This window comes from Calidris pugnax, unplaced genomic scaffold, assembly GCF_001431845.1.
Source record: "Calidris pugnax isolate Ruff unplaced genomic scaffold, ASM143184v1 scaffold156, whole genome shotgun sequence".
In the NCBI taxonomy this organism is placed as follows: Eukaryota; Metazoa; Chordata; class Aves; order Charadriiformes; family Scolopacidae; genus Calidris; species Calidris pugnax.
In genome coordinates this window covers 1-102,640 of record NW_015090889.1, presented here as the reverse complement: position 1 = coordinate 102,640, position 102,640 = coordinate 1, and the positions used below count along the sequence as shown (strand labels likewise).

The 102,640-nt window shown below is 40.4% G+C and overlaps 3 protein-coding genes across 5 annotated transcripts; 1 reads left to right on the top strand and 2 right to left on the bottom strand.

The window, feature by feature from the left end:
• The first annotated feature begins 113 nt into the window (after window positions 1-113).
• On the top strand, window positions 114-10,715 carry PTGER4 (prostaglandin E receptor 4). The gene is made up of 2 exons (XM_014947565.1): window positions 114-1,105; window positions 8,547-10,715. The coding sequence occupies exons 1-2, from the start codon at window positions 275-277 to the stop codon at window positions 9,141-9,143; spliced, it is 1,428 nt and encodes a 475-aa protein (XP_014803051.1). The 5' UTR covers window positions 114-274; the 3' UTR covers window positions 9,144-10,715.
• Window positions 10,716-27,280: 16,565 nt separating this feature from the next.
• TTC33 (tetratricopeptide repeat domain 33) lies at window positions 27,281-72,560 on the bottom strand. 3 transcript variants are annotated; one of them, XM_014947651.1, is made up of 5 exons: window positions 72,504-72,560; window positions 71,908-72,136; window positions 45,989-46,070; window positions 35,805-35,936; window positions 27,281-27,648 (listed from the first exon to the last, which is right to left on the bottom strand). In XM_014947651.1, the coding sequence occupies exons 2-5, from the start codon at window positions 72,126-72,128 to the stop codon at window positions 27,298-27,300; spliced, it is 786 nt and encodes a 261-aa protein (XP_014803137.1). In that variant the 5' UTR covers window positions 72,129-72,136; window positions 72,504-72,560; the 3' UTR covers window positions 27,281-27,297. The 3 variants fall into 3 exon arrangements, with proteins under 3 accessions (XP_014803137.1, XP_014803138.1, XP_014803140.1); XM_014947652.1 differs by having other exon boundaries at window positions 72,469-72,533; XM_014947654.1 differs by lacking the exon at window positions 72,504-72,560 and adding an exon at window positions 72,210-72,450.
• A 1,319-nt stretch (window positions 72,561-73,879) lies between these two features.
• PRKAA1 (protein kinase, AMP-activated, alpha 1 catalytic subunit) lies at window positions 73,880-99,162 on the bottom strand. Its single transcript, XM_014947636.1, has 9 exons — window positions 98,995-99,162; window positions 91,655-91,796; window positions 88,528-88,621; window positions 86,679-86,823; window positions 84,737-84,824; window positions 83,617-83,841; window positions 79,974-80,460; window positions 79,420-79,546; window positions 73,880-77,109 (listed from the first exon to the last, which is right to left on the bottom strand). Exons 1-9 carry the CDS (start codon window positions 99,122-99,124, stop codon window positions 76,865-76,867), a joined length of 1,683 nt encoding a protein of 560 aa, XP_014803122.1. The 5' UTR covers window positions 99,125-99,162; the 3' UTR covers window positions 73,880-76,864.
• Window positions 99,163-102,640: the final 3,478 nt, after the last annotated feature.

Genomic DNA, 102,640 nt, shown 5'->3' with positions numbered 1-102,640 from the left:
CCCCCCCGGGGCTGGGGGGCGGAGCCCCGCCGTCTGCGCGGGGAGAGGCGGGCTCGGCGCTGCCGCTGCCGGACGGCTCCCTTCCACGACCCCTTTTTTTTCCCCCCTTTTATTTTTTTTTTTAAACTAAAACACCACTTTTTCTTTTCTTTTTTTACTTTTTTTTTTTTAATTTCCCCTCATTTTGATTTTTATTTTTGTGCCTCTCCCCTCCCTGGCTCTGCCTTTTCTGTTTCGGACGCGCTCCCGGCTCCCCAGCGGCAGTGCGGGCATCATGTCCTTCGACCCCACCATCATGCCACCTGCGAACGGCTCCGCCAACGGGACGGCCAGTGGGGCCGAGGGCGGGAAGCCCCCCACCATCCCCACTGTCATGTTCATCTTTGGCGTGGTGGGCAACCTCATAGCCATCGTGGTGCTCTGCAAGTCCCGGAAGGAGCAGAAGGAGACCACCTTCTACACGCTGGTCTGCGGGCTGGCAGTCACCGATCTCTTGGGGACCTGCCTGGTGAGTCCGGTCACTATTGCCACTTACCTGCAGAACCGCTGGCCGGGAGGAGAGGCGCTGTGTGAGTACAGCTCCTTCATCCTCCTCTTCTTTGGACTGTCTGGCCTCAGCATTATCTGTGCCATGTCTATAGAAAGGTACCTGGCCATCAACCATGCCTATTTCTACAACCATTACGTAGACAAGAAGCTGGCAGGGCTCACGCTCTTTGCCATCTACGCTTCCAACGTGCTGTTCTGCGCCCTCCCCAGCATGGGGCTGGGCAAATCCACCTTGCAGTACCCCCGCACTTGGTGTTTCATAGACTGGCGAACGAAGGAGGCCACCCATGCGGCGTATTCCTACATGTACGCTGGCTTCAGCTCCTTCCTGATCATGGTCACCGTGATCTGCAACATCCTGGTGTGCGTGGCCCTCATCCGCATGCACCGCCAGTTCATGCGGCGCACGTCCTTGGGGACAGACACCACCTCCAGCCGTTTATCTGACTTTCGCAGACGCCGGAGCTTCCGTCGGATGGCCGGAGCAGAGATCCAGATGGTTATTCTGCTCATTGCCACTTCCCTGGTGGTGGTCATCTGCTCCATTCCTCTGGTGGTGAGTAATGTTGTGCAACCCTTCTTTTCCATCACTCGCACTGCTGAGTCTGTCCGCCTCCTAGTCTCTGCTTGTAGGACGGACTCCTATTTAGCCGGTGCTACAAACTGTTAGAATAACTTGAAGGCTGTTAGCATACATGCATGATGAGAGAAAGCTGTGTTGATTTATGTTTACGAGAGAAGAAATACACTTATCCCAAGTCCAAGGGCTCCTTGGATTGGTTAAAATACAGCACCAAAAATTCTTAATAATTTTTCCGCTGTTCAGCTGGAATCCACACAGCAAAAATCTTACTGAGAGCTAAAGGCACTTTAAAGTTCACTTCCAAAATTAATTTGTGATGAGTGAGGTTTGGGTCTGGCCTGCATTTCTGGGTGTTTATTGTGTTTTAAGAATGTGCACGCTGTTGCTGAAGGGCACAGCCGTCCTTGATGTGCGGAAGGAGGAGAGGGCTCTGTTCACTTGGCACCAGCAACACGCAGAGTGCTTCACACCCAAAACCTGAGCCGAGCTTCCCCTCCTGAGGGATTCCCCCACCATCCCCGGGGTAGATCCCACACAGGCATCCCTCCAGCAGCTCCCTGCTGTGGGAGGAGTGAACTCGGTGGAACCACCCGTCGGTGTAATGCTCAGTTAAATGACAGTTGGAGGAATCTGGCCCACATAAACCTAGAGATCATACCAAAATGTCAGACAACATTACCACTAACCATTTGCTAATTTTCTGAAACAGCTGATCCAATTATTGTAATTGAATTGAACGTGCAGGATCCACTTATTTCTATTCGTCCCTCTTATCTGCAAGGAAGACCCAAAAAAACCCCCAAGAAACACCAGCTGGAGGCTCAGTTCTTGTTTGCCACCCACCATAATAAAACTTGGCTAACTTCCCTCTTCTGGCTCAGAGACATTAAACAAATAGCTGGCTTGCCTTATTCGCCACCTTCCAAAACACGGCGTAGGGAGCCAAGCAGTGGTTGTCAGACAGAAAGTGCCTTTAGAAGGATTGTTTAAAGGGGTTTTTATTGTCAGTAGGGTCATCCCTCTGTCGTGACGGGGCTACGGTGTGTGCGACATACAGCTGGCCAGCTGGGGATGCGAAACAGATAGTGTGTACCACAGTAAGGAAGTTCAGAGGAGTACGTGTGAATAGGACTTGGAGAGGTCAGTGAGTCTGTCCCCCTGCTTCAGAGGAGCTGCGGTCGCAAGGGTCGGGCCAGTTTTGCCACATTACTGACATAAACAGGAGCCAGTGAAGTGTGGCTGTGCTGCAGCACCGGCTGTCCCCGAAGGACACCTCCTGCTCTCCCGTGCTGTCATGTTGCGTTGTGCTGGGTCGCTGCCGAGCAGGGTGCCGTGTGTTCATGGCTGCACGTCTGAAGGATGTCGAGAGGTGCTGCTGAGCTGCACGCAGGGTGTCTCTGGGAGCTGCTCCTACCTCAGGTGGAGGAACCCCGCACCGCCTGCCGTGCAGTCCAGCTGCAGAATCCGCAGGGGTAAGCTGACTTGCTGCACTGGTAGGCATCAGGTCATGGGGTGGCCAAAACCCTGACAGTACTTAATTTGATTAATTTAGTGTTATAACAGATACTTCACAACGGAACAGTATCACGTTTTCAAAAGAGAGGCTGGTGAATGCGGAGAATGTGTTCTGGGAATTAAATACAGTGTCGTAACAAGATACAGGGTGTGAGCTGATGGGTTTCAGCAGTTTCAGAAAAAAGCCAAACCTTGTCCCACGGAGGAGCAGCTAGAGGAAGGCTGAGAGAAGTCTGAATGTAAAGTGAAGTTGTTCATATCCTTTTGAAGCTACGCAGTCTTTTACAGAATATTAGGAGAAGAAAAAAAAAAAAAAAAGAGGAAAAATCAAGAGGGAGGGGTTACCAGCAAGGGAACCTGATTCTTGACAGTTGAAATTAATGAACCTGGGTGGGGCAAAGGGTTTATTATTTAAACAGTAACTAGTGAAAAAATTATATATATCAGAAGGTATGTGAAGGTGCAGGTAATGAAGTTGTGTAGCTCTCTCAGACCTTGATTTCACTACTTAAAAAGGCACAGTGTTACCTTGGGAGTGTTCACGTAAGTTAGCTTTTCCCTGCTAAAGCAGTACATATTTTCTATACCTAACATGAGGTAAGACACTGTCATTTCACTTAGATGGATGACTAATAAAAAAAGGAAGCTTTCTTTCGAAAACAAAACACAACCACATATATACACATCATCACAGTGTCCAGTGTGGTTAAGTTTCTTCATTGTTAAGTAGCTTTTATAAGTTATTAGCCTTCTCCCTGCAGGAATATGCTATAGCCACATAATGCTTCGTGGTGCCACGATGCGCTGCTGTGTTTGCCACTGCACTAAGCCCTCTGGTTGCGTATGGACTGAGGCTGGGAAGCAAGATACAAACTCGAAGAAACACCACCTTTATGCTATCAATCCCTAGAAATAGTCCCTAGCAGAGACAGGTAAATAACTAATTTAGATGTACATTTTCATTACTCAGAGGAGTTTTAGGGGGCTCTCACCGAGCGAGAAGCTTATCTGTAAGCAGGACAGCCTGGCAGTCACCCAGAGCAGGCAAGTGCTAAGGTGGTGGTGACGATACGATCCACATGCACAAAGCAGGCTCAGAGGGTGCTTTGTGACTGAAGTTTTCTGATGAGCTGACTTCTTACTGAAGTTTTCAGGGAAAAGCGTCTTTTGAAAGAAGGACATAAACCTCTAACTTTTTAGAACGAATACTTTCACAGCATAATAAAGTAACAGACAGAGGCAACCCAGCAGGCTGCATTTATTTGGGTTTAGCAAAAAAAATTTCAAGTCTTAAAATACTAAATAGCCCTGAAATAATAGGAAAAGGCTTGCCTTGGTTTAAGAAGTGGTTAAAGAACAGTAAGCTCTAACAGAGAACAGCAGTTTTTAATAATGAGATGCTCCGGCATTCAGTTTACAAGTAGGATTGTTAAGTGTCGTAATGATTTATTCATAAAATCAGCAAATTTTTACAGTGACAACAAAATTATGGGGGATTGTGCAAAACACTGAATGAACTTGACAGAACTGAAGGCTGATCAAATTTATGAAGGAAAGAAAAGTTGAATTAAAAACATTAGTGAAAGGAAACTTTTTATATAACCTGATGTCTCAATGCACGGAAAGTGATGTGAAAGGCATGAAGAATCTTCTGACAATAGTGCAAAAATGAAATAAGGAAAATAACTAAATTTTGTGCTGAGTCTTGTCTGTGCTCCACGCTGGTTATCTCATTTTTTAAAATATTGTGAGTTTTTAGAAAGCAGAATTGGATAGAGTTAAAAGTAGGGAGTGAGTTATATGATGTCAAGAATAGAGTAGAAATTATTATCTGGCCCTTAAAAAAACCCCTAAACTCTTTCAAGAATAAGTAGGCGCACGCTGCTCAAAGTCTGTAATTCACTGCAACAGCCTATCAGAAACTCTTACAATTTTTAAGTGCGTGATCTTTTCCTGGTCCTGACCACTGAACATTGTTGTTAAATTATGGTGAAGTGGAAAATAAAATACAATGTTTCAGGGTGTACATGTGGTTGATTGCACGAAATAATCAGGAGTTTCTAACGTAATGTTTAATTGCTCTAAAAGTTTGGATTTGCCCTTGGCTTGGTTGGGTTTGACTTTAAATATCAGGACTGTCTGCAGCCAACAGCAAGGTCACAGACACGATTTTTGAGCAATGGAGTAGACACCAAGCAGACACCAAGCCCTTGAAGGGCAAAGGTTATTGGCTTGTAGAGCTGAAAAACTTGTTCCTGCTTGCTGCTGTTCGGTTTTTAAATTTATCCTATCAGTATGTGGGGAGATTTTGAGGGCAGGTAGAAGCTATGAAGACAATTACCAGGGTGACTGTAACTATACAAATCACTTTATAGTACTTCATAGGATTAGAAATCATGATTTGCATCTGTATTTAGTAAAAAGGAAGAGCAGTAAACAGCACACAGGACTCTGATCCTGCAAGTGCCTATCACTTGAGCATGAGCTCAGCGTACCTTGGAGCTACGGGCTTCTTAATGCAATTGCAAACAAACTGCTAGTGCTTTTAAGATAGGTAGCCTGAACTCCACGGCTACAAAGCTAGCATGCAAAACTCATTCTTCTTAGATTTTAATTATTCCAGTTTGGTGCTTTCTTTAATTAAGAAGACCTGTAGCCGAAACAGATACATCTCTTGCTTGTTGTTCTTGTAATTGATACATTAGTAAATGCTTTTCATAATTATGTAAAGAAATGATAAAACTGACATTCCAACACAGGTTTGTTTTTACCTTATTGTGATTAAGATGTAATCCCAGCAACAGGTCTGAATTGATAAATGCATTTGATATTCTTTGAGGGGCTTCTAATAAAAGACATGGCACCTTTCTGGGAAGTGGAAACAGCTTTGTAAAGTCCAAAGTTTTCACTTAATACATTTAGTTAACCTATACAGGCCATATGTCTTTCAAAAGGAAATAAAGCATAGAGAGATTACATAAAGCAAGCTGCACTGTGCAATTAGTGCTTGTCGTTTTCAGCCACAGAGTCAGCACTTAAAGACATTTTTGTCTTTCCTTAAAGTCTGCCGGGTAGACAGAGAAGGGTGAAATAGGTACCTCAATTTCATATGCTGCTTATCAAAAGAACAATCCCACAATTAAATCACTGATGTATAACTATATCTACAAGTTTGAAAAAAAAAAAAAACAACAAACCAAAACAAAAAACAACTCGGGTCTCCAAAGTCGGACTGAGTACTTGTTCAGCTGTCTTCAAAGTGTGCCTTCTGGTTCTGTGATCAGGATGATTTATCAGGAAATACCCCTCCCTGTCACACCTCTAATATTCCTGGCAATAAGGGCGTTTAGTTGCAGGAGCTGCTAGAAGGCCTCCGCTCCCACAGCACTTTGGACTCCTGGCTCTCAGGGCACCTGCCTGTCCGACAGTCAGATACATAGGTGGGCAGTTACACACTTTCAGGGTGTATTCCCCTGCATCAGGAAATCTCAGTACCGAAAAACGAAAGGAGCACGTGGAAAGAAACGTCATTATGGCAGGGGTTAAATCCCCCTGTGGAAATTTGACCTTTGTCTGTTTATAAATTTGACCTCTTATCATTCTGGAGCTATGGGGGGGGGGGGGGGGGGGGGGAAAAAAAAAACACACAAAAAAGCTCTTCCAGAAAATTTAAATCCCAGCAACGCGGAGTGGCTGGGGGCGGGGCTAGAGCCCCCCTCCCCCGCAGCCCGTTAGGGGGAAACCCCCCGGGGGGCGGGCACTCCGCCGTGACCACGCCCTCCAAGCCACGCCCCCGCGGCTGCTGAGGGGAGGCGGGGGCGGGGCCGGGGTGAGGGGGTCTTGGGGGGGGGGGGGGGGGGGGGGGGGGGCGTGGCGGGAAATAAAAATCACACATAAATGGGTATTTCAAGAACAGATTTTTAGAACGATGACAAAAAAACGGTTGTGTCAACGTATTTGTCAGTGTCCCAGGTTGAGGAATCCCGACTGCTGCCTTTCGGCTTCCACGGTGGCAGGAGCCCATCAACGGGGCCACAAAACACGTCTCCCCAGCTGGTGGGGTAGCCCGTGGTTGCCCGTTTCCAGGCTGGCTGGCCTCCCGTGGGGCGCAGAGCTGCTGGTGGGACTGTCTGTGGGGCAGGAGCGTGGTGGGACACCCGTGGGTGGGACAGGCGTCCGTGGGGCTCTCTCGGTGGGACACCCGTGCCACCTAGTGGAGCTCTCGGGGGAAGAGTCCCCGAGCCCAATGAGGCTGGCGGCGTGGCCCCAAGCAACAGGCAAGAAAGAGATTTTAATTGAGGACACCTTTAAGGGATCATCAATGAATTCCAGCCAAGCTGTAGGTATTTAAAAATTTGTGGCCTCCGGAGGGGCTGGTCTTCTCGCAGCCAGGGATGCGTGGAATCACCCTAGTGATTGGATGTTGGATAGGGGGTTAATATAAAATAAATAATGAAAAAAAAATCAAAGGAACCGAAGCTTAAAAAGAAGAAAAGCCCATAAAAAATAAGTTCAATATGCATGGGAATACTCTCTGAAGTACTTGAATTGCATGTGTGGCTTAACAGAAAAATAAAGTCAATAAATTAGTTGTCAAAAAGACATCTGCAGTACTAGAAATCATTTGGAGAGTAAAAGGATAAAATTCAGTTCATTATACTGCTGTATAAATTAAACATTTTCCCATATTTTGAATTTTGTGGGCAGGTTTTGTTACCAATAAACCTAGAGAAAAGTACTGAGAAAGAAGATACAGGCTGTCATTGATTTAGCAGTCAGTTTGAGAGGGACTATGTGCATAGTACTTGCAAAGAGGGGCTCTCCATTATTTTAAACACACTTAATTGACAGCTTTGGAGCACACTCGGTCTCTGAATTCTGACAAACTGAATGCCACCACATTGCCCGGCTGCAGGAAAATTTCTCCAAACAAAATCATCAAGTTTTTCACCACACATCCGCTTCATATGCAGAATAAAAATGACTTAAGAGAGCTGTTCTAGTTTGGCTCATTTATTTAAATGCTTGTCTGATTCCTTGTCTGTAACCTCCTCGCTAGGCAGGACCTGATTCATTTCAGGAGTCATTAAAAACTTCCTAATTTTGCTGCTTTGTTTTTATTGTATCAGATAAGGTAATAAAGGGATTTCTTTTGACCTGCCTTAGGGATCTGAAGAAAACAGCGTTTTCCATGATCAGTTCTTTTCAGTGGCTTTCCTAGGCTTTCCTATAACTGAACCTAATCCATAGGGCTTGCTAAAATGAAGAGCTATTTGAGACTGCTCAATGTACTGTGGCAAGCAAACAGTGGAGGGCGTACAAACAATTCCAGTAAGGGCAGGTGCCAGCAAAATGTATTGCTAAACTTGGGAATCGACAGCTCTGGACTTGTTTCCGGAGTCTAGTGTATTAAATTATAATCTGTGTTTCAGTTTGTTTCTAAATAAACGTTTACTAGACCTTTGCTAGAGGAGCTGATGAGCTAGCTCTCTGCAGTGGAGTCTGATTATCTCTTTGCAGTTAGTGTAAGATTTGAGGTAGACCAAGGAAGCAGGATACAGGTCTACATCTTTGTTCCTGAGTTCTATCAAGAAAAAGGAACTTTTTAAAAATATCAGCGAGAAGTTGGAGGCTCAAGGATTAATTATGAGCAGAAGGAGAGAGAAAGAGCCATTCCTTTCCTACCTGTAGCAAAGGCAGTTTACAGCAGACTCTGATTTTTTTGCTGTTTGCAAAAATAAACTCACAGGTGCCAGTCTGAGACGCCTGGCTTTGCTAGCCTCTTCTCTTGCCATAGCTTGCAGTAGCAAATCTAGATCGCTGTAAGCGAAATGTAAGCTTTGATTTCCTGACAAAATTGTATAACTGTGTCGTTCTCCTCCCCCATCTCCTCGGGCAGGTCCGTGTCTTTGTGAACCAGCTGTACCAGCCGGAACCGGTGAAGGACGTGAGGCAGAACCCTGACCTGCAAGCCATCCGCATTGCCTCCGTAAACCCCATTTTGGACCCGTGGGTCTACATCCTCCTCCGCAAGACTGTCCTCAGCAAAGCCATCGAGAAGATCAAGTGCCTCTTCTGCCGCATCGGAGGGGCTCGGAGGCAGCACTCGGGGGGCAATTTCAACTGCGTGGACGGCCGCAGGACCTCCTCCGCCATGTCCAGCCAGTCGCCCTCCTTCATCTCCCGCGAGCTGAGGGAGATCAGCAGCACCTCCCAGACGCTGCTGTACCCGCCGGAGCTGAGCGAGAGCAGCGTGGGGGGCCGTGTGCTGCTGCCAGGCCCCGGTGCCGGCCTGGCCCAGTCCGACACCACCTCCGTAAGGACGCTGCGCAGCTCCGAGACCTCCGACTCCTCGCAGGGGCAGGACTCTGAGAGCGTCTTCCTGGTGAATGAGATCGGGTCTGGCGGCGGGGCGGCCAGCTCTACGTCCAAGGGCAGCCCCCTCCAGGTCACCTTTCCCACAGAGACATTGAATTTGTCAGAAAAGTGTATATAGATAGCCGTGAAAGGCGTCAACCCTGGGGATACTTCCTGCTATATTGGAAAAACTGGTGCAATAGATAGGTGTTTGGCCTATTTGAGGGGAGAGGGGTTCAGCTGTGCTCCAAAGGGCTATTTTTCTCTTGCCACGTGATGGGTACGTTTCTTTTAGACTACTGAGGACTGTGTGGAACAGACGCTGCGCTCGGGCCCTGCCATCAGGAGTGGTACAAGGCAGGTCCAATGGGCCTGGAGACGTGAACTGCCTTGTCGTGTTTGGGACGCAGGAGAGCTACTGCGCCTCTCAAAATAGAAAGACCCATCACTTTTCTATTTTCTTTTTCTTTCTTTCTTTCCCTTTCCAAATCTGGTAGAACTGTGTTTTCCCTCCCCATGGCTGCTCAGCTATCAAGAGTACTAGCTTCTGGTACTAGAGCTGACCATGAGGCAGCTGCTAGCAACTGGATGCAGCTACTCTGAGAGCAGCCTGGGGCAGGATTTTAAAGTGTCTCACTAAAGCATGAAAATGTGAATTTTTACCATTGTATATATATCAGGACTGAAAATATTTAAAAGTCTATTCTTCTCTATGAGAAGGTTTTTTATTAATACAAGGTATATAGAAACGATTGCCAGCCTTCTCTTCCCCCAGTATTTCCTGCTGATAAGACATTCTTGATCTAGACTTGTTGTCCATACTAGATTCACAGCTGATGAGGTAATTCTCTAGCTGAGAATACATAAGCACTTTCTGAGTGAAATGGGAATATCTGCGCTATTTAGATAGAATAAGAAAACACATCCTTTCAGTTAAGAATATTCCTTTTCAGTATATGTACATACTAAAGAGCCAGGTTTTATTTATGTGCTGAGAATGTTTCTCTGTGTAACACAGCCGCGCCTCTCCGAGTACTTTGGCCCACATTCTGCACACACTTAGGCACACACTTACCATCGCCCATCAGAGTAGTCCCTCTGCTGCCGGGGAGACTCCTTACATATAGAGTTAAGGACATATAGAAGTGCTTTCAATATCAGGGCCTAAAACTTTCATCCCCTGGTTAATAGTCTTAATATTCACTTTAGTTAAAGCATCACTGATGTAATAAAGGTATTTTTTTCATAACATTTATCATTTTACTTTAAATAGTAAATAGAATTTTATGACTGTGTAATCTGATACTCCATCAAATAAATGTACAAAACCATGGAAGCAGAATCTTCATTTAAAAGTATAGGTTATATAGAAACATATCCTGGTCTTGCAGCCCTTGATAATCATTTTTTCCTAGAGTTTTAGTGGCAAACACATCACCAAAGCCAGCTGTTAAGCACTGACAAAAAGGAGTTCTGTGTTTTATGTTGTAAGGGTTAGATCTTGTTCCAGAAACACTGTTTATCGAAGTAATTCTGTACAGATATTTGGAGGATGTTTTGTCAAATACTAAGCATGTTATGCTGCTTAAAGTGTTTTCATGTGAAATGCTTTATTGTAATCTTGAGCCTTATGTTGGTATGTTTCAGCAGTTGTACTGACCAAAGTAATTTTGGAGATCATGATTAAATGGAAATGTTCTGCTTGATCTTAGAAGTTTATTCGAGTCTGCCATTCACTGCCAACTCCTTACCTTAACAAGCCTCCCATCTTGGAACGCTTTGTGCTCAGCTGCTGTCAAAACATACTTTGTTCTCTAAGTTTCCAAAATACCACAGAATGAGCACCATCAGCAAAAGACAGCCATCTTCAAAAATGTCCCCAAAAGCACCAACATGCAACCACGACAATTTTTCATGCAAACAAACAAACAAACAAACAAAATTAAAAACTACACTTGATTAAACCTCAGGCCTGCTCCATTATTTTCCTTTAACAGGGGAGCAGCTGAGCATGTAGAAAGTGAAGTCCCTACACAAAATACTCACAGCAGTAGCTGCTTTTCCACCAGTCAAGCTGGAGAACAGTATTACTCAAGTTCCTGCTGCAGCTGCAGATAAAGATCTGCCTGAATTCTTTGTGATTAAACCACTTAATTGTGGTCTGTTGCTTACTAGCAATCAACAAATAGAAGACACTCATTGTAGCTCCCGAGACAGGAAATCGTATGTGGTGGGGTGGCAAAGTGGGACTGCCACCTGCAGATACAGCCAGTGCTGGACCACACCTTCCCAGCTGGCCCCAAGCAGCACACAAGTGCAATGACACAACGATCTACGGTGTATAATAAGCACTGAAATAAGCAGGGGGTTATTATTACTATTTTAAACTGTTTTTATTTTATTTATTCTTTTATAATTATTCCTTTTTATTATTTCTCATCTTTACTGATGAGAAGTGGTCTGGAAGAGCTTTAAGGAAGAATAGTAGCTGACCTTCTAGCTTCCCTTAGCGAACATGTACTGTGAGCCCGGGGTGTTCCTCTGCCCGCAGCATCGCTGGTGTGTCTGGACCAGTGGGGTGTTCCTCTGCCCGCAGCATCGCTGGTGTGGTGTGTCTGGACCAGTGGTCTGGACTCACACCACTGGACATCACCACCACTCGCTGCCCCAGCGACGAGCCCCGGGGTTCCCACCCAGCCCACGGATTCGGGGGTCTCCCGAGCCACGCTGGCATTGCCTGACACAACCCGAGGGCAGCCCACAGAGGCGGAACGGGAGCAGCCCTGCTGCCTACACAAGCACAGCGGGGCGTTCAGGGGCAGCAGGGCTAAAAGGACTGGGCAAGTGGTCCCCTCTTAGGGTGACAGGCTATGATTCGCCCTCCCTCACTTGCCCGACAGTCCTGCTCAGCTTCAGCACCCTCCTCCACGCTGACCACAAACACATTACCGAATTGTCTTCCTTGGCCTCCCTAAGCATAACCAGTCTCGTAAAATAAAGCTACAAGCTTTTGGAGTTTAGTTTGCCACAGGGAAGTTAAAAGGTTATTTTCCTGCTGGGTATCATGAGTAGTTCCCGTATGTTCTCACATCTAATAGCCCCCTTCCGCTCCCGGCACCCAGAGATCCTGTCTCTCCCACCTGTATCCACCTTCCCCAGTGCTCTGTGCTCACAGAAAATGCACTAATTGGCCATTCAAAAATTTCTCATACCAAAATTGCAGCTCCCTGTGCATCCTGCTAGTCCTAGGACTGGCAGTCCCACTCCCTCACTTCCAGCAATCTGTCCTGCTTACCCGTCCCAGACCACCAGGAATTGCCTGGAGAGTTGCAGTCAATGGCTCAATGTCCACGTGAAGACCAGTGACGAGTGGCATCCCTCAGGGGTCAGTACTGGGACCAGTGCTGTTTAACGTCTTTGTCAGTGGCACAGTCAGTGGGACTGACTGCACCCTCAGCAAGTTTGCCAATGACACCAAGTGTGTGGCACGGTCAACACACTGCAGGGAAGGGATGCCATCCAGAGGGACCTGGACAGGCTGGAGAGGTGGGCCTGTGCAAACCTCATGAAGCTCAAGCAGGCCAAATGCAGTGTCCTCCACCTGGGTCACAGCAATCCCAAGCACAGATACAGGCTGGGAGGAGAATGAATTGAGAACAAACCTGAGGAGAAGGACTTGGGGGTGTTGGTAGATGAGAAGCTCAACATGAGCCGGCAGTGCGCGCTGGCAGGCCAGAAGGCCAACCGCATCCTGGGCTGCATCAGAAGAAGGGTGGCCAGCAGGTCGAAGGAGGTGATTCTGCCCCTCTACTCTGCTCTGGTGAGACCCCACCTGGAGTACTGTGTCCATCTGTGGAGTCCCCAACATAAGAAGGACATGGACCTGTTGAAGAGAGTCCAGCAGAGGGCCATGAAGATGATCAGAAGGCTGGAGCACCTCTCCTATGAGGACAGGCTGAGAGAGCTGGGGTTGTTCAGCCTTAAGAAGAGAGGCTGCAGGAAGACCTTATAGTAGTCTTCCAGTACCTGCCTTTCAGGGGCCTACAAGAAAGCTGGAGAGGAACTTTTTACAAGGTGATGTTGTGATAGGACAAGGAGTAACAGTTTTAAACTGGAAGAGGACAGATTTAGATTAGATACTAGGAAGAAATTATTTACTGTGAGGGAGATGAGGCATTGGAAGAGGTTGCCCATGGAAGCTGTGGATGCCTCATTCCTGGATGTGTTCAAAACCAGGCTTGATGGGCCTTTGAGCAACCTGATCTAATAGAACTGTTAGTGCTCATGGCAGGAGGGTCGGAACTTGGTTGTCCTTAAGTGTCCCAACACAAACCATTCTATGATATGATTATACTTCAGGCAAATTTACTGTTAGAGCTACTAAATACCAGATCTTTCCACTCCTTGGCCTTGTTCTAGACCCACCACCTTTACTGGTTCTGGAAACCAACTGAAGTCTAAATCACCTGGTTCGTGAACCCAAATAGTCAACTCACTGCCCACCTCTAGTCTTTCCCTTTGATCATTTACCCTCTACAACCCTTGGAGCTCCTGGTGTTGAAACTTTTAGAAAATCAGGCCTCAAAACCAGGCCAGCACACTTGGCAGGATCCAGCAATCAACTATGCTCATGAAGTCCTCCCATTTCTAGAGTAGCCCTCCCTGGAGATACCACAGGCCAAGGACCCCAGTCCATTTGGGAACATGATGTTAACGTGATACTGACCTCCGATAAACACAGGCTGTCTGCAACCTGCCAATAAACCAAGCCCACATGCTTCTGCTTTCCTGTGCCCCAGTCCTAGCTACCCTAATTATAGTTTTATAGCTATTATATGACCTCAAAATAAACTAAGAGAGCACCTGCCCTCAACTTCAGTTTTTACCTCCTTCCCCTTGGTTTGAGGATCTGAGGAGTGCTTACCTTGTATGGCCAGTAAGTTTCCAATGCTACCTCTCTCATCTTGATCCCCAACACCACCAGATACTCAAAGACAACTTTCAGGAACTAGAATAGTAGAATAGATTGTAACATTTGCTTTTTTCCCCCTCCATAACTACTTTTAAAATCCAATCCAATTATTAAATTAGAGTTACTGTTGTGTTGTCTAATCCATACTTTTTTTACCCTCTAGTGTTGTCAGAAAGGACTTACTCTCTCTCAGTATAATCTATGTTTAGTTTTTTTAAGATGCTTATCTCCATCTATAAGCATGGCGTTCATCAGCCCTGGTTCAGCATTTGAAGTAAACTGCCAGTCAGTCACCTTCAGCTTCCTTTGTAGTCAATGGAAATAATTAGGCACCTTGGGAGGCTGATTCAACTCCCTCTAAGATACTTATCTAACACAAGGCATATGAATGGCTCTCTGAGGCTGTGTATTTCTTTCCATTGCATATAAAGGGATTCAAAGGGAAAAATTATATTTAAAAGTACAATTGTAGATTTTAAATTAAGCAAAATTAATCCAACTAACCTACTGTTGTTGTTGAGATTTCCTCATTAATAACATTGCAACTCTTCAACATTTTAATATATAATTCATATGGAAGGAAAACACATGGAAGCTACTACACTAGTGATGATGAAGAACAATAAAAATAAATTCCTGCTGGCTAAGTGGGAGTGTGCTTCACAGATATCCTATTTTTGATAACAAAGGTTTTCTTCTTCAGGTCTCTCATTTGGATACCTCTGAGCGGTTTCAAAGCACTGAGCACCTTCTATTAAACATTGTTCCTGAGATATCTTTTTTTTTTTTAACTATCGCACATTACCATGTTCAGCAGAGACAGAAGAAGCCAACTGGTTAAATGAATAACATTCTAAAATGGTCAATGGTAACTCTTATTCTTGTTATAACCAGAAGAACGAACACACATCACTAAGCAGCACAGAAGTCAGTATTTTATTCAGAGATCCAAAAAAAAACTCCATACATGCAAAACATGGCATGCTGCACAAAACCCAACGTTGAAATCATCACTATTTGAACTTCTTCCCAGTTTGAGAATAACAGTGTCACGAAAACTTACCTCCTCCTCTACAGTGCTCTACAAGACCACTACAGCCCCTACACCACCTAGAATTCATAACCCGAATTAACCAGAAGAGCACATGTTGTAGCTGGGATGGAAACAGCCACCCCTCAAACCTGGCACGGCTGTTCTGCCTGACGGTGTAGCTGCACACCCCTCCGCTCGCTGGGCCCAGCAGTCAACAGGAATTCTGTGAATCATTTCAGTGGAAACAGATTCCGTGATAACAGGGCTCCCCGGCAGGAGGGAGGCAGCCCTTCCTGTATGAGTAAATGCGTTACGCTGGCACGGAGAAAGAAAAGGTGTGTTGGATTGTAGCTGAGCTCCTTCAAAACGAGAACATAACCCACAGCTTCTCACACATCCCCCCTCTTCCAGCCAGAGAACCTTGCTTCTTTGAAGAAATCTGTTTAAATCCTTCTCATATTAAGTCTTCCTATGGCTGAATAGATTGTATTGGTTGTTAGGAAAAACAAGATTAAGATACTCCTCAGCTGAGACAATTTAAACAGCCATGCCTTAACCAAATGCCTATTCTGTAAGCATTTAAGATCTATTTCTGAATTCAATGAAAATGTACATAAAAATGTAGCAGGGGAATGTTTTATATTTCTTAATATATTTTAGTTGCTGTAATTATAGTCATTTTGAATACTCAGGACATGTTGAAAAATGTAAATTTTTTGTGTGTGCACGTGCAAGCACAGACCTAAAAATTCACATACATATAAAAATACATTTCGGGAATCTTAAAAAAAACTAATGACAACTTAGTAAGTACAACAACACTGCACTTAAGTTTTTGGAAGGGATAATTAATTTCTACAAAGACTATAAGTGTCGTCTTAAATAAAGACATTCAACTGAAAGTATGATCTGGGATAAATAATTTTTCTACAATACTGTTTATATTGCAAAAATCACTATGCTTCTCAAGCATTATTATTTTCTTTTCAAATTGTTATTTTGAAAATAGGTAAGAAAAATGAAGATGACTGATTTCAAAAGGTTTCACTTGTTTACAAAACTATTATTCAAATGTTTTGATAATTCTAAATACTATCAAAATCAAGTAGACATGATGTGTTCCAAATCCCGAATCAGCTGGCCATTTCTTCCAGTCCAGTTAGGAGGTGACCATCTCTACCGTGTCTCCAAGAGAGTGAAAAGAGTACAGAGTGCTCAGTACAGAGCACACCAAAAAAACAGCCTGACTTCATTTCACTGAACTGCCCATGTCAGGACCTACAGCCACCTTCCCCTAAGGAAAGATGAACCTTCAACAAATCTACTCCCAAGTTAACACAACGTGAACACCCACCACAGCATCCAAAATCCAAAAAGGATAAAAAGGGAGAATCGGGCAATGCTGCCCTGAAAAACCGGTCCACTAAAAGCACATTTTAAATGGCAGGTCATAAGAATTAGGAAAAACAGATTGACTTTATCAGATTAACCACACTAGAAGAGAAAAAGTTAAACGTAATACACTGAGATACACCTAACTCCAACTCCCATGATTTGACTTCTGGTGATGACTGTAGCACAACACTCAAGATAAGTTTCAGTCTCAGCTGAATGTTCTTTCTTCTGGTAAAGCATTTAGTAATAACTAAGCATTCAGTGGTGTTTGGTTTAGCATTTCCTTTCATGTAATCAGAAAGTGTTTAACCCCTTCACCCATGAAAACAACATACAGCTTTCTACTGATTTCATTTGACTCAAATCAGATACCAGATCTAGCACACACACAAGCAAAATAAAAATCCGTCTCTGCTTTACAGGAAACTTCCTCATAAAAAAAGCAATCTTGATGAAAACAAAGACTTCTGATAACAGACAACAGTTCACACTTTAACTGGAAGATAAACAATGCTATTGAATAAGGATTGAAATAGATTTAAAAAAACCCCAAACTTTATCTTTTACAGTGTGAACAAAAGCTTATTAATTACTGGGAAAATGTAGACATTAACTTGTAAAATTATGAAATACATAAAGATGACAGCAGTTGTAAGAATGTAGTTATGCATTTTAACATTACATTTGTACATAAGATTTTTAGAATCAACTCTTGGCATTCTTCTCCAAAAATATGGATGGAACTTCCAATTCTTCAGATTTTGTTGGCCCTCCCACTGCTTATAAAACAAAACCAAAGCAAGCCAAATACAATAAATAACACCAGTTCTTAAAACCGTGGCAACCCCTACGGCCGCCCTACCGGGCTCTGATGAAAAGGGTTTCATCAGGAGTTGTAGGACAATTCTCCTTCTCAGTAACAGTCTCCACCGTGCCTGAGGCAGACACAATCACTACTGTTTTAGCTGCTGGAAGAGCCTTCTCCTTCTCTGCAATGGCAGCACAGACTGCCACAATTTCATCACTTTCAAAGTCATAGTCTGGGATCAATTCTTGTGCGAGCTCTTTTTCATTTACCAGGGCTTGCACTGCCTCAGTCTTTGTTGCCTTCTGCTGTTCATGCAGTTTTCTTGCCCAGGAAAGGTCCTCTTTCCATACTTCAGGGTTCATTGGAAAGATGTGTAAGGACACCTGGAAACTTCGGATTGCCTATAAACAGGAAAGAAACAAGGATTAGAAACTTTAAAGCCTCCATATTTCATCTTAGAAATTAACAACAACAAAAAATAATGACATACATCATTCAAGCAAAGACAAAAGTGACCTCACTCCAGTCTGGTTTTAGTAGAACAATCCTCCCTCAGATGTAAGTTCAACAGCAGCATCAACCCCTAATTACCGTGCACAAACATACCTAAATATATATATATATATAAAGGTAAAAGCAAAAATAATTTTTGTTTTGATGGTTTTCTATCCCACTTTTCTCCTATCATCAGATGTATGGGAAGGCAAAAGCAGACAAGTATGGTTTAAAGATCTACAGAAAAGGGATGACTGGGATTTGAAGTATCACTAATATTACTGCTTTTAAACTAGCATAAAGTCATTTCACAACCAGACCTAATACTACAGCAATCGTAGCCCCATGATAAGCAATTTCTGTAACATGTTTGTGGTTGCAAATGCACTTACCTAAACAGGTAAAAGTAGACAAACTCCCAAATTGGAGTTGCTCTAACTAAGAACTCCAATAATCTTATAAATTATGTAATATTAATACAAGTAAGCATAATTGATATTGTTTCTCCTGTCTTTCATCTCAATTGGGAAAAGTCCCACAAATACGAATACTCAACACAGAAGCTGTTAAATATAAAAAAAGGCGACCATCTAATCCAGCAGATATAATAATTGGCAGTAAGAAGAGATCGCAAAAATACTGGAAAAATGCTAGACCAAGAATTACAACTGTATGGTATTACATCAACTCTGAAAAGGTCAAGACTGACCTTACCTACTCAGACTTATGTGTACATACAGAGAGGCACGTATGTATTTCACTTTTATGACTGTATGGTCAGTTATGGAAGTGGCCACCTGAATGACCAAACTCTTGTGTGACGACATACAGAAGCCTTCCTGTAGGGTGGGAAAACAGCGATGATATGGATTTGGGTTATATTTGGGAAGAGGTCTAGCAACGTGCATATATACCATCAAATTCCATATTCTATTGTAATTTATAAATACTTACACTGTACAAATTCATTTGAAAAATCACAACATTTCATCTGCATTGGCAGAAACTGCCAATTCATTCTCCTACTGGCACAGATTAATATATGGACTCTGACGTGAACGCAGCAGACAGGAGATACAAATCAGATTTAGGAAATGCTGATTATGCTATCAGTATTACTGCTGTTGTAATAGGCAGCCTTTCAGTTCCAGGAAAAAAAATCACAATACTTTATTATTGGTCCACAGCCAGCTCTGAAGTGTAGGAGCATGCCGAACTTTAAACAGGAGTGCAGTTTAATTCTTGCAAAACAGCATTGTTCTAAGCAACTTTGCTAGCTTTTCACTTCCAGGGCTAGATTAGATATAAATAAGCACTAAATGCTCTTGGGTTTTTTTGTATTTCTGTTGAAAACGAAAATATAAACAAACACTATCTGCTTTAAAGCTTTCCATGAAAGAGGCACCCTAACTAAACCTGTCTATATAGCCATGGTCATGCACAATAAACAACATTAAATACAATAATCAAATACAAGGTCAAATTTAATAAGCTTAGAAGCTGCCCAGATGATTCATACAATACAGCATAAAACGATCATCTTTGTAAATCTATTAAAAAAAAAGATTCTGTATGTGACAGTTTTATAAATAAATCATAAAATAATAATAATACAATAATAAAGTCAATTTTAAGTGCTGTAAAATATCAGAGGGATTCATTTTAAAGCAGCAATGTAATACTGAAAAATACAGAATTGTCATCCACATAAAATTTCATATTGCCACTGTAACTGCTTCCACAGCCATTAATATTAGACAGAAGAAAATAACAGTGCTACTTTTAATTCTCCCACTGATGGATATACAAGTCTTCTTTTCCAACTGCCTGTCTGGCATTACAGGAAAATGTGGTGGCACTAGATAAACTTGTATTTCTAGCATCATTTTAATGGGCAGTTGTGGTTTTAGAGACCCTGAACGTAAGGACTACGGGATTTTTACTGGTAACAACAGACAAGGTTGTGACCAGTTGCTGAGGTTCTCAACAACTTTTTTGTCTGTCTTCGCTGTCAGCCCTTCTCCTCACACCTCCCAAGTTGAAGGACCAGGCAAAAACAGGGTCTATGAGAATGAAGAACCACCCACTACAGAAGAAGAGCACGTTCAAAACCTTCTAAGGAACCTGAAGGTGCATAAGTCCATGGGACCTGATGAAATCCATCCACAGGTCCTGAGGGAGCTGGCAGATGAAGTTGCTAAGCTGCTTTCCACAATATTTGAAAAGTTGTAGCAGTCTGGTGAAGTTCCCACTGACTGGAAAAGCGGAAACATAACCCCCATTTTCAAAAAAGGAAAAAAGGAAGAGCCGGGGAACTACAGGCTGGTCAGTCTCACCTCTGTGCCCAGCAGGATCATGAAGCAGATCCTCCTGGAATCTCTGCTAAGGCATGTGAAAAATAAGGACATGATTTGTGACAGCCAAAAAGGCTTCACAAAGGGCAAGTCATGCCTGAAGAAATCTGGTGGCCTTCTATGATGTTGCCACAGCATTGGTAGGTAAGGGGAGAGCAACAAGTGTCATCTACCTGGACTTATGCAAAGCGTTTGACATGGTCCCACGTGACATCCTGGTCCCTAAATTGGAAAGTCATGGATTTGATGGATGGACCACTTGGTGAACCAGGAACTGGCTGGATGGCCACACTCTAAGGGTTGCGGTCAACAGCTCAATGTCCAGGTGGAAGCCAGTGACGAGTGGCGTTCCTCAGGGATCAGTACTGGAACCGGTGCTGTTTAACATCTTTGTTGGAGACATCGACAGCGGGATTGAGTGCACACTCAGGCAAGTTTGCCAATGACACCAAGCTGTGTGGCACGGTCAACACACTGCAGGGAAGGGATGCCATTCAGAGGAATCTGGACAGACTGGAGAGGTGGGCCTGTGCAAACCTTATGAAGTTCAAGCAGGCCAAGTGCAAGGTCCTGCACGTGGGTCATGGCAATCCCTGGCACAAATACAGGGTGGGAAGAGAATGGATTAAGAGCAGCACAGAGAAGAAGAACTGGGGGCCCTTGGTGGATGAGAAGCTCAACCTGAGCTATTAATGTGTGCTGGCAGCCCAGAAAGCCAACTGCATCTTGAGCTGCATCAAAACAAGTGTGGCCAGCAGGTTAAGGAAGGCGATTCTACCTCTCTACTCCACTCTGGTCGCACCCCACCTTGAGTACTGCATCCAGCTCTGGAGTCTTCAGCACAGGAGGGACATGGACCTGTTGGAATAGGACCAGAGGAGGGCCACGAAGAGGATCAGAGGACTGGAGCACCTCTCCTATGAGAACAGGCTGAGAAAGCCTGGAAAAGGGAAGGCTCCAGAGAGATCTTAAGATCTTTCAGTACTTAAAGGGAACTTATAAGAAGGATGAGGACAGACTTTTTAGCAGAGGCTGTTGCAATAGGAAAAGGGTAATGGTTTTAGACTAAAAGAGGGCAGATTTAGACTAGACATAAGGAAGAATTTTTTTATGATGAGGGTAGTGAGACACTGGAACAGGTTGCCCAGAGAGGTTGTAGATGCCCCATTCCTGGAAACATTCATGATCCAATTAGACGGCTTTCAGCAACCTGATCTAGAGGAATGCAAACCTGCTTATTGCAGGGGGGTTGGAACTAGATGATTCTTAAAGTCCCTTCCTACCTAAACTATTCCATGATGCTATAATATTTTATTGGAATTTAAGTCTTCTTTCTTGCACTACTCACATGACAATAAATAAATAATTTTTACAGAAACCTTTAGCACTGAAACACTCATGAAATTTTAGTATATTTAAAGACATCTCATTACAGTTGTCTGCTTTAAACAAAATATTAAAACCAATTATTTCAGATATGTTCACTCTAATAATTATATATGATATAATCTGAATGGTAAATGTCTATTTTAACTACAAACTGTTAGGCTGAACTTTTCTATACAACCTTTCAGATTATTTCTTTTTTTCAATAAAAATTTTCTCTCTGGAAATTTCAGCAAAAGTAATTCTTCCATCTTCAAGAATGGGCGGAACAATTAATATTTTGCAGTTCTTACATTTATAAAACCATTTTAGTCAAAGGTTCTGGTGCTCTCACGTTTTATAGAAAAGACTTGAAATAGAGGAGGCAAATTTCCCCTGTGTGAAAGACATCACCTCTGCCTTGTGATTTGCCTTACAACTATTGGAATTTGGTCAAGTTATAAACCCTAAAAAGTCTTTGTTTCTATTTGGTATGTGTCTGTGACATGATGCTAGCTTAATTCTCCTGTGCTGGAGATTTATGCAGTGTGGATGAAGATGCATCATCCTCAGGGGTGACTCACAGCACAGGTCTTCCGTGGACCGCAGTGCCTGATGGGTAGCACAAGAGGCCAGAGGACACGTGCCTAAGCTCAGAGGTATAAGAAGAGAACAGGAATTTAATGGCCTGTGGCAACTGATAGAAAAAGATCTCCTCAGTTTCTTTGGGCCCAGACACACATTCCTGTACAGACTCAAGTTTCAGAAAACTTCCCATCAGCCACTGTGCCGATTTCAAGTTTCTCTTCAAGGAGCCTCTTCCTCACTTCCCAGTGAGGTACTTCCTTCTTCCCCTTCCTTTTGGTGAGTTACTCCCATTTCCTAGATTTCATTTTGCACAAACTCGCTCCTTCCCAGCCCTCTTTCCTCCCAGTGCTTCCTGCCTGTCTGACTTTACACCTCAGTGAGCATCCCTGCAAGGCACTGCACCGTGCTCTGCAGAAGTCACTGCTTCATGATGCCTCCACCATAAAGATCTCTATGCGCAGTGGGACTGACTGCACCCTCAGCAAGTTTGCCAATGACACCAAGTGTGTGGCACGGTCAACACACTGCAGGGAAGGGATGCCATCCAGAGGGACCTGGACAGGCTGGAGAGGTGGGCCTGTGCAAACCTCATGAAGCTCAAGCAGGCCAAATGCAGTGTCCTCCACCTGGGTCACAGCAATCCCAAGCACAGATACAGGCTGGGAGGAGAATGAATTGAGAACAAACCTGAGGAGAAGGACTTGGGGGTGTTGGTAGATGAGAAGCTCAACATGAGCCGGCAGTGCGCGCTGGCAGGCCAGAAGGCCAACCGCATCCTGGGCTGCATCAGAAGAAGGGTGGCCAGCAGGTCGAAGGAGGTGATTCTGCCCCTCTACTCTGCTCTGGTGAGACCCCACCTGGAGTACTGTGTCCATCTGTGGAGTCCCCAACATAAGAAGGACATGGACCTGTTGAAGAGAGTCCAGCAGAGGGCCATGAAGATGATCAGAAGGCTGGAGCACCTCTCCTATGAGGACAGGCTGAGAGAGCTGGGGTTGTTCAGCCTTAAGAAGAGAGGCTGCAGGAAGACCTTATAGTAGTCTTCCAGTACCTGCCTTTCAGGGGCCTACAAGAAAGCTGGAGAGGAACTTTTTACAAGGTGATGTTGTGATAGGACAAGGAGTAACAGTTTTAAACTGGAAGAGGACAGATTTAGATTAGATACTAGGAAGAAATTATTTACTGTGAGGGAGATGAGGCATTGGAAGAGGTTGCCCATGGAAGCTGTGGATGCCTCATTCCTGGATGTGTTCAAAACCAGGCTTGATGGGCCTTTGAGCAACCTGATCTAATAGAACTGTTAGTGCTCATGGCAGGAGGGTCGGAACTTGGTTGTCCTTAAGTGTCCCAACACAAACCATTCTATGATATGATTATACTTCAGGCAAATTTACTGTTAGAGCTACTAAATACCAGATCTTTCCACTCCTTGGCCTTGTTCTAGACCCACCACCTTTACTGGTTCTGGAAACCAACTGAAGTCTAAATCACCTGGTTCGTGAACCCAAATAGTCAACTCACTGCCCACCTCTAGTCTTTCCCTTTGATCATTTACCCTCTACAACCCTTGGAGCTCCTGGTGTTGAAACTTTTAGAAAATCAGGCCTCAAAACCAGGCCAGCACACTTGGCAGGATCCAGCAATCAACTATGCTCATGAAGTCCTCCCATTTCTAGAGTAGCCCTCCCTGGAGATACCACAGGCCAAGGACCCCAGTCCATTTGGGAACATGATGTTAACGTGATACTGACCTCCGATAAACACAGGCTGTCTGCAACCTGCCAATAAACCAAGCCCACATGCTTCTGCTTTCCTGTGCCCCAGTCCTAGCTACCCTAATTATAGTTTTATAGCTATTATATGACCTCAAAATAAACTAAGAGAGCACCTGCCCTCAACTTCAGTTTTTACCTCCTTCCCCTTGGTTTGAGGATCTGAGGAGTGCTTACCTTGTATGGCCAGTAAGTTTCCAATGCTACCTCTCTCATCTTGATCCCCAACACCACCAGATACTCAAAGACAACTTTCAGGAACTAGAATAGTAGAATAGATTGTAACATTTGCTTTTTTCCCCCTCCATAACTACTTTTAAAATCCAATCCAATTATTAAATTAGAGTTACTGTTGTGTTGTCTAATCCATACTTTTTTTACCCTCTAGTGTTGTCAGAAAGGACTTACTCTCTCTCAGTATAATCTATGTTTAGTTTTTTTAAGATGCTTATCTCCATCTATAAGCATGGCGTTCATCAGCCCTGGTTCAGCATTTGAAGTAAACTGCCAGTCAGTCACCTTCAGCTTCCTTTGTAGTCAATGGAAATAATTAGGCACCTTGGGAGGCTGATTCAACTCCCTCTAAGATACTTATCTAACACAAGGCATATGAATGGCTCTCTGAGGCTGTGTATTTCTTTCCATTGCATATAAAGGGATTCAAAGGGAAAAATTATATTTAAAAGTACAATTGTAGATTTTAAATTAAGCAAAATTAATCCAACTAACCTACTGTTGTTGTTGAGATTTCCTCATTAATAACATTGCAACTCTTCAACATTTTAATATATAATTCATATGGAAGGAAAACACATGGAAGCTACTACACTAGTGATGATGAAGAACAATAAAAATAAATTCCTGCTGGCTAAGTGGGAGTGTGCTTCACAGATATCCTATTTTTGATAACAAAGGTTTTCTTCTTCAGGTCTCTCATTTGGATACCTCTGAGCGGTTTCAAAGCACTGAGCACCTTCTATTAAACATTGTTCCTGAGATATCTTTTTTTTTTTTAACTATCGCACATTACCATGTTCAGCAGAGACAGAAGAAGCCAACTGGTTAAATGAATAACATTCTAAAATGGTCAATGGTAACTCTTATTCTTGTTATAACCAGAAGAACGAACACACATCACTAAGCAGCACAGAAGTCAGTATTTTATTCAGAGATCCAAAAAAAAACTCCATACATGCAAAACATGGCATGCTGCACAAAACCCAACGTTGAAATCATCACTATTTGAACTTCTTCCCAGTTTGAGAATAACAGTGTCACGAAAACTTACCTCCTCCTCTACAGTGCTCTACAAGACCACTACAGCCCCTACACCACCTAGAATTCATAACCCGAATTAACCAGAAGAGCACATGTTGTAGCTGGGATGGAAACAGCCACCCCTCAAACCTGGCACGGCTGTTCTGCCTGACGGTGTAGCTGCACACCCCTCCGCTCGCTGGGCCCAGCAGTCAACAGGAATTCTGTGAATCATTTCAGTGGAAACAGATTCCGTGATAACAGGGCTCCCCGGCAGGAGGGAGGCAGCCCTTCCTGTATGAGTAAATGCGTTACGCTGGCACGGAGAAAGAAAAGGTGTGTTGGATTGTAGCTGAGCTCCTTCAAAACGAGAACATAACCCACAGCTTCTCACACATCCCCCCTCTTCCAGCCAGAGAACCTTGCTTCTTTGAAGAAATCTGTTTAAATCCTTCTCATATTAAGTCTTCCTATGGCTGAATAGATTGTATTGGTTGTTAGGAAAAACAAGATTAAGATACTCCTCAGCTGAGACAATTTAAACAGCCATGCCTTAACCAAATGCCTATTCTGTAAGCATTTAAGATCTATTTCTGAATTCAATGAAAATGTACATAAAAATGTAGCAGGGGAATGTTTTATATTTCTTAATATATTTTAGTTGCTGTAATTATAGTCATTTTGAATACTCAGGACATGTTGAAAAATGTAAATTTTTTGTGTGTGCACGTGCAAGCACAGACCTAAAAATTCACATACATATAAAAATACATTTCGGGAATCTTAAAAAAAACTAATGACAACTTAGTAAGTACAACAACACTGCACTTAAGTTTTTGGAAGGGATAATTAATTTCTACAAAGACTATAAGTGTCGTCTTAAATAAAGACATTCAACTGAAAGTATGATCTGGGATAAATAATTTTTCTACAATACTGTTTATATTGCAAAAATCACTATGCTTCTCAAGCATTATTATTTTCTTTTCAAATTGTTATTTTGAAAATAGGTAAGAAAAATGAAGATGACTGATTTCAAAAGGTTTCACTTGTTTACAAAACTATTATTCAAATGTTTTGATAATTCTAAATACTATCAAAATCAAGTAGACATGATGTGTTCCAAATCCCGAATCAGCTGGCCATTTCTTCCAGTCCAGTTAGGAGGTGACCATCTCTACCGTGTCTCCAAGAGAGTGAAAAGAGTACAGAGTGCTCAGTACAGAGCACACCAAAAAAACAGCCTGACTTCATTTCACTGAACTGCCCATGTCAGGACCTACAGCCACCTTCCCCTAAGGAAAGATGAACCTTCAACAAATCTACTCCCAAGTTAACACAACGTGAACACCCACCACAGCATCCAAAATCCAAAAAGGATAAAAAGGGAGAATCGGGCAATGCTGCCCTGAAAAACCGGTCCACTAAAAGCACATTTTAAATGGCAGGTCATAAGAATTAGGAAAAACAGATTGACTTTATCAGATTAACCACACTAGAAGAGAAAAAGTTAAACGTAATACACTGAGATACACCTAACTCCAACTCCCATGATTTGACTTCTGGTGATGACTGTAGCACAACACTCAAGATAAGTTTCAGTCTCAGCTGAATGTTCTTTCTTCTGGTAAAGCATTTAGTAATAACTAAGCATTCAGTGGTGTTTGGTTTAGCATTTCCTTTCATGTAATCAGAAAGTGTTTAACCCCTTCACCCATGAAAACAACATACAGCTTTCTACTGATTTCATTTGACTCAAATCAGATACCAGATCTAGCACACACACAAGCAAAATAAAAATCCGTCTCTGCTTTACAGGAAACTTCCTCATAAAAAAAGCAATCTTGATGAAAACAAAGACTTCTGATAACAGACAACAGTTCACACTTTAACTGGAAGATAAACAATGCTATTGAATAAGGATTGAAATAGATTTAAAAAAACCCCAAACTTTATCTTTTACAGTGTGAACAAAAGCTTATTAATTACTGGGAAAATGTAGACATTAACTTGTAAAATTATGAAATACATAAAGATGACAGCAGTTGTAAGAATGTAGTTATGCATTTTAACATTACATTTGTACATAAGATTTTTAGAATCAACTCTTGGCATTCTTCTCCAAAAATATGGATGGAACTTCCAATTCTTCAGATTTTGTTGGCCCTCCCACTGCTTATAAAACAAAACCAAAGCAAGCCAAATACAATAAATAACACCAGTTCTTAAAACCGTGGCAACCCCTACGGCCGCCCTACCGGGCTCTGATGAAAAGGGTTTCATCAGGAGTTGTAGGACAATTCTCCTTCTCAGTAACAGTCTCCACCGTGCCTGAGGCAGACACAATCACTACTGTTTTAGCTGCTGGAAGAGCCTTCTCCTTCTCTGCAATGGCAGCACAGACTGCCACAATTTCATCACTTTCAAAGTCATAGTCTGGGATCAATTCTTGTGCGAGCTCTTTTTCATTTACCAGGGCTTGCACTGCCTCAGTCTTTGTTGCCTTCTGCTGTTCATGCAGTTTTCTTGCCCAGGAAAGGTCCTCTTTCCATACTTCAGGGTTCATTGGAAAGATGTGTAAGGACACCTGGAAACTTCGGATTGCCTATAAACAGGAAAGAAACAAGGATTAGAAACTTTAAAGCCTCCATATTTCATCTTAGAAATTAACAACAACAAAAAATAATGACATACATCATTCAAGCAAAGACAAAAGTGACCTCACTCCAGTCTGGTTTTAGTAGAACAATCCTCCCTCAGATGTAAGTTCAACAGCAGCATCAACCCCTAATTACCGTGCACAAACATACCTAAATATATATATATATATAAAGGTAAAAGCAAAAATAATTTTTGTTTTGATGGTTTTCTATCCCACTTTTCTCCTATCATCAGATGTATGGGAAGGCAAAAGCAGACAAGTATGGTTTAAAGATCTACAGAAAAGGGATGACTGGGATTTGAAGTATCACTAATATTACTGCTTTTAAACTAGCATAAAGTCATTTCACAACCAGACCTAATACTACAGCAATCGTAGCCCCATGATAAGCAATTTCTGTAACATGTTTGTGGTTGCAAATGCACTTACCTAAACAGGTAAAAGTAGACAAACTCCCAAATTGGAGTTGCTCTAACTAAGAACTCCAATAATCTTATAAATTATGTAATATTAATACAAGTAAGCATAATTGATATTGTTTCTCCTGTCTTTCATCTCAATTGGGAAAAGTCCCACAAATACGAATACTCAACACAGAAGCTGTTAAATATAAAAAAAGGCGACCATCTAATCCAGCAGATATAATAATTGGCAGTAAGAAGAGATCGCAAAAATACTGGAAAAATGCTAGACCAAGAATTACAACTGTATGGTATTACATCAACTCTGAAAAGGTCAAGACTGACCTTACCTACTCAGACTTATGTGTACATACAGAGAGGCACGTATGTATTTCACTTTTATGACTGTATGGTCAGTTATGGAAGTGGCCACCTGAATGACCAAACTCTTGTGTGACGACATACAGAAGCCTTCCTGTAGGGTGGGAAAACAGCGATGATATGGATTTGGGTTATATTTGGGAAGAGGTCTAGCAACGTGCATATATACCATCAAATTCCATATTCTATTGTAATTTATAAATACTTACACTGTACAAATTCATTTGAAAAATCACAACATTTCATCTGCATTGGCAGAAACTGCCAATTCATTCTCCTACTGGCACAGATTAATATATGGACTCTGACGTGAACGCAGCAGACAGGAGATACAAATCAGATTTAGGAAATGCTGATTATGCTATCAGTATTACTGCTGTTGTAATAGGCAGCCTTTCAGTTCCAGGAAAAAAAATCACAATACTTTATTATTGGTCCACAGCCAGCTCTGAAGTGTAGGAGCATGCCGAACTTTAAACAGGAGTGCAGTTTAATTCTTGCAAAACAGCATTGTTCTAAGCAACTTTGCTAGCTTTTCACTTCCAGGGCTAGATTAGATATAAATAAGCACTAAATGCTCTTGGGTTTTTTTGTATTTCTGTTGAAAACGAAAATATAAACAAACACTATCTGCTTTAAAGCTTTCCATGAAAGAGGCACCCTAACTAAACCTGTCTATATAGCCATGGTCATGCACAATAAACAACATTAAATACAATAATCAAATACAAGGTCAAATTTAATAAGCTTAGAAGCTGCCCAGATGATTCATACAATACAGCATAAAACGATCATCTTTGTAAATCTATTAAAAAAAAAGATTCTGTATGTGACAGTTTTATAAATAAATCATAAAATAATAATAATACAATAATAAAGTCAATTTTAAGTGCTGTAAAATATCAGAGGGATTCATTTTAAAGCAGCAATGTAATACTGAAAAATACAGAATTGTCATCCACATAAAATTTCATATTGCCACTGTAACTGCTTCCACAGCCATTAATATTAGACAGAAGAAAATAACAGTGCTACTTTTAATTCTCCCACTGATGGATATACAAGTCTTCTTTTCCAACTGCCTGTCTGGCATTACAGGAAAATGTGGTGGCACTAGATAAACTTGTATTTCTAGCATCATTTTAATGGGCAGTTGTGGTTTTAGAGACCCTGAACGTAAGGACTACGGGATTTTTACTGGTAACAACAGACAAGGTTGTGACCAGTTGCTGAGGTTCTCAACAACTTTTTTGTCTGTCTTCGCTGTCAGCCCTTCTCCTCACACCTCCCAAGTTGAAGGACCAGGCAAAAACAGGGTCTATGAGAATGAAGAACCACCCACTACAGAAGAAGAGCACGTTCAAAACCTTCTAAGGAACCTGAAGGTGCATAAGTCCATGGGACCTGATGAAATCCATCCACAGGTCCTGAGGGAGCTGGCAGATGAAGTTGCTAAGCTGCTTTCCACAATATTTGAAAAGTTGTAGCAGTCTGGTGAAGTTCCCACTGACTGGAAAAGCGGAAACATAACCCCCATTTTCAAAAAAGGAAAAAAGGAAGAGCCGGAGAACTACAGGCTGGTCAGTCTCACCTCTGTGCCCAGCAGGATCATGAAGCAGATCCTCCTGGAATCTCTGCTAAGGCATGTGAAAAATAAGGACATGATTTGTGACAGCCAAAAAGGCTTCACAAAGGGCAAGTCATGCCTGAAGAAATCTGGTGGCCTTCTATGATGTTGCCACAGCATTGGTAGGTAAGGGGAGAGCAACAAGTGTCATCTACCTGGACTTATGCAAAGCGTTTGACATGGTCCCACGTGACATCCTGGTCCCTAAATTGGAAAGTCATGGATTTGATGGATGGACCACTTGGTGAACCAGGAACTGGCTGGATGGCCACACTCTAAGGGTTGCGGTCAACAGCTCAATGTCCAGGTGGAAGCCAGTGACGAGTGGCGTTCCTCAGGGATCAGTACTGGAACCGGTGCTGTTTAACATCTTTGTTGGAGACATCGACAGCGGGATTGAGTGCACACTCAGGCAAGTTTGCCAATGACACCAAGCTGTGTGGCACGGTCAACACACTGCAGGGAAGGGATGCCATTCAGAGGAATCTGGACAGACTGGAGAGGTGGGCCTGTGCAAACCTTATGAAGTTCAAGCAGGCCAAGTGCAAGGTCCTGCACGTGGGTCATGGCAATCCCTGGCACAAATACAGGGTGGGAAGAGAATGGATTAAGAGCAGCACAGAGAAGAAGAACTGGGGGCCCTTGGTGGATGAGAAGCTCAACCTGAGCTATTAATGTGTGCTGGCAGCCCAGAAAGCCAACTGCATCTTGAGCTGCATCAAAACAAGTGTGGCCAGCAGGTTAAGGAAGGCGATTCTACCTCTCTACTCCACTCTGGTCGCACCCCACCTTGAGTACTGCATCCAGCTCTGGAGTCTTCAGCACAGGAGGGACATGGACCTGTTGGAATAGGACCAGAGGAGGGCCACGAAGAGGATCAGAGGACTGGAGCACCTCTCCTATGAGAACAGGCTGAGAAAGCCTGGAAAAGGGAAGGCTCCAGAGAGATCTTAAGATCTTTCAGTACTTAAAGGGAACTTATAAGAAGGATGAGGACAGACTTTTTAGCAGAGGCTGTTGCAATAGGAAAAGGGTAATGGTTTTAGACTAAAAGAGGGCAGATTTAGACTAGACATAAGGAAGAATTTTTTTATGATGAGGGTAGTGAGACACTGGAACAGGTTGCCCAGAGAGGTTGTAGATGCCCCATTCCTGGAAACATTCATGATCCAATTAGACGGCTTTCAGCAACCTGATCTAGAGGAATGCAAACCTGCTTATTGCAGGGGGGTTGGAACTAGATGATTCTTAAAGTCCCTTCCTACCTAAACTATTCCATGATGCTATAATATTTTATTGGAATTTAAGTCTTCTTTCTTGCACTACTCACATGACAATAAATAAATAATTTTTACAGAAACCTTTAGCACTGAAACACTCATGAAATTTTAGTATATTTAAAGACATCTCATTACAGTTGTCTGCTTTAAACAAAATATTAAAACCAATTATTTCAGATATGTTCACTCTAATAATTATATATGATATAATCTGAATGGTAAATGTCTATTTTAACTACAAACTGTTAGGCTGAACTTTTCTATACAACCTTTCAGATTATTTCTTTTTTTCAATAAAAATTTTCTCTCTGGAAATTTCAGCAAAAGTAATTCTTCCATCTTCAAGAATGGGCGGAACAATTAATATTTTGCAGTTCTTACATTTATAAAACCATTTTAGTCAAAGGTTCTGGTGCTCTCACGTTTTATAGAAAAGACTTGAAATAGAGGAGGCAAATTTCCCCTGTGTGAAAGACATCACCTCTGCCTTGTGATTTGCCTTACAACTATTGGAATTTGGTCAAGTTATAAACCCTAAAAAGTCTTTGTTTCTATTTGGTATGTGTCTGTGACATGATGCTAGCTTAATTCTCCTGTGCTGGAGATTTATGCAGTGTGGATGAAGATGCATCATCCTCAGGGGTGACTCACAGCACAGGTCTTCCGTGGACCGCAGTGCCTGATGGGTAGCACAAGAGGCCAGAGGACACGTGCCTAAGCTCAGAGGTATAAGAAGAGAACAGGAATTTAATGGCCTGTGGCAACTGATAGAAAAAGATCTCCTCAGTTTCTTTGGGCCCAGACACACATTCCTGTACAGACTCAAGTTTCAGAAAACTTCCCATCAGCCACTGTGCCGATTTCAAGTTTCTCTTCAAGGAGCCTCTTCCTCACTTCCCAGTGAGGTACTTCCTTCTTCCCCTTCCTTTTGGTGAGTTACTCCCATTTCCTAGATTTCATTTTGCACAAACTCGCTCCTTCCCAGCCCTCTTTCCTCCCAGTGCTTCCTGCCTGTCTGACTTTACACCTCAGTGAGCATCCCTGCAAGGCACTGCACCGTGCTCTGCAGAAGTCACTGCTTCATGATGCCTCCACCATAAAGATCTCTATGCTATGGCTCCACTACATGCATGGACATAATTCTGGATGGTTGAGGGAACAGCAACCAAAAAAAGAAATCTATGCCATCCTAGAAATTCACATATTTAGCCCAAGAAAATAAAACCTGAAGTGACTTCTAAATCAGGAAAGTCCTGGAAGATGGAAAACATTTACCTATTTCCAAATTATACTGCTAAAATTATTACAGGAATTTTTTAAAAATGGTAAAGCAACTTTCTCCCCAGTCCCAGTTTGTACTCTGCATCTGTTTTAGCTAATGCTTTTAATTACAAGGTCTAAATGTTGAGAAAGACTTTCTCAGCATGGTTAAAGTCTCAAAAGTTCTGAGCATCTGATGAGTAACTAACAGAAGGCACCAGCTAAGTCAGTGGGGAATGCTTGCAACAACTGAGTACTCCTGCTAGAAATGTAGGTCATTTTAACTTTTGGAGACTTGCTTGACCTTCTGCTTTCTTGGCGGAAAATATAAATAACCTCTGAGTTGAAGACATTCCCATGCATGAAAAAAGTGACACCCAGAGCTGGTTGCCCATGACCATGTCCTGATGGCTTATGAATTTCTTCAAGGTGCAAGACTCAGTCACTTTCCGCTGATCTTTTTTTTTTCTTTTTTTTAATGCTACTTTTGTTTTGCTTTTTTATTTAATGAAAGCATGGGTCTTACTCTGTCTCATGGGAAAAAACTGCTTTAATGAAGATATCAATATGAAACTGTTACTGCATCAGTTGTCATCACCAATGCAGTAATCATCATTTGTAAAAACAAATATTTACAATTATATGAGAGAAATATTGCAAGCTCCATTACATTTCTACAGTTCCTACATTCACATTGCAAAGTTTACTCAGTTGTACTACTGAAAATTGATACATAGAGTATAAGGAATTTCTGCCTTTACAGAAATAAAGTTCTGCCTCCTCACATTTAAGTATTACAGTTGAATTACCCTATGTAGTAAATTCAGAAAAAGAAAGCAAACAGACTTCGTAACAGCTAAATAAAAAGTGGTTAATTTATCTCACCCTTTGTGTCACAAGTTCAACAAAACCAAACTAAAACATCTTTCTTTCTTTGCAATAAATTAATAGATTATGCAGCTCATAGTAGAAATTATATTTGTTTCAAAGCTGTATTTTCGACCTGGGAAACTTGAAATCAAAACAGAGCAAATTAGTTTTTCCTAAGAAAAAGTGCATCATTCATTGTGAAGTAATAAAAATATTTACAGCAGACTGTTTGGCAGGATGTGGGTAGCGAAAACAGACATTGGTGGAGGAGAAACGAAACAAAGAAACAGAAGAAGCTGCTCCTGAGAAGAGTGGTAATTCCCAAATATCAGACATGACTAAAAAACCCTGAAACTTATGCTTTATTAACTTTTCTTTGCAAAAATATGATGCAGTGAAAAATTTAAAAATAACGGTAATGAAAGGATAATGGGAAAAGTCTTCTTGTGACTTAGATCACCTGGTCGAGAAGCCTCTTCAGGTTCAATAATTATGAAATCGTTTAGTGTTTTAAGACCCCTCCAATCTTAACCTTTTAAGACTGCTTAAAAATTGCTTGGTTCAGAAATAAATTGTGAACATTATGTGCATTTTAGATTAACTCCCTAAGTTCTTTGTCAATGAGAACAATATGCCTCAAAGACAGAAAGGCAAAAAGGCAGAAACGCCCAGTACTGAAGCACTGGAGACACCACCAGGAGCTTTCCCACCCCTGAGCTCCCTGCTCAGAGACAGACAAAAACATTCAGAGGGGAAACTACCTGGTGATAACTCCCTCTTCACAGACTGTAAGGTCAGTATAACAATTACAGCAGCACACATAGTAGTGTTTTGTTTCAGGTGAATAATGTGCTGTGATGCAAATCTCTGATTGTTCCCACCTAAAATGCTTCAGTTTGCACCATGGAATAATCTCAGACTACATAAACTAGATCCCTTTCTGATTAACCTTGACAATGTGCTCCAAAAAAGCACCTGAAGTAAAACAAAATTAATATAATGTAGATCCAGACAGGACACACCATCTACTCTTATCTTCTACATTGCAAAAGCAATGGAATGCCATCTGTTATGTGATGTGATGCAGACATGCGTGGATTTATAATAAATATTTCGTATTATGATACTGCACCAACATAAGGTAGCACACTACACATATGTAACAAACAGCATTTCTCTTATATTATTCTCATCACTTTGTGGGGTTTTTTTTTTGGTTGTTTGGTTTGGTTTTAATTCTGCTCCTTACTAAATTTTAAAAAGAAACTGGGTTTGCGTGACCTGTTAGCCTCCCTCAAAAAATCATAGGGTATTTTTTCGTTCTTGAAAATTTTCAGTCCAAACATTGTAAATTTGCAAAGCCACACTAGATTAACAACAAAATTATTTGTATTGAACCAGCATGCAGCTACTTCTATTAAAAATAAAATAAAAACAGTATCTTTTTTTTTTTTTTTTACCTGAGAGCTCACAATTAATTACTTTCCTAATGGACTTTTGTAGACATGTCTGAATTAAAAAGTTCACTCAGTATGTTTCCACACTAATTAGCAGAAAACTTTTATACTATGTATGTTACATTGTTTACAACGGTATAGGCTATAGGCAGAGGGAGGAGTCTCCCTTTGCATCACATGGTGGAGCCAAGACAGCACCGTGGGGTTCAACTGCAGCTAGAGAAAGGATGTACTCCAGCTGCTGCAGAGCTTCCCAGCCTTTTTGCTGTCTTACTAAGTAAAAAGAGCAGCTTCAGTCTCCATTTGGGGTGAAGGAGCAAGAAGGAAGCATGAACCAGCACACATGATTTGCTGCACCTGAAGCAGCAGCGTAGGAAATAGGGAATACAAGGTAATAGAATTTTATTAGCAGGCATGTATGTATAAAACTGAGCCTGAACATCAACTGGGAGTTCACAGTACCTCATCTCTGAACTGTGGCAAGTTTCTCTGTAGCAGTACAGTATCCAGACTGTAGTATGTGCTGTTATGTCTACATAATTACTACATTGCATAAAGCCACCACATAAATATAACACAAAAGGCTTTGAGCTAAGCAGGTCTTCCAAAAGCCCAGCAACAAAACCACACAGGGAGCATTTCTGAATAACAATGAAGTGGAGGGAATACTGGAGATAAATAACAAAAACCTTTCCCCTTGCTTACTTTCAGGTTACATATGGATATTCAGTTATCTTGGTATTTCTGTACTTTCATTCTCTCACACACTATTCAGAGAATGTAGTTTACAAGTTTAGCACATCAATGTTGTCCATTTTCCTACCAGTGCTATCTCTCCCAATCCAAGCTGGGCACGTCCCAAAGTCTGCCAGGCATCCCAGGAACGTGGGTTTCTCTGGACAGCCATTTCTGCTGCATGCACTGCTGGGAACATTTCATGTAAGGACATCAAGACCTATGACAGAAAAAGAAAAATAAGAGGAATAGGAATAAGCAAAACTGAAAACAGATTTAAGTTTTCTGGGATTAGCCACGCAAACACCATTATTTCAATACCTAAGGACAGGTTCATTTCACCTAGTTTCTTCTAGTTTACAGGTTCGCTGTCTAATCACGTAAAGTCACTCAGAATCATTCCATAGTCCACAGAGAGAAATTAAAAAACAATAAATAAGTATTGTTGAAAAATTCCTGGGTTATACTTTTTCTTTTTAGTAGAGGACTGGAATCTAACAAATTCAGTAGCAGCGTGCATGATATAACTATAGAAACAATCCCAGTATTTCAGCATGGAAACAGCCCCAAACAACTCCTGTTGTATTTGGAGAGTAAGCATTCCGCAATAGCAAAACCTTAGACATTAAGTCACTTAGATAAAAAAAAAAAAAAAAAAAAAAAAAAAAAGTGGTTTCCGAATGTGGAAATCTCTTTTACTCAGCAGTACAGCTTAGTGTCAGCCTGTCACCATAGTATTCTATTCCTTGCACTGAATCTCCATAACTAAGCCTATAAATCATTTTTAACAATACATAACATGGCTCAAACCTCAATACCTTGCTGTATTTTTCCAAGACCACCATGAGATTGGCACATTACCTGAAGACCTGCATCACTCTGAGATCATGATTTCAGACACCCACATGCTATGGTGATAGATACCAGTGTAAGAAACAAACGACAACTGCATTCCTATGGCATGATGAGAATGACAACCACACGAGTAAGACTCATGTGTGGGAAACCACTTTCATCCCAGCTGACCCGCAAGAACAATGAATAATATTAGAACATATTAGACTACTGCTGCAGTGCAAAAAGCATTTACTTAACCTTACTGTTCTATGATATATTAAATAGACAAATATGAGTGTGGAGTCAGGATTCAAATGCAATAATCTTGAGTATTTATTAACATAAAGCACATGCAAAACACTGGGATGAGTACAGTGTAAAAAAAAAAAAAAAAAAAAAAAAGTCTTTACTACAATCTTTACTACAACCTCTGTACCCAAGAAATGGAAGTACAGCTGCCAATAAACCCTTTGGATCCATAGTCCTGCTACTTTAATAAGAATTTTTTTTTTCTTAAGCCTAGTCATAAGGTTTCTCTTTAATTCCATTTAATAGACTGTACACTGGAAACCTTTAAAAAACAACCCACAGTTGTAGGTCATGTCATTTTTTGTTGGTTTTATTTTTCCTCAACAGTTATATGTATTTTTCCAAAACTTTCAGTTCACTGTGAGTTTCTGTGCAGTGTCTCTTATCTGCAGCAAATCTGTGCACTGAATCAAACTGTTAGAGGTGGACAGGTATATACCCAACAAACATTAAGTGATTCTGCATGTCAAGTAGCTTTTACATTTATTTCTTAATGTTTTTCTTATAAAAGAAAGCAAATCCAAGTAGACACTCACCTGAACATTGTATTCCTTTCTACTGCAACACAATTCCCAAACATCTACATAAGTATTTAAGAAATCTTTTGCAGCTTTTAGTGAATTTGCTGCTTTGCTTACTGAATTGTGACTTCACTCATAAAAGATAATTATTCCACTTTCTTTTATTTTTGACCGTTGTATGTCCTAATTTAGACAGCTGCTTTAAAAATGCTCTTCCAGATCACGGTGGTAATTCCTGTGCTCCTGGTAACTACAGCATCAGTTTCTCAAGGTACATTCAAACAAACACAAACTGGAATGTATATGCATTTTATCCAGCACAGGTGCTTTTCTCAGCTTTTAAAAAAGTGGCCAAGCTATACTTGTCAGTCATTACAAAAGAATAAACTTATTACTGCACACTGTTTTCCTACACTTTTGTTTTGAGGTGAAGAGATGGTCAAAATGAACATACAAAGGCAGACCTGAATGTGTGCAGCCTTACCTTGGGTTACTCTGTGTGTGATCATATTACTGAAAACAGAACCAGAAACACTCTGTTGTTCTACCTCTGGAAATTCATGGTGAAAAAGGAATAAAAAACACTGCCAGCATGAAGTCTCCTTCTACACAGCTTTAACAAGAGGAATTAAGTCCTTTTACAGGGGCAGCCCACATGGAGAAGTCAAAGCCAGACAGGAACCACCTGTGCTGTAGCCCCCTTGGTTATACAACTCGCTGTCACTTGCTCAACATGCAGTCACATCACGCACTCTGCCCCCATAACACACATTCTAGTGTGGTCTCCACCCCACTAATATGGTAAGGACCTGCAGGATTATTGTCATTCCTCACACACGTGCCCCCTAGACAGGGTGTGTCCAAAAAAGGGGGAAGGCAGGTAGTAGATAGGGGAATTATACTGGTGGCCTTCGCCAAAACATGTATTTTCATCCTGAACTGCTAATTCCACAGACAACATTTCCTGCACAACATATACTTTGGTACTTATACATACTTGAATAATATAGAATCATAATTCTGAGTTCTGCATGGCAATGCAAGATGTGAGGCTTATTTTCAAGGATGCAGCTACTCTGAGATACTTTCACTGCATTTCAGATCTTCTTGCATAACTCATCGCTAGTTTAAACACATCTAGAACTGAACTCCTTGACTCCTTCCCAAATTATCTTACTTCCGTTTATCTGCAGTGCTTCTATTACCACAACAGTATCATTTTTGATTTTCTCTTCTTTCGCGTAAATTTAGTCTACGCTTATCCCTTGTATAAAAGCAAGGTTATTTTGCTACCTGCAAAACGGTTTTTATTGTCTTTGTTGTGTTCTCTTTACTGTCGGCTTTCTTGATCCCTATGTGTCACACCACAGGGGACCAAAGTCCATTCAACTTAATAAAAAGTTAGACAATCGATGTCCTGTTCAAAGTCTTGCTCCCACTTTCTACTGTATATAACTTGATTTTCTACTCTCATTTTAAGAATCAATATATTTACGTCTTTTTTAATAACTTATTTTATTTGCTCCAAGATGGCGTCAACACGATGGTCTATTTTCCTGCTTCTTATAAAGATGCCCTAGGTCTTCTTTATTTCTGCCCATATGCTTGAAATACTTGGGCTAAGCAGGAAAGTATTATCTCTTCATTCAGAGGCGTGAATGAAACATGAACCTGGAGGCCAGCAGCAGTCCTACGCCCAATCTGAGCAGAATGCTTGCGGCTACTCTTACCTTTGCTCAATTTTATCGCATTGTCACAGTCATTCATTTTCTTTATAAGTTTGTTTACACCTAAGACATTTAAATTCAGTCACTGTTTTGAAATAGTTATTCTGTAGAAAACAGAATAAACAGAATATGCCCCCAGAGGCTCCCTCCTTATTTTAAGCATGTTCTCTTCAAAAGAGTAAAATGAACTCTGTGCAGGGAGTGTTTCTTGTTGGGAGCTCTACTATGCTTAATACAACAAACTCTTGACCCTCTTTTAATCCTTTATGGACTACTTCGGTACAATTGACTCTGAACTGCAAGCCACCATCAGCATCAATCCAGACCTGCACACAATCATGTTTCTTTTTATTCAAGTTACATTCACATTAATTTCAATGTGTTTTGGTGGGGGTTTTTTTGACAGCAAAGATAATTATCACCCTCTGCTAGTTACTTCCTGCAAAACATTCAGGTTACTAGTAAAAGCAGGGACAAGCAAGCATTATTCTAAAAAGGTCACAAACCATTATAATAAAGTAGCATACTCACATGTAACATTTCTTTTTAAACAATGCTTACTTTTTAGAGAAACTAATTCAGCTGCATTTGTATATTTTTCAATTACTGGACAAATAAGATCATGCTTCACTGACGAATTATGTATCACTGAAAAGTCCACTTAAATGCCTCTTCCTCAATGTTTTAGCATCAAGTTCTATCTTTAGATGGCCACACATACAGAAAAATGGACAAATATAACCTTGCATTTGACAGCATGAAGATATTAAAATTATGTTGGGGGAAACCCTCATAAAAGAGACAATCCTACCAGCAAAATAGGTCTTAAATCTATTCTGAAGCAAGCTATGACAGAAAAGGGCTATTTTGCCAGAATCACCTAAGGTAAAGGAGAGGATGCGTGTGTTTGCTTAAGAGCTGACACACTAAGATTCTATTCCTTTCCTGTTGCTCTCAAATGAACTTCTCAGATGAAATTTCTTTTGTAAACTTCATTAGTAGGATGGTACCCTGGGTTCACAGTTAAGTAATCTCATCGCATATTTGATTTATTTTCCAATTATAATGATAACACTTCATTAGAAAGCATTCTTAAAAGTAATCTAACAATTAGAAACAAAAAAATCTTACAAAAAAGAAAAAGCATCACAAGACTCTCATGCATGCAGACATAAAAAATGACTACAGTGAAATTTCTTACAAAGATGTTCAGTAGGTGGATTTTCAGAATTTAATTTATTCTAACATAGACTTACCATTATCACATGCATTAAAACAATGAACATCCATGTCACTACAATGACTTAATTTAATAGATCTAGTTTGTTTTGTTTTGATTTGATTTTTTTTTTTTAAATAGAGACAGATTAGAAGAATTAGAAGAACTCAGTAGCAAAAAATCAATTAAACAGCAACTACCATCAGGAGACTGACCAAGTATTAAAAATCCAGGCAGGAGAATGACCCATCCTGTCCTACCCACAATATTTTGGAAGTGTTATGAATCTGAGTAAGTCCTGGTTTTAGATGAGCTCACTGGCTTGAAGCTTAATCACTACATATAGATACATTCCAAGTCCAGTGAAACTGGTCCAATTCCTCCTTCTACCCAGAAACCCATTTCAAAACACTTATGAATAAAATTCTTCCCACCCATAAGCATTTTGCATTTACCCATGCTGTAAAGCAACTACTGCTGTACCACACGGCAATGCTTTTTGCTACATAGCTGTCTGGAGTTTACATCAATGTTTTGATGGTAAACTCTTCATATTACATCCCACTTTAAAACAAAAAAACAAACAAACATTTAACTATTACCAACAATTATTAGGTGATTTTTTAATAACCTACACTTGGGATTGTCAGTTTGGTTATGTCTTCGGAACCTTACCCTGTCTTAAACAGGAAGAGGAATGGGTGGAAGCTGATAATATTTCTTCACTGAGTTCAAGACAGGGAAATGGAATAATCTGAACATGAGTATGATAAGACTACGATGGAGTTTGGCCTATTAAAAAATAGAAGAAAAAAGAGAGACATACATCTGAAATCCTGGTCCTGTTCAATGAATGCAAATTGAGAAACTGAGGATGCAGGGTTCCATAGAAACTAGATCCTCAGACAGCTGACAGCAAACACCCAAAAAGCTTATTAAATGGAGATAAACCCATCTGTTTACATTTGTATTTACCTGTTTCTACAAACACATATACACAATTATATTGTGTACTACAGGAATCCTGTCATAGTTGCACCGTGTGTTTGACAATGTTATCTGAGCTCTGAGGTGGAAGAAGTACCACCGGACGAGCAACACGAACCAGCTAAATTCTCAGGAGTGGTGCAGAATAGCAGAGTGCCTGATGCCCAAGAGACTTTGTTATATATATCAATGTAGTAAGTCCTTTGACATCTCTTTTCACCCAAGAAAGAGTCCTATGTGGTTCAGCACACAAACCTTCAGACCCAAATTCAAAGAACTTCTCAAAGCCTGTTCCTCCACCTTTGTAATTCAAAGCAGCAATAAAATAATCCAGTTGATGTCTGAGAAACTTAGCCCACAATGAATTTCAAGTAGTCTGAGTAACTGCATTAATATAGGTAGTCTTCATACAGTCCTCTGAATTTACTTATGATGCTACTTATCCAGTACTAGAATCAACACTAGGTTGTTGGTTGCTTTCTTAAAGGGTTTGTTGTTTGTTTTTTTTGAAATAAAATCACAGAAATTAACTTCTTGCATAAATATTTACTTGCTAGTCACTGTTCCTGCAATGGAGGAGCAGTGCAGGCAAGTAATTTCTATTACTAGAAATAATATATATACTAGAAATATATATCTCTCTCATATATACTTTTATGTCAAGTATATACACTGAAATATCTTGCATGCAAAGAACTGTTTAAGTGCACCCCTAACCTCTCCATACATCATATTAATCTGTTTTTAAACAGATCAAAGAGTAGCTGAGAGCAACAGAACAATGTCTCATCAACGTTGAAGCAGTTGAGCAATTCCACAATTCCCGTCTGTTTTCCTGGAAACATGCTTCCTGCAAGTGTCATTGACAACTGGGAACTTTAAACACTATTTCCGCTCTTCAGAAATACTGAAAGACATTTGTCCTACATCTGTTAAAATACCAATCTTTAAGAACTTACCATAAATATTTACAGATTCCCACTGTGTCATTAGCATATTTATTTGAGCTGCATATTAAGCAACAAGGTACTTAAAATGTTAAGTTTGCTGCTGAGAAAGGTTATACTAACGAACTAGAAAGCTGCTGTACAACCCAACACAAGATTATCTTAATAAATGTAACAGGGTATACAGAAATTCAACCCCACGCCAAGATACTCCATGCAATGTTACTTCTCAAAAGAAATTACTTCATGAGGAGACTTTTCCTCACTGAAAAAAAACCATAAAGAATCTTTGCATATCGCACAAAGTCATTCTTAACATGAATCACATCTTCTAATACGTGACTCACATACCAAGACAGGCAGATTGTCACAGACCCAATGCTGGTCAAGCCCTTGCTGGAGTTGGTGTACAGTTCTTGCAAATCTGGAGCCACCAAAACTTTCTCGTTTAGCTACACAATAATAGCTGCAGTATTTCTGCTGGTATGCTGGACTGGAATAATACAGTCAGCTCTAAGACAGTATCATTCAAATATTAACCACAATATTTTTGGAATGAATTACATATTCCTATTTTGGCAAAAACAGATTTGTACAGCTCACATTAGTGCCTTTAAAAGTAGGAAGGTATCTAATTACACATTATACTAATCAGCTTCCAGTAAGCATAAGTCATACTGCAAAAAACATCTGTAATGATTACTTGCATGTACTGAAGAGTTGTTACCCATTTAAATATTAGAGGCTGTGTTAAAAAGATCCAGGAAATAATTTTATAAATGCATATTTTGTACATAGACTTTTCACGTGTTCTCATTCACAGTGTAACAAGAAGTGTTATGCAATACCAGAAAGTCAAACCAAAGAGAAACAGCACAACTGCTCTCCTCTTCCAGACAGGAAGCAAAGGCCTGGGTTTTTATCTTCTTTCAGCCTTCATTACTCTCCAGTGGAGTCATTAGACAAGCAAAGGCATTTGACAAGACCAATCAGTGGCTCACAGCTGGTTTCTTGGGTTCCCCTGGTCAGCAGGAAAGCCGTGTGCCTTATTCCTCCAACTCACCTTTGACATCTAGCTGAAACACAGGGGCTGGGGTGCCAGGTAAGCAAGGACCCCTCAGGACCAGGTATTGCAGCCGGAGCACTGATGGAAGGATTTTGTAGTAAGAATCCATTTGCATAACTCTCTGCATCACAGTTCGGATCCTGGTAAGCTAACCCTGTTCTCCTGTTATTTCCACTGTAGAAATACTTCATTTTAGGATAATTTCAATTAAATAGAGTACTTTTGGTGAGCTAGCTTAATTCCTGCATTCACACAAGACCATAGTGAAGAACTGTTACAAGAGAGCTATTCACTAATTTGTCCCACTGAGCATAACTGTCCTTTTCAACAGCTTTCTCTTGACTTTAAGTCAAAAAGAAGTAATTCTAATTGCAAAATAAAGGCTACTTCCAAAATATACTGTGTTAAGGAGCCAGGATCACAGAAATGAACCACTTCTTTCCAACTTAGAAGTTATATATATATACCATAGTAAAAAAAAATAAATAATTATAGGACCTATACCATTTTCACATCTTAAAACATTTCTTTATTAGTGGATTTAAAAATTAAACTTACAGATAAATAGATACATAAGTGAAAAACCTTTACAGCAACCTGTAAAGCTGCTAATTGAAGTAGAATTATATTATTCTGTTTCTTCCAATAGTGCATTAATTAAGATTTGGAGGTCCTTGGGACAAAACTCTGGAGATGCTAAAAATTTACCAGAGCAGAAAGCAATGAGAAGAAACTTGTTGAAGAAAAATCTTTCAAGCACTTCTAAACACAGGGCCAAAGCTTGCAGGAGCTTGGGAAAAGTATAATGGAGGAAGTACTGCTACACGCTTTTAGTATTTGTATGACACTTTCCCAGCCACATGTTTCGGGAAGTTGTCAGAAGACTATAGGGCTAGGAAGATCACAGAATGGTTTGGGCTGGAAGGGACTTAAAAATCATCAAGTTCCAACGCCCCTTGCCATGGGCAGGGACACCTCCCAATACAGCAGGTTGCTCAAAGCCCCATCCAGCCTGGCCTGGAACACTTCCAGGGATGGGGCATCCACAACTTCCCTGGGCAACCTGTGCCAGTGTCTCACCACCCTCACAGTGAAAAATTTCTTCCTGAAGTCTAACCTAAACCTACCTTCTTTCAGTTTGAAGCTGTTATCCCTCATCCTACCAGTATATGCCCTTGCAAAAAGTCCCTCCCCATCTCTCCTGTAGGCCCCCTTCACATACCCGAATGCTGCTATAAGGTCTCCCCGGAGCCTACTCTTCTCCAGGCTGAACAACCCCAACTCCCTCAGCCTGTCCTTATAGGAGAGGAACTAGCATTGATGTAAAGGCATCCAAACACAAATAAATGCTCACACACCCCTCACCCTATTTTTTCTAAGACAGTTTATCTGGATCCCTTATATACATACGACATGTATATATGCAATCCAACAATACACTTCTCCCAAAATAATTCAGGAAGAAAAACCTTTACAGCCATAAAGTATTTATCAAACTAAATGCAAAATCAAGTAAGATCTAAGCCTTCTGCAACTATGTAAAACAAAAGCCTCCTTCAGCATTACTGTATTGAAATGAGTTTATGATTATTCAATTAATTCTTTTGAAGAATCAAATTTTCTTTACTTCACAAACAACATGACTGTGAGGCGGAGACATGATAGCATCCAGGAAAAAAAAGAGCAGGGGGCTTTGGAGGGGTTGTTTTGTGTTGGGTTTTGTGGAGGGGTTTTTTGCAGGGTGGTGGTGGTGGTTTGTTCTTTATACAAAAAAAGAATTACAATAACAACAAAGATTTTAAAACTAAACAATATAGCAAGATTCCTAAAAGTTATGCACCACTTTCACTGAAATACCATGATTTTACTTTCTCTTTTCCTTTCTCCAAACAATGTCTTTTTCAGACATGTTTTGAGTAGCTGGCTTCCTAAAAAAAATATTTCCATTTCTAATCTGTTCAGCTGGTTGAAAGAAACCATCCATTTCTTGTTCTCATCCTCAATCCAAACTAAAATCTGAAGAGATGGAGACAAAAGCTTCCCAATCCAAACAAAATAATGGATTCTGGCACTTTTGCCATCTAAGCCACACAAAGACACATAGAAATTACAAGCTGATCTCGCAACTTTAGTGAGGCATTGATTGCTGCAAGCCCTCTTCCTCAAAATAGCTTTAAAATAAAGGCTCAGATGAAACTGATATCTTAAGTATATGCTGTTTAATGGTTTTTTACAAGACTTTAATATGAGAACAGATTGGAGAATAACTTCTTTGTACAGTATCCCTGTTTCAAGTTAATAGCACTAAGCCAAATCTTTAGTAAGAGCAAGCAGATTTTTAATGGTCATATTTGCTAATTTACCACAGTAAGGTTCTCCTTGCTCCTCCCAATACAATTTTTTAATATTTCAATTGCTTTTTCCACATCGTAACATCCTAATTAATGCCTTAGCAAAGATGCTGTTTATTCTGATTTTCTGGGATAACAGCATTACTTTAATCTCTGTTAAAAGATACCCTGTTGTGTTGGCAAAAATGAAAAACCTAAACTGTGCTGTAGTTTACGCACACAACTATACAATGTAGTACTTCATCTGTTCACAAGCACAATGTTTGCTTTTTTAATTTCTAAACTCATAAATAATTGTAATGCTTTACCTGTGATTTCATCTCATAAAGGGTAGCATCCTCCGGAGTTAACTGAAGTGCTTCATCCCACTTGTGAATAGCTTCTCGGTACCTGTAGTTAAAACAATATTACAGTCTCACTATATTAAAAGATATTTCTATTTATATCCTGAGATTGTCCTAAATAAAGTGCCACGGCATCTCATTAGCATTAATAATTTTTCTAACCACTTCCCTGTAAGATATGATGAACTGTTTTCAGGAACTGGCTATTTCTTCTTCTGACCAAATGGATGCCAAGTACAACCAGCCTTAAGTGAATTTACACATCAACACAGGAAACATACAGCCAAGCATCAACTTAAAACTTGAACCGAGTCCAATCCCCTAGTTGTCAAAATCGTCGTTAGTCAGGCATAAAGAAATATAATCTGAGCCCAACATGCCTTGCTACAGTCATAACTGAAAATTTCTTTTCAGCCTAAAAAGGCTGAAACCTAAGAGTCACTCTCCTGCATTTCTGTACTGTAAGAACTCAAGGACATCTGAGTAACTTTGCTATATAAATATAAGAAAGAAGCTGAAAGTAAACAGATATGCTGAAATCACTCAACTTTGGGAAGGTATACAGTACCTTCATAATATCTTGCAGAGAGTTGACCAAAAAACACCAATAAAATGTAGGTCTCTGTCTTGGACAAAGAGGAAGAACTTGAACTAACGCATACTAAGGTTTTGAACCATACTGAAGAACTGTAACAGCACCATAAGACACAGTTACAGGAGTGCAGGCTTCCGGCCCTAAAACTGGCCTCAGATTGACCTTAATGAGTCTGTGGGATGCCACAACTTCTTTGAATCTGTTTCCATATCCACCTTTGTTATGGAACTGAGTAGGAACTCTTACATTTATATTAATTTCACTATAAAGGTATGAAAGCAGTTACTCTTGATAGATACACACACTAAAATTTTAATATAGTATAGATAAAACTAATTTTCCCATGCACTTCATATGGAAATAGTTTTTATCTTTTCATACTCCCCATTCTTCCTTCCCTTTCCATTCCTCATTTTTCAGTCCTCTGGCTTGTATTATGCCTCCAGGTTTTCCAGAGCAGACACATGAAGACTTCTGGAAGTTCTGAATTTTCTGAACCAATTGGGAATAGAATAGATTGGAAAAGCAATGCAACTGGAGTCAAACCCTCATTACGATTCAGGTATCATTATCATCAGGTATCAGTGTCATTTGCAAATGACACTGATAAGTATTGTTTAATTTGAGTGCTAAGCAAAGGATGTTTCAAGAAATTTTCACATTTTCTCAAAGTTTAGCCACCAGTTGTGCAGTTGTGATCTCAGTTCATTCCCCATGATAATGTCTTCACACTAAAGGAAACATCACCACATTTTCTACATATGTCAGCAGAAGCTTTAAGCTGTCATTTAGTTAGCAAGAGCTACCTTTTGAGTAGAAGATCACAGTTTTGTTCAAGACCTGGCACAATAAAATCTACACGAGTAAGGGATGTCCTCAGCCCAGTTACATGGTGTCCTGGCTATGCAGCAAGGCACAGTATGGTGAGCACAGAAAAAAAGTTTAGAAAAACGATGATTTTGGAAAACAGAGCAAATACAGTAACATCAGTAACCAGAAAAGGAGGAACAGCACTGGCATTCTGCAAATAGAAAGATACAAGATAAAAGCTGCATTTCAAAGATCTTCGTTTTTACTTCTGTGGAAGAAACATTGATGATCAAAGCGTCAAACTGAATGGGACAAAATCTCCTAGCAAGAACAGGCTACCTCTGACAGAAGCGCTGAGTACAAGCAAATATTCCCCCAGATCATGCTGAGTTTTGCTGCCAATTCGTCAACAGTCTGCCAACAGAATAAAGATGAATAAAGGGAAAAGAGGTTGTTCATTCACAGAAATGCTGTGCTATGCATGCTGTGTGTATGAACAATAAGTTACTCAACTCTCTCTGTGAGCCTCAGAAAGTGTGATCCAAGAGGAGCGACGGCAGAACGTCAGCATCATTTCCCCGGATCGAGAACACCACAGAGAAGGGATGAAGAAGGAAGATTTGTCTGAAGATACATGCTGAACCACCTGCTCAAAGAGACTGACTGCTGACTATCAGTTTACACTGTGGAGATACCCACACGGCTGTGAAATATTGATCTTTTCAGTGCATGTATTTCCTTAAGAAAAAAGTCTGATAGAACATGACTGTTCTATTATTTTAAATACTTAGGAAAAAAGATATTTCCATTCCTGTTGCAGGAAAAACTGAGGACACCGCTCTTATTAAGAGAAACTGAGCTGTGTTGCTTGCTCTAGTAATGCAAATTTGGAAAAAAAAATACTTCCTATAAAGACAGTCCATTAATCAAATAATTTTCTACCTCATTTTTTTGAAGGAAAAGTTTATCCACTGTATTAAAAATCAAACACCTTACTGAAAAAGTTGCCTGGTGATACGATACAGTTGTAAAGTCAATGTTCCAGTAAATGTTTTATGAAAACTATAAACCTTGGCTGAAATAAGAAGTGAGGTAGCACAGGGGTAGTGCTGTAAAATAAATTATTAAAAATTAAATAATTTTAGTGTCTCTCAGCATTTTTTTTTTGAGCTGACTGTATGGTACCCTTACCATCATTAGGAGGGAGAACTAGTTTTGAAAAGGAAAACTTCAATATAAATATGATATTTGCTTTGGGTTTAATCGACCCAACTTTAATAAGCATTCCATTTGCTATTCCCATTTCTTTCCTTAGGAAGTAAAGAAGTTCACATACAGTTGAGTGACTAGCAGGTAACAAGCTTGTATGGATCAGCTGAGCTGCAAACACTGCCGTATCATGGCTGGCAAAAATATAGTAACAAATCATAGCACAATGTTTTTCCACTGACATCTTACCTGAATTTTTCCCCATATGCCTGATACAGAAAACAAACACGTGTTCAGAACACACGCGATGGCATAGCTGATGCACAGCAACATGTGTCCAAATCTTATGTCCTTTCAGAAAAAGGGACATGAAACCTAGCACTTCAAAAATTAAAACAAATTGTATCAAAAATAACATCTCAGAAACAAGAATTAGACTCAAAAAATCACAGATCCATTAACCGGTGACAATGCTATAAACTTTCTTCAGAAACACCCAAAATTTATCAAAGTGGAGATTAATCTTCAGCTGGGGGCCAACTGACTGGAAAGCAGCTTTGCAGATAAAAGACCTGGAGGCAGTAGGGGACGAGAAGCTGAATACAAGCCAGCAATGTGCTGTTGCGGGAAAGAAGCCCAACAGCATCTTGGTCTACCTTATCATCACCAGCAGGTCTACCTCAGCTCTGATGAGACCACATCTGGAGTGCTGCGTCCAGTGCTGGGCTGCCCAGTATGACAGAGATACAGACACACTGGAGTGAGTCCAGCAATGGGCCACAAAGATAATTAACGACTTGGAGCATCTGTTATCTAAGGAGAGGTTGAGAGAGATGGGACTATGCAGAATGGAGAAGAAAAGGCTCAAGGGCAACCTTACCAAAGTGTAAAAATACCCAATTTGGAAGGGGGGCAGGGAGTAAAGAACCAAACTCTTCTCAGTCATGCCCAGTGACAGGACAAGAAGTAAAAGGCAAACTGACACAAAGGAAAATCTTTTTAAACATAACTCCATCGTTGGAGACATCCGAATCTCAACTGGACAACATCCTGAGCAACTTGCTCTAGTTGACCCTGCTTTCAGCAGGAGCTGGAGTAGGAGATCTCCTAAGGTTCCTTAGGATTATATGATATTAAAGCATCAGCAAACTCAGTGATACGTGATTCAAGAGGAAATATGATTATCTCTTGGCTAATGAAAATAAAACTTAAGTAAAATAGGTTCTTACAACAAACAGACCCATTAATTTTTAGATGTCTGGGATTACTATAAAAACTTATCTAATGTAGCAGCAAAGAAGCCACAGAATATTAACAATAGGCATATCTCAATTTTATAGAATATCAAATTAGTATTTCCAGCAAAAGCAAAGCTCTAATCTGTATATTGTAACTAAGTATCTAAACTGCAGTAATCTAAAGCGTTTCATCATACTTTGAAGTACAGAATTACTATTTATGTGAGAATAGAATCACAGAATGATATGGGGTTGGAAGGGACCTCTGGAGATCACCTAGTCCAACTCCCATAGAGATACAGTATACTTAATTTTATCCACTCAAAGTGATCTCAGTAAAATAGTCCACCTCACTACAAAAAAATCATACAATTATAACCAGAACTTAATTATAAATGTATTTTCTTTATTGCAATGCCATAAAAAGGAATAAATTATTAAGAACTGGATACACCTGGGATGGCTTCACTGTAGACTACTTGATGGATCTTGCCAATTTTTATTTAACAGCATATGAAATTCCATAGCTCCCCTAAAGTACTGAAACTGCACTCTTCAGACGTGCTACTGACCATCTGGGAGCTATACAGACTTGGCACATTTTACTACAGCTTGCTAAACTTTTGAAACAAACATCTCATGCTTAGACTCCAATTTTTCAACGCCACTTCTGGGAAAACAGGATCTCTTGAACTCTTTAACAAACTCATTAAAACAAATTTATATTTCCACAAAAAAACATTTAATTGGAGATTTCTGCTAAAAAAAAAAACAACAAACACAAAACAAATGAAACAAACAAACAAAAATATCACCAAACCCTGTTCAATTTACACAGAGATCAGTTTTTGAATCCTACACACACACACATATATATATAATGCTAATAACCACTAGTGCAGATCATACTGCAGATCTAGAGTCCTGTAGCTTTACGCCGGTGGGCTTAACACGGTTGATGCTTCAGGAACAGATTGGAACAGGGCTCAGAGTGACACTGAAAATACCTGAAGGAAGATCTACTGAGGAGATGAGATGGCATCAGACTCAGACAAAATGAGACAGGCCTGCAGGACAGAGGCAGAGCACTATGTCAGGAGAACAGATAAGGCAATATAACTCCTGGGAATTCCTAGAGGCTTGGAGGGACACTCCTACAATCAGATGTTGCAGGAGGCTACGGAAGGGAAAAGGAAATCAATGTTTCAAAAAGAATACAGTGAGTATTTGTACTCACTGTACATACAATGAGTAGGAGGGACACTCCTACAATCAGATGTTGCAGGAGGCTACGGAAGGGAAAAGGAAATCAATGTTTCAAAAAGAATACAGCTAATTGTCAAATACTCATACCATATCAAAGAGGATAAATGTGAATGGTCTGTGGCAACCAGAAACACCAGCTAGAACAATTTTAATCTACTGTAGGGTCAAATTCAGGCTCTGATGGAAGCTAGAGAAAAAGAACACTAATCAGAATTATACAGAATACATAAAAACGAAAGAGAAATGAAAAGCAAAGCAGAAGTTCATTACAGGAACGGACTTCCCTTTTTAAGATGATGCTGTGTGGGACTGGGGAAGAAAAGATTCAAAGAACAGATGAAAGAGAAAACTAAAAAGAATAAAAGAGAATGAATGTAACAAGTCATTTTTGTGTTTACTAAGTTCAACAGCCTCTAACACAGCTACGTTTTTACAGTAAAATACTTCAGCTGCTGAAGGTGGGGAGGGAGGTTTACTGCACTTTACAGAAGCATCTAGAGACGATCATTGCGTAGGACCAGGCAAAAGGAAATTGTTTGCTTAAGTGCACACAGAAAAATCTTCTCCATAGTTAGTGCCATTCAGCACGTTTAACCTCACTGGTAACCTTCACAAGATTGGTAGGTCTTTAAACACCTGAAGTAAAATAGTAAATGTGCAATAGTACATGTTTGAAGTCTCAGGAAATCTACAATTTATTTATTTTTTAATTGCAGACAATTCTGACACTATTGATGAATCATTACTGCAGCTTAAAAGCAAAGCTATTATAGCGGTAAATAAAGTGTCATATGTTATTTCTGATTATGTAGGGAGAAAATGAAAACCAACTGCTTTACTGTCTACTAAAACTTCCAATAAAACATTTTCATTTAACAGTTTAATTTAGGTATAGCCACACTAATCACCACAGGTAACGAGGTGCATGACAATTCTTCAGTGGCACCTGACCATATACATGTTGCTGCTCCGCAGTAAAGGGAAGAGAAACACAAACAAATTTGCTGCAACCGCCCTTTAAGTAGGTAAACGACATTGAGTTGACCATGGGGTAAAACAGCACACACATAGCTAAAGCAGATCACTTCAAAGCATAAGTATTCATCTGTGTTATTATTCTTGCACATATCAGACCCCTCAATATCAGGATGTTGACACCTGGACACTAGTAGGGCACATAGTGAAAATAAGACTGATTTATACAGCTGAATCTCTTCCTACTTCCAGCAAAGTGCTGTTACAAGTAAGTCAGTTGAATATACCACAAAAATAAATAGCTACACAGATATTTCAAAGAGACTTACCTCACTGAAAGACTTCCAGAGAACAGATGGGAAATACCATTTAATCACACACCTAAAGCAACCACCATCCATCATGACACTAAACTACAAGATCAAGTTTTTTTACGTAAGTTCTACTCACTGTTTCCCCATTTTTTATTTCAGCCACATGTATAAATATGGACACTTTTTATCATTGCTTCTACTGGGCAAACACAGTTTTGAAACTACCTTTGCCAAAGAAAGTGTATGAAATCCAATACTGGAGAAAGATGGCCTTGTTATTAATACCCAGAAATGAAAGCCACAAAATCAGGATTCTGGTACTGTCTCTGACAGGGACAACTTCTCTCACATGGGAATAACATTTAATTTCCTCACATACAATTACTCACGACTACTTCACTATTATTTTATTGAGACCCAGGAATGGAATATACTGCAGTAAGTGATTTTAATGACAAATGGCAGGAGTTAATGCAACAGAGTACTAGATAACAATGGGGAGTGAACAGTGCCTACATTTGACAGTCTGCCATAAGATGTCTTTCACAAACACCTTTTATATTGAATCGTGAGCTGAGGGCCCTACTGCCTTTGACTTATTTTACACCTTTCTTTACAATCTGGTGAATCACTAATTCATGGTCCACTCCACTCAGGTACTGCATTTATCTGAAATGAGACAAGAAAATATTCAAGACTAATGCAACACACTTGTGTGCCAATCAATTCTCTTGCTGCTAATTGAAGATCACTTTTGTTCCTGTGCCTTGCATACTGGTGCTGCCAGTGGGCATGATTTCAGGGCTTTGTCCTCCAGGAGAGCTTTGGAAAGCATGTATGCGCATACGGTTGTGTTTATTCTCCAAACATGACATAATTACTTCCGCTGTGACTAATACAGAATTGTACAGTTGGTTGAGAAGCTCTGGTTGAAGCAAGACCCAAGCACATATTTTTCTTTAATAAGAAAATCTTTATATTCAGGAAAAAACCAAAAAAGTTCCTTACTACTAAATGAAACCTTAAACACGCCAATCACACACAAAATTCTAGAAACTGGGAGCTCTACAGTTTTGTTTCTAGCCTTGCTGTAGAATCTCCTTAGACCTGGCACTACTACTTCATATTTTTTCCCTGAAAACATGGATCTGATATACAATTTGTATAACACAGAGGAATCTACTTACGTGTAATTAGCTTACATCACGAAGACTGTCAGAAGCTCAAAAAAAATACACTGCTAATAACAGAGATTTCCTTAACTTTGCAAATGATCCCACAAAAATGCTCAAAAGAGTCAAAATAACTGTAATTTTATTTGAAAAGTTCAGGCTAATTTTAATTATTTGTGGTCATATTGAGAACTTCGTAGTGTAATTTTTAAGTGAGAATGGTTAATAGTAGTTTTCTCTAAAAGCTGTTCACTTAGACACCACGATATTATTCAGAGTGGAGGAACTTATTGTTGGAAGAATTTATAATGCTTCCTTCAATTAAGCGGTGCTTTTCCTGGTTTAGCTTTGCCATAAAAACCACAAGACCCTACTGTCTCCAGCTGCACACCTGATTAACTACAGAAATACTAACAGATAGACTACAGGGAGAAAAATCTGTAAAGGCTAAAAACTAAAGCACAGATAAAGTCAAAAGAGTCAAAAGAAATAAGCTACTTCTACCTGTACTCTATTAACATGAAACTGTCAAGTAATTGCAAACTAGAACATAGAGAGGTGTGTAAAAATGCACCATGAAAGACCTGACTTCACCAGACAGTGCACAATATTTGAAAATTTCTTTACAGATATACAAGCCTTCTACCTGTGTTTCTCCAGTATCTGTAGTTGCAAATTATATAACATACCTGTTTGTCTTAAAAACACAGAACAATCATTTTCTACTTAAAAAGGCAGTGTTCATACACAGAGGAAGTAATGTAAGTAATAAGAACAGGCCATCATAAGCTTAAAAGTTTCAAAAGAGAAGTAATTGTATAGTAAAATCGATTCATTATTTCAGTATCGTAAACAAAAGCTGCAAATTAATATAAATCAAGGATCAGATATTGCAATAGTTGTAATATTTTAAGTATTCACATTGAAGTAATGTATTTTTATTGTTGAAATTAAGTTAAATACAAAGCTTCATCTCCTCAAAACAGTTTCAACAGTAGTTCCTCTCAACACAGCAGGAAGTCAAAATGTAGAAGAAAAACTGTTACGCTGTATTTGAAGCAATTTTGAGGCCAGATTCCAGTCTTGAAAATTATTTGTTCAGCTAGTCTTTAGAAACATAATAGTAGAGCTAGTACCATCTGTTTTCTTCCTAGTTGAGAGAGCATTTAATCCTTTTAACTTTTTAATTATTTGTCCACAGATGGCTGACAGCTCTGTCGCTCTTACTTCATGTCATGATCCTATTGGTTCCCAGAAATCAGTCACAGAAACTAGGGCAAGAAGTCAAAAGCTGTCAACTGCATCCAAAAAAAGCACCAAAAAGTTTCTGGGATTTAGGTACCAGTATTTCTCTATCTTTCTCAAAATGGCTTATTGCCAAAATATGATGCTCAAAGGTAGGGTATTAACAGGGCAAAACATTTTTGGAGAGATGATACACAGAAAGCAATAGTCTGTTCACATTCTATTCTGAGCAGTTCCATTCCATCTTGTAATCTGTCCTGAATAAAGTAATTCCCCTTCATTTTCTTTCCCTATACTATTTACTGATGGCAACGTCCCAGAGCAATAATGAGAGAAGTTATTAAAAAAAAAAAAAAAAAAAAAAAAAAAAAAAAAAAAAAAAAAAAAAAAAAAAAAAAAAAAAAAAGCCACCAGAGAGAAAGACAGAGGAAACATGTAATTCTTTATGGCATTTTGAGACTTAAAGGGCAATTTTAATTTATTTTTCATTAAAGTAACAATAAGTAGGCAGTTACCCTATAAACCTCCCCACATAGCTGAAACAATTACAAAGTATTGATGTAAAATGACTATAAAGTACCAATGCAAGTACTAGTCAGCAAAAGCCACCAAGTCCGAAACAAGGGAAATACAGATGTGTAATAAACAGTACCACCGACCTACAAGGGCATAATACACACATACACGGATTGTATAGAGACTGGGTATCACCATCCAGGACTAAAGCAATGTATCAGACACTTGTAAATCCCGAGATGACTAACATGTAAATCATACACATAAAAGTGGCAAGAAGAGCAGGAACTCTCACTACCAGCTCTGCAGAGACAAGGAGTGGTGAGCTTCAGTGACACTGGGCAAAAATGTTCTGTAAAGAGACTGATGAGGCAAGCTTGTGCTCCCACTGCCGTGACAGAGATAGTCACTGACGACGGTGCTGTGTTCCTACTGATAACCAACCCTGCAAGATCCCAGTAGACTCAGACTGATGATCTGTGTTGGCAGGGTGATTTTGCTACCATACACTTAATAGTGCCTATCGAAAGAGAGTGACAGCAAGAACTGCTTGAACTACCTCCTCCAATTTCTCCCATAGCACAGCACAACATGCAAAATAAAACACTGATGATTCAGCAGATGATTAATATTTCAGATTTTTTTATTTATATTAATTGATGCATAGGAATACTTAAGCTATTTAGTCCACAGCATCCTATGCTTCCGAATCCTAACTTCTGAAATCAATTCTTCTTCTTCTTTCATGACTCTAATCCTACACTTTACCTAACAGAGAACATCTACAAAGAATATTTTGAGTTCTGGAAGAACTCCCTTTCCATTAAAATACCCACAGATTTACAACACAATTTCAGAGAAGGAAATAGGACAACAGAAACTAGTTTGTTGCAATAACGCACACAGCTGTAATGCATCTGTGAACTGGAAGATTCCTTGTTCTGGAGAAAATTAAAAGGTAAAAAAAAGGGAAGCAATCAGAGTTTGATAGCTCCAGTGTTACATCTGAAGACAGGATCCACAACTCAATTAATTGTAAAAATAAGCCCTTTAATGTATATGCCTTACTATCTTCTTTCTTTAAACATCAGGTTGATCCCACTGGTTAGATAAACGCAATTAAGTCTGACTTGCAAAAGCCTTATTAACTCCCTACAAATCCTCTTCCAGGATTTAACGAAAGCTACCATCCATGAACTCTAAGAGTGCCAATGAAACATACTCATCTTGGCAGGTTTTTTTTCAGCTTTACTCAGTATTTAAAACTTCTCTCTCTCTCAGTCTCAATTTAATATCAGAATGTGATGGCAATAACTAAATAACTTCGACACCCTTACAGTCAGTGAAAAGACATTCAAAAACTACAAATTGCCCAGAAAAAAAAGCCAGGTTAAAGATTTCTCCCATACTTATGCAATGTTCCATATAACAGTTGCTTATGCTAGTAATTTACATAAAACTTCCTTAGGTTTTATGACAGCAATTTATTCTGTAAATCAATTTAGGACATTTTAATATTTATTATTCTAATTTTAGTATTAATTTCTTTCATTCTGTATGTCAACAACACTTCTAAAATTTTTTTCAGTATTGCTTGGAATTCCTTTCTCACTTTGAATCCCACAAAAGAAATCAGCTACTAAAATAAATAATTTCTGAAACCTCATTCATTAAATTCCACCCACAACACAGAATTATTGGAATTCTGCCACATTTTTGAAAGGCAAATACAAATGCCTTAATATAAAGTTGTAGAGTCATTCCAAGTGAATTTTCAAAAGTCACTCTGCACTCTTCTCGCCTCAGATCTACTTTATCGCCCCTGCACTGCACCACTGTAAAAACTTTGCTTCTTAAAACAAGTCAAAAGTCTAATTCAGGTTATGACGTGTGCAAACATTACTCTGTTTTAAAACACCACGCAGCTCCCCAGTGCTCAAACTTAAATAGTAGCTTACTATTTTGACTCACGAATCAAGAACTGCAACTTGTTTGTCACATACTATTCAAATTGAATAAACTCTTCAAGATTTCTGACAAAATGAAGAAATGTGTTGCAAAAAGGATTAAGGCTTGTTCTTCTAGATTTTTTGCTCACATGAGATAGGACAAGGGGAAATGGCCTCAAGTTGCACCAGGGGAGGCTTAGATTGGATCTTAGGAAACATTTCTTCACGGAAAGGGTTATCCAGCATTGGAATGGGCTGCCCAGGGAGGTGGTTGAGGCAGCATCCCTGGAGGTGTTCAAAAGACGGGTTGACATGGTCCTCAGGAATATGGTTTAATGATTTTTTTATTTCTTATTTCTTATTTATTTTTCTGTCAGAGTTAGGTTGATGGTTGGACTAGATGATCTTTGAGGTCCCTTCCAACCTAGACGATTCTATGATTCTATGAATTCTACCTTTTTTTATAGGAACACCAAGATGACAGCTTTATTGAGGCCGCAATGACACCGCTCTATAGTAATGGTTTCACATGATAGCAAAACTTTAACATCTCCGACATATATTTGGATGTTGCAGAAGTTCACAGTCCTTACTTTAGGACACAAGACAAACATTGTGATTGTCATGAAACTGAATGCATTATTTAAAAAATGGCACCTTTAGCAAATAGCTTCCTACCACCTTCGTACAAAAAGCTCTACAAACAGATTTTTCAATTTGGTAGTGAGAGAAAGATCGTCTAACAAGGGCTGACTAAAACAAAACTTATTTTCTACATTGGAAAATTTTTATTTCAATCTTAACATGTGATCCTACTCCTCAGAATGCTTTATACAAACCTTTTCTTTATTAAGTCCTTATTTAAGTCTTTTTTGAAATCTTAATAGATATTAATCAAATTCAGATCAGAAATGCTCTTTGAAGACTGAATGCTGAAATACTTCACTAAACTACAATTATATTTTAGAGCATGCAGTACTTCAAATAATATGTCCAGGAAAATAAGTCGTGCGTGTGTAGGACCAGGGAGGGTTAACCTCCTGACAAACAGAAGAGTTTCACTGACAGACTAGATTAAAGACAATTAAAAACATCTATGTCAACATCCAAATCCACTGAGGGTGAATTTATCATCCTCACAAGAGCCAATTGCCAGGAAGAGAAAAGCTTATATTAAAACTACCAGACAAATACAACTTCCTACAGAGAAGTCTAGGCTGCAGAACTCCTTTCAGTAACTCTATGTTATTTAACATATTTAACAGGCATTTTCCATTTTTAACAATAAAATAGGACTGTGGAGCCAGCTGAATACAAGCCATTATTCATCACCAACATCTCTCATCCAAAGAACCTATTAAAAAAAAAAAAAAAAAAAATCTACAGCTATGAACTGCATTTTGTCCTAACTGTTATTTCTTAATTTCTGAAGAAGACAAAAAGCTTAAGCCACAATCTATTATAGTAGATTTCTATTACCAGCTGACAGGTCAAATGCAAAAAAATGGTTTTTAAGATTTGCCACTTGGTTGCTAGAGCCAGTAAAACTCCAGACACTGGCAAGAAAACATGTCCCATACACACTAAGAAAGGTAGCCTGTAAAAATTATCAGTTTAAACTGGCTTCAAAATAGCAAATTTCAGTTCTTCACTGAAACAAAATCTCTATGATTGTTTTTCAGAAAGCACGGAAGAAGGGAGGGACGCATGATTTCTGTCGCTGTGTGGTATTAGTGTAATAGGCACCATCCAGAGGTAGAAAAGTATGGTTCTTTGTCTAAAACCTTGGACTTACGGCAATTAAACACTGTATTACAAAATCGAGCATGATATTAAAAATACTGTGATTCTTCTGTTGAGATTGGAATGAATGCACTGCACTCATCGCACAAATGATTGCAGTGAGAAAAATGTACAAAGTACGCCCTGTTTCATACATGTCACACAGTTTACCAGAAGTATTTGGCAATATATTAACAATTTTGTTGTGTAATCACTCTCTCAGCACCTAACCCCCAGAAAAAAAGAAAAAGTGCATTTCAGTTATGTACTGTTAAAACGAGAGAAAGCAACTGCCCTGCATGTAACACAGCACAGTCCCTTATGCGCTGAGTAAGGGTAATTTGTTCAAGGTCCAGGGATAAAGTGAGAGAAGAACCAGACTCATTCTCAAGGAGATGAGCATTTTCAAAGCATTTTCAAAAAAACGGAAGTGTCTGGCCGGCGTATGGAAACATGTTCACAGACATCCATTTCAAATTATCAGTGCAATACAGGAACAATAACACACAGGCAACAACTAGATGACAATGCCACATAAATAAAAGAACTTGTCTCCACTTCCCTTGCTGTTTGGCCACTTATTCAAATGCCCATTTTCCTGCCTGTTTTGGCAAAAGCATTTGTGAACCAGATCAGAACCAGCAACCAGAAAGAGGCTGTTTTTCAGCTGGCTTCTTCTCCAGTCCTGTGACAAACCAGTACTCCAAGCCGTCTCCCTCCAGGGTCCCAAACAAATGGGACCACTGCAAAGGGCTGGAAACAAGATGCCAGGAGAGTTGCGTCACATTGACCCCGACTGAAATCAGCTTAAACAGTGATGGAGCCTTTGACTTGACAGCCAAAGCTAGGTAGCATGCATAGCAAGCTTTCAATTAACTCAGCCCTGACATAATTTAGCAATTTTCTACAAAATGACTAAATAGTTAACTCCCACATAACTAAATAAACAAAACAAAAAGCAGTCAGGAAAGTTAAGATTCACAATAAATTAAATTTTTATTTATTTGATGACCACATGGTAGTCTACAAGACCCTACAAGTACTATTTCTTATGGTAGTACATTATGTTGTGAAATCAACTCTTGAACAATTAGCAGTCCTATAACATCAAATATTTCCACAAAGAAAAAGGAGAATGTACTGCTCTTCATTTTCCTCACTCACTATTTAAACTAACCCTTCAAAAGACCTGACTGATTAAGACGATGTTCCTAAGGAGTTTTTATTCTGAGCCTTTACTGCCAAGCATCCTTTCGAGTTTAAGTGTACTTTCTTGATATGTCATAAAATGTGGACGAATACTATTTAGGGAACAAGAAAACAAATTGATATATGTATATAAACCAAGATCTTTGTAATAAAACACACTGCCATATCCTACTTCTTTAGAAAACTCCTGAAACAAATGCTGATGGGCAATTAGGATTATTCCTTAACTGCAGTACATTTTAATTTTAGAAGATATGGACAACAGGTGCACATCATGTACAGTGAAGCTCATGCAAGGAATACCGAATTACTGTTTCAAAATTAAATTCCATGAACCATACAGACAGTTAAAATAAAGGGTGTGGAGGGGAATATTATCTTCATAAGCAACAATAACTAGGCTTTGTTCAGGAGCAACTGGACAAAGGTATTAAATTAGGGAACCACTTTATTTTTTTCCCTGCAGCTTCCCTCACGAAGAGAAACAGTATTATGAAAAAATAATTTCTAAATACAAAGGTTTTATTATTCAAGTAAAAGCAGATAGGTGTATTTTACAGTAGATCTGGACAATAAATAAAAACACAAAACTGTAACTTCAAAAAAATTACATACGATCATATTTTACAATATCTAAGTCACAATAGCTGTCATTAATATAGGGAATCCTGGACACTGTGACAGCAGTACTTCAGTAGAGCAACTCCTGCCAGTGTCTGTCAAGCAAAGGATGTGGAAAGTCCCCAGGGTGTATTTCTCCGTGAAAACTGCTTAGATTATTAGTGTAAATTATTAGATTTTGCTAAATTGTATTATACTATGTATAGAAATAATAGGATTCTCTACATTTAAAACCTGCATTATTAGAATGTCTAACTGAAGTTACGGGAAAAAATCTCTTAGCCCAAGTCAGAAAAACGTTCTTTAACTTGCAGATAGTTTAACTTTTGCATGAAAGTATTTCCATTTATCACTAGCCTCCATCTACCAGTACAGACCTGCCAGCAGAAACTGGTTTCTGCAGGATGGCAATAGTGCTGGTTTAGCTGCCACCACGTCTATTACGTTAAAAGCTGGTCTGCGGCCCAGGCAGTTTATAACAGTAACAGGCAGCAAGAGAAGGGGAATGAAGACAGTTTCAGGGGTCAGCTCTGAAAACAAACAAGCCAATTGCAAGAGAAACTCGCAGTGAAGCACTTGACACTTAGAGGAAATGAAAATGCACCAGGTGCACTGTGCTGTACACTTGTGTATAATTTACAAGGCTAGAAATATGCCAGCACATGTGCTTTCACATTTTTAATTAATTGTAAAAGCACAGCTATGATGAGTGATAAAAATTAAATGTAAAACGTTGTCTTAAGTAACAAAAAAGTAATAAAATAACAATATTTATTATTTTTATTTACAGCCCATTACGTCATGCAGTTCCTTAGAGGTTCTTAAGTAGTACTATGCTTTTTTCTGGGATTAGATGCAAATATTCTATTGGTCATAAACAAAAGCTGCCTGGGAAAAGTGCTAAGAATTAAACAGAAGCAGCTAGCAATGTAAAAATTCAAAAACTACCAATTCCTGCCCTGCTGATTACTAAGAAGAAAATCCAATTATTTTTTTTAATTAAATACAAAAATCAGAGGCAAGTATACATTATTTTCCAGTAACTTCACAGGCATTAGAAGGATAGAAGAAAGTATGTGTCAGGCACAACTCCTCTGTATAGAAATATTAATATATAAATAAAAATGTATATTTACTGATGAAATCTTTACCTAAGAACCTATTTTCCTTCATGCACCTTCAATTCCAGTAACATACCCTACATATTTAAATATGAGAGTATTTTTAAGTAAACAGACACATTTTCAAAGCATTCATTTAAAAAAAACCACTATGCAGCACATGTCCAGTGAATACAACAGCTTTTCACTTAGGAAGTTCTACAAATCGTACTTCGTGCATAGAAGGAATCGATCTTCTACACTTAAAGCCAAAGACAGATAACACACAAGCCATCCCTCTTCTCCAAACGAGTATCAGCAGTTTGGCCCCATCCCTCCCACCTCAGTTCAGATATCTGGCCTCAAGCACCTACGCAAAGACTCTCGTCACCCTGTAGCCTCGTGGGCTGGTGGCACTGTCCCAGCTCCCAGCAACGTTCCTGGGCAGTGTTACTCTACATCTTGCCGGGACTGTGGCCAGCCAGCACTCTCCCAACTTGTCTTCAGCCACCCTGTTCAGCAAGGCAAGAGCTCCACAAAATGGTCCCGGTATCTGCATAATATATCTAGAGAGTTATCAGTGAGCAACAGGAGCCTGCAAATTGCAATTTAAGCTCTTAAATGAGCTGAATTATGCTTAATACCTCCTTCTCCTTACATTGTGAACAGACCTTCAACAAACGTAGATTCACATCTTGACAGCCAGCGTGCCTTCACCAAGGGCAAATCCTGCCTGATCAACCTACCGGCCTTCCCTGATGGAGTGACAACATCAGTGGACAAGGGAACAGCCATGGATGTCATCTAGCTGCCCTTCTGTAAGGCCTTTGACACAGTCCCACAAAACATCCTTCTCTCTAAATTGGAGAGATATGGATTTGATGGGTGGACTGTTCAGTGGATGAGGAATTAGCTGGATGCTTGCACACAGAGAGTGGTGGTCAATGGTTCAATATCCGGACGGAGACTGGTGACAAATGCTGTCCCTCAGGGGTCCATACTTGGACCGGTAGTGTTTAATATCTTCATCATGATCCCACCTAGTGGGATCGAGTGCACTCTCAGCAAGTTTGTAGACAACACCAAACTGAGCAGGGCGGTTGACACTATCAAGGCACAGGATGCCATCCAGAGGGACCCAGACAAGCTTGAGAAGTGAACCTGTGTGAACCTCATGAAGTTCAGCAAGACCAAGTGCAATTTCATCCGCTTGGGTTGGGGCAACTTCCAATATCAATACAGGCTGGGGGATGAAGGGATTGAGAAGGACTTGGGGCTGCTGGTGGATGAAAACGTGGGTGGTGGGCATGAACTGGCATGCTGGCAGCCCAGAAAGCCAACTGCATCTTGAGCTGCATCAAAACAAGCGTGGCCAGCAGGTTGAGGAAGGCGATTCTACCTCTCTACTCCACTCTGGTGACACCCCACCTGGAGTACTGCATTCAGCTCTGGAGTCCTCAGCACAGGAGGGACATGGACCTGTCGGAACAGGTCCAGCAGAGGGACACAAAAATGATACGAGGGCTGGAGCACCTCTCCTATGAAAACAGGCTGAAAGAGATGAGGTTGTTCAGCCCGGAGAAGAGAAGGCTCCAGGGAGACCTTACTGTTGCCTTTCAGTCCTTAAAAGGAACTTATAAGAAAGATGGGGGACAGACTTTTTAGCAGGGCCTGTAGGAACAAGACAAGGGGTAACAGTTTTAAAGTAGAAGAAGGTAGATTCAGAATGTTATTATAATAAGGGTGGTGAAACACTGGCACAGGTTGCCCAGAGAGGTGGTAGATGCCCCAGCCTGGAAACATTCATAGTCAGGTTGGACAGGGCTCTGAGAAACCTGATCTAGTTGTAGATGTCCCTGCTCATTGCAAGGGGCTTTAACTAGGTGACCTTTAAATGTCTGTTCCATCCCTAATTATTTTATGGTTCTATGATCTAGGCCTAATGTTATAGAGGATGATATATACGCTTCAATTAAATTACATTTTCTACTTAAGGAAAATATAAATATGTATGTGTATATGTAAATGATTCCACAGTCTACAGTTGTCCCATGAATATTCCTTCTGTTTCTATTTACAAATATGTAACTACATAAGTATGCACACATTCAAATGCAGATGGATACTACAATGTAACAATTCAATATCCTCAAGTAACAATAATTCTGACAGAAGGATATTATATAAAGTTTGATACTATTCAAACTCTGCGTACAGTTTAAATAATCTACAATTCTTGCACTCAGAAAAATCTGCACCAAATTAGTAACAGTTTCAAAACTGAACTCCTGCTCTGCCAAATAATAACCAGTTGCTGGAAAATAATGTTTGCCAGAACAAAAGGAAAACAGCTAAATAAAAGATAAATGGCAATTTATAGAAAAAGATCTTCTTAAATCAAACATTCTACAAGAAACTTCTTCCTCAATGAGAGAAGACATCCCCAGGAAACAACAACTCTAACAGTAAGTGAGGAAAAACAATAAAGCTAGCAATAAAAACTAACTTAAAGAGAAAATTACCATGTTACTTCACATGGCAATTTACAGGAGGGTGTTAAGTGCTCTGAAACACTCTCTGTACTTTTTTTTTATTATTCTGTAGGAAAGTTGAGGCCTGCAAAACAAACCATGCGTTCTGTCTAGTAAGAGAGAAGCTGCAACATGTGCTTTTCCCCAAAAATGGAGGTAAGTCCATACTTGTTCAGAGCATGTTTTCTACTTCAGCTCATGTGTTTTCTGCACTCCAGAGTTACAGATTACACACGCTCAGTCCATTCTTAGTGAGCATATCACGTGTAAGGCATTCTCAAGGAAGCTAACAGCCAGCAAGTCTATTATGTATACACACAATAGGCAGTAATGCTAAACACTGAAAGACATTAAATAGCGATCAGGTATTTTGATGAGAAGTCATGAGCATTTTAATTAAGCCCCTATTTGTACTATACAGTTTCACTTAGAGTGATAAACCTACCAATTTTCTCTGTATTTTTCCATTTTGACCTTAGAAAACACTCAACCTAATCAGAGCTAATAATTACTGAGATCAAAAATTTTCATTTTATTTGGAGAACACTGGTACTGGTCATTCACTCTGAAACGAGGTAAACACTATATGGAATGGCTAATTTTTCCTGGTATGCAAATTATATCCAGGACTGATACCAGTTATTTTCAGCCTACAAGGAACAGTAGGAGTGACTACTGGCTACATTCTCCTAGTTTCATCATAAGCATTTTTCAGATTTTCCCTACACTTAATTGCAAAAACCAACTTTCTAAGGCTCTCAGATCACTCTTACGGAAGAGTCAACATTCCTGATGCAATAAATCAGTAGCCAAGCAGCTCCTATTCTAGGAGCCAGAAGTTAAAGATAAATTTGTAGACTCCCAGATTATCTACTGAGTCAATCCTTTTAAATTTCTAACTTCTAAAATACATCTTTGCTTCAAATAAGGCTAGTTAACAGAAATAGGAAGAAGTTGGAGCAAAGACTGCCCACCACGGGTACATCTGTATTTTTAATGGGATATAATTAAAGAATGGCCAAGATTACAATGGACCTCTGGAGATCACCCAGTCCGAATACCATGCTCAGAGCAGGGTCAGATAAAGCAGGTTGCTCAGGTTATTGTCCGGTCGGATTCTGAGTATCAACAAGGACGGCAATTCCACACCATCCTCTGGTCCTGTCATCTGTCAGGCTGGCCAAGCATGATTTCCCCCCCTTTGCTAATCAATGCGGCCTACTCCCAGTAACCTTCCTGTACTTCCTGTGTTTCCACATGGTTTCCAGCATTATTTGCTCCATCACCTTCCCGGAGTCAGATTTGAAGTTGACAGGCCTGTAAGTCCCTGAATTCTCCTTCTTACCCTTCATGCTTACTTTCTAGCAGCCTTCAGGAACCACCCTCAGTTGTCATGACCCCAGCACTCATGGATGAACCCCATCAGGTCCCATGAACTTGTGTATGTCAGTTTTTCTAAATTTCCTAGTCTAATCCTCCTCTCCATCAAGGGTAAGTCTTCATTGCTCCTGAATTTCCCTCTGGTCTCATGGGCCTGGGTTTCCTGAAGACAAGCCTTATCAATAAAGACCAAGACAAAGACAACATCAAGTACATCAGCCTGTTCTCCAACCTTTGTCACTAGATTCTCTACCCGATTCGGGAGAGGACCCATACTTTTCCAAGTCTTCCTTTTGCTGCTGATATGTTTGTAGAAGCTTCTCTCGTTGTCCTTCCCATCCCTCAGGAGATTCAACTCCAGCTGGGTTTTATCTTTCCTAATCCCCTCCCTTCCCAATCAGAAAGGGTCTCTACAGTCATCCTGGGTCACATGACCCTGCTCCCACCTCTTGTATTTTTCCATTTTATGCTTGGATTTTGTCAGGAGGTCCCTGACTTTTCCAAATTTCCTCCTCATCAGGATGAACCACTCTTGAGCTTGGAGAAGATAACTTGAAAAAAATGCAACCAGCTCCCCTGAACCCCTCTTCTTTCTAACATACCCCACTTCTCCCAGGCTGCTCCATCAGGTAACTCTGCCTATTAAACTGCTGAAACGTTTCTGCTAAAGATAGCTCTTAGATCTTCTAGGAAACCTTTTAATAACACTGTATTATGTAAGTAACATCAGTATTATGGACCGAAAGGCAATTCTGACACAATGATTTTTGCCATTTGCCATGTTAGTTGCATCAAAATGAATTATCAAGATAATCTGAAAGCTATGTTATTACTTTAGCACTTTCCTAACTCATTAGCAATCAAGAGTTTATCATCCTCTTAACCTCTAAGACATGAATAAATTGAACAAATACAAATGTTATAAGAAGAAAACAGAAAGTCTTTCCAACTTTATTTAGAAAAAAGATTACCCTTGTGCTCATCTGTTAAATATATTATTTTTTTGAAAACACTTAACTTACCACTAAACAGACTTTCTATTTAAAGGAATGTGCCTCTCACCCTCTGACACTGGCACCTAACAGTGTCTAGTGAGAAAGACAAACTCAATTACAGCTTATATAGTTAAGGAATCATAAACTACACATGTTGAAGTGCTGCTGACATATTAGCATGAGGGGAAAAAAGTCTCAACTACTAAGATGTGGAATAAATAGCACTTCATAGAAGACAATTATACTTTTTTTTTTTGAGTTCAGAAAATTAAGTAGTTATCAAAAATTAATTTCTCTAGAAGAGTTTCATGAAAATTGACCTATTATCCGGTCTGCTCATAGCACTTTGACATTTCCTTATTTAACTTGCTGCTGCAAAAGCTAAAGGAAAGAAAGAGTAGAACCTTATTAATCAGTCAAATTTACACATCAAATGACAACTACCAACTATTTATTTTAACAGCCAAAACTTAAAAGTGCTCCAATCAAAAACATGATCTTCCCAAACCAGTAGCCCCTTCAGAGATGGAGATTTTTTAGTGCAATATGGAATAGTAAATAAATAGTTCAATAGTAAGTAAATAAGTATTAACTTTTAATTAGCAAAACTGAAAAAAAAAATGCAAATCAACAAGAATCTAAGCCCAGCAGTTTCTACTTGCAAAAGAAAATGAAGTATTCAGATGGGCATTTTTTTGCAGCTATGCGGGGTACGTTGAGAAGAACTCTGCCTCCACCTACTGGGCCAGCTACAAAAATACTTGTAGTTTGAAAACAGCACAAGGAATCAGATTGCAGAGCCATCTATATAAATACACTACTCAATTATACTGAAGATACTCGTTTGACAGACCTTCTTCTTCTCCCTACTGTTAGGTCTCTACATGCCTTATGTTTGTGGACATTATACTTCATTGTTTAATCTTGCCTAAATCCGTTCTTAAGGTTGGTCCACAGCCAAAGACTACCTACCTACCAGTCAAAATACACTGTAATTGCAAACTGTTGTGTTCAAAACCCTGAGGCTGAGCACATGAACTTCTATGCTTTTGGACTGTGCTGCATTTAAAACAGTATCAGACTATCAACACAAAAAATCTAGCCTGGATTATGGCTGGGGGTTTTGGTCAGGGAGAGAGCTGGTGGGTTTTTTTGGGGGGCTGGGTTGTTTGTTTTAATTCCAGAGTATATGGGCATACCCACACTGGTGTCTCAAGGTGGGTAAAACACCAGCATTATAAGTTTCACATAAGCAAAACCTATTTCTGCTCTGGAATATTCTCCTTTCATTCCACCAACAGACAATATTCCCCTTCCCAAAAGACCGCGTGTAAGTTTTCATGTTTGTTTCACTGCTCCTTCTCACACATGAAAAGACTACACAAATATGCCACTTCTTCCACATACCTTCCTTTTGTTTCTGTTCTGACAGGGAGCTCACTGACTCACAAGTCATCTGCATAACTGCCAACTGATCAAGTTTCTAGGTCAGAATTTTCTAAGCCACGAACAGACCCACTGGGATAATCAACCTAGTTCTACACATGTTTCTGGTAGTCTCCTCATCTTTCTTCCCATCCCACAAAAAGACTAAAACATGGATCAGAAACAGTTATTTCAGCACCATTTTTCTTCTTTGTCTCAGTCTTGGCTTAACGGGTTCATGCACACGCAGTACAGCAGGTACAAATACTCCTCAAGCAGCTCCCACAAAAGCTGAAAATCCATGCAGGGCTGCTGCCTCCAAAACAGTTCACCTGAGTTTCCCAGAAGGCAAAGAAAGCGGGCTGTGCAAATCCTGACCCCTAGGAAGCCCACCACTGCTTCCCCACAAGAAGCATTGAGACTCACTAACAAACACAAGTCGATCCCACCTCACTCATCCACAGAGAGGGACCTCCTGCATACCCAGAGATGAACAAACCCGCAGTGAGGGTGTAACACCACCACTGCCTTCCCTTACCAAAAAAATAAGATAATGGTCTAGCAAAGCATAAAGGTGGTAATCACTATTCTAGCTAAGTAATAGTAGATCAGCTTACAAAACTCACCTTTCACCACTGACTGATGAACTGAATCGGGATGTTGACTTTGTCATGCGCGTTACCTCAGAGTCTCTTTTCCATAAGAAGTGAAGTTGAATTCGCTACCTTCTGTTCTTCCCTTTATTTAGCCTCTGGTTCCTTCCCAAGCCTGTAGTCTTTCAAGATCCCTTTCTCCTCTCCACTCCACAAATAACACCAGCTCAGATACCACCTTAGTTACTTACCCTCTAGCGCTCGCTCAGTATTTGCTTTACTTCTGAGTTTCTTCAGTGGAAGAGATACCATCCTTTTACATAAATGCTACACAATCCAACTCTAAACTTTTACCTGTTACGCTTTGATGTTTCAGTGAACAATCTACATTAAGTATTTAATTATTTATGTGAGTCTGCTTCTGTTGTACAAACGTATACTCAAGCAACAGACCATGTAAGTCTGAAACAAAATCACAGCAACCAATTTCCACCATAGAGAATAAACACTCCTTTCAGTCTGTACCCTCAAGGTGCCTGTAATGGGATGTGAACTATTCCACCTGTCAAAGTAATAAAAGCCTCTCATGGTGAGTTTATCCTCTAATCTACGTGAAACGTGTTGGGTATTCGGGGATTTTTTAAGAGAAAGATCTGTCTGAAAGTTATGTACCCTGACAGCACTGTACCACCATCATTGCCCTAACTTTACAGAGTATCCTGAAGTAACTGATGGAAACTACAGCTCCAAGCTAGAGCTTCTGTCAGGCCTCAGATATAAGCGCTAACATGAAGCAGTGTGATAAGCCTCCCAAAAGCTGCACTTTAATTTCTTGTTACTTGTTTCTCATACCTGTTATAAGCCATTCAGTGTTTCTCGGTAGTTCTTATAAGCACTTCTGATCACAGAATCACACAATTGTCAGAGTTGGAAGGGACCTCTAGAGATCATCTGGTCCAACTCCCCTGCTAAAGCAGGATTGCCCAGAGCACATCACTCAGGACTGCATCCAGTTGGGTCTTGAAGATCTCCAGAGAAGGGGACTCCATGACCCCCTGGGCAGCCTGTTCCAGGGCTCCATCACCCTCACCGTAAAGAAGTTTTTTCTCATATTTGAGTGGAACTTCCTATGTTCCAGCTTGAGCCTGTTGCCCCTTGTCCTATTGCTGGAAACCACTGAAAAGAGTCCAGCCCTAACATCCTTCAACTCATCCTTTAGATACTTATAAACATAAATAAGGTCTCCCCTCAATCTTCGCTTGTCCAGGCTAAAGAGCCCCAGCTCTTAGAGATTTTCCTCATAAGTGAGGTGCTCCAATCCCTTAATCATCTTTGTTGCCCTTTGCTGGGCTCTCTCCAGTAGTTCCCTGTCTCTCTTGAACTGGGGAGCCCAGAACTGGATGCAGTATTCCAGTTGTGGCCTCACCAGTGCAGAGTAGAGGGGGAGAATGACCTCCCTTGACCTGCTGGCCACAGTCTTTCCTATGCAACACAGGATTCCATTGGCCCTCTTGGCCACAAGGGCACATGGCTGGCTCATGGAAAGTGTGCTGTCTACCAGGACTCCCAGATCCTTTTCCTCAGTAGTGCTTCCCAGAAGATCCATCCCCAACCTGTACTGGTGCCTGGGGTTCTTCCTCCCCAGGTGCAGGACCTTACATGTGCCCTTGTTGAACCTCATTATGTTCTTCTCTGCCCAGCTCTCCAGCCTGTCCAGGTCACGCTGGATGGCAGCACAGCCCTCTGGGGTGTCAGCCAGCCCTCCCAGTTTGGTGTCATCAGTGAACTTGCTGAGAATACACTCTGTCCCCTCGTCCAGGTCATTAATGAACACGCTGAACAGGACTGGGCCGAGTACTGACCCCTGAGGGACACTGCTGGTCACAGGCCTCCAACTTGACCCCACTCCGTTAATTAGAACCCTCTGAGTCCTGTCACACAACCAGGACGCAAGGATGAGATGTAACTCTCATTAAATTCACAAAAAACACTTCTTTTGCTACTTATGGATGGGTTAAGCCTTTGTATTGTTTTGTAACTGACAGATAAAGGAAAGCTCAATCTCTATGACCAACTTAAGATATTAAAAGCACCAAAAAATCACCTGCTGCCAAAAATAAATAGGCAGCAGTCTGTATCTCCCTGCCATAAGCCAGGTATACAACAGATTATTTGCTGATAATTTGATTTGCTGAGATGCTCATTCAGGTAAAGTCAGTATACGGATTTAGGTGTCAGGCATTCTGAAAATTTTAAGGGAACTATTCTCGGAACTGTTTTTCTGCCCCTCCAAAGAAGATCACCCAAATTATGCAGTTAATACGTAATTTATAGGCCCTCCTTCCCTCTTCTAGCCCTCTCTTTGCTTGAAGCATAATAGGACAAAGCAACCACCTTTGCCATATCATTCCAAAATTGCTGAACTCTCAAGACCCAGTATGGGTACCAGAATATGTTCAGAGCAGCCACCTGAACCTGACTTTCTAAAAGCATTAGACTTATTAAGAGTGTGTTAGCTGCTCTGCAGTATTTGCCTAGGCACTGTACACATGGAAATAAGTTTACTTTTAATAACAGAACAGACACCTTTAAAGGAGAGGAGAAAGCTACCAGAGTAGCTAAAGCATTGCTTACAATGTGGATTGTCTCACTGTATCTTATCCACCCTTTCAACTTTTAGATCCAATCAGTTTCTATCTCCCTCTCTCCATCATTTTTTTGTTATGTGAATGCACAAAAATGAGATGTAATACAGACTTCATTTCACAGCTGCCAACATCAGCAAAAGAAAAAACGTATTTAGTACTAGATGGTAAAGGTAGAATGAAAGGGATGATCAGTTTTTCAAATAGGGAAAATGTGAACATACGTGAATGCTAACACCTTACTTAGTGGCTAGAAAACACATTAAAATATCACTAAGAACTTATTCACTCAATGAAAAGGTAACATTAGTACCTCCTATTTTCAGCCAAACTTGCACCTTCATCCTTCAGCTCCTTGCTTTTCTTTACACAGTCTTCTAAGAGAATTTCCTTTCTTCGCTTAGTTGCATGCACCCAGTTTGCATCATCATCATCAGCCAGGTCCTTGTCATCCGCCGCTTCTGCTTCAAATTGCTGTGAAGTAGCTTTGGAAACTTTCTCGCCAATCTTTCTCTTCCACCCAAAAGAAGCCATTTGGAGAACTGGAGATGAAAAAAACGTTAGGAAATTTAGCTTTGAAGTACACGGAGGGAAAAAAAAAAATTAAAAATTCACCTCTTTCATCCCGATTCCAGACCAATACTATGTAACCCTGGGCCCCTCCCCCGCACAGACTCTGCCCATGGGCTCCACCAGGGATATGTCTCAGGCCACTGCGCCCATGGCGAGAGAGGCCCCTCGGGCCTGGCCACTGCCCCGCAGCGCTGCGGGCCCAAACGCCTTCGGCCCGGCCGCGGGGCCGGGTCTCGGCCCAGCGCCACCGGCAGGGAGGCGGCAGGGGCCGGGCAGGCAGCGGGGCTGGGGGAGGCCTCACCGCCGCGGTGGGAGCCCCGGGCCAGCTGCCGGTACCTGCCGCGCTCCTGCGGGCCGCACCGCCCCGGAACCCCCCCGCCGGCAGGAAGCGGAAGGGCGGGCGGCAGGGAAGGGAAGCGGAAGCGGAAGCGGCGGCCGGTAGTAGCGCTTGTGGGCGCTGAGGGAGCGGAGGTGGGGAGGGGGCCGCGCTGGGGAGCAGCGGGGCGAACGGGTTTTGGCAACACCATGGGATTAAAAGGAACAAACAGACTTAAAAGCAGGAGGTTCAGCGGGCTGATAGCCCAAGGAGCTCGGCTATACCGCACGAATCGGCTAAAAAATGTGCCCTTTAGCTGAACTTGGCCAATTCCAGGCTGGAGGTGGTTGAGGCACCATCCCTGGAGGTGTCCGAAAGACGGGTTGATGTGGTGCTGGGAGATACGGTTTCTTTTTGTTTGTTGTGCGGGTGTCTATTTTTGTCAGTTAGGTTGACGGTTGGACAAGATGATCTTTAAGGTCCCTTCCAACCTAGAAGATTCTGTGATTCTGTGAAAAGCCACCCCTCCAGAAGCGGGGAGGCGAGGGCACGCAGCCACTGCACAACCAAATCAGACACGGGACTTTAATTTGGAGACAAGGGTGTTTCACACCCATCACCTTCAAGATAAGGAACACGATGAGCGCCAGTAGAAAGTTGATAGCGACTATGTTAATTATGCTAATTCACAATGTATAAATGGATGAGGCTTTGAGTGCTGCACGTGCTCGCTTTGCGGAGATACCCCCTGGCACCCACTTCCACCCGGCACTGCTAACACATATCCAATACCTGGACTCCGTGTGTTACTCACCGGCTTGCACAGCTGGTATGCAGTGCCACCGGTCTGGGGACAACAGCGAGCGAGGGAAGGGGGGAATGGCACCCCCGTGCCACCCACAGCTCCGACCGCCCCGCTGCGGGGGACAGGAAACTCTGCCAGGAAAGCAGAGGCTGGAAAGTGGGGGTTTTCTCCTAAAGGGAAGGAAAAGACAGGCTGCGGGGTTTAAAATTGCTCCCAAGTCAGACACCGAGACACATCCACGGCGGTGCAGGGGAAGAGCAGAGCCAAAGAAGGGAGGGAGAAGGAGAGTCACCACAGGGCAGGGTGGTGGGGGACCTCCACACCAAGTATCCAGCATTCCTTCCATCTCAAATTCCTTTTTTTTTTTTTTTTTTAATAGAAAAAGCATTCACAGGATCTGGGGGAAAACAGCCAGTGACAGCTGGGCACCACCAGCAGCCCAGCCCGGAATTCTGTGGGAAGCTGTTGTCACATTACTGCTTATTCTAAAACAGTTCCTGCCACTGCTTTAAAGGCAAGTGTTAACGGCCCTTAAATTAGCCCTTGGTTAATTTATAAAGTACACAATACGAGAAGACAGCATGCACACAGTTTCAAACAGGATGGTTCAGTATTTCATGTTTACTTAGTTTTGAACGTTTAAAAAGTTAATACAGTTACAAACAAGCGTTTTCGCCATTCAGCTTTGTCAGAAGAAATTAACAGAGAAAGTAGGCACATCTTTGTTAAGGAACAGGACTTCATTATCTTACAATGGTAATCAACTGGTAAAATAAAATTTATTTCCAAGTTCATATTAAACACTCATATCAAGACAAACGTTGCTGTTTTTTTTTCTTTAAAATATTGCACCACCAAGACAAATTTTTATCAATTACCTAGTGTGTTATATTCTACATGGACAATCGGGTGCGTCCATGTTTTTTGAAAAAGTTACAATACAAAGGCCAGGTAATTCAACATACTCCAACGGGAGTAATCTTGGGAACAGAGAGTAACAGACTTGACCAATTTGTGTATTTGCATAAGCTGCCTCCTCAAGACCCCGGCGGCCCTCTTCAGGGAGGTTATTTCACAGCTCGCTGGCAGATACTCGTGCGAGACTAGAAAAAGGCCTGCGAGAGCAGCAGGAACACGTGAAGAAAGCAGATTCAACAGCAAGATCTACAAAGCGTAGGGAAGTGGCGCAACAGACAACTGCTCCAGGTCTAACTAGGTTGTCAGTGCCCCCCTCTCTCCCTCCCCTACCCCCAAAAAAAAAAAAAAAAAAAATCTCAGTTCAATCAGAAAACTTCTGGCCATCAAAACTGATTTATCATACCAATGAAATTTACTTTGTTTAAAACTACAAGTGTAGCAGTACTTCTGCCAGAAACCTACTTTAGCCTCGATACCAAGACAAAGGAAAAATAATGGTTCTTTTGATGCATAAGAGGGCCAAAAAAAGTATTTAAAAATGAAAAGCTAGTTGCGCCTTGACACCTTGCATTTGTGGTCAGCATTACAAGGAGCAGATACGATTTATAAATATTTAGTTTAACATATGCATGAGTGATCCCAAACCAATTCCAGATGAGGAATTACTACAATTAAAAAAACCTGTGCGTTTGTTATTTGTACAAGTGCAATATTTAACAATTTCAAAATAAAAGGGTAACAAAAATGAACACACCGATTTATTCCATAACATCAGAACCAATTCTTACAAGAATAAAAACAGGATTTAAAAACAGGATTTGCAGCTGGTCCCTCATGTTGACATCTCAATCTCAGGCGTTTAACCCCAAAGCTTTATTTAAGGAACACTTTCCACTTCCAGATGCAGTAATACAACCTTGCATTACAGGGACACTCGAGGATAAAGAACTGAAGCTGTAACTTGTACCCACACGCCAGACAGACCACACCACTGCCCAAGTTCAGAAGGAAGGTACAGCAGTTCCGGGACTTAAAGCAGCTTTATGTTTCTCCAGATTCTGTGCATGTTTGTAACAGATGAATTTCTGGATTGAAGCCAGCTGGCCTGGATTAAATTGTTCTTATACCTGTAGCTAGCAGTTTTCTGTGGCTGAAGTCTCAGTCACTGGCAAGAATCCCCATACATTTTAAGAGCCCTGGTTTCACTGTTCATAGCAGTGACTTGATTTCCAGTGTCTCCCTGGGAGAGTAGCTTTTGAAAATGAGTAGGTGATGAAGCTTATTTTGAAGATAACATTAATTCTTGAATGCAAAAATCAAACATTTCATGACACAGTTTACTGTTCGTGTCTACTAGCACTAGATGAAAATGAAACTGTGGCCAATGATATCCAATTTACAAGAGACTAAGTGCTTTTGTGCAAGTACAAGCTGTGATTTTAACATCTAAGATTCAATTTTCTTCCTGAAACATTGCAAAAACAAAAATGCAGGAGGATTTGTGTTATTGGTAATTGCAATTTACTGTTGAAAACTTTTGGATTATTAGCATTCAAGTTGTCATGATCAGTTTTCAATGTTCAACTGAAATGTCATTCTATTTAATTTCACAATTAATTTAATAGCAAAGTTTCCTATAAAGGTGGACTGGGAAAGACTAACCTGTATGTGTAGTTTGAACAGCAAAGTGAATTCTACGTAGTATATGCTAACTTACAATGTGATAAACAGCTGCATCAAAGTATTAATATATGCATTAAAAAACTGTCAATTTTAGATTCTGGAACAGCATGCAAGAGCCCTTACGGGTTCTGCTCTTAACCACATGCTGATGTTTGTAAGGAGAAGGGTTCTCAGCCCGCAGTAGCAATGGGGAGCTGCTGTGCCAAAGCACACTAAGGTAAATGCACAGATCAGGAGCTTGCTGACAGCTCTCCTTCAGAGAACCACGTTTTGTTTTAGCCCATGGGGTGCCAAGTCTCCTCAGCCTTAAGTCTCTCGCCAATGTTGTGGACTCCATTGTTCTACTCAGCCCACGGAATTTCACCCATAGTGCATCACAGAGCACCCACACACATTTCCAACTGGTTGGATTTGCATGCATTTCATCAAATTTATCAATTGTTAAAAGGAGTAGATAGTAACACATTAAACTATTTTGTACCAAATAAGGGGGAAGAAACAACAGTTTTAACACATTACTGTTAGAAGATGTTGATCGTTCTGACCAATTGATGCGCAGCTGTAGATGGTGACCAACTAGTCACACTTAGGTCACTGAAGTAGTAAATGTACTTACAGTGCATCACATGTATTACCAGTAAAAAAAAACCAAACAAACCAACCATGAAGGTCCACCTAATTTAAGTGTTACATGCAGCCTAATGTGCACTCAATGTAAAATGTGATGAACACTGCCCCATGGGCATGTATTTCCTGTACCTGTATTATGCTGTTGGACAGCAGATAATCAGAATTCACTCCAGCTTCAAAATAATGTACTTTAACTGCCCATAACCATTTCAATCCCTGTGCAAATTTCATTCTGTGGCTAGATTTTTCAGCGCCTTAGTTAATTTAACTTGATTATAATTGGAAGCATCTGACTATGATTTAGGCATGCTTATTGCTATAAAAGAAATAAGCCCATCTTCAAAATTATTGTGCAAGTATTTTAATAAGATTTGCACACATCTCAAAAAATTCTATTGTATGACTCCCTGGTCTTGGAGTTAGGTCAGCCGTAGAAGACTCAAGCGAAGAGTTCACTGATGAGGTAAGGGATGCATCTGCAGATTTTCCTTGCGCATCACCATCTGAATCTTTCTGACAGGATCTATAGTTGCTCACAGAACCTGATCTCTGTGGAGTCGCAGTCCCAGACTTTGCTTCAGTAATTTCATCTGGAAGGCAAGGGGAGAACGGAGGAAAATTAGGTATCAATATCAAATCTGTTAGTTATGGAACAGCGAACATCTTCCCTTTCTCACACTTCTCTCTTTTTTTTAAATCTTGACCAATACATAAACAGCTTTTGCAAACTGTATATATTTGATAGAAAATAAAAGCTTATACATACAGTAACACAGAAACAAGTGTCCTTATGCAATTTATTCTTGTACTGTGAACAGTGTTCCAGAAATGTTTACATCTAGTTTATACCAGCACTCACCGTATTTTTCATTAATAAATGTCAGCAGCTAATAGTTCAATTTAGGTTACTTAAACAGAATAGCATCCTAAGTTTAAGTTCAATAAGAGCTCAAACACTTTGTAGATGCTTTTTGCTAGCATCTACTTTAGTTGTATTCTATTCTTGTTTTCTTTAGATTTGGTTATTTATACTTTGTTATTATTTGTGTTTTTACTATAATTCATTATACATTTGGGCTGCAGTAGGTTAACTTTACTTTCTGTATGAGGAGGAAATACTTTCATCTGGGAAGTAATGTTCTGCTGAAGTACCTCTATTCTTACTTTAAATACTGAACATTAGTTTGATCCTCACCTGGCACCAGAAAGTTTATTTCCAGGAGAAATTAGTGAACACAGGAGAGACTGCCTTTTCACGTCAAAGCTACTTTAAACTACAGTTTGGTAAGAGGAACAGGGAACAGTTAACTGTGGTGGAGAAAAAGGAAAGTCAAATCAGCTATGCTGTTGGAAGTGATGGCAAATCCATGCCCTTATGTTGTATGTCCTCAACACTTGGAACCAGGAGCACAGCACGCTGCCTTCCCCCAGCTGCCTGGCTCTAAACAGCCATCTCCCCTGCCACAGGGATGGCATTTGTCCTGTACTGCACCAGGTCAGTACAGGAAAGTGATTAGTTAGTTGCCTGTATCAAGTACCACCGGATCCAAGCAAGCACCTGTGTTGTCGGAAGGAACCAGGGAAGAACTGCACTGCCAAGTCAGATCAAATTAAACTGTCATGGGACACACACAGCCTTAGCCACCCTATACTCTAATCCAGCCACACTCCAGTAAATCCTTTTTCCATCCATGCCACATGTTTTCCCCTAGGCATGTCATCTACACCACTGACTGTAGGCAATTCTGCTTTAGCCTACTATTCCCCTGAGCAAGCTTTGTGGGCAGTCTCTATTGGCTCCTCCATTCATTTTCACGAAGGCCACCAGCCAGGATTTGTATGCTGTGTTACTGACACTATAAATACATCTTTCTACAAGTTAGATCAATGGTTTTCTAGACTTCAGTTACTGCAAGCATACAACTCCTGTCTCAAATTTTGTCCACTGCCAGCATTGGTGGGTTGACTCTGCCTGGCAGCTAATACCTCAGCACAGTGGGGAAGAAAACTGGAAGGGCAGAGAAAACTCATTGGTAGAAATAAACACAATTAAATATGAAGGAGGAATAAAAAAGGAAAAGGGAAAAAAAAAAAGATGCAAAGGCAACCACTCACCACCTCTCCAAAGCAGACTGATGCTCAGCCAGACTAAAGACTACTTGCCCAAGTCCCCATCCCCTCAGTTCCTTTGCTAAGCACAACATTATATGGCATGAAATACCCCTTTGGTCAATCTGACTCAGCTCTGCAGGTTATGTCATCTCCCGACTTCCTGCTCATCCCTGGGCTGCTCACTGGGTACAGAGTGGGGGAAAAGAGAGACTAGATACTATGCAAGTATTGCTCAGCAACAGCCAGAACACTGGGGTGTTATCAACACTATTTCTGTCACAGATCCAAAACATAGCACCTTATAGGCTGCTGCAAAGAACATTAACTCCATCTCATCCAAACGCAGTACAGCAATGTACAGTCCAAGTCAAATTTAAATGCCTAGATATCAAGTTTTATCTTCACTAGGGAATGTTATTCACAAGCTTGCTTCAGATCTAAATTATTGCTTAAATTTGGGGGTGAGAGTCAAAGGCAGTTTAGGTTAATCCAAACCTTACTTCTCAGAGCCCTGTTTCCTTTTGCTAGTGGTACTAGTGCTGGTGCAGACACAGAATGGAGCAGTTGATACAGCTAAAAAGCTATTACTTAAAGGATGAAGCAGCTAAACACCATAGATGATAGAAACACCAGACCATGAAGGAATAAAGAAACACTAATACAGATCTAGATTGGCTTAAACTAATACAAGGCACCACTTACTTCTCTTCTAAATGAGTAAATTAAGACGTTTGCTTTTAGAATTCTTTGCTGTATAACTCCATTAACTTATGCAAGTCTTCACATACCATCAATGCTACGGAAGTCCAGTAAGTATGTCCTGCTGTCCACCTGATACAGCTGTAGACTCATTTTGGAATACGCACTTGTCACTGGATTCTTCCTTCGAACACGCAGATAGTATGGATTTACAACCTAGTACAAAAGAGATTTGAGTTAGTTAGCAGAACTGCTTGAGAAGCACTGCATATTGCTTTTGTCATTTCAGCTCACTGGTATTAAGTGATTTCAGGCTCACCTGTTAGGAGTTTTAGGGTTTGTTTTCTGGGTGCTTTGTTTGGGTTTTTTGCGTGGTTCTTCCTCCCCCCACCCTCTCACCAGAAAAACATTCCTACGGCCCCAATAGAAAAGTTAGATGTGTCAGCAAGAGTTTTTGTCCTGTCAGCATGAATAGCCTACCCCAAAACACTTTCAAAACACAGCAGGCACAAGCAGTCAGCACAGGCACGTGAGATTATTTTCTAGCACATTACAACACGGTTTCAGACTTCGGGGCTATGCAGAACTCAGGTGAAACAAAAACTTATTGTATATCTGCTGTAAAGATCCTGTATTCTTTTACCTTCCACTCATAATCCAATTGTTTAATTGCTCGACAAACTTCAGCCATGATATCATTTGGTCGACTCTGACTCCGTATTCCCAAGTGCCATTTGGCTCTTCTGACGCCTTGGTGTTTTGACTTCTGTGGATTCAGCTCATCAAGAGTATGGCGAGGACGTGGTGCTTCAGCTACTAAAAATGGCACTCTTTCAGGATGAGGGCGAGACAGATGGTGATCATCGAGAAACGAATCCGGTGGGCTCGTAGCCAAGTAGAAGTCTTTGGCCTCATTCATTATTCTTCTATTATCTATAATGAGGTGATAAGCAACCGCTAAAGGGTCCTGATGATTTCGGCTGTATAGACAGCTCAGCACTTCCTCTTCAGTGCATTCGAACTTCTCACACACTTCTTTTAAGGCTTCATCATCAATCATGGTAGAGCTATATGATGGGTCTTCAGGAAACAAGTATTTTGGAAGATCCTGCTTAAACCATTCATGCTCCCTAGATTCAAAAATGAAAAAAAGTCTAAGTATACATATGTACAGCAAACCTTTCAAAATTATTTTTAAAAATTATTTTTAGTCTGTACAAAAAGAACCACAGTTGTCAGACCAAGTCCCCTTCTGTGCAGCATAGGCAATAAAATAATACCTGAAGGAAAGTAATCACCATCTTCACAAGATTTTGCTAGACATTTTACAAGAGACTGAAAAAAATCCTCTTTCCTGTAAGTTTTTTGACTACCTGAGCTTCAAAAATATCTTTGTATAACTCAACCACCTTCTCTTGTATAAATAGTATTTTTTTACTGCCACTATGCTAGTTTTGAGATGTTTTTAAACTGAAATTCTTATACTACCCACTTGAGTTGTCCCTGTCAAAATAAACACACAACACCACATAATAAAATTAAGAAATGTTGATGCTGAATAACTTTCTGGTAGATGTTTAGACACAGATTTTTGAACATTAAATTCACATGCTCTCCATCCCAAACAAGCTGCCTGTCATTTTTTGATTCAGAACACCTGCACCAGTCTCTTCAAGACTTAAAGAGTTGAGGGAAGCTATGGAAGCATCAGTCCATATCTCTTTACTACCATATCCACAGGCTGGCATAAGAGGGAAAAGAAAAGATATAGAAGGAACCAAATACTTACATTGCTCAATCATGCAGAAAAAATATAGTTGTCTTGTGTGCCTAGAATAAGCTCCTTAAATAGCCGAAAGCTATGGCATTATATTAATTTTGAAAGTATTCTCACCTATAGCATGAAGACCTGCTACAGATTTAAGAGCAGTTCTATGGATGTCATGGTTTAACCCTGGCTGGCAACTAAGCACCACAGAGCCTCTGACTCAGTCCTCCTGGTGGGATTGCTGGGAGAATCAGAAGGGTGAAAGGGAGAGACTAATTTGTGACTTTCTCCACAGCTGAGAAGCAGGCTCATAGGAATAGAGATTCTCTTTGAATTCTTGAAGTTGGCTGGCCAATCTATCCACAGCTGGTACCTCCACATATGTCCAGCTCATTATCACTACGATGTTGGTGTATGCCATCAGTGCACTTCATACAAACTTTTGCCACATGGACCAAGTGTACCAGATTTCATCCAGGTCTTTGGACTTGGTTGTCATCCAGATTGCTGCAGAACACCTCCACCACAGCTAATTCCTCAGATACAGGATACATCCCTCAACAGTGGTCTATTTGCTTAGGGAATTTGCAAGATCTTCCTTAAAGGGACACCTGCCCGTCACACTCAACAGAAGTCACCTCCAAAGACTTGAGGACTCCTGCCCCCGTTACAACCCCTTTGTCAATGGCCATGCTCCTAGCAAGGGATCCCAGTTGCCAGGCTTCTTGACCCTCTATCTCCTAATTATTTGCCCCAATATCACAGTACCAGAGTAACCAACTGAGAATTTGCTCACCTGGCTGACAGCTGAAATCTTTGTGCATACCACATAGCTTACTTAGGGATAGGGATCGAGTGGCTTCTGTTTCATTTATGATTTTAGTCCCTTCCTCCTCTGGTGACCGCTGTGCTGCAGCACAAGCTGCCTCTTCTGATTCTCTCTCCTGCTGCCTCTTAGGAGAAGCTTCTTCATCCCTTATTAAATGAGTTGACTTCTGCTTTGTTTCTTTTTAATTATAGGGGCAACTGATACAGTTGAAGGCTGGGTCTTTGGCTTAGCCACAGTGTCTGTTTTCAGGTCCAGTGACCCTCTCTTCTCCTTGGAGGGTACTGGACAGTATTGAGCAGTTTTCAGTAGGTGCAGGTCAGGCCCCAGCACAGTGCAATAAGTTGTGCCTCTCTGGAATAGCCAGGGCATCTTTTTTTTTTTTACCCAAACATTCTATTGTTTCATCAGGATCCCACACTCATTCAGGATTGAAGTCTCACACCATTTGAGGTGACAAGCCTTCTGGATACCTGTCCATATTCTCCCACATGCCTTGCCACCCACAACTGCATTACCATGGGGCCTGGATTTAATAATTAGAAAGAATCTTTTTTTTAAAAAAATTGTAAGATGAAAAAACCAAGTACACACAAGAGAGCAAAATAAAACCACCTTCCCAGTTTTATTACTGAGCATGGCATCATATGGATGGAATATCCTTTGGTCAGTTGGGGGCAGTTGTCCCAGCTGTATTTCCTCCCAACTTCTTGTGTGCCTCCAACCTACCCAACTGGCAGGGTGGTGTGAGGAGCAGAAAAGGCCTTAACACTGTGTAAGCACTGCTCAGCAGTAACTAAGATATCCATGTGTTATCAGCACCATTTCCAGTACAAATCCATCACAAACTACTATGAAGATATTTAACTCTACCCCAAGCAAAACCAGTACCGTGGACCAAGGTCTAGTCATTGTGAACCTGAGAACATGCCTCCGCACAAATGTGTTGAGCAAAATAAATTTTCATCAGAAGCAAACAGTTAATTTGGAAGTAAAAAAGCTCCTCCTATAACACTACAAAGCACAGACCCAGCTGGATGATTGAACCTAGAGAATATTCTATGAGAATATTCTAGGAATGTTACTATATATTGTGCTGGGTCTCTCCCCTCGCAGGTACCACCACCACCCACCCCAAAGAATTATGGTATTCAATTAAACTCAGTTTCTCCTTTAAATTTTGGGGTGACCCGTGTTATGGCTAATTAGACAGAACTGCAGAAGATTCAAAATCCATCCATGCTCTGTAACCAATATTTTTCTTTTATTCAACCCCTCTGCACATTTGTCAAAGCAGTCACCTTCTCATATCACTCATCACTTATCACCCAAACACAAATTAATGCCAGGGTTTTGAAGCTACAAAGTGCGATCTTGCCTGTGGAATATTTACAGTCTTAACAAATGATGTTTCAGACTCTGAGAAATATGCAAACCATTCTGCAGGTAAACATCTTTGCTATAGCAGTCTTAAACCTAGAGTTTCTCAGAATTTCTATATGTACTATATATAATTGGTTTTCCATGACCTCCAGTAGGTACTGCAATGGCCACCAGAGATCAAAACCATCAGAAGTTGAATTTTTCATCTCAGTCTATAAACGTGGACAAGCTGTATGGATGGTTTCTTTGTTCTGTGCACTGAGATTATCATTCCATCATCCTGTGATCAGACATCAGTTAGTGTTTTACCTTATGTCTCTGATTGTTGCTCTCTTCATTGGATCCACTTGCAGCATGTGCTTCAAAAGACTAATTACAGATGGATTCAGGTACTGAGGGGTATAAAAGATACCATCACATATCTTCTTGAAAAGGGTTGGCACGTGATCATCATCAAATGGAAGTGTTCCACACAACAACGCATAGAGAATAACCCCACTGCTCCAAATATCTACCTCTGGACCTGCATATAATCTGGGAAAAAGTTAATTATTAGTGATTTGTGTTTAATACATTTAAATACACTTTTTTCCACTACTTTCTGACATTGTATCACAGAAGTCATATGAACTTGGGGCAACTAATCTGCAACTACTATAACATTTCAGGTCTATTCCATGCCTCCCTTAAACTTCACTGTTCTTCCCTTTCAAATATATAATAGGGCACAAGTATGTAGTTTTCTTCTCTATTGTATAACAATAATCAACAAATGCAATTTAAGACAATGGCAAACTCAAAGAAACTCACACCTACCACTAAGAAAATCTATGTTATACATTGTTACCACTGGTTTAGCAGAATTTGTGTGAAGTCATCTATCCCCCAAATCTGTGAGGCTGCAAATATTATATGGAGTTGTTGTATTCTTTGCTGCTGCCTGAATAAAACATTATTCCTCTTTCTCATTGGAGGCCAAATGTATCTTAGGGTAGGTAGCTGATGCAGCAGGTTTGACAATCATTGAGTCCAAAAAAAAAAACAAAGAGGGGAATCTACCTCCATATCAAGTATCTACTCTCCAACAGACATTTCACTGCTACTCAACTTCACAGCAGACTTTGCCTGTGTTTCTATCTGTACCTCTACTTCCAAGATCTGAGCTGTAAGTGAGATTTTTAAACCAATTCAGGCACTTTGTACACACTGGATTTGGGGCATTATACATCACCTCTACCTTACAGGAGGTATTCAAAGCTAGTTCGTAGAAGCCTTAAACACTCATGAAAAATTATCAAGACAAATAAAAGTTCAGCCCACAGTTTCTCAGCATAAAGCTTGTCAAGTGCGCTAGTTTTGCAGCCTTTAGAATCAATCAGCAAAATGACAGAAGTACATGCACACATATATCCAATATAAAAGAAACTACCTTCCTGAAATTACTTCTGGTGCAGCATAGTTAGGGGAACCACAGCTTGTTCTTAAAAATTCTCCATCTGACATCATATTTGACAGACCTGAAAGCGTATAAGAGTAACTACTAAAAATTCAGGGAGCAAAATTATTTCACACCACATATATCACCTAGAACAAATCACTATTAATTCAAATTAGAAAATTAACAAGTTTATCTTAGTAAAGAAATAACATTGCTTCAAATTATTATTTTTTTATATAAGCATGCCACATAATCCTCCATTTAGTTTAGTGGAAATTTGAGTAACATCAATCCATTATTGCATACAACCTAGAAATGTTTGAGAACATACTCACTGCAAGACAAAATTCAGCCCTATTTACATGATATATGCATGACAAGAGAAAAAAGTTGCTTTAAGGGAGATACAGCAGCATAACAAAATAGGATTTTGGTCATTAACAAGAAAGTCTGAAAAACCACATTTGCTTCAAAATGCCCAAATGGAAAGTTCTACCACAGAATTGCCTAAAACTCTGTAAGAGGTATAACAGAATAAGGGAACTGACAAGTACATGTGACTTCATCACAATTTAGACACTTAGATTGTTCAGCCGGTCCCTGAATCACTGCAGTTCAGCAGTTTGATTTTAGATATTCTGTCAAATCAAATTGTACTTTAGAACTAGGCCATCTTCATTCACCAACCCCCAGTACAGTCTACTATCACTAAAGAACTACCACTTCTAGAGAAGCTGTGGAAAATACCTTCTACTTTCCACAGTGGGTGCTGTATGACCAAGACTACCATAAGCTAGAGAACTCAAGTCTCAGAAAAAAAATTATGCTCTTTTATAGGGGGAAGGAGAAGATGAAAGAGTACAGCTTGGCTAGCTTTTGTATTCTAATACAAAAAGGCTTTTATTCAGCTTTTGTTTAATACACTAGTCAAGATCAACTGAGTGCTACAGCTTTGCTGATTTTTAAGTTACAGGAAGATATTTTTGTAAGTTACTGTACTTAATTTCTTCACTGCATTGGCCATTTCACCCAAAACATCTTCTATATCCAATAAATTAATACAAGAAACCAATACAATTCCCAGCGCCCACACACTTGGACACCATACTGTTAAAATACCCTTAGAATACTCAGCATTACTTAGCATCTTCCATCAGAGACCTCAAAGTCATTTACAAGGGCAGGTATTACCCACTACATCTTCAGGAGATACATCATGATGATACAGCAGCATGGATACCTTACTATGCTTAGTGATTCCTGATTTTCTGATTCAGATAGTTTCAAGAACTAGCTGCCAATCTTCCCAGCAGCTGTGTCACAAACACCTAGTATAAGCAGTTAAGCTTTCTGATTAGTCTGGCAGGTATATAGCAGAAAAGCACAGGAGCTTGCAAGATTAACTGTTCTTATTTTACTTTTTATGCTTTAATTATATTTTTCTTCAGTCACTTCTTTGGAGTTTTTAAAGTGAACTTTAGAGTAGTTTAATAGGAGGGCTAGTGTATTTTACGATACCAATGTGGGTCTTCACCATGATAAACTGCCCTTGCATTGTACTTCCAAGAGAGCTAAGCATCTGCATTTTACAGATGGTGAAGCAGGCAATAGCAATGAATTTTGAAGCAGAAAGGTCAGGAACTAAGTCTGTTCAGCATTTCAAAGAAAATATCCTTAAGCAAAACCAAATAAATCAGTTCACAATTTCACCAAGTCACAGAAAATACTTGAAAAGAAAGACTAAGAGGAAAACAAGTTCTACATATGTGGAAAACATAATTTTGCTTTAAACGCTCATACTCTTGAGGTCCTTGTGTTGTATTCCATCACCAGAATATTCAAGTATACACATTTTATTAAAAGTTTCCCATAGTAGTTAACAGGATCTAAATAATACCAGAAATGCAATCAGATATGAAATAGCAATGCTTACCAAAGTCAGCTATCTTGGCATTCATATGTGCATCAAGCAGCACATTCTCAGGCTTCAGATCTCTATGTACTACCATATGCCTGTGACAGTAGTCCACGCCAGAAAGGATTTGCTGGAACAGACGTCTACTTTCCTTCTCATCAAGCTAAGACAGACAAAGGTTTTAAACAATTATGAGACAGAGGAAGATAACTTGTTTTTCATTTCTATGAATTAAAGCTGATTTTCCCATGACCTAAAGTTATCAATTACAGTTTTGATACTCTATACAACAGATTATCAGAACCTGTAGCAGAAAGCTACAACAAAATGATGCTAATGCTAAAATGAATATAATAAGACATACCCACCGATTAAGAAAGTCACTGAAATTTCTCAAGCACTCTTTTGAAATTGGTTAGACAGACATCACACACTCAGTAAGCAGAAACATTAGCATCCAAATATTAACTTCGCATAATTGAAATATCAATGAACCTTGACATTTAAGCACAGCATAAAATTTAAGTTGGCAAAAGCTGCTGACACATGGCATAGAAGTGATAAATTTTAACTGCTATTTATGCTACTAGCAGCTAGACCTGAACAGCAGACTTAGCTGGGATTTCCTACTAACATGCACTAATCCATGCCAAAGTTTGTTCTAACAACTAACTTAAAGTATCCTGACTATCTAGATGGTTTCTCAAAAGCAACTTCAGAGCTTTCATAGAAACTGTTCTACTAGTAGAGGAGGGTAATAACGGCACAACAGTAACTTTCCAATAATGGGTTACACTGAAGAAATAATTTTCAGCTACTCCAGCTGGGTACATATGATCGAGTTTGTGCCCAGTAATTGTAAATTAACCTATCAGTGGAGAGAAAAATGCTATAACAAAGTCATACTTGAAGATCTGAAACCTGTTAACATATAACCATTTTTACTTTCAGAACAAGATGTAGTCATAATATATTTTAATTACAAACAGCAAAATTAATGCTGAATACATAAAAATAAACCTTTGTTTAACAGGGTGTGACCAATACCCTCTGCTCCCAGCCCCTGATGTGGTTAGCACAGCTAACACCATTTTATGAGGAGAGCAGCCATTCTGTGACTGAAAGAGCCACATATTTGTGCACTTTCCCTCATTAGCAGCCCTGAAAGTCCTGTGAACCAAGTAGACAAACCAAACAGATTTATTCTTCCCCTCCCTATCAGCCTTCAGGTTTCTGGGTGCCAGGCTGATCATCCCTTTCCTTACCAGCCTTGAAGGTCCAAGGCACCCAGCCAGGTGGTATTGATGACCCCTCACAGAACAGGGAAGCGTAACAGCACCCAGAGCAGTGTCCATGAAATCAAGCAGTTACAAGTCCTAAGTGGGAACCTGGACCAGAACCACTGCTGGACAGTGAGACCTGTGACCCCCCCATAGTCAGGGACACCTCCACTGTACTCTGCTTCCTCCCAGGATCAAGACAGCAATTCATATTCTTTCATACAATTTTCAAGTTTAGATTGTGAGTGTTACATTGACACAGCAAACCATGTATTAACATTTGCCCTGATCTGCTGAGGGTCTAGGTGAATAGAAATTATAAATTGAATAATAAATTCTGTATTACACTACTTCTAAGTTGTACTACATTGATTCTGCTTGTAGAAATCCTGTACCACTCTAATCATAATTTCTGTGCTACACTAATAATAATATCCTGTTAAGAAAATAAAGCTTTAATTACCTCATTCTGCCAAGGATCCCCAAAAAGAACCTGTATGTCCCCTCAGTGTCAGGTGACACGGGAACGTTGCAAAAGCAATAACAGAATGCAAGCCATTGATTTGTAGAGTTGGACTACTTCTTACCCTTCCATTTTTACAGATATAATCAAACAGTTCTCCTCCTGAAACATATTCCATCACCATGAAAATGTCAGTTGGTGTACTGATGACCTGGTACCTGATAAGGGAAGGTATCTGTTAGTCTACACACTCAGTAAAAAACGCTAGTTACATTTAGTTAAAACTAAAGTCATGCAAAAATCAGATAAAAATATATTTTAAATATTTAGCAGCCAGTTAACAGCTTCTAGAGTGACAGTATTTTTCAGAAGCTATTTCCTCTCCTTTCACTATGGGATGCCATCATTGCTAATACTAGGAGGAAATTTGTTTTCCGCATCAGCAATATCAGCCTTTGTACTTTCAGAGGACTAAGCTTAGTTCAAATTATTTCTATGAAACTATTTACAGTGCTGCCTTACAGAGAGCTTGATGCAGTGAGAAAGGAATACGAAAGGACTTTGCTAATGTATCAAAAATACACACTTTTCAACCATAACATGCAGAAAACCTGACTTACCATAAAGTACACTTCAAGACTAGAAAAAAATGTTGTTAATAATCATGAATATCATCTTTTACAAAGAGACCTAAATTCCTCATTAGTATTTAAGAATACTGGCATTCTGGTTATTATATTTTTATCATTCTACTTCAATTGAGTTTCAAAAGAAAAAAAACACCACAAACCTTTGAAGTTTCAAAATAACTAGTTTATGGCCAAACTTCCCATTTAACAGATTTTGATTTTCTTCTACATATCCTTACCTAAAATTGTTTCCCCTTACAGCACCCAGAAGAGATTGACTTTTAATGGAAGAAGAAAATGAGAACTAGTAACACTGCAGCCAAAATTCAGATGTTATATTGAGAGGACAAGAGGTAGCAATTGGGTGAAAATAAATGTTTCAAGGTAGTACACTTAAACTTGTGAATACCCAAATTGTAATAAATAACTGACTTCACATATACACTTCAGAACTGCTATGTTCTTCAAATACTAATTCAAAGACAAAGGGGAAAACACACGTTCTACAGCTTACTGAGGAAAGTTGAACTACCTAGACAGCAATGAGTTCAGTCTATCCAGGTGAATGTGTGTGCACATGTATGTGTGGGTATCTATGCCAGTATTACACTGTAACACTCCAACAGCCCAGTATTACACTGTAACACTCCAACAGCCTCAAAACCCTTCTGAGGCAGCTACCAACATGACATCTTCAAAGCTAGTTATACAACATCTTATAGTCCAAGATGCTTCACCTTTACCAATTTTTTTCCTCTAATACCTTGGTAGAAAGTACCTCATGTACTTTAACAACAACGTTCTGAAGCCATGGATAAGACATTACTGCAGAAATAGTATTTTAATCCTTTTAATCCAAAAGTTAGTCATGCTTCTCTGTAGTCAGTGCGTTTTTCTGGTTATGGAAAAGGGGGTTATGGAATAGTGACATACCTATAATATAAATAAGGTTATCAAACCACACAGCATAGATGACCAGAATGCAAAAATAGGCGATTTTATGTAGGAAACAAGATGCATTCTATTGCTAATGGTCAAAAACTAAGAAGGAGATGCTCCAAAAGGTTTTTATTTAAATCATGCTATAGAAAGAAAATCTTATTGCAACAGGCTTAACACTGTATATGCTGCTAAATCCATGTATGAAACTTTTCATAAAGCACAGCAATGTTCAAAATTAGACATTGTCTAATTTGTAATATTAAACTGAAGAAATCCGTATACTTTTATCCCAAATAACTTAAGCTGCTACCTAGCAATTCCACAGTCCATTTCCTAGCAGTACAAGCAGCATGATCCTAAGGTACCAGCAAGTCTACCTGCACAACAGTATTATCTCAAATCTTATTCACACATTGGCTAATAACCCTTCTGCTTTAGAAATGCAAGCTTACCAAACTAAAAGCTGGGGATCCATCCATTTTTCTATCATCTCTTAAATCTTGTCCCTTCTCTCCACATACAGGAGAAAAAAAAACTCCCCAGAATTCCCCGAGAAAGAAACTGTTAGCAGAAACTTGTTAAGCTGACTTAACAGTTTAGCAACACAAGTACACACTTCTGTTCCGCCCCCGTTTCTCACTTGGTACACTGACACTTCCCATTTTGTTTTGGCTACACGTATGTCCTTTGGACTCATTTATGAACTCTGACAGCAATAGCAATTTTTCAGCCAAATCAGCTCAATAGTCTCCTGAAAACTAACTCACTGAAGAAGTTAGTGAATTGACCTTACACAATCCAATTCAGCTTCAGCGTAACAGCTGTTGCCAAATTAAAGGGAGTGTAGAAGGACGGCGTCTGTCAGTGGCAGCTGGATCTTAGGACAAGACTGCCAATGAAAAAAACACCAACACTATGATTAAGACAGTGAAAGTCATCCACACTGCAAAGGTACAGGTTAATTTTACAGGAAATGAAAGTTTAAAAAAATAATCAATGGCATTTATAATTTATTTCCTCAGAACAGACATGAAGAGCATACTCTGGGACGTATTTATTTGTACTCTGTACTCCACTTATGAAACTATTGATCAGCTAACAGATGTAAACAGTCACACTGAAAATACCACGTTCAGCCAAGCAGCTACATTTAAGAATTCTTTTATTTATTTTATTTAACAAACTGCACACCCTTAATTCAGAAAAATCTTGCAGAGTGCCACCTCCATTGGAAAACCATAGACCACTGACCAGCAAATCACCAAAGACTTATTTTGAGTAAGAAAACACCATAAACTTACTACACAAATGCCCTTTACAATCTTGTTCTTAGTAACTCATTTTCTAAGCAGAAAAAACCCATCAAGTATAACCACAAAAAGAAAACCGAAATAGCAGATAAACACAGAGATGGATGATATTAGAAGTATCTATCATGCCATTATCTTTTATGTCCAAAGAATTTGTAAGCAAAGACCTAATGGTAGCTCTCTGGCCTGCAGAGATGATCAGTTTTGTGAAAATGCATTATAGAGGACGCTGAAAATTGTTGCACACTTGGAAGCTGGTTACTTTCCTGACAAGATATTGCTAGCAGTATTGCCCTTTAAACATATTTCAGATCAGTGAGAGCAAAAAGAGAATACTTAAATATGTTTGATTATAGCAAGCAAAACTTACAGCTTAATTATATGAGGATGCCTGAAGAGTTTGAGGTTCTGAATCTCCCTGCGGATCTTTCCTACAACATCAAGGCTGCGAATCTTCTGTCGATTCAGGATCTTCACTGCAACTTTATGCCCAGTTAATTCATGTTTGCCAACTGCAAGGAACACAGAAGTATTTAGTCAGTGCTTTCAATGCTCTGTAAAGATACTAATTCGCCCATTTTGACTGTAGCCAAGAAATATATACCTAAGATTCCATATAATCCTATTATCTTTGGGGAGACTGAAAAACAGGTGGCACATCATTTCTTCTGCCCTCCCACAATTCTGTCATTAGAAGATGAATGAGCTATGTAAGAAAAACCTTAACCCTAACCCTCAGAAGTCTTGTACCATGACTAAGCTTTTTGCACTATTACAAACAAACAAAGCATACTGAAACAGTGTCAGCCTTGCTAATTTGAGAGACCATTTTCTCTCCCTGTGCAAGACCCTCCAAGCTTTTGGCTTACTTGGTAACCCACTTAAACATGTTCTCCTGCAACAATTCTACTTTATCTGCAAGCATTACTCTTACTAAAGAAATCACTACTATCCTTCTCTCAAGAAGCTTGTTTCAGCAATTACTCTGAATTACCACTAAGAGTATCTGATTAGTTTACTTGAAAAATAATATTTATATTAAAAAAATAATCATTACCCTGTGAGAAATGAGCTGAGTTTTGCTTCAGCTAATTGATGTATTTTTTTGTTAGTATGTCCCGGTGATGGTGGAGCCTCACCCATTGTACCAAACTAATCCTTAGAGGCGCCCTGGGGCTGTCCAGGGGTCCTGGTCTACGGGAAGTCATCTAGGTGAAGAGAGCCAGGCCGATGGCAGACTGATAAGTGGACAAAGGACTCTTCGAAGACTGACTAAAGGACTGATAAGTGGACAAAGGCCACCTGGATAGTCACTGATAGAGATATGACTGCCAGAATACTTGTAATCATTAACATTGGGCAGTAGGTGATGGCAAAGATTGCAAAGCAACAAGTAGCATAATAAATTAGAATAGGGGTGTTTAGAATGATAATTTTGTAAAACAGATGTATGTGCTTAGTAAGCGGTCGGGAAGAATGTGAGCTCCAACTTCTCAGCCAATGAGAAGGGAGACAGTGGCTCAGGCGGCCGGGATAAGAAGTATAAAGATACCTAAGAAACCAACAGGGAGGTGTGCCTCTACTTTGAGATGCACCCGATTCAGCGCTGTTTCGTATAATAAATTTCTATACCTTTGCTTCGGCGACTTTGTCCTTTTTAAATTCTAGGTGTGAGCCGGCGTTTCTCACAATTTGGGGGCTCGTCCGGGATAAGAAGTATAAAGATACCTAAGAAACCAACAGGGAGGTGTGCCTCTACTTTGAGATGCACCCGATTCAGCGCTGTTTCGTATAATAAATTTCTATACCTTTGCTTCGGCGACTTTGTCCTTTTTTAAATTCTAGGTGTGAGCCGGCATTTCTCACAACCCTAAATAAGCTCCATAGTCTGTGCAGTAAACACCAGAGCTTTATTATATAAAATAAGCTGCAAAAGCTACAGGAAATGCCCAGACAGGATGAATGGCCCCCTCAACGCATTATAGAAACCTATGGACCTGCAACATGGGCACAAGATGGTAGCTGGGGATATCGAACGCCTATCTATATGCTCAATAGAATAATTAGGTTGCAAGCGGTACTCGAAGTAATTACTAATCAGACAGCCTCAGCATTAGAATTAATAGCAACCCAACAAACACAGATGCGGACTGCAATATACCAGAATAGATTGGCAATAGACTACTTATTAGCAGAAGAAGGGGGGGCTATGCGGCAAGTTTAACACGTCGGAGTGTTGTCTTCAAATTGATGACAACGGACAAGCTGTAAAAGATAGCAACAAACATCAGAAAACTAGCACATGTCCCAGTGCAAAAATGGAAGTCTATGATAGACGTCGACTGGTGGAATGACTTTTTTGGAGTCTCTTGGTGGAAGAAGGTGGGCTTCATTTTGTTATGTGCTACTGCTGGACTGTTATTCATACCTTGCTTAATTCCTTGCGCAGTGAGGTTAATCTCTAATGTGGTAGAAGGAATGCAAGTGACCAGTCTACCAAATGCAAGAACTTCGAGTCAAGGTAATACAACACAGAATTATGGTCCTAAGGAAAAGAGATCACCAGAAAGAAGAACAGAATGAGAGATTACAGTTATTATTGAATAAATGGGAAAAAGATAATGCGCTTCAGCAAAAATATAATGAATAGAAAGGGGGTGAATTGTGAGAAATGAGCTGAGTTTTGCTTCAGCTAATTGATGTATTTTTTTGTTAGTATGTCCCGGTGATGGTGGAGCCTCACCCATTGTACCAAACTAATCCTTAGAGGCGCCCTGGGGCTGTCCAGGGGTCCTGGTCTACGGAAAGTCATCTAGGTGAAGAGAGCCAGGCCGATGGCAGACTGATAAGTGGACAAAGGACTCTTCGAAGACTGACTAAAGGACTGATAAGTGGACAAAGGCCACCTGGATAGTCACTGATAGAGATATGACTGCCAGAATACTTGTAATCATTAACATTGGGCAGTAGGTGATGGCAAAGATTGCAAAGCAACAAGTAGCATAATAAATTAGAATAGGGGTGTTTAGAATGATAATTTTGTAAAACAGATGTATGTGCTTAGTAAGCGGTCGGGAAGAATGTGAGCTCCAACTTCTCAGCCAATGAGAAGGGAGACAGTGGCTCAGGCGGCCGGGATAAGAAGTATAAAGATACCTAAGAAACCAACAGGGAGGTGTGCCTCTACTTTGAGATGCACCCGATTCAGCGCTGTTTCGTATAATAAATTTCTATACCTTTGCTTCGGCGACTTTGTCCTTTTTAAATTCTAGGTGTGAGCCGGCGTTTCTCACAATTTGGGGGCTCGTCCGGGATAAGAAGTATAAAGATACCTAAGAAACCAACAGGGAGGTGTGCCTCTACTTTGAGATGCACCCGATTCAGCGCTGTTTCGTATAATAAATTTCTATACCTTTGCTTCGGCGACTTTGTCCTTTTTTAAATTCTAGGTGTGAGCCGGCATTTCTCACAACCCTAAATAAGCTCCATAGTCTGTGCAGTAAACACCAGAGCTTTATTATATAAAATAAGCTGCAAAAGCTACAGGAAATGCCCAGAAAAAAGAAACACAACCTCATACATTCCTCAGTTTCTTTCCTACTTCTAGGAGAGTTTCATTTTTCTTTCATCGGGGGAACTCAAAAGTGGAAAATACTCCCCAGACAGTTACCCCCCTTTAATTTTGCAGATGTTATTGGAAGTAGCCACAACAGAGTTGCTAAGAATGTTTTTCTTAAACCCAGATCACAGATAAGCCACAGAAGGTAAGTATCTCTCCCACTAGACAGCTTTGCTATCTGCACTGGTTTCTGTACACACTGATCATAACTACATCACTTTAATTCACCACCCTGATTTCTACCTTTTGAATGTAACCTACATGGTTCATCCTTGTCCACTTGAATGGACATTGCTAGCAGACCTGTGCTCAATGCATTACTCACTTGTCTGGGTGCTTCAAATCACTTGAGAATTTAACTAAGCCCCAGGCTTCAAGTTTTATTTAAATATATCCATGGGAAGCTGTGACAAACAGCAGCAACCCACAAAAATCTTTCTGCATGTAACAGATAATTTGGATATAATTAGCAAACGCCTATCAAATATGTAAATCTCATTGCCAACACAAAATTTCCCTTCTGCCTTTTGCCTCGATATTGAGTTAAAAACCAATCTAAGTGAGAAGACGTTCTTAGCAGAGAAAGAGAGATAATGATAAGCATCTGAGACACTATTCTTACAGCAAAAAGAGAGCCACCATGTTAAAAAAAAAGCAGTTTCTCTAAACTCCTGTATGGAAGTAACTAAGTAGTGGGTTATGCAAGACCCTGAACTGCCACAATACAGTGGTGAGACGCCTTTGTACCCACTGCAAAGTGAAAAAACATATTCCCCTCATTCAGACGAGCCATTACTTGAAAATGGCCACAGTAACTGGACACTGGACAGACACACTAGCACTGCTGAGGAACACAGGACAAAGCCCACATACATCCCAAGTTCTTAGACAAATCACAAAACATTCCAGGATGTCGCCTAGAACGTCATCTCAACTATGAGAATTATTTGCTTTCAACCAGATCTACAATTAAAGCAATCACATCCCCTTTGTTTTCTTCAGTTCAAGTGTGACTGAAATTTTAAAAGAACCCAATAAATCGTATCACCTATGCTCAAACCTTCAGGGGTAATGAACCATTAACACAAAACATTAGAAAAGCAACTATTCCTTTTGAATTATGAAGTCTTTGTGTATCAATAATGTGAACTGATGTAAGACAGAAGCATTTTTACAAACTTTCAGCAAGTTAAAATTTAACATTAATTTTTGTTAGTAAGAAACAGGTTCTTGGTAACTAACCAAAAGATCTGTTAGACATATGAATTTACATCTTCCTTCGCTTTACAAAGTACACTTAAGGTGTTTAATTCAGTAAGTAACGTATATATTTGAGCAATTCTACATCTTAGAGTATAAAAATTCAGTTCTGAAACGCATTTTGTTATAAAGTCTCATTTATCAGTGAATTTGTTTCATTTCATTTGTCAGTCTACCTGAGATGAAAACTGGAATTTCATTAGACTCAGAAAAAACATTAGAAAGTAACTTGGTAGCTACAACAATCTCTGTTCCATAGGCAAGGCACATAAGAGAGTTTTTCAAAACACGTTTTTCATTCAAAGTAATTAAACAGTAACATTTGCATTTGACTGAAACCAATTCTAGCTGTCACAGCCTTCAGGATTGTGTGCCTCAAGCCTTGATTTTATTCATTGACTGTGAGAAAACAAGATTTTCTACTTCTTCAACTCTGTTTGCCAACTTTGAATAAATTATTGTAATGAAAACATACTATGGTTTTGTGAGGGTGCAAAAAGATCCCCAAAAGGCTGTTCACTTATGACATTTCAAATTGAATTACTATTTTCTTCAGTAATTTTTGCCTCCCTTTTTTAATTCAATTTAAGATTATAGCAAGCCTAGGGTTTTTAAGATAAGAGTTTCCAATAACCATCTACTTCATCAGATAAAACTGTTTTCTTGGATATGGTTCAAGGTATCTATTATCAGTAAAAGAGCAGACTGCTGACTACTTTTGAATTTGGCATCAAGACAGAACTGGAAGCAAGACTTCCAATGGCAATACCATGTAGAAAAGTAAGTAGCCAATGTCACCTTTCTGAAAGCAACTTTGTATTACCTCTTCATAGAAGGTTTACGTATAAAAGGGAAAGCTCACAAATTAGAAGTAATCAAAATTTATTTATGTTAGTCAAGATAATCCTCAATTAGATACCAGTCCTTCAAAAGAATCACTGCTGAAAGAAGTTCACTTTACAGATTTAATATTTCCCAATAACACCAGTTGCCTTCAAGCTTCACTATGGCTGTGCATAGCACTGAGACTTCCAAGCTAGTGACACAGTCTCAAAGCAGCAGTGACTTCTTTCAACTGTTGAAGTGCAGGATCAAAAGTCTCTGAACTCAGGTTCAGCAGGTCTTCAATTGGAAAACTGGTTACAAGGCGATCCAGAATAAACACAATATCCTTATGAAATACAGGCACCAGTCACGAAGTTTGTAGGAAAAAAGCTGAACAAGCGTATGTTGTATTTAACGAGATATTTCTGCAACAGGCCAAAAAGCCAACCTGAGGCTTAGAGAAAAGTGGCCTTCAAAAGTATGAGCTAAATAAACATCTTCACTAACAAAAAACAATCCACCATGAGTTCATGCTGCACAAAGGCACGTTGCCACACAACATTAGCTAGCAAACTGTTCTTCACTGCCTATTTCCAGGTCTCTCATCATTGCCTTGATCAAGAAGACCTATTTACATCAATTTACGTCTTTGATTCCTCTTCTCCCTTCAACCATGTAGTCCCTCCACGAGGAAAGAGAATCTGATGCCTGTGTTCTGCTTTATCTCATTTCCTCCCTATTTAAGGAGGTGCTAAACTCCCAAGGAAAGGAATGGTATTCCAGCTGCCAGCCATTGCTCCCAAGTGGCTGGGGGGGGTCACTTTATAAGCCTGCCTTGAAAAAATGAGACTCAAAGGGCTCTACTGTTAAAATATTTCTTGCTGCTTTCCTAGATATTTCTAGACACAAGAATACTCCTATTTTCTATACTTCAGTAATTTCTTCACAACATGCCAACAGCTGGAAGAGCTTGTGCAGAGAAGAACAATAGGAACATCTACACTGAAAAAAGGTATCATGTTAAAAGCCAGTTAGCACATTAGATACAACAGGATAAGCTGTGTTTTTTACTGGTTATAAGCAACCCATTAGGTTAGCCATAAAAAACCACCTTATTAAGGTACAGCTGAGTACAATGTAACTCATTTTGAAACAATGTTTTCAATTTGCATACCCCCAGCATTCGAGCAATTCTGGAAAACATTGCAGCAGGAGCAGTGCAAGCTAACGCACTGCTCTTTGCCACCTGTGCTGGGCTGCATCAAAAGAGTCCTTAATTTCTCTTTTCTATCTACTAGACTTCAAATTTGCAGCATGTCACCTGCACCCCTACTGGGAAAATTTAAAGTCTGAGCTGAAAAAAAAAAACAACCAAAAGACCAACCAAACAAAAAAACCCCCAAACTTTGACAACCACTGGTCAATTAGATTTAGGATAGACTTTCCATGCCTGCGTGTCAGCTGTGTTGTCAAGTAATCCAATAATCCCCGACTCGCCTTTTTATGCTAATTTCTCCCACTTGCAGAGGGAGAAACCTCGCCTGCCTTATAAGGCCATCAATAGCTAGTATTTGTGCGGCAAAATGCAATGTAGAGGCAGCTCAAGAACTAGGAGTGCCTCCTTTCCTTACACACCCGGCGCTGTTTTACAGAAAGGCAGCACCGTTAACCTCCAGCAACTATTTCCGTAAATACACAAGAGGAAGCCGCTTCTCCCCGCCGCCGCCGGGCCCAGCCCCGCCAGCTTGCCCCACACAACCCCCGTCCCCACAGCTCCTCGCCGCCCACCACACGGCCCCTCGGCCCCCACGGAGGCGGAGCGGGGCCGACCCCGCGGACCCCACACGCTCCCGTCCGGCCAGGCCTCGGCAACCGCCCAGCCCCAGCCACCCTGAGGTAACCGCCCCTGAGGCGGCGGTGGCGGCGGCAGGAGGGACCCCGCTCCTCCGCCCGCCTGGCTGAGCCGGGCTGGGCTGGGCCGCGCCGCCCCGCTCCCCGCCGCTCACCCTTGACTTTGCCGAAGGTGCCGACCCCCAGCGTGTCGCCCAGGATGTAGTGCCCGATCTTCACCCGCCCGTGCTCGTGCTTCTGTTTATCCGCCGCCGCCATCTTGAGCCAAGGGCCGAGCCTGCGCATAGCGCCCGCCCGCGCCGGGCCGGGCCGCAGCGGCGGCGGGGGAGGAGCAACGGCACAGCGCCCCCCCGCACCCACACCCGGAAGCGAACGCCGCGCTGCGCCGCCTCCCCGGGACGAACCATTGGGGCGCGGGGTGGGGGGGGAGATCATTGACTCAAGAGGGAGGTTACGGGCAACTCCCATCCCTTCACCACCTTCCCCCCTGTCTCCACACCGAGTGGATAATACCAAATAAAAGGCTTTCACTTGCCCACCCTAGGCACAGCTCCTGGACGTGTTTGCAAGTTGATTAATGCGTTACAGAAACAATATAAAGATTTTTCAATGTGCAGACCTCAGGAAGTTAAAGAATTTTTTCTAGTAACAGTCCTAAGTCTGATTCAGGGAGCATTCAGTATTACTTATGGTACAGTCACTAATTTAACAGAAAGTTGGAAAGCAGAAATTCTCGTCCATGGAAAGTCTTTTTATTTTAAAACATCCCCCTGCCTTAATGGGCTAAAAAATTAAAACTCATCTATCCATTACTATGTGTGATAAATGATTTTTCCTCAAACAGGATTCCAATTAGAGTTTACAATTTATTAAACGAGTAAAGACAAGCAAACAGCGCTGGGTGCACCGGGAGTCTCCACTCAACCAAGGCACACACGTGCAAGTCCCGTTTTGGGTTTATATCGCTTCTCCTAATACATATTCATACAAAGGTTGGCCTATGCTCATGACAGGCGTGTCTTCTTTGGTGCCTGCCCTCCTCACCTTCTGGAATCTTCTATGAGTTTTCCTTGGCTCGCCCCCAGGATGACCCCCGACTCCAGGCGTGCGCCCCACAGACCCCTCCCGCTCAGCACCACGCGGCCAGTAACAAAAAAATGGTTTCCTTAGGGGTTCTTACAAGAAACAGAAACTACATACATACAATCCCGCTTCTCCCAAGCCCATGGTCATACAAGGGAAAACAGAACAGTTAAAGATATTAACACGAATCAGGTGAACACATTTCACACTATGGAAGAAAGCTTCTGAAATATTTCATAGGAAATACAAAGATTTCTTTTAAAAAATTTTTAAAAATCAAGTAATTTGCTCAGCCAGTGCTAAAACATAGGCTGGTAAGCAATGTACGGAATATTTATAATATTTACCCTGTTAAAATTTGAATGACATGAAATAAAAATAATTTTAAATAGTAAAATAGTCATGGAAAGTAAAAATAATACATAATTACTATTTGAGTAATTTAGAATTTTAATTTCAAACACTTTCACAAGGATCATCTTTGAGCCAAAAATGTGAGAAGAGTTCAGCCTGCACTAATTGACCAGTATAAAGCTTTAATATAAATGTAATAAATTAATATTAAAAGATGGTATGCAATGTGGGACAAGTAAGTACCAGTGTTCCTCAGTAAGCCTGCATTATTGTGTAAAAGTGCCAGGCTTTTAAATACCCTGAATTTCAGTTCTGAAATAAAATTTAAAAATGCTAACAGTAAAAAGTATTTGACATTGACTAACACAAACTCACCAACTTTTTACGTTGTAGGACGTTATACCCACCAGCACTCTGCCTCCCATATCCCTGACACAACAGAAGAATAACCAGCATCAGGGCCAGACACTGTTTTATTGAAAATGTTTTCTGTAGAAGGTTGGTTCACATCTGAGAAGCCTCCAGTGGTGCCACAGAATGAACCACAAAAGAGAGAACCAAAACCAGCTGGCAGAAGTCACAGAAAAACAAAGCCAAACATAAATAAAAACAAAAGTTCAGTTCTAGGAGTTCAACGCTGCTCAGTAGGATGTGTTTGAACCAAATGATACCTGGGACCATCTGCAGCTACTTGAGCCAGCAAAAAGCCTCAAATACTCTACTGGTATTTGTAGGATATATGGGGAATATACAGTAAGAATGGTCCAGTGCAATAAAATATCTGAAAATAGTTCTTGTTCATCTACCTGCGCAGGGCTCCAGTGATCAATTACATTTTGAACTCTAAAGAGAGGCTGGAACCTTATAGGCCCTTGTCTGTGTCACAGATGTGACAAAGCACACAAAAGGCTGCATGCGTTTTATCCAACCTTAACGCTTATTGTTAGTAAAAATAACACACATTCTGAGACCACCAACACTTTTCTCTTCAGTTACTGATCTTTTGGGAAATGAATGATCTGGATGAGGGGATCGAGTGCACCCTCAGTAAGTTCGCAGATGACACCAAGCTGGGTGGCAGTGTCGACCTGCTGGAGGGCAGAGAGGCTCTGCAGAGGGATCTGGACAGGCTGGATCGATGGGCTGAGACCAACAGGATGAGTTTCAATAAGGCCAAGTGCCGGGTCCTGCACTTGGGTCACAACAGCCCCAGGCAGCGCTACAGGCTGGGGGCAGAGTGGCTGGAGCTGCCTGGCAGGAAAGGACCTGGGGGTGTTGGTCGACAGCAGGCTGAACATGAGCCAGCAGTGTGCCCAGGTGGCCAAGAAGGCCAATGGTATCCTGGCCTGTATCGGAGATGACGGAGCCAGGCCATGCAAGGCTGCCTGATTTCCCCCCAGGAGGGTGTGGGCTCAGTGAAAGGTCACTCCCATAGTTAAGATTCACTTGCATCTGGAGCAACAGTGTGTGCCAGTAGTGACCTTGAGAGCAGGGGAGGAGTGAGAAAGACAAGTTTTGCATCCTGAAGCACATCCTGACAAAAAGCAGAGCACAGCCTGGGAACCAAAACCTGTCTTGATAGTAGAAGAATTGTTATGGTGAGAAGCTCAGTAGAAGGTAAAAAAATATTTTTCCAAGTCCATGATTGGGCATTGTGGGGGGAGTAGGTTTCTGTCTTAGTGTATATAAGTCTCTCTGAGTAGCGATAAAGACGGTCAAATTGGATTTTTGGATTCGCTTACTGCATGACCTACGAGTCCGTGATTTCTTCATACGCCACATGAGACCACCAACACTTTTCTCTTCAGTTACTGCTGTCCTGCACGTGTTGCTGATCTCTAACCTCATGGATTCAGATGACAATGTTCATAATAATGTGTTGAGATGGGACATGCACAGTTTTCCATTGGCTTTATTGCTTTGATCACTGTGGAAAATAAGGAACCATAGAGGTACCTACAGACTATCATACAGTAATGGAAAGCTAAAGTTTGCAATAAAATCTGACCTGATGACCATAAAAAGCTACCCTGTTTTTTTATTTTATCTCACTGTTGCACTGCTTGACTCAAACCAGGCCAGATCTGTTGCCAAGTGTGAGAGAACAACCAGAGATAGTTTACCGCATTGCCTTTCATGTAGTTTCTTGTTTGACTGAGGTTTTCCTTTTGGAGGGGACTTCCCTTGCAGACCAGCTCTGGGGTGAGCATCGGAGAGCAGGAAGAACGGCGAGCCTTAAGAAGAGGGGAGAGCTGAGGGCCCACTGATGATGTCTGTCATCTCTAACCTCATGGATTCAGATGACAATGTTCATGTGTTGAGATGGGACATGCAGAGTTTTCCATTGGCTTTATTGCTTTGATC

Bases quoted from the DNA above. Each gene is read 5' to 3' on its own strand.
- PTGER4 (XM_014947565.1), top strand. From the start codon at position 275: ATGTCCTTCGACCCCACCATCATGCCACCTGCGAACGGCTCCGCCAAC. The intron at 1,106-8,546 runs GTGAGTAATGTT...CTCCTCGGGCAG, and splicing joins TCTGCTCCATTCCTCTGGTG to GTCCGTGTCTTTGTGAACCA.
- TTC33 (XM_014947651.1), bottom strand. From the start codon at position 72,128: ATGGCTTCTTTTGGGTGGAAGAGAAAGATTGGCGAGAAAGTTTCCAAA. The intron at 46,071-71,907 runs GTACTAATGTTA...TTTTAACTACAG, and splicing joins AGTTTGGCTGAAAATAGGAG to GTACCGAGAAGCTATTCACA. The intron at 27,649-35,804 runs GTAGGAAAATGG...TCCTGTTTATAG, and splicing joins GATTGGGAGAGATAGCACTG to GCAATCCGAAGTTTCCAGGT.
- PRKAA1 (XM_014947636.1), bottom strand. From the start codon at position 99,124: ATGCGCAGGCTCGGCCCTTGGCTCAAGATGGCGGCGGCGGATAAACAG. The intron at 80,461-83,616 runs GTAAAACACTAA...TTTTGAATCTAG, and splicing joins GCAACAATCAGAGACATAAG to GGAGCATGAATGGTTTAAGC. The intron at 77,110-79,419 runs GTATGTGAAGAC...CTTGCCTTCCAG, and splicing joins GGACTTCCGTAGCATTGATG to ATGAAATTACTGAAGCAAAG.